This window comes from Brachypodium distachyon, chromosome 3, assembly GCF_000005505.3.
Source record: "Brachypodium distachyon strain Bd21 chromosome 3, Brachypodium_distachyon_v3.0, whole genome shotgun sequence".
Lineage (NCBI taxonomy): Eukaryota > Viridiplantae > Streptophyta > Magnoliopsida > Poales > Poaceae > Brachypodium > Brachypodium distachyon.
This window is the reverse complement of record NC_016133.3, coordinates 6,583,631-6,698,299: the sequence shown is the minus strand read 5'-3', so window position 1 is coordinate 6,698,299 and position 114,669 is coordinate 6,583,631. Positions and strand designations below refer to the sequence as shown.

General features: G+C 43.6%; 10 protein-coding genes and 1 long non-coding RNA gene across 13 annotated transcripts; 3 read left to right on the top strand and 8 right to left on the bottom strand.

Moving 5' to 3' along the window:
* The first annotated feature begins 22,543 nt into the window (after nucleotides 1-22,543).
* LOC100841647 (peroxisomal membrane protein PMP22) lies at nucleotides 22,544-25,818 on the top strand. The gene is made up of 7 exons (XM_003571715.3): nucleotides 22,544-22,923; nucleotides 23,016-23,114; nucleotides 24,244-24,345; nucleotides 24,663-24,738; nucleotides 25,162-25,232; nucleotides 25,313-25,398; nucleotides 25,497-25,818. The coding sequence occupies exons 1-7, from the start codon at nucleotides 22,810-22,812 to the stop codon at nucleotides 25,546-25,548; spliced, it is 600 nt and encodes a 199-aa protein (XP_003571763.1). The 5' UTR covers nucleotides 22,544-22,809; the 3' UTR covers nucleotides 25,549-25,818.
* Nucleotides 25,819-27,537: 1,719 nt separating this feature from the next.
* Nucleotides 27,538-29,463, bottom strand: LOC100846721 (probable F-box protein At4g22030). Its single transcript, XM_003571082.4, has one exon. The coding sequence runs from the start codon at nucleotides 28,964-28,966 to the stop codon at nucleotides 27,701-27,703; it is 1,266 nt and encodes a 421-aa protein (XP_003571130.1). The 5' UTR covers nucleotides 28,967-29,463; the 3' UTR covers nucleotides 27,538-27,700.
* A 4,316-nt stretch (nucleotides 29,464-33,779) lies between these two features.
* LOC100846415 (probable F-box protein At4g22030) lies at nucleotides 33,780-35,573 on the bottom strand. The gene has a single exon (XM_003571081.4). It carries the CDS (start codon nucleotides 35,169-35,171, stop codon nucleotides 33,921-33,923), a length of 1,251 nt encoding a protein of 416 aa, XP_003571129.1. The 5' UTR covers nucleotides 35,172-35,573; the 3' UTR covers nucleotides 33,780-33,920.
* A 4,136-nt stretch (nucleotides 35,574-39,709) lies between these two features.
* On the top strand, nucleotides 39,710-41,509 carry LOC100846107 (probable F-box protein At4g22030). The gene has a single exon (XM_003571080.4). It carries the CDS (start codon nucleotides 39,865-39,867, stop codon nucleotides 41,167-41,169), a length of 1,305 nt encoding a protein of 434 aa, XP_003571128.1. The 5' UTR covers nucleotides 39,710-39,864; the 3' UTR covers nucleotides 41,170-41,509.
* Nucleotides 41,510-46,279: 4,770 nt separating this feature from the next.
* LOC100839829 (SKP1-like protein 1) lies at nucleotides 46,280-48,257 on the bottom strand. The gene has a single exon (XM_024462089.1). It carries the CDS (start codon nucleotides 46,976-46,978, stop codon nucleotides 46,475-46,477), a length of 504 nt encoding a protein of 167 aa, XP_024317857.1. The 5' UTR covers nucleotides 46,979-48,257; the 3' UTR covers nucleotides 46,280-46,474.
* Nucleotides 48,258-48,408: 151 nt separating this feature from the next.
* Nucleotides 48,409-52,860, bottom strand: LOC100838600 (protein NDL1). The gene is made up of 11 exons (XM_003571710.4): nucleotides 52,684-52,860; nucleotides 50,407-50,506; nucleotides 50,212-50,309; nucleotides 50,005-50,093; nucleotides 49,841-49,901; nucleotides 49,671-49,757; nucleotides 49,508-49,585; nucleotides 49,363-49,419; nucleotides 49,223-49,278; nucleotides 48,999-49,134; nucleotides 48,409-48,905 (listed from the first exon to the last, which is right to left on the bottom strand). Exons 1-11 carry the CDS (start codon nucleotides 52,744-52,746, stop codon nucleotides 48,684-48,686), a joined length of 1,047 nt encoding a protein of 348 aa, XP_003571758.1. The 5' UTR covers nucleotides 52,747-52,860; the 3' UTR covers nucleotides 48,409-48,683.
* An 11,654-nt stretch (nucleotides 52,861-64,514) lies between these two features.
* On the bottom strand, nucleotides 64,515-74,302 carry LOC100836161 (xaa-Pro dipeptidase). The gene is made up of 16 exons (XM_003571707.4): nucleotides 74,129-74,302; nucleotides 73,990-74,039; nucleotides 73,820-73,880; nucleotides 72,759-72,854; nucleotides 72,519-72,668; nucleotides 72,132-72,263; nucleotides 70,867-70,994; nucleotides 70,234-70,276; nucleotides 69,468-69,551; nucleotides 68,557-68,598; nucleotides 68,394-68,464; nucleotides 67,470-67,523; nucleotides 67,269-67,374; nucleotides 67,097-67,165; nucleotides 66,204-66,347; nucleotides 64,515-65,020 (listed from the first exon to the last, which is right to left on the bottom strand). The coding sequence occupies exons 1-16, from the start codon at nucleotides 74,261-74,263 to the stop codon at nucleotides 64,877-64,879; spliced, it is 1,509 nt and encodes a 502-aa protein (XP_003571755.1). The 5' UTR covers nucleotides 74,264-74,302; the 3' UTR covers nucleotides 64,515-64,876.
* Nucleotides 74,303-77,681: 3,379 nt separating this feature from the next.
* LOC100835547 (far upstream element-binding protein 1) lies at nucleotides 77,682-83,176 on the bottom strand. The gene is made up of 7 exons (XM_003571706.3): nucleotides 82,750-83,176; nucleotides 81,817-81,932; nucleotides 81,521-81,706; nucleotides 81,328-81,423; nucleotides 81,020-81,091; nucleotides 80,643-80,759; nucleotides 77,682-79,097 (listed from the first exon to the last, which is right to left on the bottom strand). The coding sequence occupies exons 1-7, from the start codon at nucleotides 83,090-83,092 to the stop codon at nucleotides 77,949-77,951; spliced, it is 2,079 nt and encodes a 692-aa protein (XP_003571754.1). The 5' UTR covers nucleotides 83,093-83,176; the 3' UTR covers nucleotides 77,682-77,948.
* Nucleotides 83,177-87,269: 4,093 nt separating this feature from the next.
* LOC104583478 lies at nucleotides 87,270-91,176 on the bottom strand. 2 transcript variants are annotated; one of them, XR_002965312.1, is made up of 5 exons: nucleotides 90,722-91,176; nucleotides 89,364-89,958; nucleotides 88,710-88,859; nucleotides 88,520-88,586; nucleotides 87,270-87,562 (listed from the first exon to the last, which is right to left on the bottom strand). It is a non-coding gene; the product is annotated as an uncharacterized LOC104583478 (long non-coding RNA). The 2 variants fall into 2 exon arrangements; XR_001406576.2 differs by having other exon boundaries at nucleotides 88,710-89,958; nucleotides 90,722-91,175.
* A 521-nt stretch (nucleotides 91,177-91,697) lies between these two features.
* On the top strand, nucleotides 91,698-101,610 carry LOC100835234 (serine/threonine protein phosphatase 2A 55 kDa regulatory subunit B beta isoform). Of its 2 annotated transcripts, none has more exons than XM_003571705.4 (14): nucleotides 91,698-92,067; nucleotides 94,255-94,358; nucleotides 94,435-94,530; nucleotides 95,444-95,563; nucleotides 95,982-96,182; nucleotides 96,356-96,447; nucleotides 97,400-97,518; nucleotides 98,381-98,504; nucleotides 98,658-98,781; nucleotides 100,024-100,092; nucleotides 100,179-100,270; nucleotides 100,372-100,449; nucleotides 100,760-100,827; nucleotides 100,948-101,610. In XM_003571705.4, the coding sequence occupies exons 1-14, from the start codon at nucleotides 91,713-91,715 to the stop codon at nucleotides 101,082-101,084; spliced, it is 1,779 nt and encodes a 592-aa protein (XP_003571753.3). In that variant the 5' UTR covers nucleotides 91,698-91,712; the 3' UTR covers nucleotides 101,085-101,610. The 2 variants fall into 2 exon arrangements, with proteins under 2 accessions (XP_003571753.3, XP_024316594.1); XM_024460826.1 differs by having other exon boundaries at nucleotides 95,982-96,185.
* A 1,864-nt stretch (nucleotides 101,611-103,474) lies between these two features.
* LOC100833402 (probable protein phosphatase 2C 12) lies at nucleotides 103,475-106,155 on the bottom strand. The gene is made up of 3 exons (XM_003571702.4): nucleotides 105,672-106,155; nucleotides 104,224-104,692; nucleotides 103,475-104,135 (listed from the first exon to the last, which is right to left on the bottom strand). Exons 1-3 carry the CDS (start codon nucleotides 105,855-105,857, stop codon nucleotides 103,690-103,692), a joined length of 1,101 nt encoding a protein of 366 aa, XP_003571750.1. The 5' UTR covers nucleotides 105,858-106,155; the 3' UTR covers nucleotides 103,475-103,689.
* Between the last annotated feature and the right edge of the window lie 8,514 nt (nucleotides 106,156-114,669).

Below are 114,669 nucleotides of genomic sequence, written 5' to 3'. Positions count from 1 at the left end.
CCATATATTCTGGCCCACAATTTTGTTTCGTGGCTTCTCAATGATCTCACATTCTTACTTCGTGTTGGTTGTCTTGTTTCTTCGGTAAGGCTTTGAAGGCGAAGAACAGAGTTTTTCGGTTAATCCCTACCTACGGACTTGCTGACTTGAGACACACACAGATTGCAGAGTTTTCTTGGAAAATTTGCCGAGGTAGATATGCATGGAGACAAGGAACCCATGAATAATTGGGCTAGCATGACCAATGTGGCAGTGCTAGAAAGTTTCCAAGTAAAGAGGTGCCGAAAAAAACTCCTCGAATGTGCTAGACTCACTTATGGGACCCACTGACCGAATAAGAAATAGAATTCCGGGATCTTATCCAACCTTCTCTGTCTCACTCGTTTTTGGGTCCCACCAAAGTCAACAGAAGTTAGAATCGTGTCAAGTACTGGTATCGGTTCCTCAAAAAAAAATTGGCTAGCACCGGTGCAATGGCTAAAAGCGGTGCTATTTACTGTACTTTTTTTTGTCTCTTAGTTATGCTTTTTGACCAACTCTGCACTTGCTTTAAGAAAGCCGCTTCGTCTCGCTACACTAGCACGACACTTCCTTCAACGAAACACCGGCAAATGATCTCAGGTTGTGGCATCGCACTTCATAACGGGATAAATGTTTTTTTACTATAGAATTGACCGTATCTATTTCCATGGAGGAGAGGCGTTGTACATGCCCGACCCCGTGTCAAAACACTAGTGACTACGCAAGCAAAGTTCAATAGAAGAAAGGAAAAAAAACGCGGTGACGTGGCTCAACCACAAGCCAAAAAATTCTCCGGCTATAGCCTATAGTACTAAGACTTGTAGGATGCATGACCCAACCGATGAACCGACAGTCGTATTGATGCGTGACCCAACCAATTGGAAATCGAAATCAAGGGAGCTCCATACAAGGGACTATTATACAAGAAAAAGTTTGGCGCATCAAGATCAGAGTTTTTGGGTTGATACCCCTCCTAGCAATCTTTTACCTATCTTGCTTAAAGATGTAACTATGATTTCTGATCAATAAAGATTGCCTTACATTGTCAAAAAAAAGACTATTATACAAGAAAAAGTTTGGGAGATGGTTAACTGGGCCAGAAACACGACCCATACAAGCGACATACGTCCTCTGGCCCTCCCCACGCCGAGCTGAAAAAAAAAAGGATCAACGGGGAAAGGTCCATTTGGCCTCCAAGGATCCAACACAGTTGACGGCCCAGGAAGGACTTCTCGCTCACTCCTATGGCATGTTTTTTTTTTTAACTCCACTCCTGTGGCATGCTTTTTTTTTGAACTCCCCTCTTGTGGCATGCTAATGCAATTGATCAATGGAACTTTCAGTTGGTTAGTTCACGCACTGCATGCTATTGCTATTGATTGATGCAAGTTTCAGATGGTTTGCTTCATGCCCTGTTGCATGCCTGTTTACCTAGCATATATATGGTTGCACCTCTATCCTTCCTTCAATTCCTTCCACAGCAGGCAAATTAGAATCATTAGGATATCGGAGGAAAACAAACAAGCATGCGGGTTGAGCGTCACCGGGTGCAATGTCTGTCTCGCAGGCCGCGAAGCCGATGGAGGAGATGAACTACCGCTACGCAGTTACTCCGACCATCTCATTGATGGGGAGGTGCAGGCTGGCCATCCCCGCCGGGACGTTCGACGCCGAAGCGACCGCAAAACGGACCGGGGGTGGCATCATCGGTTGAAACCAGCTACCCGGTCGGCCGGACTCACACCTTCGTCTGCGCGCGGGTGTCGTCGGTGATTGCCGGGACCTTCCGCCTTGAGTCGATATGGACCACGTCTGTCCGATCGTAGTGTGGGGATGACATCTTCGTTGGCGGAGGAGCTATACGGTGGGTCCTGTGCCGGGTCATACCATTGTCGGCGACACGTCGGCTGGCTTGCTTGGCGAGGTCACTGTGGTCAGGCAAACTAGTCATCGAAGAGGTAGGGCCGGTTGTTGTTCTTGACAGCGGCGATGGAGACGGCAAGTTGTTATAAGGACTAGAGGATCATCAAGAGTATAATTACAAGACGATTATAACATATAATATATATTTTTGTGCAAGGTCCGGAGGTGAGGCCCATACCTAAATTTTTATAAAAGGGGAATCCAAATAGTTCCAGACATTACATTTTATAAGACAGGCCATCGCCAGAGAAATTGCAAAAAGAACATGCAAAGAGCATAAGAAGAAAGAGAAACAAGCTAGTCAGACCAATCTTCCAACCAGCAATGAGCAACCACCAGCTCTTTTTGTTTTTAAGCGATAGAACCAGAGCTTCCAAGGTTTCTGAACATTGCCTCACAACTATCGAGTATGGACACAGGGTAATTCGGTCATCAAATTAAGACTTTGCGGTTTCTTGCGAGCCAGATATTCCAAAGAATAGCAACAACAACCACTTCCCAAGCGGCCACCTTGTTCTGAGCAGCAAGAGTTTTGCCATGAATAAAAAGATCATCAATCTGCTCCATCCCCACAACATCAATACCCAACAGCGTGGGCAAACCAGAGCCAGATGTGTTTGGGATTCACTAGAATTGCAGCCAAAGTGGCGTTCATCAGTAGCAAAAATCTGTTGTTTTTTAAGCAGCCATGCAAAAACTTTTGTTTATAACATATAATAGCTTTCTGCCGATCGTAAGGGACATACATTGAGTAGGAAGCAAACAACAGGAGGGTGCAGAGAAGTAGGATGAGCTTACACAAGAAAAAAGAGCATTCTTCTTATACACGGATAAACACAGAGCATTCTGCTTACACAAAACCGCAAAGGAACCATACGTGCTCCGGGCCTTCCCACGCCGAGCTGAAAAAAAAATGTCCCGGGGAAAGGAAATGCCTTCGCTCATTTGGCAGGTGCCAAAATTGGCCTCCAACACAGTTGACGGCCCAGGAAGGACTTCTCGCTCACTCATGTAGGTGGCATGCTAATGCTATTCCTCGATGCAAGTTTCAGTTTGTTAGTTCACGCGCTGCATGCTATTGTTATTGATTGATGCAAGTTTCAGTTGGTTACTTCATGCGCTGCATGCTTCTTTATCGAGTATATTCATGGTTGCACCTCTACCCTTCCTTCCTTCCACACTACCAGGCACATTAGAATTAGGATATCGGAGAAAAACAAAGAAGCATGCATGTTGAGCGTCATCCGACGTCTGTCCCGAAAGCTGCGAAGGCGACGGAGGTGGCGGACTACCGTTGCGTAGTTACTCTGGCCGTCCCGATGATGGGGAGGTGTAGGCTGACCATCCCCGCCGCGATGTCCGACGACGAAGCGACGGCAAGACGGGCTGGCAGTGGCATCGCCGATCGAAACCAGCTGCCCGGCCCGCCGGGCTCAAACCCTCATCGGCCTGCGGGGGTCGTCGCCTAGAGTCAACAGGCACAAGGTCTGTCCAGTCAGGTCCATGGCAGTCATTGCTGTGGGGATTACATCGTCGTTTGCGGAGGAGTCATACCATTGTCGGTGACACATTGGCTGGTAGGCCATCAGTTCTTCTTACATGGGAAAAGAATTTAAAAGAGCATTCCTCTTGTACACGGGAAAACATCCATAATACACCGAAAATAGACTAATAATAACTTTTACATTACATTTGACTCAATACGTTTCTTGCGCCGTGATCTTTGAAACTGTATGTACGTTAGAATATATTTTTAAGAACATGCCCTCATAACTCAAAAATCATTCATGTAAATATATTCTTGTAGTTCCTCCACCACGCAAAATTAAAACTGTTTGCGAGATACATTTTTTTGAACAAATCAACCATCAGCGGGTTATTTATTGCAAAAGAACGGACGAAAAATGTCAACCCGGGAAGAAAGTGGCCTCGTTTATGTGGACAACCGGGCTGAAAACCAAACAAAAGATAAACACCAAGAAAAACCCCTAAAGACACTAGAGCTTAGCGTTTAGATGATCTAGAAAGAAGGGTTGCAGGCCAAGGAACATAGTCTAATAGGAAACAAGAGCACCCAAGGCCAAGGTCGCCACCTGGTGCATCTCCACCCTTGAAAAAACACTTGCGTCCATGGAAAATGTTCATGTATCTTAGAAGAATTGTTCACACACAGTTTATATGAAATGATCATACAAGGCAACATTCAAAATATGATCCATTGTCTATGAAAAGCAGAAAACAAAAATTGCTCATATAGTTCCTAAAAATTATTCATCTTTATTAAAAACATTTTACTGCAATAATAGTGAAGAACGAAAGACAAAAGCAAAGAACGGAAGAATCACAGAAAAAAGAAAAAACACAATATGTATTGGATTCGACGGGGGAAGGAAATGGCCTTTGCTCATTTGGCAGGTGCCAAAATTGGCCTCCGACACAGTTGACGGCCAGGAAGGTCTTCTCGCTCACTCACGAACTTAGTCAGGTGGCATGCAAATGCTACACCGCATGTCACAGATTCACAGGATAAGAATCCACTCCTTGGCTCCAATGTCGCTCTGCTTCGTAGTGACATCTTTCTCGGTTTGGTATGTCAGTGCACATTTGATGAATGACAACTCATTAAGCATGTTTGTTGAATGACAATGACAAATTCACACACGGTCACCAATGGAGGTGAAAATGGGATAAACTTTCATTAGTTCCTCAAAAAAATTGTGAAGTAGTGATACAGAAGTAGAAAAGGTTGTGAAAGCAAGTAAATGGTAGGCTGCAAACTATAGTTGGCACAAAAATAAAATCCATCTGATCATAAAGAATCATGTTTATCTTGCAACACTTACAATACATTTCATGTTTATTTCCTCCAACTAATTATGAAGAGCACCTATATTTCATTGTATGTTCGATGAGATCTCAGCCCCTAAATGCGAAAATTTGTTTCTAATTTTCAGTGGAGAAAAAAGCTTCACATCACTTCAACTTGTGCTAAATACCTGTGCATTCCCAACTTAATTCAAAGTGGTCAACACCAAACAAAACAACCTTGGTACTTCGTGTCGTCAAGAAGGAGCACAAGCTATTATGAATGCAATAAAAAATTATTTATTGAAATAGGAAACAAAAATAGGTATCTCCAAATCTGATCTTCTTTTTATGCAACCAACTCAGCATATATTTAGGGCAGTTGTTAACTGCCATCGTTTTAGTTATTCTTTAATGAAAAAATTATTTACTTCCTCATTTGGACCATCGAAATTGAGCTGGTTGGATCCAATTCGTTCACAGAAAATTAAGGAACCAACATGATAGTTAGTGAGAATTCGGTTTACATATGGATAATTGGATTACTGGGAGATTCATACATCATGTGCATTACAATTATTCTGCACGAAGCCAAGAACAAAAAAAAGGGTACAACCTCAAACTGAAATGAAACATTCTGATAACGCAAAGAGCGAATTGAGGAGCACAAGCCTATATAAGAAAATATATATGCATCAGTCCAAAGACACCAAACATATGACACATTTATTTATTGTTCAGAAATTCAGCTGACAGGTTGAATGTTCAAAGCACTGTGTGCTTCTTATTTTTGTGCGAAGAAGTTTCATTACATAATGATCCCCAATGTTACAAATGTGATCTAGAAATCAAGCTGAGATAGCTTAGTGGAGACATCTGTATAGAGCCTGCAATTAATACTGTAATAGCTAGACAAATGCATGAGCTCACTAATCAGTTTGGCTAGAACAATTTCCATTACTCTGTATATAGCCTGATGGTGTTGACATTTCACCCAACAGGTTGGAAATATAACTAACCCATAATCAGCATGATGAGCGAGAGAAAGAGGTGAGTTGGAACAGTTAGTGGTCAGCAGCCTTCACAAAACTAGAGATTACCATAATAGCTCATAGACACCGAAAACTGGGTCGAAATCATAATATAATCCTGATCAGAGTGAATTCTTTTAGGGAATCAGAACTGACGGATATCAGATGTCGAGATGCATCATGATCCATCTAATTACATCGGCATTGCAGCGGTCCTTCCCTGTGTCGATGGCATCTTTCCTCAGGAGCTTATCCATCCAGCAAAATTATTGGCACATATTCATACGGGTGAATGGCCCGATAACCACGTGTGTTTGTCCTTGCTGCTGTCTTCTTCTTTTTTTGCGCAGAAGACAGTAAGCTTTATTAATGTGGATCAAAATTACAATCAAGGTTTACATCTTCCAAGATTTCCGGTGGGGCGTGATCAAACCAACTAGCATTCCTACCCTCGACGCGAGCCAAGTTTGCTAACTTATGGCTGACGCGGTTCTGAGTTCTTCGAATCCCAACGATTTGCACCGATCGTTCGGCAAGGAGTCGCCGAATAGCTCTGATGCGACCGGCATGGATAGAGCGATCTTCGCCGGCAGATTTGAGGAGGGTAGCAGCCTCCGCACAATCAGTCTCCAAGCTGAACACCTCGCCAGTCCATTGTAACGCGAAAGCAAGGCCATTCTCACAGGCCGCGAGCTCTGCTTCCAGGGCATCAGTGCAAAAAAATATAGGCCGGCAGGCTGCAGCCACAACTTTCCCAGTAGTATCACATAGGACGACACCAATCCCCGCTCCGCCATTCTCCAGGCTGAAAGAGCCATCAACATTGAGCTTCAGAGTGTTGCCTTCAGGTGGTTTCCATTTGAGACAGTCCTTCTGGTTGTGGCCACGGCTGTGTGACGCGGGGGTCTTCAGACTGGAGTAGCTCACGGCCTGCTTGCCCTTAGCCACATCGCTGTTAGGCCATTGTTTGATTAGGAGGAGCGAGTCCATGTAGCCTCTAAGGAATCTAGTGGAAGCCTCAACAGGAACTATCGGCTTATCATGTGTGATCTCATTATGAACATGCCAAACACGCCAAAGGAGCATCAGGATCATGGATACCTGAATTTCGTTCTTGTCGCAGGATATCGAAAATCCATTCGGGGCCGGTATTTGTGATCTCCTATTCGTGTGGTAGATCCCAGTAGGAGCGCATCGAATGCCAAAGATCCCTAGCTTGCGGGCATCTGATAAGTGCATGGAAGGTATCCTCCCCTTCCATCCCGCAGATTGGGCAGGTATCCAACACTTCCATATTCCTTCTCTTCAGGTTTGATTTAGTGGCCAGGGCGTTTCTACTCAACTTCCATGCAAAGATATTCACCTTCCTAGGGACCAAATCTTTCCAGATCAAACCCCATTTGGAACTGGATCCATCGGTCCGAGTGCTGGAGTCTCCAAGATCATTCGCACGCACATACTCATTCAGACCGAGGAAATAGGCTGATCTGACTATGAAATTCCCTGATTTATCGGGTGCCCAAGCAATATAGTCTATCTCGTTCTGGTTGTACAACTTAATTTTCATAATTTCCTCAACGTCAATGGCCAGGAAGTGCGAGTTAAGGAGCTGCTTGTCCCAAAGTCCATTCGGGTGGATGAAATCAGCGACTTTGTTGAGTCTGCAAGTACCTTTGGGTGTAATAGGCCTTCTATTGTGGTTTCTAGGGATCCACGGGTCTCTCCAGGTTCTCACCTGTTGCCCATTACCGATGCGCCAAATGATACCTTTTTTAAGTAAGTCCACGCCATACTCAATGGCTTGCCAAGACGACGAAGCGTTACCAGTGAACACAGTATCGGTTAGGACGCCCTCCGGGTAGTATTTCACCTTAAGCACCCTAGCACAAAGCGAGTCCGGGAACTAGATAAGGCGCCATGCCTGTCTGGCCAGAAGAGCCTGGTTGAAAAGCCTCATATCTCTGAATCCAAGTCCTCCTCTATTCTTCGGCCGTAGCATGGTATCCCAGGCCACCCAATGGGTTTTCCGACGGCCATTTTTAGCTCCCCACCAAAAGTTCCTTATGAGTTTGGTGAGATCCTCGCAAAGACCAGCCAGGAGCTTGAAGACCCCCATCACATAGGTCGGAAGAGCCCGTGTGACAGCTTTAATCATCACTTCTTTACCTCCTTGCGACAGATGATTTTCCCCCCATTGCATAAGCCTTTTTGTGAGTTTTTTTGCAGACTTTGGAATTTCCCTTTCCGCATTCTTCCTTCGGGCGTGGGCAGGCCCAGATATTTGGCCTCAAAACCATCAGATTGCACTTGCAAGATATTTTTTATATTATTCCTAACCTCCCCCTCACAGGACTGACTAAAGAGCAAGGAACATTTGTTCGGGTTAATGAGTTGCCCCGTGCTGCTAGCGTAGCTCTGGATCACTTGATGCACGCGCCTTGCTTCACTTGGATCAGCCTTGAAGAACAGGAGGGTATCATCAGCAAACAAGAGGTGAGAAATTCCCGGGCTTCCTCTACAAACATGGATCGGCGAATTTCTATTGGATTGTATTTCTCTGTTCAGCAGGGCGGAGAGACCGTCGGCCACGAAGAGGAACAACAGAGGGGATAGCGGATCGCCCTGCCTTAGGCCTTGGGAGGGAGAGAAAGACTCCAGGGGCGATCCGTTCATCTTAACCGAATATTTGACGGAAGTTACACATCCCATGATCCAATGAATCCACTGGCCAGCAAATCACAGCCGTTGCATCGTGTTTTTCAGGAAGGTCCAGTCGACCCTATCATAAGCCTTAGATAGATCGAGCTTGTATGCACAGAATTGGGACTCTTGGGATTTGTTATGCTCAGTGTGGTGGAAGCATTCGAAAGCCACCAAAGCATTGTCCGTGATCATCCGGCCTAGGATGAAGGCACTCTGGTTCTCCGAGATGATCTCACCCAACAAAGGTCGGAGCCTATTGACCAAGCATTTTGCGATAACTTTGTACAGGACAGTGCATAGACTGATGGGCCTATATTTCTTCATGGAGCAAGCTTGGTCAGTTTTAGGGATGAGTACAATAGCCGTGTCATTAAACCCATTCGGCATTCTTCCAGACGCGAAGAAATTCTGGACCTCCGCCACAATGTCGTCTCTCAGCATGTCCCAGTTCCGTTGATAGAACCTGGCCGGGAAACCGTCGGGCCCAGGGGCCTTAATGGGCCTGATTTGGAAGAGGGCATCAGAGATCTCTTTAGGCGAAAATTCTTTACAGAGTCCCTCGTTCATGCGATCCGTAACCTTGGGGGGAAATAGATCGCTCACCAGTTGATGATTCAGACTTGGTCCCTGGTGAAGAGCTCGCTAAAGTACTCGGTGGCGATCTTCTCAATTTCTGGCGGTTCCATTTTCCAGTTCCCATTAGGGTCTTTGATCTTTGTGATCTGGTTCTTTTTTGCCCTCCACACAGCCCTGCTGTGAAAGAAATTGGTATTTCTATCCCCATCCTTTAGCCAGTTAATTCTCGAGCGCTGCATCCATAAGAGTTCTTCCTGGTAGAGCAGCTCGTTGATGTGATCATTGACTATCCTGATCTCTCGAGCATCTGCACCATTTCCCAACATTTCCTTGAGTTTATCTCTTGCCTTCTCCAGCTCTCTAATCACATTACCGAATTTGTCCTTGCCCCAACAGTTCAGTTCCTGCAGAACATTACCAAGTCTGGTCATAATGTCCTTTTCTCCATTTGCACTGTCAACCCAAGCGTTGGCAATGGTCTCGGGCAGTTCACGTGCTCTTTTCCAAAGGATCTCATACTGCCTTTTCCCTTTCCTTTTCTGGTGTTGTGCAGTCGGGAGGAGGTCGATGCACAGGGGAGAGTGATCAGAACAGGGGGAAACAAGATGTGTGACGCAAGCCCGATCAAACAAATCTCTCCAATTGCTGTCTGCAACCATTCGATCCAGTCTAACACGAACATTCTTCCTGCCACTGCGGTTCTTATTATAGGTGAAGGGGTGGCCCCTCAAATCCAAGGTCATGCAGGTCACAGACACTCAGAACCTCCCTAAACGCCCGCATCTGATTCTCCGGTCTAGGGACAACAGACATATGTTCGCCCTGCCAAAGGGCTTCGTTGAAATCACCCATAACCAACCAGGGGAGATTGGAGACATTCCTAAGATTACTGATGGTTGCCCACATAAGGTGTCGGTTCTCCACACGTGGTTCCCCATACACACAAGTTAACCTCCACTGCGGATCAGCACTTGACAGACGCACATACACATCAATGTAGTTTTTATTCAAACTAGATGATACCCCGCATGTTGCTGCGGGAGTATATATATGCTATATAAAAAATGAATATTAATTTTTGTTGATGCTCAGATATTAAAACGTCTTGGAAATAGCCTATGTTTGCTGAAAAATGAAGCAAGAAGAATGGACCACAACATTGAAGATAACAAAGTTGAGTAGTCAAAACTTGTGAGTTGAATCATACACATTTATGGACAGTAGGTACAATGAACTTGAATCTTTTGGTTTTTCTTGTGTTGCTCCATTGCACAGTTAAAGAAATACTGATGTTAACATGCTCGCTCCCTCCCTAATCTGCAAGAGGAAAAAAAAGATAGCTATTCAAATCTTAAAGCAATAGGGTTCACATCATTTCTCTTAAACATCAGGTATCTCGTAAGTGCATGAAGGTTCATATTTTATCTGACTAAGGTGCTAGATTCAAACAAACACCAGCAATAAGTTTGTGAGTTTTCAAATCGTCAAAAAGAATTGCATTCACATTTCATCCTGATTCCAGTTTCCCTGCATTATCAGATGAAAGAAAGAATACATGCAGGGCACATTTACAGACCTTTGTTGATCCTACATAAAACAATTGATCGTAGTAAATGCAAAATACCAATATATAACCGGTGATATTTCCTTAATCATTGATATAGAATTATTTCCCCTATTGTACCTAATGATAGAAAACATATGTAGAATTAGAAAGGATGTAACAATATATTATACAGTTGTAATAGCATGCTGAAATTCATAGAAAATAGCGATACTGCACATAGACCATCAAATACTTATAGTATCGTGCTGGTTGGTTGGAAAAACAAACGATAATATATGTTGTTGCAATGTAGGGGTACCATAGAGCACATTAGCAAGCAACTGCAGGGACAGCCAACATAAAAAACCGGAGTAACTAAGTGAACAATGCATAGAGGATATCTTGTATGGCCAAATGAAGAAAATAAAAACTGAAACTAATTAACCAAGAAAAGGGGATAAAGGCTGACATACTTGTTATATATGAAACAGATAGTTGGGAGATAGTTCAATTAACTTTAACAATTAGCAAACAATTATATACCATCGGAGCTTCTCCTACAATTTAAAAAAAATTAAATAGTAATCCGTTAGTTGTTGATTGAACAAATTAACAAACATAATTCTAGGCTATCAAATTTTACAAATTTTATATGGAACTGATGAAGAAGCATACTTGATCCAGATCAAAAAAGAAAGAAGAAACATACCTGATAAAAACAAATCCCAACATGGAAGCGTGGTTCCATTATGAGCTATCTCAACCCGCATGAGAAATTCAAATAACTTGAGAGAGATATTGCAGAAGAAATCGGTTCCATCCATTATGAGCCATCTCATGCTGCAGGTGAAACTCCAATTACTTGAGAGAGAGGGAGGAGGAGCAGCAACAAATATTCAATTCCCAGTGGGTTGAACCATATCAATTAGCCACTAATCAGTTTCTCTTTAAAACAATTAAGCAATTACTGACGTGGCAGGGCTGCAAGTGGGGTCTAGATTAGATGAATGCTGATGTGGATAGGCTGCATGTGCAGCTTGCTAAATTAATTGCATTTAGTGGGCTTCAACTTTATAGAGTTTATAGATATTGAAAGGATGCAAATTACATAGGAGCAAAGTGTGGATGAAGCGACCGCCCCTGTACTGGGTTCGATCTCTGTGCTTACAGTGCTAGTCTCTGGATCAACTCGCTAGCACACACAGTTTCAAGATGTAATATCAAGATGCAGAGGTCAAAAGTATATTACATCACATTGATCCAGAACCTTACATATTGCATAACCTCGTGGGTTAGCTTAGAAGAAGATAAAATATTGCAGCGGAAAGCAGTAGATGCAGGAGTCCCATAACAATTCCACAGTCGAAACATGTTGGTATGTAAACTCGTAACCCTAACAATTCGTACCTCACTCTTCAACTGGTTTACCTGCAACATTTAAACGTTGCAGCCACTAGTGGGTCAATACATTGAATGTATTGGCAAGTTCACAAAATGGTTATAACAGATCCTCTCATGTATATGCAGTATTTGGCAAGGTGGGGTTTGGCTATTTGCATAAAAGCCTCAATGTATCATCCTATCATTTTAACAAATAGTTTTATCACTATTGGACACGGGGTAGAAACACCCATGCTCCTATTAACCTAGAGCACGTTGAGTAGATAGATCAAGTGCCCCTACCCTGTTCAAACCATTCATTTTATTTAAGAAATTGGAATGAGTGAGACCTTCCTTACAGCCCCCATATCTAGTTGCTCATAATTGTCCGTAACCGGGGACACGGCTAAGTACTTAGTTTGACACTCTCGAGAGGTTGTACACATTCCCCACAGAAATCGACGTGTTAATCCCTTGCTATCCTCAGGGTAGAGTAGCAACGGCATCGGTTACAGGAATTTTCACACCATAACACCCAGACCACCTGAGGGACCTACGTTCCCACCTACACGGCTACATCTACACAATCCCTCGGATCCAGGATCATATGTCTTACAACCATCCTAGCAGAGCCCATATTACCATGTGGTTGTACTGGAAGCTACTAAATAGGAAAACTAGTCTAGTCTCTGATACCCAAGGTGGCATTCCACATTTGCGACGCAAGCGCTCCCCTAATCCACAGAAGAGATGTCCATGGACGATCCATCTCCGAATCCACGGAGACTCGACTAAAAGGGACCCATAGAAATGGACCTGACGTCGCATAACATCTCAAAATCCCAAAGCAGTCCACCCAGGATGATTCGTTGGGGTTGTTTTGCCAAGTATCCAAAATTACTCCTCGATGTCAATGATAACATATTGTAATAATACCACCCTCGAATACTAACATAGCATAGCATTTGACTACCTACATTGGTGATTGGTGGTAAGGACATGGCAGGGGTATCCTATACTACTAGGATAGATCATAGCTAGCATAGATATAATAATAATCCTATCAATGCAACTAATAAAACATCTAATGCATAGTAAAATAATAGGTGAAATGATCAAAGTGAACTTGCCTTTGTCACAGTAGTTTGAGTTCAAACACTTGTCACACTCGCAAGGTTCGCTCTCCGAGAAAACTATACGAGACAAACAACCATACATATACATAAACAAACCATACAAAAAAAATATGTATGCCATGATGCAATGCAAAACATGTGACATGAGTGGGTTGATTTTATTCGAGTGATCTACTGGTCCAAGCCATTGAAAATTAAGCACATGCAATTAGGGTTTTAAACAAATTGCAAGGGTTAGGGTTTAAACCTTAAAAAGAGGTTTCATTGGCATCAGCCAAATAAATTAACCCAAAATATTTATTTCTCTGTCCCAATGGACAGAGGATAATAAAACAAATTTTAGGCACTGGTTTCAATTAAAAAGGATTTATAATAATTAGTTATGAATTAAATGGCATTAAACCCTATTATGTAAATTGATTGTGATTCAAATATTCAAATTTAAATTTAATCAGTGCCAAAATATTCTACAAGTTGTGACAATTCCAGAAAGGTGTGGATCGTGAATTTTGGACAAGCGGTTTAAAAGTTATGACGGTTTGATAAACTGGGAGCTTTTCTGCAAATGTGCACTTTTATTTCAACCGAAAATAAAGCAAAAACTAAAAAGATAAACCTGCCACATGGCGGCGCGGCACTGGCTGGCGCCTAGGGTTTTACCCGGGCGGCACGGGCTCGCCAGACAGCGGCGGACGGCGGCGCAGCCGGCGCGGGGTGGAGGCGGCTTGGGGCGCGGCGCAGGGCAGCGCGCGGGAGGCCGGCGCGGTGTGGGGCGGCACACGGGGACGGCGGGCGGCGGCGCGGTGCGGGGCGCGCGGGTGCAGGGCGGCTCCAAAATGAAAAGTGCCCGCGTCAAAATCTGCGGAAGAGAGAGAGGAAGAGGAAAAGGGGGTCGGCAGCATCGGGGCTCACCGGAGGGGCGGTGACGGTGGAAAAACGGCGGCAGCCGAAGCTTTCTTCGGCGAGGAATTGGTGGCTAACCGGCGCGTAATCGAGCGTGGGGAAAAGGGGGAATGAGAGAGGGGGCTCGGGGCTTTAAACCGACGCGCGGGGAATGTCGCGGGGAACAAGGAGGAAGGCGATCCCGGCGATGGCGCCCGCGGAGATCTCGCCGTGACCGGCGAGGCTTGCCGTCCAGAGAAGACGGACCCGACAGGCGGGCCCCGCCTGTCAGTGTCCCGCGGCTCAGGCGCGGGTTGGGCTGTGGTCCGGTTCGGCAGTCGGTTCGCGCAGGGCCGGTTCGGTCCAAGTGGGCCAGGCCTGTTCGGTTTTATTCTTTTTTCTTCTTTTTCTTTTCTTTTTCCCTTTTCTTATTTCTTTGATAACTCTTGATTTTGAACTCCAAATTGGCCCAAATAAATTCCAAAAAATTTGTAAAATCATGTTCTACCATGATACAAATTTTGGGAGTAGTTTACCCTCAAAATAAAATACACAAAAATACATTTGCCCTATAAATGCCTTTAGGGCTCTATATCTATTTAAATAAAATACTTTTTCAACTCCAAATAATTATCCAAAAATTATGGATAGCTTATATATGCAATAAACCCCTTTTATAAATAAACCTCAATGGTTTGAAGATCGAAAGCTCAAATGGGTGTAAACCCTAGGGTTTAAATTGAAATAAAATATTTTAAAAGCCTTTTGAGATTCAAATTTGAATTCAAACATGCAATTGTGGCATGATGCTTATGGATGCAATGCACATGTAAAAGTTTGAAATTTTTGGGATGTTACAGTGGATCAAATAATAACTATTGACAGAACACTATGACAAAGTACGTCAGTAATCAAGTGAACTTTTACAATGATCAACTTTTGCTTGAAGTTCTCCATCTCTTTCATCGTGCATGATTCCATTCCTGGAAATTTCAAGAAATTAACAGTTATAAACTGAAAGAAAGCATCTTGGTCTTGGGCAAACATTTGTTTGTTCCAATCAGAAAGCCTAGCCTCTCTAAACCACAGACGTCGTCATCCCTTTCCTTCGGTGAATAAATTGATGCATTATCTTACAAACTTATTCAGATTAACTCATCATCGACAACTTAATTAGGATGCAGCCACAAAAAATAGCTCTCGCGAGTGCATGCACATGGACATTAAAATTATTTAAAATTTACTTCGGTGTCATAACTTTTTTACATATATAAATATTCATGTACGTTTTCTGGTCATAAATTTCCATCAAGTGTCGCCGAGTCCCATTGAATTTCTCGCCATATGTAATGTCACCTTGGCACAACATAGTCAATGCATAAAATATTTAATATCTATGATTTCCCATGATCAATATAGCTATCTCTGTCAAATATCAAACCGTTGATGAAGCACTAAGGAAAAATGTTGTGTAAATTTGAAGCATGATTAGCATGTAGAAAGGGTTACATCCGGCTGTGTAAGCTAGGACCATGCCAGATATATATTAGTTAGGTTGATGCGACCACAAAAAAGAAATCAAGCTAACAGGAGACATTGATACAATATTAGTTGGTGTCTAAAAGATGTATTTTACACCTGCAGACATCTCAATTTTCTATCTCCAAAATTCAATCATCGATGAACCAATTAAGCATGATATATATAGATATAAAGGTTTGAAATATACAGCCATATAAGAGAGCCCATCGTTACCTTCGTCAAGGTATTAATATAAGAATATTAATACTACCGCTGTTTCTAAATATAAGAATTCCTAACTTTGTACTAAGTCAAACTTGTTAAGTTTGACCAAATTTATAGAAAATGTATTAATGTCTACAATATCAAATAAATATGCTATGAAAATATACATAATGATGAATTTAACAGAACTAATTTAGAGTTGTAAATGTTGACAATTTTATCAATAAATTAATTCGATTAAAGTTAAAGTGTAGTTTGACTTAAGACACGATTATTAGGACTTCTTATATTTAGTAACAAGAGGGGTATTAGTTACAACTGACGCAACCAAATCTAACAAATTGGAGGCGTAGATATAGTTCAGACAATGCCTAAATGATATATAAATTACTCTTTCTCATGACTAATGCAATGTAGATCTAAAGCAGATTGTGGGCTTTTTGCTTCTTTTTCTTTCCTTTTTGTTTTTCCCTTTGCCTTTTAGGCAGCCTGTATATTTTCTCTTCTGCTAATATATGAAAAGCCAACATTTGCTGGATCTTTCAAAATAAAATAAAATAATGCAATGTCTTTTTTTTTTGAGAAATTACTAATGCAATTGTCTCAAAACCTCGAACCATTGATGAACTAATACAAAATCATTAATGTAGATCTAAAGCAGATTCATAGATAGAAATTAAGAGGTTAGGGATACATCGGCATGTCCGATCACTTCCTGAACATCTTCGTCATATACTTTAGGATGATTTAATGGTTGCGATTTAATGGGTCCACATTTTAACGGCCAGATGTTTTGCTTTTTTGTGGGATTTTCTAGATCTCTACCTTTTTCTGATTGCTTCGTCATGTACTTTTAATATATAATAGATTCCCCTCATCATCACCCTCATTAGCATCATGCATCACCTCGTCAGCAGCCCTCTCTTCCCCCGGTGGTCCTTCCACCTGGAAAGTAAGTCTGCAGAGCCCATCCTTGATAAATATATCTTTTCGTTCTGGAATGCAGGTATAATCAACGCAGGCAACCAAAATACGCAAAATTCCGTGCTTTCGCGTAAAATACATATCAACCTCCTTTGTTAATTCAAGAAGGGAACCCAGCCCCCAAGGAGCTAAGAAATCCCCCTTCACAGCTGGCGGAATACCAGAGATCCGCACCCAAGCATCTTGAAGTAGCCACTTAGGCTCCACCTTAGATGACCACTCATCAAAAGTAATAGTACACTCACTGTTAGGCAAATTAAAGGTGCCAAATCTTATCATCCGTTGCAACTCAGCCTTGGAAGGAAATTGCACCTTGAACACAGAGTCTTCAGGCTGACTCACCTCCCAATCAAATTGGTCAAATGGAACAAACCATGCATAGAAGAAGTGAAATGAGTTGAGCAACAGACAAGACACCCCCCTCAACTGTCACCATGCCCAACCGAGTGTTCTCATACTTAGGCCGATAAGAACCCGTGAGTGGCATCTCAAAAAACATAAGCTCCTCATCAGCATAGCCATGCATCACCACTTGTGGTTTTGGAGCAAGTAAAAGTGGACAAACAGTAGACTCATGCTCAGCAGATTCACAATAATCACACAGCACCATTGTACAATCAAAAGAGATATGGCCTGTGAGCCCACATCGGAAGCATTTTACTTTTTTCTTTCTGCTTCCCAGGTTTAGCAGCCACAGCAGCCGCATTGTTAGCAGCCGAACTTCCAGCCTCATCCGCGAAGACTGGTGTTTCTAGAGGAATAAAATCAGGCGCAGTACCTTGAATTTGCTGATGCACCACGGGAGGGGGAACAGCAGCCACCTGCTGTCCCGCCGAAGTCGCAAGCAAAGCTGCCGGCAACACGTTAGCTTGAACCGCTGGCAACACCTGGGCCGCCTGAGGTTCCGATACCTGCGGCTGCCTGCCTGTGTTGACGACAGTTGCCGCGGCCAGCGCAGCGGCCACCTCAGAATTTCCGGCAACCCCATCACGAGTCGACTCGTTGGCCGATAGGTGTACGGGATGAACCGGCCTCCTGCACGTCCTCCTCCCGCATGAGCACCACGGCCACAAGCCGCGTACCCCCCGCGACAACTGCGATAATCACCACGACCACCACGAAACTCGTACCGCCGACGAAAGCCGCCGCCGCCATACACATAAAGATGATTACATGCTTAAAGGGGATGACAATACTAAGTTCTTCCATTTGGTGGCTAATGGCTACGTATTTTCTCCCTCCAGCATGAAGGGGATGTCATCGAGGGCGATGGTCCCCAGCACCACATTACCGAATATTATAAACAACTTTTTGGGCAGCCTGATCCTAGCTTTCTGTCCTTGGATGACTCGAGAATGGATGATATTCCCCAGGTCTCTGAGGCAATAATGTTTTCCTCACGGCTCCTTTTACGGAGAAGGAGGTGAAAGATGCGATCTTTCAAATGGAACACAATAAGGCCCCTGGACCGGACGGTTTCCCGGCAGAATTCTATCAGGTTTTTTGGGAGGTTGTTAAGGATGATTTCATGGCACTGTTCCATGATTTTCATAATGGTACTCTCCCGCTGTTTACCTTCAACTTTGGTGAAATCACACTCTTACCCAAAGTTAAAGACGCTAGTCGCATCCGGCAATATAGGCCCATTTGTCTCTTGAATGTTATATTTAAAATTTTCACTAAGGTTGCTAATAGCCGTTTGAATAGTGTGGCGGACCAGGTCGTTCGCCCAACTCAAACAGCTTTATGCAAGGTCGCAATGTTCTCGATGGGGTGGTGGCTCTTCATGAGACCATTCATGAGCTCCATTGGAAAAAATTAAGCGGAGTCATCTTTAAGATTGATTTCGAGAAAGCCTATGATAAATTTAATTGGTCGTTCCTACTCCAGACCCTACGGATGAAGGGCTTCTCTTCCAAGTGGTGTTCTTGGATTGAGAGCTTCGTCTCGGGGGGAAGTGTAGCGGTCAAGGTGAATGATGTTAGATGCAAATTTTTCCAAACACGAAAAGGTTTGCGTTAAGGGGATCCTTTGTCCCCTATTCTCTTCAGCATTGTGGCAGACTTGCTGGCCATTTTGATTGAGAGAGCTCGCAAGGTCGGTTTTATCGATGGAGTGGTTCCTCATCTTCTTGATGACGGTTTGTCTATTCTTCAATATGCCGATGACACGATCCTCTTCATTGATCATGATCTTGACAAGGCTTGAAATCTCAAGGTCGTGCTTTGTATTTTTGAGCAATTGTCGGGTTTAAAAATCAACTTCCACAAGAGCGAACTCTTTTGCTTCGGCGAGGCTTTGGACTCTGCCCCGCAATATTCTGAGTTGTTTGGCTGTGCTATGGGGAATTTGCCCATTAGTTACCTTGGCATCCCAATCCATTATCAGAAACTTTTGAATTCCGAATGGAAGGGAGTGGAAGAGCGTCTTGAAAAACGCCTTGCGAGTTGGATGGGTAAGCACCTCTCGATGGGAGGTCACCTAGTACTCATCAACTCCGTCCTAAGTAGTATGGTCATTTTCATGATGTCTTTCTTTGAGATTCCGCGTGGAGTTCTCAAGAGGCTTGACTATTTTGGGTCTAGATTTTTCTGGCAGAATGATAGTCAACAAAAGAAATATCGACTCGCAAAATGGAGCATCTTGTGTAGACCAAAGGACCAAGGAGGATTAGGTATTCAGGATCTTGATGCCAAAAATATTGCACTCCTCAGCAAATGGTTATTCAAATTTTTGTCTGAGGATGGTATGTGGCAAGATCTGATACGTAATAAGTACATTGGTTCGCAGGCTTTATCACAGGTCGAGTGGAAACCAGGTGATTCTCATTTTTGGGGAGGTCTGATGAAAGCCAAACGGAATTTTTTCATTTTGGATCTTTCTCTATTAAGGACGGCTCTCAAGTGAGATTTTGGGAGGATTCTTGGCTCGGTGGTCGTTCTCTCCGAGAGCAATATCCATCCTTATATCTCATTGCTCGTAATCAGTGTGATACTTTGGCTCAGGTTCTCGCTTCTTTCCCTCCCAATATGTCTTTCAGGCGAAGCCTTGTCGGACCAAAATTTACCAAGTCAGTCAGCGTGCGGTTTTTCCTCTCAGCGACCCCGTTTGATTGGGGAGAATAGGGAGGCGTCCTCTCATGAATAATACCATGTTCCGCACAAAACTCATCAAATACATTGGAAAAATACTCGCCACCATGATCCGACCTAAAACGTTTGATCTTTCTCTCCAATTGATTTTCAACTTCAGCCTTATAGATTTTAAAGTAGTCTAAAGCCTCATCTTTAGTTCGCAACAAATAAACATAGCAGAATCTAGTAGCATCATCAATTAACGTCATGAAATATCTCTTTCCACCTTTTGTCAACACACCATTCATCTCACAAAGATCAGAATGTATGAGTTCTAGAGGTGCCAGATTTCTCTCCTCGGCCCCCGTGTGGGGCTTTCGAGATTGTTTTAATTGCACACAACTATGGCACTTAGAACCTTTCACAATGGTGAAAGTAGGAATTAAACTCATAGTGGATAGCCGAGACATTAAACCAAAATTAACATGACATAAACGAGAGTGCCAGACACTTGCATCATCATTAACACTGCCACAAATATGGTTTACTGACATGTCACTAAAATCAGAAAGGGAAAAATGGAACAAGCCACCGCACTCATAGCCTTTACCAATAAATTGTCCATGTTTGGACATAACCACTTTATTAGACTCTAAAACTACCTTAAAACCATCTCTACATAAAAGGGAACCGCCAACGAGATTCTTGTTCATGGAGGGGACATGCATCACGTTCCTTAGCCGCACGATCTTCCCCGAAGTAAATTTCAGATCGACCGTACCAACACCACGAACAGCTGCATGCGACCCGTTCCCCATCAAGACGGTTGAATCCCTTCCATGTTGGTAAGAAGTAAACAAAGAGATGTCAGAACATACATGAACATTAGCACCCGTATCAATCCACCAACATGGAGATTGAAACACTGAAAGTACAGTAGGTAAAATACCGTAAGTGTCAATGTCGCTAGCGGTCACGACGTTGGCAGTCTTCTGCCCCTTTTTCCCTCTCCGATCTGCACGATCAAGACAGTCTCTGGAAAAGTGGCCGAGCTCTCCACAGGTGAAACAATTCATCTCGCCTTTGTTTACTTTCTTCTTCTTCTTGAAGATAGTAGTCTGCGCAGGCTTGTTGTTGTTAACAACAGCGGACTTCTTCCCTTTGTTCTTTCCGTTGCCGCGAAAGTTCCTCTGTACCATATTGGCGTTAGACGGAAAATCAGCAACCTTCTCAGCGGTGTCCTTAGCCCGAGCTTTCTCTTCAACATCAAGGGACGCTATCAGTTGTTCAACTGATATCTCTTGTCTCTTGTGTTCGAAGCTCCTCCATGCAGGAGGTAACTTTGCAATAATGCACCCAGCCACGTACTTGTCGGGCAATTCACACTTGAGAAGTTTGAGCTCTCTCACAATGATCTGTATCTCATGCACCTGTTCAACTACAGAACGGTTATCCACCATCTTGTAGTCGTTCAGCGACTCCATGGTATACAGTTCACTGCCTGCATCGGTTGCACCGAATTTAGCATCCAGTGCATCCCACAGCTCCTTCCCATCTTCTATGTGCATATACACATCACAAAGACGGTCAGAAAGAACACTCAGAATGCATCCTCTAAAGACAACGTTGGCATCCTGAAAAAATTTCTGATCTTCCTCGAATAAATCTCCGTCTGGTTTGCCGTCTGTCACCCAGAATACTTCCAGAGTCTGCAACCAGAGCATGGCCTTTAACTGCCATCTCTTGAAGTACATCCCAAAAAATTTATCCGGCTTCAATGCATCGGCTAAACCCATAGTTAAATCAGGAAATTGCCTACAATAAGGTTTTTGGATTGTTGGTAAATTAAGCAATTTCGAGAATAACAATTCAATGAATAATTTCAGAATATAGATCATGACGACAGTAGCAACTAGCAGATGCATCTCGAAAATACTAGAAGTATTAAACAGCGCAACGAACAGCAATATGAACTCGCAGATCATAACTAAACAACAGATCGAATCACAATGTACGTACTGTTGCGGTGGAGAGAAAGCCGTTGTTGTTACCTTTGCTTGACGTAGTTGTTGACGAAAAAGACGGCGGCGCGTCGCACACCCGCCGAACCGAGAAGGCAGACGACCCGTGATTGCATGAAAGCGAGCAGTCGCGCGGAACACTTCCCAAAAACCTTATTCGCCATCTCCCGTACAGGATCGCAAAGGCGAAAGGTTCCGGAGACTTGCTCTCCCGATTGCTGGTGCACGCCGGCGCTCGGGATGGAGTAGACTACGATGACGGCACAAAAGCGAGAGACAGGCGAAACCCTAGCGCGGTTGTGTTGCGTACCGATCAGAGGGACGGGCGGCTGTATGTATAGTCACGCAGGTAGAGGTCGGTTCGGTTTAGGAAACTTGAACCGACTCCACAAAATCTGCACGCATCCGTAACAGATTCTAAAAATACATCACGCACGTGGCGTGGCATGGCGTGGCTCTCACTCACTCTAAACTAGCAAGGTGGGATTATTCCCATCCCACTCTTCTCATCCCACTTCATGAATGGGCCTTTGAGATTTTTCAAAATTATTAAAATTGGGATTGGGCTGATCAGACCCACAACTCAAATTCTAACATTTATGCGGTAAAAAAAAGCATGAATGTGATTTTGAGTTGGCCTAATAGCTCTCGTCGATGGTAAAACCCGGCCGGCCCAAGCTATAGGACATCTCGGCCTCTTGAAATGAGGCTCTTGTCCATTTACTGCCGCCAGCGACCTTGGCTACCTTCATCTCCACCCCCACGTGGGCTATTTACTGCCGGAATCACAGATAGTCTCTCCTCTCTCTTCTTCGTCTCCAAACATCAGAAATTCTCTCTAAAAAAAGACCCGAAAATCAGTGCCAAAATCGGACACAAAAATCGCATCACACAGCCGTGAGCATAGAAAGCGTGCTCTATCTGAGGAGTAGGGTCCGTGCTAGGTAGATCGAAGCGGCTCGGAGCCAGAAGCCGGTTGCCATGGCAGGAGGAGTTGCAGGAGGTGGCGGCGGCGGAGGAAGGGGGGATTCGTTGCCTCAGAGGGCGTGGAGGCAGTACCTGCTCCAGCTCCGACTCCACCCTCTACGCACCAAGGTCTTTCGCTCTCTCTTAGCTGTTTCCATTGGATTTGCTTGGTTGGTTTTGGCCTTTTGGGGGATTTCTTCACCTGGTTTTGGCTTGTGCAGATGATCACGGCGGGGTGCCTCGCCGGCGTCAGCGACTCTGTGGCCCAGAAGCTCTCCGGGTACCAGAAGATCGAGAAGCGCCGCCTCCTTCTCAAGATGGTCAGGATGCTGACGTTTTTTTTAGTTCTGTCTTGATCTGTAGTGGGGATTATGAGACGCGCTCTTGTTCGTTTTTTTTTACCTAAAAGGAGGGAAACACCGGCCTCTCCACTCTCCATCCATTGATGCATACAGCCACATTGTTATGCGCGCTCTTGTTCTTGGTGACTTGGTCCTAATTTGATTCTGTACATGGAGTATTGTTTTTGGGAATAGTTGATGATATAGTAATAGCAGGACGGTATCTCAGTTGAATTTATGCTTCGAACTCATTGCCAGTTCGATTTTGGTGTCAAATTCATTGTTAGTTCAGTGATTGTGATCCCTTTGTTCCTGGAGAGCCAGTTGTTCATGGCAGATGGATTTGAGTTGAAAGATGTCTTGATTGTAGATTTAAAGTTATTGGGAACAATGGATATGGTGTGCCTCATTGTTTCTGCCTGTTGTTAGTTGGAACATGAATTGCTAGGGTACACTACACACTGGTCATTTTTTCTAGAAAATGGCAGCTTTATTACCCCCTGGCCTTTGCATCCAGGATGCATATAGCCTAAAGTATGATAGGCCACATGATTTAAATTGAATCTTCATTTCGAGAAGGGATCAGATATAATTAACTTTTAAAGATCATGTACAGGATTTCTGTGCTTGCTCGTCCTATGTCATTAAGCTAGTTCCCTCTGCATTGTTGTCTTTCACTTGCCCATATGTATGTTGGCGAAATGTTGTGATGATGTATAGTTGTGTCAATTGTCAAAGAGCTATTTGTGAAAACCTGCCACGGAAGATGGCTTTTCTGTACCTGTTATTGTTCTACCTAATTTATTGTTCGATTTATGAGACATCAGAGCCTGAATGTATAGCAAGTTGAAGACATTAGATAACAAAACTCACTTCTATTTGTACTTGTTACTTTTCTATGTAAGGCAAATGATATCTACATCCTCCAGAGAACAGATAGTATTCCACATACTTTCAATGAAATTTATTCTCTCTGATGTTACTAGCTGATAAGAATTTAATCCTAGATAGGCATTTATCTGGTATTCTTCCATTGAGTTGTTTACGATGCTCCCTTGAAGACATTTGCGTATTATGATCTGACACAATATAGTTTTTTTTCCTGCAGATCTTTGGCTTTGCATATGGTGGCCCATTTGGGCATTTCCTTCATAAAGTGTTGGATTATATCTTTAAAGGGAAGAAGGATACAAAAACTGTAGCTAAGAAGGTATAGCGTTCACTTCTTTTCTTGTGGTGGCTATATATGTGAAACAGTTCCCACACAAACTAGAGAAACTATTAAAGTTCGAATGCACATACATATGTGTAAAACCACCATACATCTTGATCATGTTATGAAGGTTTGACTTTAGCACACAAATAGTGCACCAGCAACGTAGTTTTAGCTGTTAGACTCTGGTAATGGTATTGTCTATTGCTAACAAAATTCCTGATATCGTGTTTGAAGTCAACCTAGCACAGTAGCACTGGTGAACATTGTACTTGGTAATACATTAAAAATTGATAGATGAATACTCTTTTCAGGTCTTGCTGGAGCAGATCACTTCATCTCCCTGGAACAATATTCTATTCTTATTCTACTATGGATATGTTGTTGAGAGTAAGCCTTCAGTTATCAAAGTAATTTATTTTATGATGTGCTTCGGAAGAGATTCTTTGGCATTAATGCTGTGCCAACTGCCAGTGGTAAATTTTGAAATTGCTTTACCAACTTTCAATGATGTATATTTAATTAACAAGGAAATAGTATACCAGCCCAGAGCTTAGGAAATCAAGTACTGAACAAAATACCAGCAGGCATATTCCCAATTGGGCCTGTAACCAGATGTTCTTTTTGCATCTTTGAAACCGTGCTGTTCGAAGCATATACCTAACAAACAGTAATAACACATGTTCCGTTCAGGGGTGGGATGTTCCAAAATTAAAATAGACTTAATCATAGTGCTGGATCCTGAAATATTTCCCCTTGTCTTTTTTAGTCTATTCCACCATTACGTATCAGTTTTCACATCTTGCAATGTAGGAAGGCCTTTCAAGGAGGTGAAGACTAGGGTCAGGAAACAGTATCCTTCAGTGCAATTGTCTGCTTGGATGGTATGCAATTTGTTTTGAATATTGCTACTTGCCTTTGATTTTGATTTTGCAGCTCGTTTATATATCTGATCAATGTGCAGTTCTGGCCAATAGTTGGTTGGATAAACCACCAATATGTACCATTGCAGTTCCGGGTGATTGTCCACAGCTTTGTTGCATGCTGTTGGTAATGTTCTTTTTCTTGGACACTTTGATAGCTTCTTTCCAGATGTATGCTGTTCGGAATCTCAATCTCATATCTGGTCATCCTTTTCTTTCATGAAGGGGGATATTTCTCAACCTCCGTGCGAGGGCTATGTCTTTGAAGCAGTCCTAGAGGAAAGAAAATGTGGCACAGCTCCAACTTGGCTCACATGATCAGATGGCAAGGATGCTAAGCCCTATATTATGTGCTGCTTGTAGTTTGTTGATATATTTCTCTAGTATATTGTTGGTTTATTTGTTTTGCCTTGTCTAAGCGAGGCTGCTTATCTAAGTACTCTGTTAGTTAAGCTCTCTGATGGGACGAAATTATGTTATCTATGGAAGAACTGTGCCTACATTTTGACAGCAAGTTTGTGCAGCAACTGGTCACATCTCTTTTTTCGCTGACTGTTCATTTTTCTTTCTTTCATTTGAGATGATCAGTCGATTGTTCTTTTATGAATGCAAGTGGTCGTTGTTGAAGGTTGTGCTCAAATGCTCTGACTTGTAAGTTTTTTATTTTGAGACTGAGACTTGTAAATGTGTGAACCTATTTATTTTGTCAAAAGTCGAAACACATGGAACTGAATCCTCAATCCGAAGAACAGAAATTTTTGATTGAATTCTGGTCATGCATAGCTTCTTCTGCTTTGCCGTTGTGGTTAGGCAGGAAAAGGTACTAACAGCCATTCATTCAACCGTCAACTTCCGTATGTTGAACTTGACAACGCCGTACAATAATACGGAGTAAAATACTCTGTGAAGCCAGAGAACTTGCATGGCTCATGTTCATCTCTCGGTTGCAAGTTGACAAAGAATAGGTCTACTGACTCCTGCCTGAGCCGGTACATCTGATAACAAAACATGCTACTTAATAATATCGTTCATTTGTGTATACCGGAACCATCTACTTCCTTCATTAGTCTTCGTTCACAGGTCATTTTTACCGATTAATACCTGAATTGACAAATGAAAACGAGTCATGTGATATACTCTACCATTCGGTTGAAAAGATAGATGATTGTGACCCACCGTGGTTATTTTCCATCCCACCGTGTGCGGTTGTATTTCCATCCCACCAGAGATTAAGCCGTTTGAATTGTAATTGGTATTTTTCTTTAAAAAAAGCCACATTTAGGACAATCGTTGCACAAAAATCACCACCTTGATATATAAAGTTTTTTAAAAAAAAACACCGTTTTCTAGGTAACAATTAATATGATACCCAACTCGTCGATTCAGCGATGCTATACTGGAATTCGACATGGATGACCCACAAGTCTGATGATTGGCTGTTTTCATCCGTTAACACACACCTGTCCAAAGTGATGGCTCACTCAACAAATGTCTCAAATGTATGGTCCCCTGCAACATCTGTCCCAAATATGACGGCCCCTTGAAAAAGCAAGCGTGATCTGACATGTGGGTCATCTCTATCATAAATCGACTTAATGATGTTGGGTCGACGATTTGGGTTTCTTGCAAATTGTTACTTAGAAATGACTCTCTGCAATGACTGCCTCAATTGTAATGGTTTTATGCTATTATTTAAAAAAAACATTTGTGCCAGTGGCATGGTCTTCAAACTCGTACAATAACCACTAGTTTGTGCTAAAATATTACCATAATATTTTAGAAATGTTGATGATCAAACATTTAACTAAAACTATGTCCGAACGTGGTCACATGACTCGTCAATCACCGAATCCTTTGTTGTCTAGCCATGAATCGAACCAAATGTGAAACCCTTGCTGGCTCAGCTCAGGTCAGGACACGGGAAGATCGATTAGAGTATTTGTAGGGTTGCAACATGGTGACTCTCAGGATATCCTTTAACCATGCTTAGTTCAAACAAATGAGCTAGTTTTTAAAAAAGTTGTATCATTTTAAAATTTTAGTTCATTTGGTTGAACTAAAAAGGGTCAAAGGGTACCTGAGGTCACAATTTTGCAGCTCTAAGTATATCAAGATAAGGTGCCGAAAGCTTTCGGCATCTAGCTTGGGCAGTTGGGCTCCTTTAATCCCGTTCGTCTATAACTAAACACGGCCATGTTATGCGCCGTGTGGACCGCATCTAATTTTTTATACAGTACTGTACGTAATTTCAGATCAAACTTGGGAATAAAAGTTGAAAGAATGAATCAAAGAATTGTCATTTTCAGTTGTGATCTCTACAAAAAGAATCAATGGAATTGCTACGCAGATCTGACGATGAATTCATCTGTCAGTCACTACTAATGATCGAAGTAAATAAGTGAGTGAGTGAGTTGGGTTAATTAGAACTTTTAGAAGAGTTTCCCGGCAAAATCCTTGATGTCCTCCTCCCTGACGGACGGGGAAGCCATCTTCCCGAACTGCTTGAGGTCAGACAAGCTCCTGCCAAGCTTGAGCGCAATCTTGGTAGCAAACACCTCGCCGCTCTCCCTTCGCTCCACATCGGGCTCGGCCAGGGCCGCCTCGATGTCCTCCTGGATCTTGCGGTAGAACCCGGCGCAGTTGCGGAGCAGCTCGAACACCATGCCCAGCTGCCCGCCGTGCTCCATCGTGTTCACCGCCGCCGCCAGCGCGCCGCCGAGCACGGCCGCGCCCGACGCCCACGATGACTCGCCGGAGCCGATGAAGAGCGTGGCGAGCGCCGCCGTGCCTGCCAGCGCCGGGCCGGCAAGGGCCAGGCCCTTGTTGAGGCCCAGCACGAGCTTGCCCACGGACAGGAACTCCTGCTCGTCCTTGGCCTTGATCACCCGCACGATGCCGCGCATCTCTTCCTCCAGCTCCTGCGTCCAGCCGTTGCCGGATGAGGGCGCGCTGCCGCGGCGGGGGCCGAAGCTCCTGGACTTCTGCACGGCGGGCTTCTTCTTGGGCCACCAGCGCGCGGGCTGGACAGCCTTGGGGAACTTCTCGAGCATGCCGGGGAGCAGCGGCAGCGGGTACGCCGCGTCCAGCGCGAGCACCCGGTCCATGGCGTCCTCGACATCGGCCTTGGTGACCACCGTGTGCGCGAGCTGGGCGCGCACGCCGCGCTCGAGCTCCCTCCAGAGCCTGGTGGCGTTGCGCTGCTCCTCGGCGAGCTGCGAGGGCTGGATCTTGTTGACGGCGGCCATGGTGACGGCGGCGGAGGCCAGGAGCACCCCCGCGGAGGCCTTGAGCGCGACCATGTTTGGAGCGGCGGGCGCGAGCGCGGCCATGGCGGACGCGGCGAGCGTGAGGGAGTTGGTGGAGTGGAGCAGCAGGTGGTTCCAGTTGTCCCGCTGCCTGCCGATGATGTCGTGCATCTCCGCCCGGTCCGCCGCCGCCTCCGCGATCGCCCGGAGCTTCTCCACGGACAGCGACGGTGGTGACCCGCCGTCGACGCTCGGCGAAGGGACGCGCGCGGGCTCGATCCAGTCGATTTTGAGGCTGAGGTTTTCCAGACTGGAAGGCACGCGCACGGCGGCGCGGCAGCGAGCGGCGCCGCTCCGTTGTTGCTGTGGCCGCGTCGTGCAAGAAGAAGAAGAAGGAGCGGAAGAGGAAGACGGGGCCAAGAAGAGGCGCTGGGCCTGGAGAGACGCCATGACTACTGCTGCTGCTGATGTCGTTTGCTGTCCCGGTGGATTTGCTTACTCCACTGGAGTGGATTTCGAAGGCTTGGTGCTTCGCTTGCTTTTCCTTGATGAGCGAGTGATGTGAAGAACTGAAGATTGAAGAGAATATGGGATTGGGATGGAAGCGAGATGGTATTTATAGGGGTGGGCGATGATATAAGTTTGACCGGGGAGTGGGTTGGGCTGGGTCCTCACAATTCCCTTCTTGGAAACAGGGGTTCGAAGGGTAGTATACGTACTAATTTGATCATCCAAGACAAAATCGCGCGTCCAAGGAAGGAAGGAGACCGTTTCAGTAGACACGTAGCGCCTAATAAGGTCCTTTACGCTCCGTGGTCGCCTGATAGTACTATGTACATGTGCTATCTCTTCCTATGCCTTCTTATTTATACTGCAGCTAGCTACTCCGTATTTTCTTTTTTGCGAGGCATAGTCAGGACTTGTAAACAATGTATGGTGCAATATTTATATATACTCTATCCAATTCTTTTCTATTTGTTGTTTTGTATATTAATTGTCTCCAATGCACAAGAGTACCTCCGTAACATATTTTTTAACCAAATGCATTTTAGAATAGATCGACAAATGTTTCTTTATAGAGTTGACAAAAATATAAATAAGAATACAATGATGTGGAAGTATACTTCAATGATGTAGTAACATTTCCCATGTAAATGCTCGAGGAGTACTCTTACAAAGTAGGGTTAAGGTTATTGACCGAAATTCAGAGAAAATTCTGTGATTCACGTATTTTGATGGGCTATGAAATAAATCATTTTGATAAAAGAATCAAGATTGTTTTTTCTAAAAATAATCTTATCTGGTGATTGAAAAATTCAAATATTCGTTAGCATAGTTACTCAAATTTGTCAGGAAGACACGGAGGTTTGTACCAACTCTCAAGCAGGTTGACACACAGGAGAAGGAAAGGCCGGAAGCATTACCGATTAGGAGTGCGGGATGCATGGCGGCGGGCGAAGGAGAGGGGGCGCGGTTGAATTCAGTCGAGAAAAAGAAATGCGGAGGAGATGTTTTCTTCGCCAACAGGTGAACCCGGCGGACAATGGGGAGTTCCTATTCTTTCCTCAAATTTGGGAAAGAAATAGGGGAGGTGGGCAGATTTTGGACGAATATGGGTCTTCATTGGGTTGTTTTTTTTCATATGGACCCTCGTATGGACAAAATTGGACAAATGAGAAAGATATAGACGGTTTTCCTAGAGATGCTATAAGGTGATGGTGTATCCAACGACAGTGGCCTCCGACCAGGAGGAAGGGGATAGATGTGGTTCGAAGGAGGAGAAGAAGCCGGAATATGGGTGGCAATGGGCTCGCCGGTGCCCGCTATCGACGTAACATGAAGTGATGGAGGCCTGTCATCAAAGAACGAGAGAATGGCAAGATCTGAGACAAGACATGTACAAGATACATGCATCAGAAATTCAGTACGACAGCCGGCCCCTACATGCATGACCCAGGTTCAAGAAAGAAATTAAAAGACTCAATCAAAGGACATTACCTAATTCGAGAAACACAAACAACATCCCATGTATCTATGGTTTGACGGTGTCACACGCCTCGGTGCAGTAAATCTACAATCTACAACTAATAATAAAAGGAGTAGTGTTTCAGTCGTTCATTTCATCCGTCCCGCGTCTCCGTCCCCCGTTCGTACGTATGTTTAGGCTGGCTGGATTTTTCACCCTCGAACGGATGGGCTGGATCTTATTTTAGGCAATGTACATAACATCGTTTTGGTTTCGTCATATCTAAGTGGTCTGATTTTTAACGAGTGATATGTTGATTCCTCAACGTTGAATATGATTTGTGTTTTAAGATTCGGATCGAACGAAAAAAATGAAATATTAATTCAACGGGTCTGATTCGTCAACTAAAACATTTTAGACGCATCAGATACGACCACACACGTATTCATTTTGTTTTACTACAGTGTTTCCAGATGTGAAGGCGCAGAAAACAGGCACTGGCGGTTTCGGTCAGCCAGATCAACCTGCAGCTTGCACACGCACGGACAGATACGCAGACACGGTTAGTGTTAGTTGGACCGACAGATCCTCCCGTCTTCGGTATGGAAGCGCGCTTGCCAGGCCAGGTACTCTCTCGTCTCTCCATGCCATATTGCCATGTGTGTTCCCCGACAACTCTGCCGTGTTCAAGTTCTCTCCACTCCAGGCCGGCATGTGAACGTAACTGTAATTAATTATGCTTTACCTGTACAACTCTAGCTAGACCCGTCCAGATAATCAATCAACCTTCTCAGACCCTTCGAAAAATCACCGCGTTGCTTTGGGTTAATTTGTTAATTTATAGATGACGGATTTGCATATTTTCATGTACCGATCTGCCTGTACGGGTTGATCGACACTTGAAATCTAGCGCTGCTCAGGCATGCCCCGTTCATTGACTTTGAGCATTATCGCGTGCCATGTTTTTTTTTCATATGACTTGCAAGAGCAGTCAGTGTTGTTGCAAAAGGAAAGAGAAAATCGGGATACACACTAACTGACTAACACACACTACTTCCGTGTCTGAGTTCTTATCGATCCATATATTCCGTTCTCATGCAGTGTCAACCAAACAACCATATTGCTTTTTCTTGGCCCAGCTGTACGAACAGGTGCATCGGCCGCCGCCTCCAAACGCCCGGTATAAAGCTCATGCCATATTTTCCTTTGATTCACTACTGTCAGCTTTCATCGACCTCGTGCCAGGTCCGTGCCCAAGACCTGATAATGTGTAGGTCCACACAATAAATCGAGGTCATGGGTTGTGTCATGCGGGCCGGAGTTGTGAGTTAGGAATAAAAGTACTAATTTGTTTTGGATCAATTAATTGGCCAGGTTTTGCTTTGTTCTGGTTTAATTAATCCAAGATCGCTACATACGGAGTCCAAATTCTTGTTTGGACTTTAGACACCATGGCTAAGCTCTGTTTTTGTTACTGTGGTGAATTAAGATACTCCCTCCCTCCCATATTAAGTGACAAAATATTACATGCATCTAGACGATTTTTGGTATAAATACATCCATATTTTGTCAAATTTGAGTTACTTCATATGGGACGGGGGAGTAGCTTTTTTTAAGTTATAATCACCGGGCCAGAAAGCCTCCCCACGTCAATATATTAGCTCAAACTGAGAGTTTGTTGTTTTTCTACCACAAATTGGCCGATCGACATGGTAACCGACTGCTCTCAATCAAGTAAAGTTCCATTTCTGCCATAAAAAAAAGGGGCCAATAAAAGTAAGGTTCCATTTCTCACTGTAAACCCCTAGCCTACAAGGAGATTTCACTATTTTTTAATAAAAAATTAAGGGAAGGGAATTATAGTATTCCTTTTTGTTGAAAGAGAAAAAAATTAGGAGAGATTCGATCACGAATGCAGGCTCCTAAGTTGGTGCCTAAAATTATAGTGCGATTCGATGGCACATGGCTGATCAGTGTTGATCGTGTGTTAAGTACTGCCCACAGAACCGTCGTTAACCATTTGTTGTTGAGGAGCATATTCTCAAAGCACCCCTATTTACTGTTGTGTTATTGGGGGCATGGTAATACCTCCAATTTGGCCACTATTAGTGGATAAAATGATTTATTTCACTTTTTTATTTAGGGGCAAAGCAGGATATTGATATTCATTAAGAAGAGGGAAAAACCTTACAATGTAGAGACAAAAAGCCAACGGAAGGGTTGCATAAAAGAAAAGGGATTACTCTCTCAATGCCTCACTAAAGAGTCTAATGTCGTTTTGAATTAACACAAGAACTCCTTCAACTGTCATCTATTCTTTCTGGAAGATTCTTATATTTCCTTCTTTGCAAATATTCCAAGCTGTATAAATTGCCGTAGTGATGACTCTCCAGGTCTCTTTCTTTTTTCCGAATTTGATTAGCTTTGTCCACCAGCTTTTTCACATTAGAAGATCTCTCGGCAACAGCAGTGTAGCAGATCATAAACAGATATGAAACCGAATAATCCACGACAATCCAAAGAGATGTTTTCATAGTCATCTCCGAGTATTTTCGATTTCATTTTTCTATGATATGTCTTTCTATATGAAAATTGCATGCATGCTAGTTGCTGGAGCCTGCAGGCACTACCACACAGTCACATGCATATTCTCTGTTTTGGGAGGAAAAGCCCTAGAAGTCAACAAATATTAGGTGATGGTGCTGATATTGAAGTCTTGTTGAATGGATAAAAAAACTGCGTACCAAATCTAAGACATTTATTATGAATCAGAGAGAATAGTTAATTTTATACAAGACTTCTCGTGAAATGTAAGCATTGCTACAATTACTGAACTCTCGATACGATCAGCCAAAATGGTATTAATATTGGTGATCAAGGTTTTGGCACCAAATAGGAGTCCTACATTTTTTTCTCCTGAGGAAGTAAAATTTGTAGAAATCCCAGCCATTTTTAGGATGGAAAAGTATGAGTTTTGAATGACTAATCGGTGTAACACTGAAATACTGGTTAGTACATTGGAACCACGTCCCTGCTTGGAGCTGACCCTAACTTTTCCTCCGGCGAAAACCACACGCATCCGCCCTACTGCTTCTTTTAAGCTCCGATTTGTTCAAAGAAAAATAAAAGAAAATGGTGCATCTGATGCGACTATTGTAAATTTGTAATTGAGTTCTCTCCACCGAAATATCCACTATCCAGGTCTTCCTCAAGCCGTAATTGCTCCTCCTTCGCATGGAGAGATGTTCTTGGAGGCATAACGTCGGTCTGGTTTATGATCAAATTTGGGACTAAAAGTTGAAATAATGAATCAAAGAATTGTCATTTCAGTTGTGATCTCTACAAATCAATGGAATTCCTACTCAGATCTGACGATGAATTCATCTGTCAGCTAAGCTACTACTGAAGTGGTTGAGTGAGTTGGGTTAATTAGAACTCTTAGAAGAGTTTCCCTGCAAAATCCTTGATGTCCTCCTCCCTGACGGACGGCGAGGCCATCTTCCCGAACTGCTTGAGGTCAGACACGCTCCTGCCGAGCTTGAGCGCAATCTTGGTAGCAAACACCTCGCCGCCCTCCCTCCGCTCCACGTCGGGCTCGGCCAGCGCCGCCTCGATGTCCTCCTGGATCTTGCGGTAGAACCCGGCGCAGTTGCGGAGCAGCTCGAACACCATGCCCAGCTGCCCGCCGTGCTCCATCGTGTTCACCGCCGCCGCCAGCGCGCCGCCGAGCACGGCCGCGCCCGACGCCCACGATGACTCGCCGGAGCCGATGAAGAGCGTGGCGAGCGCCGCCGTGCCTGCCAGCGCCGGGCCGGCAAGGGCCAGGCCCTTGTTGAGGCCCAGCACGAGCTTGCCCACGGACAGGAACTCCTGCTCGTCCTTGGCCTTGATCACCCGCACGATGCCGCGCATCTCTTCCTCCAGCTCCTGCGTCCAGCCGTTGCCGGATGAGGGCGCGCTGCCGCGGCGGGGGCCGAAGCTCCTGGACTTCTGCACGGCGGGCTTCTTCTTGGGCCACCAGCGCGCGGGCTGGACAGCCTTGGGGAACTTCTCGAGCATGCCGGGGAGCAGCGGCAGCGGGTACGCCGCGTCCAGCGCGAGCACCCGGTCCATGGCGTCCTCGACATCGGCCTTGGTGACCACCGTGTGCGCGAGCTGGGCGCGCACGCCGCGCTCGAGCTCCCTCCAGAGCCTGGTGGCGTTGCGCTGCTCCTCGGCGAGCTGCGAGGGCTGGATCTTGTTGACCGCGGCCATGGTGACGGCGGCCGTGGCCAAGAGCACCCCCGCGGAGGCCTTGAGCGCGACCATGTTCGGAGCGGCGGGCGCGAGCGCGGCCATGGCGGAGGCGGCGAGCGTGAGGGAGTTGGTGGAGTGGAGCAGCAGGTGGTTCCAGTTGTCCCGCTGCCTGCCGATGATGTCGTGCATCTCGGCGCGGTCCGCCGCCGCCTCCGCGATCGCCCGGAGCTTCTCGACGGACACCGACGATGGTGACCCGCCGTCGACGCTCGCCGAAGGGACGCCGCGCGCGGGCTCGATCCAGTCAAGCTTGAGGCTGAGGTTGTCCTGCGACGTGTGGAGACCGGCAGGCACGCGCACGGCGGCTCGGCAGCGAGCCTGTTGCCGCGGCCGCGTCGTGCAAGAAGAAGAAGACGGGGCCAAGAAGAGGCGCTGGGCCTGGAGAGCCGCCATGATCAGTAGTGCTGCTGCTGGTGTCGTTTGCTGTCGCGTTGGATTCGCTTACTTCAGTGGCGGAGCTACTTCACTGGAGTCTGGAGTGGATTTCGAAGGCTTGGAGCTTTCCTTGATGAGCGAATGTGATGAAGAAGAGGGGATATGGGATTGGGATGGAAGCGGGGTGGTATTTATAGGGGGTGGGTGATGAACTGATGATATAAGTTTGACCGAGGAGTGGGTTGGGCTGGGTCCTCACAATTCCCTTCTTGGAAACAGGGGTTCGAAGGGTAGTACTACTTTGATCATCCAAGACAAAATCGCGCGTCCAAGGAAGGAAAGGAGACCGTTTCAGCTTGCAAGGGGATGGTTTGTTTAAGACACGTATAGCCTAGGACCTTACGCTCCGTGCGTGGTCGTCGGATACGTGCCTATGGTGCTCCTTTTTTTGATGGCAGCTTCGCCTTTTCCTTCTTATTTATACGGAGTATTATTTTTGCTAGGGATGGTACGTTCATGATTAATTAATACTCTCTCCGTTTCATAATTCTTGTCGAATCTGACATGTATCTAGACATTTTCTAAAAATAGATACATTCATTTTTGGACAAACTTGAGAGAAGAATTATGAAACGGAAATACCCTGTACAACCAAAAAAGTTTACCTACTACTGTACTCTTCTACAGTACTATGGTTGACAGCGTCGGACGCCCCGGTGCAACAAATTTTTACAGGCATGTATATAACTATTCTTTTGTTTTACGATTGTTTCCACACCGCGCATGCATGGGCCGGAGGGAGGCCCGATGTGAAGGCAGAAAACAGGCACTGGTGGTTTCGGCTGGCCAGATCTACCTGCCTTGCACACGGACAGACACGGTTAGTGTTAGTTGGACCGACAGATCGCCGTCTTCAGTATGTATGGAATCACGCTGGCCACTGGCCAGGTACTACTCTCTAGTCTCTCCCCATGCCATGGTGCCCCCGACAACTCTGCCGTGTTCCAGTGTACTGTAGGCATGCATGTGCAGGTAGTAATTAATTATGCTAGTCCCAGCCAGCTAATTAATTAATTAATCAACCATCTCGGGGATTAATTTGCTAATTCACGGATCGATTTTTTTTTCTACAGTACGTTGTTTATAATTTTCAACACGTAACACTTTGCGTGTACGAACGCAGTACGGGTTGATCGATATGCTATTCGATCGACGCTTCAAAAGTTCAAATGATCAGATCTATGCTGCGTGCTCATTGCCTCGTAACGCTGACCGACCTCTTCATTGACTTTTAGCATTTTGTCGCGTGCTTTTCTTCCGTATGACTTCGCGTTTGAGTTTTATCGATCGATCGACATATTCTGTTCCCATACGTGCATGACTGCAGTGTCAACAAGACAGCCATCTTTGCGCAGATCACACTAATTTGCAAGCACATGATGATGAATTTATATTGTTTTTCGGGTGAACTGTACTGCACGTACAGGTGCATCGGCCGCCGCCTCTAAACGTCAAATGAATATTAAAGACTTAAAGCTAATGTATGATTTTCCTTGGACGACCTACTCAATAATCATGAAATCGACGCCAACCACGTACTAGCCCTTCATCCACCCTGCCCGTGGTATGTACCCATGATCAGATAATGTATGGTCGACAAAGCAATTCTCGCAAAAAAAAAACTAATCGACGTCATGCGATGTGTCATGCGGGCCAGAGTTGTGAATTATTTAGAAGTACGAATTTGTTTAGATTAATTAATTGGCCACTCTTTGCTTTGGTTAAATTAATCCAAGATCCTCAGTACACATACAGAGTCCAAATTTCTGTTTGGACTTTGGCCACCAAGGTAATATACAGTACCTTAATTATTTTGCTAGCATGGCAGGAGCCTTCCCAGTGGTTCAGGGACGAGACAGAGTCATCGCGTACGTCTGAACCACAGATTATTTCTTCCTCGGAGCGTAGTGTACCGGCCTTAATTGGTCGCCGTGCGCCCCAGGCCAGGGTCGATGAGCGACCAACAGAAGACACAGAAGCAAGTTGATCAACTTGCGATCATTGATCTCATGCATGCACCAATTTGATAACGCAAACAAGGTGCACTGAATGGAGCTACAGGCATGTACACTCAGCACAAATTATCAATTGGAATCATCGTCAGGTTCTAATTACATAGTGCAACTTGAAGGAGCTACTCCATTTAATTAGTACTCCCCTGTGGTGCTAAATTCTTAACTCAAATTTATTTAAATATAAGTGTCTTTATTCTTAAAAAGCGTCTAGATACATGTAATATTTCGACAACAATTTAGGATGGAGGGAGTACTAGCCGGGTACGCAACCGACTGCTGTCAGCCAAACCTAGATAGAAAATTTCAAATGACGAATAATTTTGTGAATAACTAACCGGTAGAACACTGAAATAATGTGTAGTAGCTCACTGATTAATTAAGTTGTGCTCTGGCCAAAAAAAAAACGCGCACATGCGCCAGACTGCTTCTTTTACGCTCTGGTTTAGGCAAAGAAACGACCAAAAATGGTGCGTCTGATGCGTATAATTGAGTTCTCTCCACCGAAATATATATAGATTCACTGTATCCAGTTCTCCTCAAGCTGCTCTTCTCCTGCGTGCTTAGCACGGTGGTGTTCTTGCAGGCATAATGTGTGGTTATGACCGTAGGCAGCTTTCTGAACTTATTTATGAAGCAGTCATGTATTGTAGTGGAAGCTTTCTGAACTAATGTATGAAGAAGTTAGGTATTTGTAATTGAAGCTTTCTGAACTAAAGGGGAATTATACGATTTTTTATTGCAGGAAGCATTCAGAACTAATGGACGAAATCGAGATCCACTGTAGTCGAAGTTATCAGAATTCAGAGCCATTGTAGGAAATATGCATTTTTTGTTGTTGTTGTAGGAAGCTTGTGAACACAAGGCAAGAACATAGATTCAGTGAAGTTGAAGATCTGTGGATGCTTGCATGACAGGTCGAACTGCTGCATGCATGATGCCGAATTTGTGATTGTAGGAAAGCATTCTGAACTAATTCAGGATAATATATTTCTTGTCGCAGAAGTATTGTGAACTGAAGGTCGAATTGTCCTTTATTGAAGTTAGCATGCAGAACTAATTGAGGAAACTGAGTCTTGGTGAGTCGAAGCTATCTGAACGAATGTATGAAATAGGCATAAGGCGTACCTCAGTGTAAGAAGGCATTACGAAAGAAGGGAAGAACAGAGATTTAGTGTTGCTGAAGCATCCGTTTTCATACAGGTCGACGCACATCAGTCGAATCTCTTTTTCAAGAATGCAGCCTAGCGGGTGCATCATTAATATAAGAAGAAGAACGCCAGAGGCCAGTTAAACGGTTACAACACCACTAAGTGACCAAAAACAATAAAAAGACTAAGCGACGACTAGCAACCTATTCGCCAAAGCAGCCGTAAACGACGGACCACTCCCAAGGAGCCCGACGCTCTCCCATCGAGAAGTCTCATCGCGGATACAAAGGAGCAATCTCCGAACCGATGGCAATTGACCATTGAAGACCACATCATTCCTATGACACCAAATGGTCCACATCACAAGGGTGATCGCCGCCACTGATGCGCGCCCACCACGAACGGGTATCAGCATCAGCGGCAGGCCTCCAGCCTATACAGTTCCAAGCCAGAAAGACGCACTCCCAAACCTGCCGAGCCACCACACACCCCAACAAGAGATGAGAGAGGGTCTCCGGCTCTTGAGCACACAACGGGCAGTGAGGAGGGTGAGGGAGCCCCCGCCTCTACAAATGATCTGCCGTCCAACACCTGTCCTTGGCCGCCAACCAAGTAAAGAACTTACACTTGCCTGGTGGGTCAGCAATATGACCGGCAAACAGGTTCTGATGCGCAGAACCGGCCGAGTAAGGACGACTAATTCCACAACAGCGAGTCTTCCCTACCCTTAACGAGTTGGAAGCCTTGGAGCCTGGTCCAGGGAGCAAAAAACTCGCCAATGGCATCTTCCCCAAAAGCCAGGCACCATGCAACATCAGTCGAATCTTGGCGATGAAACAGTAAACATCGCACGAAAAGTATTGTCGCACAAGGTTCATTCATTCATAAATTTCACAGGATAGTATTACACATCATCACACACGAAACAGTGGCACAATGGAGTACGTAGACATCAACACACGGTTCCAGAAAATATAATCATAACGGAAGTCAAATCCTCATTCTGAATTGGAAGTACGCAGCAGCAGAGATCCTCGTCACCCAAGAATATTTTTCTCCATTTATTTTTTATCAAACCGATGTCGTCAAGACAAGCTGAATCTGTAGCCTTGACAAATTCCTGTCTGCGTCCAAGACAAGAGCCATTCAATTCAACTGAATAGACCCAGCCCCCAAAACGTACCATCCCCGGTCTGAAGAACGGACCCTGATAGCGCGGGAGCCTAGCTAGCCTCTGGACCCAGCCCAACCAACCAACCGTGCCCTCGTCAACACGACTGCCCTCCGCTCGCCTCTCTTCCTTCTCGCCTCCACCAACTATATAAGCCACAAGCATACGCTTCGCAATCCTCAGACGGAATCAAGAAGCAGCAGGACTGGAAGAGTAGACAAGCAGAGCTCAAAAATTGATCATTTTCCAGACAGGGAGTGCAAGTTAATTTGCAGGTCATTCGCACAGAGAGCACTTGTTACAGGAGGGTAATATACATGGCGGGTCTTGCTGTGCGGTCGCTGGCCGGCGGCAGCCTCGTGCTGCCGGCCGCGTCGAGGTCGCGCCGCCGGAGCGTGCTGCTCTGCGCCCGTGCGAGCCTTCGCGGCGTCGTCAGCAGTAGTACCACTACCACCAGCACGTCGGACCGGCGTCAGCTGGCCGTCAGCATCGACGAGCTCAGGCTGGGCCGGGACGACCCCGTCGTGACGATCCACACGGCGCCAGCTGCTCCGGAGGAAGACGGCGGCAAAGCTGTCGAGAAGCTCCGGGCGATCGCGGAGGCGGCGGCGGACCGGGCGGAGATGCACGACATCATCGGCAGGCAGCGGGACAACTGGAACCACCTGCTGCTCCACTCCACCAACTCCCTCACGCTCGCCGCCTCCGCCATGGCCGCCCTCGCGCCCGCCGCCCCGAACATGGTCGCGCTCAAGGCATCCGCGGGGGTCCTCCTGGCCACGGCCGCCGTCACCATGGCGGCCGTCAACAAGATCCAGCCCTCGCAGCTCGCCGAGGAGCAGCGCAACGCCACCAGGCTCTGGAGGGAGCTCGAGCGCGGGGTCCGCGCCCAGCTCGCGCACACGGTGACCACAGAGGCTGATGTCGAGGACGCCATGGAACGGGTGCTCGCGCTCGACGCCGCGTATCCGCTGCCGCTGCTCCCCGTCATGCTCGAGAAGTTCCCCAAGACCGTCGAGCCGGCCCGCTGGTGGCCCAAGAAGAAGCCCGCCGTGCAGAAGTCCTCCAGGAGCTTCGGCCCGGCCCGCCGCGGCAGTTCATCCGGCAACGGCTGGACGCAGGAGCTCGAGGAAGAGATGCGAGGCATCGTGCGGGTGATCAAGGCCAAGGACGAGCAGGAGTTCCTGTCGGTGGGCAAGCTGGTGCTGGGCCTCAACAAGGGCCTGGCCCTTGCCGGCCCGGCTCTGGCCGGCACCGCGGCGCTCGCGACCATCTTCATCGGCACCGGCGCGGACTCTGGGCCAACATCGTGGGCGTCGGGCGCGGCCGTGGTCGGCGGCGCGCTGGCGGCGGCGGTGAACACGATGGAGCACGGCGGGCAGCTGGGCATGGTGTTCGAGCTGCTCCGCAACTGCGCCGGGTTCTACCGCAAGATCCAGGAGGACATCGAGGCGGCCCTGGCCGAGCCCGACGTGGAGCGGAGGGAGAGCGGCGAGGTGTTCGCGACCAAGATTGCGCTCAAGCTCGGCCGGAGCGTGTCCGACCTCAAGCAGTTCGGGAAGATGGCATCAGCGTCCGTCAGGGACGAGGACATCAAATATTTTGCTGGGAAACTTTTCTAGATGACTAAAAGGGGATCTAGTCGTGTAGTGTTGACTACCGTACATGCAACTAATGAACAAAGGAAATACTAACATATATAGGATGCCGTTTTAATTGGTTCTAAACAATTCCTTCTCTTAGCCGGCTTAGATTTTTTTTTTCATTTTTCGGTCCACAGTACTGATGCTCGCTGATTCTTCAATCTTCATCTACTCTTAAATTAAAACGAGGTAGTTTCACATTTTAGAAATCCACATGAAACTTCAGATCTAGAAAAGTTGCATGATTTAGATCTATGATGACACTTTTTTGTGTAAGTCTGCGTAGTCTTCCGGAAATGCAAATTGGTTAATTTAGACATATATGTTTGAACAAAAATTTAGGAAGTTTGATTTCTACTCGAACTCTTCCTGCTCCCGTTGGCATTAGGTAAAAGCTCTGAAATTCTGCCTTCCGATCCAGCCCGCTCCAATCTCTCGGTGTCTCACAATAGCAGGCCATTTTAGCAATGTACTCGGGCCACCCAACATAATTTACTAGTAAATTGATGGATCGAAGATCTTCAGTTGCGAGTTGCGACACGTGGGAGAGGGGACATGGACGCTGAACATGTTAGGGCACAAAATGATAATCAGTTATATTGTGAAATTGTATCTATTTATTATATACTAAAAGAAATATGAGGGGTAGCGAGGGGAGGTTCCACGTCACCCCATCCGTTAGACATGCAAAGCACATGTCTGGTACAACCGCTAGAACCGCTCCCGCACCTGACACGTGGCAAAACAAATACCAACGCTCGCAGAAAGCCGTTTGAACGCACGCCGTTCGCTTCCCTGTTCGCGGCCTGCTCGCCCCCAACGGTTGGTGCTCGCTCATGGCTGCTGGCTGCTGCTCGCAAGATCCCTGTCGACGCCGGTGCACCGCTCCGGCTAATCGCCTCCGTCGATTGCACTCTTCTGAATGGATTTCATTGTTAGATAACGCCCATGAGGCCATGAGGATTTGACTGCCGCTTAGTTCATCGATCTTTCTTCTGAATCTCATTCTTCTACCTGCTCCATCGCATCTTCCAGCTCCATCACTCGCGAGATTAAAAGAGGCAGAGTTAATCTGTTCGTTTGCTTTTCGGGGAGACGAGGCCCTCGAGAAGTCAAAATCGGTCTGCTGGGGACGGGAATCACGAATTGGCAAACTCGCTGGCTGGGTTTGGTAAGCGGTTTTAAGTCTGTTTTCGCTGGAGAAAGGAATGGAGCCGGGATTTGGAATCACTAATCATGCTCTGGGCCTCGAGATCTGTTTTGCCTGATGTCAACCGCGCAAAAGGGTCGATCTTGCATGCACGCATATGTAGCTCCAAAAGGACTTGATCTCGGAACTTATTGGTCCTTGCAGTATCGCTGAAGGCTAGCCATCTTCTCTCGAGATTAAAATTGAAGTCAGATATATCCATCCTGACTTGGAACCACATCAGCAAAGCAAACACTACCGCATATAATAGAGATTAACTAAATTCTACCGCATTTTTTTTAACCAATGCATGCCTCTGCTCCGTGGTAAGGCATCAGCTTTGGTATCTGCCAAATAGCAGGGTCCTTAGCTTAGGCGAGGGATTGAGTAGATGAATGTAAAGAAAGATAGATACCGATTAAAAAAATCCTTAATTTTGATCTGTTATTCAGTCCCAAAGATCAATTTTATAAACGAGAATTGTCCGAAATGAACAACAGATCCTTCATTCTGTATATCTTAATCAATGTCTTTGTCGTATGCTTACTCCATAGCAATAAAAGTAAGTGGGCACAGATCATAAAGAATGGCAAATCGAACATTGTTATAGCTCATATAGAAGTATATATAAAATGAGAATTGATTCAACTTTACTATTTCATATAGTGGTGTTTACTGCGATTATATACAGGAGATTTAATATTAAAGATGAAAACGGAATAAACAAAGGTGCTGCCCCTGCCTGCATAGTTTTAGCTAACGTCCCACGACGCGGTTGCAGCTGGTGTACGTTTTTATCCTTACGCGTTCCACGTGGCAAGATGAGGCTCCACACTGATCCACACCACCTAAAATCTGATGAGCAGGATATGTCTGATGGGTTAGGAACGAAACACCAAACAAGTTTGGTCCCATATAGGTCCAAGCACAATGAGAGATACTAAATGGAGACACCGCACGGATCCACATCATCTGAATTATTTAGACCGTTAGATCTTTTATTTATTATTTTTGCAACGATTTATTTAACGGTTAAGATTTAATGAGCGGGTATGTTGGCTAAAAACGGAACACCAAAGATGTTTGGGCCCCATATAGGCCTAATATACTACGTAAGCAAAAAAAAATGGTACCATTAGACAATAAATATGTTACGACATGAAAAATTTGTTTATGATAGATGGGCCCCAAGCCTTTTCTCCATGCCACATCATCATCCTAGATTGGCAAACGGGTTTACAAGAAAACACCGCTGGGATTACTAGGATTGCAAGTTCAAGGTTCGAAAATCAAGGATTAAGAAGATGATGTTGTATTCAGACTTCGGCTACGAGTTTGAGATTTGAAATGGACTTTTCTCTTCTATATATGTGTAGAATTTCAAGTCCAAATTCACTTGCGTCTGGAAGCAGCGAAAAAAAAAAACAAATTCAACATAAATAGTTGTCCTTCACTGTTTGACACTATTCATTTGTATATTTCTCATTTTAATTGCTTCCAAACGTATTTGATTTTCAACTTGAAATTTTGCACATTTATAGAGCATCACACGCCCAACATATGGAATGTTTATAAGAATTTTTAAAAACTTCCACATATGGTTTTATGAAGTTTGCACCCAGAGGGGTGTTCACCAGATAAGCGCCTCTAAAATAATACTCCTTCCGGTCAAAATTATTTGTCGCAGCTTTGGTAAAATTTGGTCTATATATGTATGTATCTAGACGAGTTTCAGTGTGTAGATTCGATCATTTTGAAAACTGTGACAATTAATTTGGATAGGAGGAGCACAACAATACAAATCTCTATGAATCAAAACATTAAAAAAAAGATATAGATGTTTCCCGTGCAATTGCGCGGGACACCATGCTAGTTTTTTTTAACAATACGTAGCACCTCAGCCACCGGATCAGCAGTAATTATTTCTGGAAACCCCGTAGGTTCTAAACTGCTCGGCGGACAAGGGGAGAGCTAGCACATAGGAGCATTGTTGTCATCTTTATCAGACCTGTGTCATTTTTTGTTTTTTTTAATAAAATTAATAACATACTTAGCTAATTTACAAAGGGATCACATAAAGCCATTGGTGTCAGACGAGTGGTATAACTTAGCTTCGCCCCTGTTCACAGACGCTACCAGGATTCCAGAGCTTCGCCCCTGTCAATTTTCCTGTCGGTTATCGCAATGTCAGAAAGCATTTATTTCAGTTTGTGAAATTCCATTTTTCTGATGGTAGTCCATTTTTTGTGTCGGTTATCGCAACGTCCCAAAGCACCTTTTTCTGAGGGCACTTTTATTTCTTTGTCGGTTACTAGAACGTCCGAAAAATACCATGTTTTGACAGCCCACCATCAGCTTAATTACCGTCATGCTAAAAACATTAAACATGACGGTTGCTCGTCACAGATAAACCGGCGCAGAAAATGAATATTCCTGTCGGCTCAACCGACACAAATTGTTTTCATGTCCTTTTTTTTTCTGACGTGTTAGCCGTCAAACTAAAAGTCGACGAAACCGGACGCCAAAATGTTTTTTTGTCGGCCACCGTCGGAAATATCTGCCAGAATTATTATTTGTGATGGGTCACTGACACGCAAATGGTTTTCTCCGACGCTCCAGTTCTGACGGTATTTGCGTGACCGTTGACCGATACGAATTATATTTCTGTCGTTTTTTTGGCTATTTTTGACGGTTTTGAGCCGACATCAAATTCTGGAATCCTGGTAGTGATACATGCACACTCTTGAGATACTTTCTTCGTAGGTCACCAATCACAATATTGCTCCCCACAATTATGCTTAATCGAGGGATTCTACAAGATGCATTTTCTAGTAAGGATAGTCTATCAGTCCTATTAAGGTAGGGTCAGAATGTCTTCGGAGGTCACCAATCACAACATCCTCGTCGGTCTGCCGGTCAACACACCCTACCGGGAAAGTTCCCTCTTGGGCACACATCCATGTGTCCTCCTCTGAGCCGCACAAGCCTATGTAACCTATTCTAGCACCACAGACTAAAACAAGTCTTTCCATCGTGCTTTGTCAGGTCACCTCTCACAACACATTGCACTTGGCAAAACACACTTAACACTAAGGTTCTATTGAGATAAAGTTCTGAAAAATAAGATGCATCTAGCTAGTAAGGATATATAGTCTTTCAATCCTATTGAGATTAAGCCAGAATGACGCGGTATATTAGATCCTCCTGCACCAATAATCATAAGTTCAAACCAACGACAACACATCACCACCGATCATCAGATCGTTGGCATGTCATCTCGCCGTCACAAGTCCACGGAATGGTTACCGTGAGAGTAACGAATGATTAACATGCAATAATTGTTGATCAAGGCTCTGTAGAGTGGGGATCTTGGGTAGAGTGACGCTCACTAGCTTGCTAACCCCAATCCGTAATAAGTACAACTTTGTTTGTACTAAATCAACGACACTTATTATGGATCCGAGAATATTATAACCTGGTAACAAGTTAACTATGAATTGGTAGGCGAATAACTATAACCGATACTCCGTACCTGCTAATGGAAAAAAAAAACATATCAAGATGGAATCCAGTTTTGGAGATCTTGTTATAGTGCACCCGACGATGGTTAACAATAATTTAGGATACTAAAAAAGTTAAAATTCTTCTACGTTGTGATTATGATTTTGACTAGCCTTGATACACTTCTTGCTTTTAACATATTTCGAACAATCGGGAATTGGCCGAGTAGCAGTGAGTTATTAATCGGACGCCAATAATGAGAGCGATTCGGAGATAAACTTTATGATGATCAAACAGATGTGAGCGCCAATCACCGAAATGATTGGAGATCATTTGGCACGCCAATAATGAGAGCGATTCGGGGGTCGACAAAATTTATTCGGTTCATGCAAACAGATGTGATCTCTTGGAATCAAAGATGCTTGAATCTATGAAAATCAACACACCGAAGAACAACAGTCAGTTATACACAATCTGCACCAAAAAACGGCACACTGCTTATAGCTAACTAGTCCAAAGAAGCAACCTAATTAATTGCGAGGCACACAAGAAGCAAGAGTCCTCGATCGGGCATGCAAAGAAAAAGAAAATTGACTACTCGAAGGCAAAGGCGTTCTCCCTGCGGACGGCCTTCTCCTCCTCCTCGGTGTAGTCGTTGACGACGTGGAAGTGCTCGCGCATCTCCTCCACCGTCTTGCCCCTAATCTGGTCGGCCACCGTCTTGCACGTCAGGTCCAGCAGCCGCTGCACCTCCAGGTAGTTGGCGGCGACCATGATGTCGAAGAGCGTGTCCTGGTCGAGCCCGCCCACGAAGTCGCCGTCGAAGCGGTCCAGCACGGGGTCGCCCGACGAGAAGGGGTCGGCGGCGGCGGCGGCGGCGGCGTCGGGGTCCGCGTAGTGCTTGTTGCAGTAGTCGATGACGCGGGACAGGATGCGGCCCGTCACCTGGGGCAGCGGGATCACGCCGCCGGCGCAGTCGTCCTCCACCATGATCCGGATCGTCCCCGACGCCGCCGCCATGATCGCCTCCTTCACCTCGAACTTGTGGCCGTCCGAGCTCTCCAGCGTCAGCATCTTGCTGCCGCCGCCGCCGGCCATCTCGTGCAAGTGCGTGTGTGTTGATCGAATCGAGGATTCGAGATCGCTCTCGATCGCCCTTTGGAACCAGAGGTGTATTGATCGCGTTTGGGGGTTTGGATCGCCCTAATTTATTTGCGGGGGCGGTGGAGGGCATACTCCAAAACCGACGCTGATCCGGGATTAAATCCGATCTCGATACCTATCATGGGCCCAGTTTGTATTCAAACGGAAACGATAGCCAGTCGGGCCTGGAAATGGGCCCTCTGGGCTCTGGCCCATAACTGAGTTAACATGTCTAATGTCGGTCCATCTATCAATGTGGGCTGAGACAGATACGTAATCTTATTTTATTTTAGTTTTTTTCCCAGAGGTCACATAGTTAAGTCATAATTTCTATCTAAACTAGTAGTATTATTTTTCTAAAATATGTAACGTTTTTAATAAAATAATTATTCTTAGGGAATGCATATGCTGCATTGCATGTTTGTCTTCGGAAATCGACTGGCCTGGCCTGGCCTGGCCTATTCTAGTTATTATTATCAGGTTCTGTGTGCCATGCAAGAAATCGACTATAAAATGTTTCAAGTTGCAGCAGTGTTCGTGTTCTTGTAATAAATATTACAATATGTCTTTTTTGCTAACTTCGATTTGAAATCCTGATCATCTAAATAAAGTTCGATCCGAAGTCGTGGAAACTGCTGCCAATAAAGTAAACCTAAAGTTGAGCTTACGTGACACCACTTGGACTTAGAATAATAAGGGAAAGGAACTCACAACAAAAAGCAATTAAAGAACCAACAGTGGTTACAACAGCACTGTCATGGAAGGACTTCGGATGGGATTATTGTTGTGTACTGGGTTAGCTATCATGTTATGTATCATTTCTGGTCCAAAACCATGAGAAAGAACAGTGTAATGCAAACTGGCGCCCTGGTCCAACGCCTTTGTACTGTCATGGCAATAAATCTTAGATTTGACTTGACAACAGCCATACTGGAATAAGAAGTGTTTATGTGTTGCTACAACTTATGAGTTTCAGGCATAGATTCAGCACATATGGCCAGAAAAATAATATTCAAACCATCAACTTAATGCAGCTTAATAGAAATATGGAGTATACTTATGTCTTCTTACAAACCTGAGGAAAGTATAATCAAATCCATAACATTTCCTAAGGTGAAGACTCAGCACCACAGAACCTGCATATGTACAGGTCACACTTTAACAGCATGTCTTCTTCCAAAACTGGCATATTCACGAGGTATCTTTCATGGGAAAAGCAAGAACAACCTGGCAATGATACAGTAAGACAGAAGTTCTTCCAGAATAATGGCCCATGACTATACAATGATGGGAATTTAGGAGTTCCATTCAGAAGGCCAGCTCACAACAACATTCTTTCCTTCAAGACAGGCAAAGGAGAAAGGAGAGACAGCAATGTGCACATATAAATGATTGGGAACAGCTCACCTTCCCCTATTATTATTTTCCCTTTGCGTTGATCAACAATGTATACAAATTTACAGGTTTAAAAGCTAGAAATCAATTGAATAGAACCACCAACCCAACCTACCATTCCCTATCTACATGACCACTATAACAAGTATCTCACTTTACCACCAAAAAGTTAACCCAAACACCTTGCTACGCCGATCCACCTGTTAGCCTAAACTCTCACCATGTCAGCCCTAAATAACACATGTGCTGACCTTATTCACTTGTGCTACACTTCAAGCCTCGCTCGTGTCTTGATTGGCTTTAGCTTCACCCCCATGCTCTCGGGTGAAAGGAGCTCCGGTGATATGCAAAATGGACTGAGGGGGCTGCGTGGGCTGCAGTCAAGCTGGCTCGGCCTGTAGAGACCATACCCCATGAAAAAGTACTCCATAGGTATGAGCATTGCATGAGGTTGCTCCTCCGTTACGAGCGACCCGCATGCTTGAACCTGCAACAGATGTCGATACAAGTAATTTTGAAACCTGCCATATTATGTTAAAACCTTGAACTGGTCACGTTAAACATGCTTGATAAATTTTACCTCGACTAGAGCACAGTATCTTCTATCGAGCTTTGATGTCATGTGAACTGCCTCAGTGTGGAACTGCGAATTTTCGCCCACAAAAATCAGAGTTCTACACTGAAGCTGCTTCAGCTCTTCTGTCAAGTCATGCCTCCTGGAAAATCATTGCAAGATTTGTTTCACTTCAGTATGAAGTTGACACTGCAGTTATTGAAATAAAGAGGTGTAGAATTTGGACATACCCATTCATTGTCTGTACAAATCGCCACACATTCATGCTCTGCCGCTGGTCTAGAAACTACATGTGAAAGAACAAAATTTAATACTCATCAGCTCTAAAAAACTAGAGGATTAAATAGAGGAAGAATTATACTATACTCACACTTCTACAAGCTTGCACTATGTCTGATTCCGGTAATTCAGGGCATCCCCGTACTTCCTAAGGATTCGTGAATATACCTTAAGCACAGGTTCAATAACAACAAAAGTAAACATCGCTCTGAGTAAATTAAACGTACTGCAATTACCTTGCTGAAGTACCGCTGCAGGAAGGACTCCTTGACCAACCCACACATCCCGTAGTAATACAGCAAATTTGACTCCACCTACGAATATGAAATTTATCAGTGAAGTCCTTTTTTAAGGAAATATCAGATATGAGACCCGGTATGCAATTTACAGCAAAACTACCTTATTATAGAACCACTCAGTCCATGTGGGAGCTTTACATAGAGGTGAAACCAGTATAAGACCTAGTACACGCTCCCTATACTTTGCCTGCAAAACAAGAGCACATGGCTCATTAAAAAGTCTTCATAAATAAGTATTGGGTAGAACACAGATTTTGAAGAAACACCTACCGCGAAGAGAGTGAGAATGTAAGCACCTGCAGTGACACCTAAGCACATAACAGAACCTAATCTGGAAAGTACAAATTTGACCAATGAACATGAGTTAATCCACAAAGTATACAGAAGATCCTTTGAGCTTGATAAAATAATTGAGACTCCCGAGAGAAGATTACCCAAAGAAATCAAGAACATCTGCAACTTGATCCGCCAAGTCATCAACAGATGGCATAAGTGTACTCAGTGAAATCGGAGCAGCTCCCAGCTAAATGATTCCAATGATAAGACATGCGAAAGGCAGTAACGAGAAAATAAAACTACAAATTATGGATGGCAAAATGTAAAGCTTAGTGCTGAGAACCTAATAGAGAGCTGATACTGACCTCGTGTCCTGGGGGGCTGATATGGTAAATGCAAAAATTGTGAAGCAGCAGTGAAGCAGCTTCAGGGCAGAAGAGTAATCCTTGGAAGCAAGACATATCTGACAAGCAATAGCAGAGAGTTAAGTGTCTGCAGTTTACATTACTGGAATAATTTGCAGCAAGCTCCTGCACTTTAAACTAGTGTGATGTTCTTACGATTTAAAGCAATATCTGGATAAGTAATAAGGGCAGGCTTGTCATGATCACCATACACTGCAACAGATACAGACCCATGATTTGTTTGTATATGATGTTCCTGAAATAACGAGGGAGAGACAGTTATTACAGACACAACAAAGGAAATAGTGAGAACAGTTTTATTTACAAAACAGCATTCAGCAGAAAAAGTATTCTGCACAGTTCAGTGCACGCCATTCATATTTTTAAAAACATTCCGCCGTTTCATGCATTTATCTCCTAAAGCTACATAAGCCTGCATAACACAAATTATATAGGCCAGCCACATATTCAATCTGATGAGTGATAGTCGATGAACCATCAGCTACATCTAGTGAAAAATCAGCTAAGAACAAAACAATGATGTTAATGTGAAGCACCACCAAGCAGACCCTATCCAAACTAAAATACAAAATAGATGTGCCAAGGCGGCTTCATCTGTCCAAAATAGATAAGCATGGAATACAGATGGTACTTCAGGGCCAATCACCACAGAAACCAACAATATGTCTAAATCTTAAGCTGAATGAGTATCCTGATAGCATCAAGATCACCCCCAAGAGAATGCACCATATGTACAACTCTCCCAAGCTTACACAGAAAAAGATATCAGTAAATCAATTCAAATACATGCTTGACAACTAAGCCGGCATGCACTTCATTTCTTTTTTCTTTTTGAATATGTAATGTAATTTCTGTGTCCATACTAAAACAAAGCTGTTATGCACCCAGAACACCCATAGGAAGAGAAGAAGTCCCTAAAACTTGGTCAACAAATAAATTAAGTACTTATCTTAAGATTTCTTTCAGGTTAGAAAAAGGTAGAAGTTCTCCGCTGACGCTTGAAGGAAAGAATTTCACCAAAATGACGCAAAGGTGATGACTTCATGATTGAAGGATCTTTGTTTTCTCTATATTATACTAAAAGCTGACAAGATGCTAACAAAAGAAAAGGTGGGCACTAGTTTCATTATGATGAGTGGTGCTAAAGCGATGAGATGATCCCTTAGCCACTGGCGATTTATTTGCCACATTACACAAGAAAATAGCCAAAATATACTTGTCAAGAAAATAATAGGCCAAGGGCCGACACAAGTTGAAGTTTCTTGCTATCACGGGAAGAATGGTTATCTCCGAAAAATTCTGATTTGGCAGCCACGACACTAGCATCATATTAAAATCGGGAGAAATTGACATGAAAGAGACTTGTAAGCTACACAAAATATTTTTACCCAATTACTCAAACATTAGTCCACGGTCAAACAAGAACACAGTCCAAACTGCATGAAGGTTCCACATGCCAGACAATTTGTTTTCAGAAAATCAAACCAACAACCAAACAAAAACTCCACTTTTTTTATGAAGTGGCAAGCTGTTGGAATTTTCAATTAACTGCTCTCTCTCACATACGCAGGATAAGGAATTCGCAATACTCCATGGCTCATGAAGACCAAGAAAGCCCAAAAAAGCAAATAAAGAACTACACAACTAAAGAAACCGCTACTCAAACAAGCACTGCAAGAAAAGTGGTTAAGCAACAGGCAAGAGCGTCAAGACCGAATCTTTTCGAGCTGAAATTGTGCAAACAAGCAAGCGTAGGCGATTCTGATGAGCTAAATTGCTTGAATTAATTAATCAAGCGCCGAGGGAGGCACGGCAAGAAGCATGTGAACAGGCCGTAGCCGCAGGGGGGGGTGGGGGCGGATTCGACACGGACATACGTAGGCAGACGACGACGACGGCGCCAGAAGACGATGCCACGAAAGATTCGCCATCCCGTAGCTAAATACGGCAATTGCTTCAGCAGATGACGGAATGCACCATGCAGAATCTCAGGTGGCGAAACGAGCAGCAACAGCATGCCATAAATACGTTAGGCAAGCGTCCTGCCTTATTGGTGGGGAAACACGGAGCAAGAAGACACCGAGACGGACGAAAGCCACTTCCGATTGGACTCTGCCCAATTCGAGTAGAACTCTCCTTGTGTTGGACTCCATAGTCGAGTAAAATCAGAAATCGGACCAGGAAAAACAACAGCACAAGAAATCCGGACCGGCAACCGCGACTACGCAATGCAACCCCAAAAAATCGAACAAATCCCCCCGAAAGAAAACGCCTCCGAATCGCGCGGAAGCCTCCCAATCAGCCGCCGCTCCAAAACCCCATTCGAGAAACCCAATCGCGGCGGGGAAGGAGCGCAGCCCGAGGAAAGCATGCCCTTGAAACGGGGAGAGCTCGAGGGGGGTGTGGACGCACCTTGCCGCCGAAGGAGATGCGCTCGACGTCGATCGACACGACGGAGCCGCCGGAGTCCCCCATCCCCGCGCGCCGCCTCCCTCGACGCCGGGCCTGCTCCTCCCTCTCTTCTTCCCCCCTCTCCTCCACCTATAAATGCCACGTTCGCCTCTCTCTCTCTCTCTCTCCTCTGTTGGCGTGGCTTATAAACGAAGGAGCAGCACGCACACGCTCTCCGTCTCCCTTCCGGCCTTCTCTCTCTTTCTCTTTCCTTGTGGGTAGGGGGTGAGGCTGAGGCACTTGCTATATTCGCTCCCCAAATCTTGCACTTTCCTATTATTGCAACCCAATCCCCAACGTTACTATTTTGGAAATTATTACCTGAGGTTTAAAGAGTCCAACTAAGCTCTCTGGTGAGTTGACACCTGTGTTTCTCTAATCACCAGTGTGGGTCCCTCAACTCAGCTGCACAAGAAATTTACCTAAAATTAAATTTTGTCCCCTACCTTATCACTGCTATTTGACAAACCTTCTCTAATCACTATAGGTAGGCAATAATATGCACTTATTTCCTTCCACAACTGGCACCAGAAATTAACATAAAAAAATTCTCAGTTTTTCTTGGACATTTTTTTTATCATGGCATAAAAGAATGATCATATATACTTAGACAATATCACTAATGTAATGGCTTTATTTCGTCCCATGGATGAGTGAATCTACGAAACCATCGTTCCAAGAAACAGCATTCCAGTTCATATGCCTTGCCTGTACTTGGGATAAAGGCAGTCCAGTCCAGTGTTAACAGATGGACGCACGTCACCGGCTGGCGGCTGGAAAACATTGCTTGTGCTTTTGCAATTATCAAATCCAAAGAACAGCCCCCGACGAGCTTTTACGTGGACGACCTGGCAATTTCGAGTAAGTACAAGGGTCCTATGTGCAAACGAGCGAAATTCCAGTTCCCCCACCGAGGAGAGCAGGAGGCACCGACGATTCGCTCGCCTCCGTCACCGGTCGCCCCTAGCCAAGCGAGAGATCCAGACCGTTGGGTGCTGCTCCATTTGGACGGCCCAGATCCTACTTCTGGCTAACGTAAACGGGCCAGCCAATGACTTCCGGGCCCGGACTATTCTCCTGGACCCACATGTCACTTGCAGGCTGCGCGTGCGACGAGGTTCGGGTTTCCACGCCGGGGCTCACCAGCCGACCGTTGGCCTCTGTGTCGTGTCCGGCCTACATGGCGCCTTCTCATTGGCTCCCCACACGGCTTGCGGCCCCACGCCCAGGTGTCGGTATGAAATCGTACGACGTGACACGTGGGCCGAACTGGCCCCACATGTCTGTGGGATTCTGTGTCGACCAAGGTTCGTCTGCGTGGCTGGTATTCAACGAGGACCCCCGAACGAGCAGGAAGCGGTGCGTTCATTTATTGCTTGAAATGTTTGGCTTCCACTTCCCAGGTGCCAGCAGCAGTAGTTTCAACGATACTCCGGAGTGTACTTCTGTTCGTCCCACGTTAAGTGACGTAATATTGCATGTATCTAAACTTTTCTACTCCCTCCGGTTCGGTTTACTCGACGAATCTTGTTTTTAGTAAGTTTCACAAAAATGGAGCAGGAGGGCAGCCAGTTTGGTTCTTAGGTGTGAACGCAATCTGCATGCGTCTAGTATACGTCTAGCCCCTTCATCTGCATGCGTTTCTAGGTGTGAACACAATTAATCTGCATGCATGCAGACGCCCAACCCCTTCATCTGCATGCGCATCTTTTTGCTCTTCCTCTCCCAGCCCCTTCATCTCTTGGCCTTGAACGGTAATAAAAACTGAGAAGTAGTTCATGGCTGAGGGAGGGAAGGAGAAGATGGACACGATGGATCAAGGTGTGAAGGTGGAGGCCGTGGATCAAGGTGTGAAGGTGGAGCCCGTGGATGAAGGTGCGAAGGTGGAGGACCTTGAGGTTCTGGAGCTTCGCCTTCAAGAGATTTTTGCCAATGTTGATCGTGCTCACGCACGTGTCGACATCCGAACTACTGTTTCGGAGCGCACCATTTACACATCAACTTGTGAGGCATGTATACAACCCATGGTGTGCGGGAATTGCGGTGTGCGGGGTGACCGTACAATCTTTCTTTGTTGTGGATGCAGCCTGCCGGTACCAACAGAGTTGCGTTGTTGTGAGCTGTGCGGCAACTCTATTCAACCTAGTAACACTTGGTGCAAAAACTGCGCAACAACCGTGGCCTTGGACAAAGAAGGAGTTTGTATATTATGCGGTCGCAGGCCCTCTGAGCTTTCAAAGGACGAAGACAACGACATCGACGTGCCCGATACCGAGACCAACTAGTGTGAGATTGAGATATTATGAGTGCGTATGATTGAGATATTACCTAAGTACGAGTGTGTATGATTGAGATATTATGCATAATCTATCTATGTTCGAGTTGAAGTGGATCATATATGTAATTTGAAGTTTTATTGGATCATCTAAGAGTATATAAGTTTGATTTGTTTGTTAGATTTGAACTTGATCCATGTATGAGCATGTAGAGGTGGAGCGCAAGGGGCTGATCCAGTTTGGCTGGAGGTAGAAGAAGAAGTTCTGCCGCGGCAGCCTTCGCGGCAGGAAGATGACTGGCGGCAGGAGGCAGTTCTGCCGCGGCAGCCACACAAAAAGAGTAGAAGAAGTCCTGCCGCGGCAGGAAGATGACAGAGAGTAGAAGAGGATATTCATAATCATAACAGCAAATCAAACGCTCAAACATAAAAACAGAATAACATAATCGAATATCAGTTCGATACTAGTCCTCAGATTACATGATTACAATTCAAGTTGAGTTCAAATACTCAATTGCAGCCTCAACATATTCTTTGTCGATCGTCAAACGAACCGGAAGAAGACCTTGTCTCTCTAGTGCTTGTTTCTTCATATGAGGCAAAGAGAAGTGGATAGAGCCCTTGTGCTTGATTATCTCCCTCATGCACACTTGGTGACTCAACCAGATCCTATTGAGCTTTTGATGGGGATATTGGGCAAGGGATTTCTGAACCTATTACACAAGTAATCAAATCAGTACATCACAAATTAGCTAGCTGGACAAAAATTAGTGAGAAAAAGTTTACAATACCTTTTGGACAATCTCAGTGAGGGTCTTTGGCATCATCCTATGGAACATTGCTTGAATGGACGCAAACCATCCAAGATCTAATATGTTTGTGTCGGGTGAATTAGGTGGTTGAAATACCATCCTAATGTCCCAATCACCCCTTGCTGCCTCCTTCAAAAAAATAGGATCATTCGGCATAATGTGAGTTTTAGCATTGTCCTGTTGTACGTAGATGGTGTTCCACCTATCCCTCTCAGGCCATTTTTCCTTAATAGCCGGGAGTACATATTTTACTAAGTACTCCTGACTTTTGGCCCTGTCATCAGATCTGGATGGCTTCAGCTCCCATGCCCCCCTTAACCTATGCATATACTCCCAAGTAGAAACACAAATAGTAAATAAAAATGAACATGGAAAAGAGTTCACTGAAATTATTGACATGAAAAAGAACAAACATATTATGACTCGTCTTCTGAGCTTGAACCCAATCAACATAAGCCCAAACCCCGATCTTGCCATCGAACACACAGTTGCCTTCCGCGTCATACCTTGGCTTTGTCATTGCCGACAAGAACATGATCTTCTGGATGTGACTTTTATGCTTACATTCACGTTGTGGTGCCTTCTCTCTATAACTCAAATACATCTTCTGGTTCTTCCGCGTGCGGTAGAATCACTTCTCATCGATATGAACCATATTCATATCAGCCGTGAAGGTGGGATCATCCTCTAAGGTACACGGCTCAAGATGCCTTAGGCAATAATCCACACGTGCCTTTTGGTTTGCTTCCGTCAACGAAGGCTTCAAATCGCTTGTTATTCGTTGAATTTCTTTCTCCTTCAACCTACATAATATAATAGAGAATGTTTTATGCAATACTATCATAGATAATAGTTCGTACAATATCATAGCGAATATATGTAAGTATCATATAGAACAACGCACCTTCGCCAAACAGTGGTTTTTGACATGTTCAAATGTCCAGCAACTTGTTCCAGTGTTGTTCTCTCACCCGGTGGGATAGCCTCCAACGCCTCTATGTTCAACTTAATCTTCTTTCTTCCTGATTTCATCTTCCGATTGTTCTTCACGGAAGTAATGCCACCACCTTCTTTAGCCTCCTTCCATATCCTTTGCACTACCCTCCTAGGACAGTCAGCTGCTGCTGCAACCGCACTTGAAACTCCATGCTTCAATCTAGCACGTGTGCCATTGCGCTCCAGAAGCATTGCATATATATGACGCTTGTCATCTCTACTACTTATAAAGGCACCAACATATTCACAACGTCCACCCCACTAAACGTACATGGAATACTGATGACCCCACAATCAGACTCACTAAACATGAATTAGTTGCTAACCATGTGCGCTTAGCTATTATCTGTTGAGGCTGAAATTCCACCCCGCAGGAGAATCTTTCAGCCCACCCCGAACCGTTTTTTTGTTTTTTCTCCTCACCCGACCGACTCCAACGCCGCCTCCTCCTTACCTTCGCCTGCGGCCCTCCTCTGACCCGGCACACAGCGGCCACTGCCACCTCCTCCACCCCACGGCCCTCCCCTGCCCCGTCTCTGCCTCGCCAGCTGTCACTGCGATCCGCGGCCGCCGTCGCCTCCTCCACCCCACGGCCCTCCTTTGCCCCGCCTCTGCCACCTGCGATCCGCGGCACGCGACAACTCACCGTTGCCGCCTCCTACCCCCACGGCCCTCCTCTGCCCCGCCTCTGCCACCTGCGATCCGCGGCACGCGACAACTCACCGTTGCCGCCTCCTACCCCCACGGCCCTCCTCTGCCCCGCCTCTGCCACCTGCGATCCGCGGCACGCGACAACTCACCGCTGCCGCCTCCTACCCCCACGGCCCTCCTCTGCCCCTCTGATCCACCTGCATTGCACGCCCCCTCCTCCTTCCATTCCCCTGAGACCACCGCCGCCTCCTCCACCCCGCGGCCCGCCCCTGCCAGCCTCGCCCGCTCGCCCGCGATCCGCCGCCTCCTCCACGCTCACCTGCAGCCGCCGCCGCCGTCAGAGGCACATTTCATCTGAGGCATCCATCGGCCACCAATCGAAGAGAAGAGCTGGTTGCTTCATCATCAGAAGGGAATCTCTCCAAATTTGTAGGAACTGTCCCAAATTAGTTTTCTTCTCTTCAAGGTAACCTTCCATTTAGTCCCTAGATGGTAGATTTGTCGATGGATTGGAAGATTTGAGACTCAGACAATGGGATTGTTAAGCGCAATTTGAAACCAGCAAGTTAGTATTAAAAACTGGGTTTAAATGGCTGGAAATTTGAAGACAACACTTGGATAAAAGTTGTAGAGATTTCCAGTAGCTTTCCAACAATTTATTGTTTGCTTAATTCCGATGAATGAGTTGAAATCTGGAGCAGAAAGGAGGCACAATTTGAAACCACCATGTTAGTATTAAAAACTGGGTTTAAATGGCTGGGAATTTGAAGATGACACTTGAATAAAAGTTGCAGAGATTTCCAGTAGCTTTCCAACAATATATTGTTTGCTTAATTCCGATGAATGAGTTGAAATCTGGAGCAGAAAGAAGACGCAATTTGAAACCAGCAAGTTAGTATTTAAAACTGGGTTTAAATGGCTGGGAATTTGAAGATGACACTATAATAAAAGTTGTAGATATTTCCAGTAGCTTTCCAACAATATATTGTTTGCTTAATTCCGATGAATGATTTGAAATCTGGAGCAGAAAGAAGGTGCTACAATTCTTGGCTTTCTTGATTTGATTTTTGGGGTTCGTTTCATCTGAAGCCATGCTGCAGCTACCGAGATCTGGCTGCTAATCTTCCCATTATGTGTCAGTCTACAATTTTGATGTATTTTCTTTAGATTTTCCTGACATTTCACATCTAATAGTCTATAACATTGTTTACATACTCTTTTGATTGCGGATCTACTGAACTGTCGATTGACATTGACCACCATAATATGATTGCGCATATTTACAAACTCAATGTGTTTTATTGATTTCCTTAATGTCTACTCCTTGATATCACAGGTACATATACGTTAAGTATGACCTCTCCCAATAACACTGGGACGACACGGATCCCCTTTTCATGATATAAGCAACACCAATGTCACAGGTAGAGATACATTGAGTATGTCATCTCCCAAAAACAACGGGACAACGCGGAGACCATTACATGATATAAGCAACACCAACCCCGAGGGTAATACTCCCTCAGGTAACTATCAGCGACCAGTTCATAGTTTAAATGGTTTTTTTCTTTTGGGCAGTGGATGCTATTGTTCTTCAGTTCTAAGATTGTGGCATTTCTAAACACTCTATGCATACCCTAAAGAATTAAAGAGCCGGCGGAACAAAGAATATTATGCCCAAAATAGAGATGCCATCCTTATGAGACTGCGTGAAGCCCTTGAGAAGAAACAAGCTTCAACTGCTATGCTCAAGGACACGGAAATTACACCACATACACCCATAGCCAATGCCCATGGTAATTATGTCACCTGCATTCTTATTGTGGAGAATTTGTATTTTAATTATTCTTTCCAATTTCTGTCGAGTTGTAATATTTTGGTACCTAATTAATATATATTTATGTGCTCGTGATTTTATAAGTTGCACGCGCAAGTTTACATTGATACATAATCACAACTATTTAAATGATTCAACGAGAAAACAATTATAATAAATAACTTGTAGAAAATAAAATTTCAAAAGACCTGTATTATGGAGATGTGCGTTGCACGTGCAGGCTCACTAGTTGGTATTGTAGTTCCTTCTTCGGTTCTTGTTAGCCTCAACATCTAAATGCATTGAAAATAAATTAGAAAAGTACAAAACAAATTACATGAATACTACTCAAACCAAAATATGGTCAAGCTGTGCTTACTCAAACCGATGGAGAAGGAGGGCAGGGCGCCGCGGCCAGCAAGACCAAGGGGAGGAAGACCTCCGGTGGCCGGCGATCTTGGTTGGTAGGCCACCCGCTCGCTTCCAGCCTTGCTGATGGAGAAGGAGGGCAGGGCGCCACGTCCGGCAAGACCAAGGGGAGGAAGTCCTCCGGTGGCCGGCGATCTTGGTTGGAAGGCTACCCGTGAAAGCCCTCGCAGGCCAAGAGGACGAGGCTGGCGATCTTCTTCTCCATCCAGCGGCGCCATGGAATCAAGAGGGAGGAGGTAGGATGTCCGAGGTGTGTTCCTCTGCCGATCTCCATGCCTATAAAAAGAGGAGAATTGCCGCGAGAATTTTCCAGCGAAAATTTTGGATTTTGGGACTGAAAGAATCGCGGGAGCTTTTCAAGCCAATTTTTTGGGTTTTGGATGGTAGTTTTGGAGCAAAAGATTGACGGGGAGAATCGCGGGAGCGGCAGGGAAAGTTTTGACGTAAACCAGGAAGGATTTTCTCGTACGGGAGAAGAGGAAGATTTCATCGATCCGGTTGTTTCGGTCTCCACCAATGCATGCGCGGAAACTGCTCGTTTAATGGTCCAAATTAAGGTTAATTAGGCGCAAGCTTTTAATGGACCTAACAAATGATGCATAATTAACGGTGAGTCGATGGCTGCCTAGATCGCAGACAAATTGGAGATACGCCGAGTAAACTGAGCCGGAGGGAGTATATAGATACATTTATATCTTCTATATCTAAGTAGGAGAAACCCACTACATGATTTCTCTCAACATGCAAGCATGCCACATCATCAATCATTAATTTGTTCACACATATTTAGTGAAAAACTCATATTTTTTGCACATGCATGCATGGTAGTTTCCATCAAGCTATCCGCACTAAGCGAAAAATCTACAATTTCATTATATGTTTTTAATTTTGAATACTCTGATGTTCTACTCAATTTTCACTTACATATGTTACTAAAAATTTCCGCAACAACGTGTGGACAAATTTGAGTCACTTAAGGCCATGTTTGGTATTAGAGTTTTTGAAGCGTTTTCTAGGTAGGGGTGCAACATGGTGACCCTCAGGGTACCCGTTGACTCTCCTTAGTTCAAACAAATGAACTAGTTTTCCAAAAAGTTATGTCATTTTGAAATTTTAGTTCATTTGGTGGAACTAAAGAGGGTCAATGGGTATCCTGAGGGTCACAATTTTGCAGGTCTATTTCTAGGGTATTATTTACTCCAAATTGAAAACACTACAAATTTTAAATGGTTGTTTGGTATGAAAAGTTTGGAAGGGATTATTCCTAATTTTCTCAACAAAAGACTTCATTTTTTACCAAATTAAAACACTTTTCAAACTAATGTTTTTTTAAAAAACATTAAAAAATACACTAACAACAAGGCCTAATATGGGACGGAATGCGTACAAACAATGTCAGTGTTTTCACGGTGGCCGGTGACAGTAAAAATACGCGGTTAAGCTGTTGAACGTACAGCCTTTCGTCACTGTGGTGCATGCGCAGCCACGTCGACCGGCCGACAGAGAACCGGTTTTATTTTACAGTAGTATAATTATTCACAGCTCAGTGGCTCATGCCCATCTCGTGTAAAATGAGCAGGGGATCATGCTTCCCTGATGGTTCTGAACCGAGCTCGGGCTGTTTGTTTATCAAATTCTGTCCAAAAGAAAAAAATACTATCGGCCAAATTTAGATCTCGTGCAGCTAATCATGGGCCCAAGGATCCTCCGGCACATGTCACCCTAGGTATATGCTGCCATTGCTAATTATATATGCTGCTCTTCGAAACATCGGAGGATACATCACATGGACCCGATACGCGCATGCATTGCCATCAATTCTGTTCATGGTTTGGCTTCGATCGATCAGGGACTCTAATTAGCAATGAGGGATCTCCATGTGAAACGGGGCCACGTTGTTTTGATGAAGGACTAGCCCTTAATAATCATCATGTCGGATTATGTTTATGTCACTTGGTGCATGCGGTTTCTTCCCGATATACGCATGCCATCTGTGGCCACCCGCTATTGGGCCACACTGTCTTAAATAACCCTCAAATTAAAAAAGGGATTAAGACAATGATCGATGCGAGTAATTAAATCGGCCAAAGAAGAACAGGTGTCCAAGTAAAAAACAAGAAATTGTACGTGTCATTTCTAGGCAGCAAGCCAGCAACAGAGAAGAGAGAAGATACCAATCCGTTGGTTATATGTCTCGCTAGACATGAACTGCGTACTGAGTAGGTGCAAATCATTGGGGTTGAACCGCAAGATGATCCAAGCATAGGGATTGGTTGGCCAAGGAGAGGGGGCACCTTCTTCCTACTTTGGTCTCTATCACATACTTAACGTATCCTTTTTTTCCCTTTAGGTGAGGCGATCTCTTTCACTGTTACTGTCAACACTTTCTTTTATAAAGGGGCGAAAAAAAAAGGGTGGAAAGCAAACCAGATGTTGCTTTTTCTATATAGCCGTGCTGTGTGTGCTAAACGAATTGCTTCTTGATTGCTAGCCTGTCCTAGAATTGACAAGCTGGAAATGTAAACATATATACTTCTCCCTGACCACTAATCTCTTGCTTCTTGATGCTGCTTCTTCTTCTTCTTTCTTCTTTAAAACACCTGGCCACGAATTATATTTGAAATCAAATCTACTCACTCATTTTGTGAAGGTGGTAATAATTAAAAAAAAGTCAGAAGCTAAATATAAAGCCTGAATGTTAGGCTTGCCTCACTACAATTCAGCATTACCTACCACAAGTTAAAACATCCATGTCATGTCATAATCCATATAGAACAGGAAGCTGAGCAGATTAGATTTTGGACAGTTTCCTCCCCTCATGATTAAAACATTCAAACATTGGTGTGTTTCTACTTGATGTCTCTACTTCACTAACCCCTCGACAACAGAAAAATAATAATGCACAATACATCTTGGCAAGAAAGACTACTTCAATTTTGCGCAATTTGCGGTGACAAATGGACTTGTCATCAGAAATTAGCAATTGACATGTTTCCTTCTCAAAATTAAGCAGCGCTTGATATAAACCTGCAACCATGATGTCTGTTCAAGTCTCTGTCTGGGATGTATGAATTTTCATCATTCTTACCGGTTTGAACCATTCTGTCGGTGAAATTCCTGTACTTTTCATGTGGAATTCACATTCCAAACATGCCTAAAATATCACACGTGGTTATGTGGTCAACGGTTTACTGGAAGACCAGCCGAACATTCTCCTTGGAGGTCCCATTTTTGGGTGAGTTAGTAGCCTGGTGTTTGTTATCTTGTGAGAAAACCGTTAGAGAAGGCACGCTAGAATACAAAGAAGTTTCAACCATGGAGGCAAAGAGTTGGGAAACTTGTTCGCTAGGTCCCAAAGGGACAGCTGGAGAAAGAAAAGGCCACTCATCCAAATTGTTATGTCGTGATGTAGTCATGTCGATACATTTGCACCAATCAAAATATCTTGTAATTCCTACTCAAATGATATTTCCAAGTTGACTAGAATATTCATAGTGATCCTTCCTTCATGAACTATTTAGAAATACAAAACAACTACGTATGAAACCCACCAACCCGATGAGGCTACACTTGGAACACACAAACTTTTTCTTCGAACTCTACAGAATTAACTATTTCTGTGATATTTCAATAAATATTATTCATCTTAGAAGCCCTCAATTTTCCTTTTTGTTTTAGTAGGGTCACAGCAGACTGAATTAAGTGATTTTTCAACAAACAGAAGGCTAAACATTGAGTTCCTTCACTAATCTGGCAGCAGCCAGCCAGACTACCAGAGGAGACCCTACAAAACAAGCAACCAGTAGAGGCAAGGCCCACCAGGGCTGCTAGCTGATTTCACGGAAGGCCACATGTTCCTGAGACGCAGAAAGAGCCACGGAATTGGGTGCACAACAGTACAAGCCTGTTGTTGTATCTCTCGGCCTTTTGCAGTTTCAGCTTTCAAGTACTACCAGAAGTACTTTCAGTTCGTTGCATGAAGAATTCCAGACGCAGACGTCGTTGCTCCGAAGAAAACATACACGATGTGAGCTGGCAGTGCCTAAAAGCATTGACCAACTGGAGAACTTCAGCGTGCAATTATTTGTTTTTGTTGTTGGATTCAGTTGAGTGTGCAAATTGGGAAGCTGAAGCCGCCTTTGGGAGGGTACCTTCCACCAGAAATTAGCTCTTGTCTAAATGGTCTAGAGAGAGGAAATAGTTACATTCGAATTTCGAAATAGCCGAGAGAGAGACGTGAAGGCGAAAAAATGTGCAGAATTACCTGGAAAGAGTAAATTAGTCACTCCGTTCCGAATTAACTGACGTGGATTTGTCCACGTCAATCATGAGATTTAAGATTTATTTATGAGCAAACTTGAAACTTGAAAGCTGGGATGGTATGTACTCGTGAAAGATGAGAATCCACGTCAGTTAATTCGGGACAGAGAGGGAGTACATGAGATTTAAGATTTATTTATAAGCAAAGTTGAAACTTGAAAGCTCGGATGGTGTGTACTCAAGAAAGATGAGACCATGCAAAACCTCATGTCAACAACTTGAACCAAGCCTGGAGAGATCGGACTGCTCCCTGTGAAATTTAGCCAGCATGTCTACCCAAAGTTGCATACAGTTACCAAAATGTCCAGCTACCCATTTAACCGGTCAATACAAAATAAACATTCAAGATCGCGTTGCCCATCACTAACCATAAAGCTTCACTATAGTTGTGCTTGTGACACTTGATCGTACGTCAGTCTCTATCGAAACAAATAAAAGCATATACTTCTTCGGATGAAGAAAGACAAAAATATAATCTGCTGCTGTCGGAGTATATACTACAGCTTCGAGGCTTAAGCAAGCCTCACATATATATTATCAAACCACAGGATTTCATTTTGTTTTGTTTTGTTTTGAGTAAGAAAACCACAGGAGTTTTGCGATGACACAAAACAAAATGTTCATGATCATTCACTTAATTTCTCGTGCCGATAGAGTTGCTGGTTCAGAACAGAGACGGCTGAACTGACTGCAAGGACCTTGAGCCTACAAGTGACTGGCTTCACCAAATCTATGACTGGACATACGAAATGTCTATTGTTCATCAAATGCGATCCCAGGCTCGCTGTTTATTAAAGCAATCTATCTTCACAGAATACTATTATTTTTTCTTACGAGCACGGAAAATGGAAGTGCTCAGGCTTTGGGCAGGCCATTCTGTGTTGTTGCAGAGGAAGAAGAAGCACGTGACGGCCATGGCGCACCGGCCATTACTGCTTCGATTTCCCAGGTCTCCCGTGGGCAGTTTGTCATGTTCTTGCATCCTTGCACCGTCACATACTGCAAAGATAGAGTATGTTGTTAGTATGGACTTACGAAGGTTAACACCCGGTAAAGGTAAATAATATGTGGATCCTAAAGAACCGACTGTTCAATTGGACGGCTATATATATACTTTTGATTCAGAAAGATATGAAACCAATACCTATCACATAAATTAGCATAATGGTAATTTTCGATACAACTGATTTTCGATACTAATGTCAATTCTAAACTTCATTACAGGAGAGGTGTCGCCATTGATGACGATATGTAATATTCATCTAATTCCTTATATTTCACTGTGAACAATAAAAAAATCTGTAAAGTGGGAAACAAGATTTGCAGAACTCGTATCAATATCTACTTAAACTTTACAGGAGAATAGTCCCCGTTGTCCCATATGCTTATCAAGTTCTGTGAGATTCACTAGGAATAAAAAGACAGCTGTAAAGTTGATGTAAACTGGCCAGAACATCTCAACTTAACTATGAGAAATGAGATATCTAAACAACTTCCAAGAAAAGATTAATTATAGTCCACCTTAAAATTTCAAGAGTGCACCAAATTACGGGATGTTCACTAACCACCATGGTGCATATAAAGCTTGAACTTATCCTGAATGAAAGCTAGTTGCATAAAAACGTAAAATGTATTCCTAGCCACATGTTATGGTGGCTTTGAGCAAACTCAATAGTATTCCTAGCCACACTAATTGCTGTTGCAGTTGGATAGAATTATGGCTAGGAAGCTATTACTCCCCGTGATGCTTATTGGGATGTGAGATACATGTTATGGTTAGGAAGCTGTTACTTTACTGGCAGTCGTAATTGGTACCGCCTAGAGTCTTGGAACATGGCAAACACATAACAGAAGTCCTTTTTTACCTCCACAAAAAATTTAACTCAAAAGATTTTTCTTTTACGAACCTGGCAGTTGTGCTGCCTTTTCAATTAGAAGGATAGAACAGAGTCAACCTAGTACAAACTAAGACAAGAGCCGGTACAAACTCAAAAGAAGGAGCCGGTTTTCCAAGAGAGAACAGTAACGGAACTGATGTGTTGCCAATATATCCTACCTGCTACAAGTTAGCCTTTACAAGTAGCAGCACCAGTGCACCAGCAGGAAAGAGAGCATGCTTGTGTAATTGATATCTAAGTTGTTTAGATATGTATGGAAAAGAGCAAGAGCAACCAAGACATACCAGATCACTTTCTATACGAACACCGCCAAAGCTTTGGTACTTCTCAATCTCTTCCCAGTTGAAGAACTTTGAGGAAATTGGATCTTCCCTGGCAGGCCTCAGCAGAGCGTCAATGAAATAACAGCCTGGCTCAACCGTGATAACCTGCAATGCAGACCACGGGATCTCAAATGTTTGTTATAGTTACACATGAGATAACAAACCACCCTTCTCCACATGGGTGTTATCACCACATATAAGATATCCACACATCCTTCTAAACATGGTTGTAAAAGACGATACTACTACGAGGATTCATAACCATTTCTAGTTCCAGTTACATAAACTATGTTTTCCTTGATTTCGTCCCTAAAAGTATACATCAAAGGCGTAAGATACCAACTATGATGTCGGATAGTAAGGGATATACATTTAACCACATATATGTTGGAGAACTTTCAAAAGTTTCCATGTAAGTTTATCATCTTCAAAACACCAGTTATGATTATCAGGGCCTCGAGGAGAAGCGATTAACTTTCAGAAATTTTGGGATTCCGTAGCTGAGCACACAAATTGAGCACAAGCTGTTGGGTCTATACATGATGCTGTATAATGAAAATATAACCACAAGATTCCTCTGAAATAAAAAGGATAACCACAAGACCAGGTAAATGTGACAATTAGTAGAATAAGCTTTGAATACCCAAAAGGTGAACAAGAAAGCTCGGTGCACTGTCTTTTTTTTTACGGGAAGTGCACTGTCTTAAAGAAGACAACGTTAACACAGTCCTAAATAGCTCCTGAATTTTACTGAGATGGCAACCCAGCCACTTCCCAATCAAGAGCAGATAACATTGACAGAGCAATGTGTGCAACAGAATCTTCGCGAGTTAATAAAAAAGGTAATCACTTACCATGCCTTCTTTAAGTTCTCTTATGGTTCGCAAGGAGCTCAGTCCTGGCTCCTTTGGCCTCTCTAAGCCCTATAGTAAGAAAACAAGCATTAATCTCAGCTGAGAGCAGGTAAGTGTGAAACAGTAAAGATTAAAACATATGTCCATAAATAATGGAAAGTCCATATATAACCTCAGGGTAGCCTCCAGGGTCATGGGTGTCGATTCCAAGCAAGTGGCCAAGACCATGAGGCATGAAAACAGCACCCAACCTTTGAGCCATCATATCACCAATGTCACTGAAACAATGGTTTACAGGGAACAGAAATTTCAGTATTGTAGCTTTACATACTATCATATTGAAGTTCAACAAAATTTGCTCTCACACACGCACCCATGCATAATCTTTTCTTTCTTGAGAGATTCAAGTATTGTCTGCTCTGCCAACCTGCAAAAGGTTCAAATGATTCTCAAGCCATTGAACACAAGGATGGAGAAACAGAACAAAAACAAATTATAAGTCCAAGGTGCTGAAAAAAATGCTTCTAAGTCGATGAATAGAGTAACGTTCTTGAAATAAAACACAGTTATGATTTATGAATAGAGTAACATTCTGTGCATTGAAAATTGCATCATAAAAATGAACTGCCTCTCCAGGACAACTCCATCAAAGATGTTTACAAATGAGCAAGTCCAGTCTGTCCAGATAACCCCCTGAGGTTTAATGGTTGGTCTACATTACCCCCTATATGAAGCTGTTTTGCTGGGCTGGGTCTTAAAAAAGGCTGTTTTGCTGGGCTATTTTCCTTATATGGCGTCGTCCCTAGATGGAGGAAAAGAAAATCTCATAGCACCTGGCTTGTCCACGTCAGGTCGGGGTGGGCACAAAGTCTCTCCCGACCTGTCCCCCGTCCTTTCTCCACCAGCGCAGCTCCTCTCCACTTCCCCTCCCTCTCTACCAGGGCAATGAGCTGATCAAAGCTTGCTGCGACTTCAAGGTGAGTCCCCTGCCAGTTTTGTCTTTACCGCTGTGAAATCTTGGCTATTTAGTATGCTACATGGTTTTTAATTCCGCTCTCCCTCCTTCCCTTCGGATCTCGATCTGGGAGGGAAGCATTAACTCATTCCCACCATTTCCACAAGCCAAAACAAGTGAAGGCTCGCTTACGTGGCAAAACATCTTCACATGGGCTCAGGGGTTGATGAAGATGGTTTTTCAAAGCTCAGGGAGTAGATCAATTATCAGACCTAGGGGGTTTATCTGCACTTAACTCTACAAATTTGCATGATTCTGTAAATGACAACAAAGCAATCTTACTTGTGCATATCAATCCATTTTACTCCAGGCTGCATGTGTGATATGACAGCATTATGAGCTTTAAGTACGGCCTGTAAAATACAGTCAGTTTTGCATCAATAAGCATGCCAATCACATAGAAATAGAAGATAACCAAAATTGAATTTTATCACCAGGTACTTACATTGTATATTATTGTCTGTTTGCTGTTAAATTTTCCATTTATCTGAAAAGACATAGACTCATTCAGATGATATTACTAGACAAACACTATATTAAGATGTGACAAACAGAAGGATGCTATAATTTACATCGAGGTTTGTCGAAGTTCCAGTTCAGATTCTAGAATTATGAGATGAAGACATACAGAGGACATAAAAAGGAATGGAGTGACACCTCTATCAGCTATACCCCAAAGTCAGCCAGCACTTACTAAATCAAGACTAACCCTAACATAACATTGCACTGAAATGAAGAATATCAGAACTTCAGAAGGGGCCAGGTGAGCCTAAATAATATTGACCAAGGGAAAATCTTCAAGCAGCTTATCGATTATCGGATGAGTGATGATACATAACACAGAAGTAAAATAAAATAAACAAGGTAGATTTTCTTTAAGAACTTAAGAAAGAAAAAGTAAGTTTGCGACCAACTACAAAAGATGCGTGAAGCACACTATAGAATGGAACAGAAAAGAATACAACTCATATATCTTCAACAAGCTACACTCCAAGTAATGCATTGCCAACTAACAACTCGGATGTATGCATTATTTCAGAGATCAAGGTCAGGATAGACATTGGACAGGTTCCAAGAGTGTCTTTTTTGGACACTGGATCTATGAAAGGACCTTTATTTCGTACATTTGCTTCAAGACCAAGTGCCATGTCATGAAAAGGTCAACTAAAGGGGAAATGAAAATATGGGCATCAAATAAATAATGGAAGCTGATACAATGACGAGCATATAACAGTTCATAACACGCACAATAAGCATAGCCCTAGGCTAGGCTAACACACTTCTAGCTGTAAATAGCAGAAACAGTACATCTAGCATGGACATCAGAGTTAGAAGTATGAATCACAAAGAACTTACAGGGTATGAACATGTAATGTCAGAGCCATAAAAATTGTATTCAGCTCCCATGTCCATGAGAGCCATGTCTCCATCAATCAACGTCTGAAAATATATGAGATAATTATCTACAAAGAGCAAAAGTGAAACTACATACCCTGACAGGGGACAAATACTTAATCTCCTCTAGAAAACCATGAACATACAATATTATGTCGAGACCTTGAATAGCTTAGATTCCTTGTTGGGTTTCTATTTTCATATCTTGCAAGTCCTATGGTTCATAAATTTGACCTTACTTATTTCCTTTGCTTTGTTTGTGCCATCACAGCATGTAAAACTGGATACATCGGACACCATTCAGTTGGATAAATTAAAGGTTATTGATTACCAGACCAACCCGTGATCCTATTATCATTGATTTCAGCCTTTCATTGTTCAATATGTGTGAACTATGAGCACATGCATCAACCAAAGAAAGAGTGTTGCCCATACTTCCAATATTTCAATACCTCATGGTACTTCCAATATTTCAAGACCACATGGTACTTAACAAGCTACAGTTGATTAAAAAAACAAGGTGGGTTAACTCTACTACCTAAAATCAAAACAAAGCATAACCTTTTTCAAAGTAGCTTTGAGCAAAACTTAGCCATTCATAAGAGATACGGGCGGTCTGGACACTTAATCTAAATTTGGTGAATACTGAATTTACAAGCTTCCGCTAGAAAAAGAAAAACAGAACAATGCCAGCCACAGGACAGAAAGCATCATAAAAGAAAAGTACCCGATCATTTGGAGCAGCCGTATGTCCATAGTGAAGAACAGAACTGCAAAATAGGCACAAGATAAATAGCATACAAGACAGTTGGCAATCTCAAATACAATACACTTTCATATAGTTCGAAAATTGTATCTTGCCAGCAATGATATAACTTTTTTCAAGATGACTGAGACTTCGTCACAGTGGCACACCTATAAAATGTCCAGTCATATCCCTATTATTTCTAACTAAAAGAGCATTCCTACAGAATTTGACATAGTTATTCACATAATTCAATCGATTGTATAGTATAGTCCACTTAAGCTAAAAGCAAGAACTGATAAAATTTCGTCAAATACTCTTATTCTGACATTAAGAAAGGTCTATACTAAATTGCTATCTGGTACTACCAAAAGTTTATGGTGTTGGACATTTTGAAGAAATATTATCTGAGCTTCACATAGAAACAACACATAGAACTATGGCGGGCATTGATGGCGATTTGGTATTATGATAATCCATACTTCAGCTACTCAAAAGTCACAATTTTAGTGTATAGGATTACAATTAAAATTTAGTAAGACAATTTAGATGCATTAAAGAGCTTATGTCTCGACTTATTATCTGCATAGCATCAGACATAATACACAAACTCACCTGTTATGTCCAGTAGCACATATACATGTGTAGGAGCAATGTCGACAGGCTCCATACATATAAGCATGATGAAGAAAGATGCTTTCTAGTTGATACTCCTTCATGCCTGGTTTTGCCTGTCTCATGACCTTGTAAAAGTGCAAGTCAGGAATTAGATCCATTTAATGCCTCTCGAGAAGAATAAGTAAAGGAGTGAGTAGTTGTAACACCTAAAGAACTGATAGACCATAGGGAACATTTCTATGTGAGCAATGCATACTTAAAGAATGTTCTAGAATACTTTGGAAATTACAAGAGATATTTGCAAGAAATGACAAATATTTTGTCATGAGAAAATTAGAACACACTAGAAGGTTTGAGAGTATGCATGAAAAGAACTATATTTACCATGGAAGGTCCTATAGCAAGTTTCATGGCTAAGTAAAAATTCTCTAGACTTGAATATTTCTAAAAGAGTATTCTAAAGAATAGATATTTATGGTACGCATGATTAGAATGATTACATTCGTCATGTATCTAATGGTCTTGTACAAGCATAAATAGGTTGCCACCTCACCCCATGATAACAACAATGTACCAACACACTAAGAAGTAGAATACCAGCATGAGAAGATAAGTGTGATACAATGATTGGGTTGTATGGTTATCTACTAATGAGTTAGTCGCTACAAAAGTGGTGTATCAAACTTGTGATACTGGATAAAGTATTGAATTCTCTCCTACCAACTGTTTTCTCCCAATTAGTGTAAGTGAGTGAGACCTCAGTAATGAGTATTAGGGTTCCCATGAAATCTCTACACTATGAATTTGTCAAAGTATTGATTCCTTATGCTATGCTTTGCTTATGAGGTGGATCAGAACACGCTATGACAAGACAGCTCAATGCTTAATTTTCTCTATCATCTTTGTTTTGAAGCTTATATTAAACAATTACAATACATATCTTTCTTTAATAACCTAGTATATTTATTATAGTGGCAGCAGAAAAAATGCTAGTACTCAAAAGGTGAACGGATATTGAACACATTCGCGTAAAAATGAGCCTAAAATATTGGTTGCAGCACAAACAATAGCAAAATCAATAATCGTAGCCAAATATGAAGTAATAATATTTCGTGAGTTACAAAAAGAAACCATACATGGCTAAAATTGAGCGACTGCGATTAATTCATTAGAAGCAAATAAATGTACTCTTAATAATACCAGCGAAAATCAAAACTAATTATTAGCATAGTATAAAATTACAAAAGAAGAACTTTATGTACCTCAATATGTGCTTCTGAGCTCACATCATTAGCATATTGAATGATGGCAATTTCCATGTCGGATTTGATAACACGGCATTCGGTTAAGATAGGGTGAAGTGTACTTAAATCGGTATCAAACTTTTTTATCCCCTAACATAGAGAAAAAAACATGGTAACTGAAATGCATAACAACAAAAGACAAAAAGTGTTAAACACTTTAACTTGTTTAAAAATTAGATACATATACGATATTGCACAATATGAATTTTTCTTAATGTTGTTGACGTCCAAAAGAAGATGAATGCAACATATTCGCTTATGCTTTTAAATAAAATCAGGATTATTCAGAACTACAAACTAAGTTAAGTTGTTTCATTTTAACGTGACCATTGATACATCACTTACTTCAAAATTAGCAGGTTTCGAGTAATTTCCGCTGTCAGTACATTTTCCATACAAGAGAAACAGAAGAAGCTTTCCATGCTCACTGAATCTATCTTGCAGAACCTGTGCAATCTCATCAACATAGAAGACCATATCGACCTTGTACTTATCCTGTAAAAGTTTTAATGAAAAACATTACACACTATGTGAATTCAGAACGTAACACTAACAATACCAGCAGAATATAGAACATAAAAAAACCTTGAAATATGACAGTGGTTTTATTTCACCCATCCAGACAGCATAATCAGCTGGCAACCTTGGAGCGAACAAAATCGACTGTCCAGAGGCAATATCCTTTGTGAACAAAAAGAAAAGGCGAAGTTAGGAAAATGAGCATGTACAGGTTGATTTGAAATATCACTATAGCAGGGATCATTCTCAACTAAGCTGTTAGAATACAATAAACTGCCATATAAAGTTTTTGTATTATGAACGTAAATTGGATGAAAATATGTTTGTTTGTGTGGGGCAACTGTTCAGGGCCTCCAAAAATTAGGGTCCTCCAAATCTAGCCTTAATAGTACTGATTAGTGCTTAGCCATCCTAATTAACAGCAAAAAAAGCCCATTAAACGTATAAGAAGAAAGACCATGAAGGCAAAGGACAGAAGGCCTGCTCGGGCAACTCCTCCTGTGCGGATCAATCGATCAGAAGGGGCTAGGGCGGGGCCGCGGGAGGTCAGCTTTGTCTTTTACAGCCGTTGGGAGGTAAGCTTTTTTTTTACAGCCGTTGGGAGGTCAGCTTATTGCTTATAAATACAACCTTTATTATTTTAACATAAAATTTTAATTTTTCTAAGTACTATAGAAAGGATGTGGCTATATTTCAGGCACCTGATTTTTACGTAAAAGGCTTCTAAGTTGACGAATCAAAGTTGTTGGATTAGTATTTAAATGCCATTTTACTCTTGTTTTTCCATCGTTTGTTTCAAATCTTAAAGCACAAAAACCATATCCAATGGATGACGAATCAGGTTATCTCTGACTAAAAATCAGACGAAGATATAGCAAACCCGATCAAATATCATATATTGAAGTAATATAATTAAGATTATGCGACATTTTTTTTATTATGAAGGCCTCATTTCACATTTCGCACCAGGGCCCCTCATTCCTAGATACGGCCCTGGCGTGGGGTAATATAACTGCACACACAATGAGATCATAATACAGTAAACATCGCACGATGTAAAGAGGAGCTCGACATGATCTATGCAGGGATAACTGTTGGAAATTACAGTACGAGAGAAGAAAACTCACAATCGCACCAAAGAACCCCGGCTCTTGCACTCCAAACAGATAAGCGAAGTAACTCTCCTGCCTGAGACATTGCGCACGAACACTTCAATCTGCCATCCCAGGAAACGGGGGGAAACGGGGGGAAAGAACCGAGGCGAATACAAATAAATAACATACAGAAGCGCGTGTACCTGAAGAGCTCGAGGTGATCGGTGCAGTATCGCGTCTGCTCCTCGCCACCCTTCAGAAGGAGAACACAAAAAAATGATGGGGAAATCCCAAAAAGCCCAATGGGGATAGAGAGAGATCGACGGGGACCGCGAGTCGGACCTGGAGTAAGGCGAGGCCACGGTGGGGGCGGGCGGAGGCAGAGAGCTGGGCTCTCAGCGCGCTGACGAGGCGGTCGCGGTTGCCGGCGTGCAGCTCCATGGGCACCCCGGGTGGAGCAAGAGAGGAGGCCGCCATTGAGAGACCTTGACGGCACGCAGTCCAAAGTGTTGGGTTCGTTTCGTTTTAAGTACTGCAATTTGTTGGAAAGGAAACAGAGCCCGGATTGGCCTGTTGAAAAGAGAGGAGAAGTCTCGGTCGGCTTGTCAAGCAGAGTCCGGATTTGCAATTCAACGTGAAATTTTATGTCAAAATTTGACCGAAATTTAATTAGTAGTATCAGATTATTGTGACACAAAAATAAAATCGTTGAATTCGTATTTAGAAATACTTTCCAAAGGTATAACTTATATGTATTAAATATCATTTATATAATTATTGGTCAAAGTTTGAGATAAAAAAATTACGTAACACAAACCCGGCCGGAGGGAAGGCAGCACGACAATGCCAAGCTCGCAGCGAATCTGAGCTAGATATTGCTGAAACCGGTTGTTTCAACAAAATTAGTGAGGTCTTATTTGGCACTAGTATTTTTTAGTGTTTCTAGTGTATATTCTCTACAAATTAGAAAACACTATAAAACCCAAATGTTTAAGGAAAACGATCTTGTTAGACCGACTGATCCAGCGTGCTAGCATCGGTCGTCTCTCCCGTCCGCCACTTGTCCCACCTTTCTCCAGAAATATCGCCCAGCCCATCCATATCCTCAAGACAACCGCTCAACCCCCACCACTCATCATACTCTCAGATCTTCAAACCCGATCTCTCTCTCCCAGAGTCCAGAGATCCCCGGAGTCTAGAGATCCCCCAGACGCCTCAAACCTCCAGCCTCAAGGTGCATACATCCACCACCTCGCCGTCTTTTCTACTCACGGCAGCGCTGCTGCAAGCAATGCCGCGCGATGCTGCGACTAGTTTGCGGAGGTGCTGCAAATGGCCATGCGTGGTGCTGGAAGCTGCCGGTGCAGCTGCTGTAAGGTGGCGCTGCCACGCCGGTGTTGGTGCAAGGATGTCGATGCTGCAAACGGTGATGTCGAGTGCTGCAAGCCGCAGAGCCGCTGCTTCAAGGGTGAGGAACAACTGGTGGCGGTGCTGCAAGGGCGAGGCAACAAAGCTGCGACTGTCGGCGGTGCTCCAAGGGTGAGACGACGAAGCTGCGACCGTCGACGCAGCAAGGGTGAGGCGGAGATGCTTCAAGGCGGCGACACCTCATGCCAGCGATGTTGCAAGTACAAACGTCGGTGCTGCAAACAATGGTGCGAGGTGCGGGAAGCGGCAGACCAGGCGGCGGTGCTGCAAGGCGGCGCCACCTCCCACCGGTGGTACGGCCGGCCATCGAGGTGCTGCAAGCCAACGTGACGCCGTGAAGATTCAAGGGGTGGGTGGGGAATTTCTTCCGTGCGGGGGATTTTCTCGGTTCATGAGAGATAGGAAGGGGATGAGGTTGCTAGGTGCGATCCAATGATGGTAACTGTTCTAATCGGATGGTGCGTAAGGGGGCCGATTTTTCGCCCGCTCTGCCCAGCCAACGCCTAGCGCTTTCCAATGTTTAAAGGGGATTATCCCTAGATTTCCCCCACAACACACCTCGTCATTTTTTTAATCAACTAAAAACACTTCTCATACTAGTGTTAAAAAAAACTAGTGTTTTGAGGTGAAAGGGTTTTTGAGAGTATTGTGTGAACACACAATTCTCAAATACCGACACACTTGTGACTAAAAATGCACTATTACCAAACAAGGCTTGAAGCGGGTCACTCAACTGCTCGTTTTTTATATTTATATGAGAACATATCAATTAAACCGTGAAAACCTTATTCAGGTAAGAAAGAAAAAAAGCAATCATAATCATTGATCTTAAATAAACGGGTGAGATGACATGTGAAACTCTAATCATTCAACGTATTTTATGGGGAAAAGTGAGCTGAAAAGTCTAAGAGGTTTTTCATAAAACACGTGAGCGTTTTTCACATTTAATGTCATCCGTTTATTTGAGATCTAATGGATATGATTGAAAGTTTTCAGGTCTAAACAAGCATGAAGTAGCGGTGTGACTTTCTTGACGTGACATATAGTACACGAGAATCACCAAGATCTTTACTATCTCTTGATTTTGAGTTGGTGGTGATGCTTGAGTGTTACATGTATATAGGTTCATCGGAACTACTACCAATATGCCACCGCACCCACCACCACACCCACCCCTAATTCTACGCTCGCTCGCGCAACTACGCCGCCCCTGATCGATCTAAATGTGATTACCACGTGAGTGACCCACATCCATCTCTGCAGCCACCGCCGAAAGCGTTAGGTTTTCCATGTGAGTTTCTACGCCATCGCCCGCACGTCCTCTCCCCCGGACCATCTTTGGCGCCATCTTCACCCGCCGTTGCTTGCCATCCTCGGCGTGCTAGAGCCGTTCAAGGGGTTGCTGCTGCCGTTGATTCTTCGGTGGGGAGACCACAGGCCAAAAATCATCTAAAATAGATCTTTGCAATTTCAAGAAATCATCGTATGCTATTTCTTGCTTGTAGAAATTTAAATCTTTTTAATATGTTTATTTTTTCCATAGTAAAAGAAGATCTGGATACAATAACTTTGGACGACTTTGAACTAGATCTTTATTGTTGGTGTTCGTTTTAGTCGTTTTTTCAGTTTTATGAACAATGCAGCCATACTTCCACTTGATTTGATAAGACAGAGTTTCGATTGACAATATTTTCTAAATATGTTATTTATTTGACATAAAATTGATGGTGCTAGATTCATATTCAAAAGTACATGCTTATCATTATAATTTTGTACTCCACCACACAAACCATATTAGTTTTTCCTGAAAAGGAAAAGGCCTTAACCTCCATTGCCTTGCGGTCCATGGCCACCGGATAGGAGGCGCATGCCTGTATCAGAGGCATCCACAACTAGTCGGCGTCAAGCGCATTCTCAACATCCTCGGCGACGACGGCTTCTTCTTCCTCCAGACCGCTTCAAGGGTCAAGTGGAAGGCATCACTTGGCATCACTTTAATCGCTGATACGTTTTGCTGGTGGCGCCCGGATCTTGGTTTACTCCAGTAAAGAATCCAAGGATACAGAAGGATCGGCGCCTGTACTCAAGCCCCCACGTACCAGATCTTCCTCAAATTATTGGTTCTGTAACTGAAATGCACATCACATCTCTCGTCTCACGAATGTATTCCCATACAGTGATAAGACAACCAAACAATGTATACTACCCAGACTGCGAGACTAGCCTGACAGAACATAAAAATTTTAAACAAAGGAAGACCAACTAAGCAACATTGTACAAAAGATCCGTTACATCAATCATTTTACCGTCTCATTCTGATTTGAATAGGATAGCAACTTATAATTATGATCAGGTACTAGCCAGACAGAACTTATAAGTTTACGCTTTCAAAAATAGTCAGACGGATCACCAATTGTAATTAGCATAAAAAATAAAGCAAGAAAGCACTTCGGAGCTGCACAATCGGTTGATGAATGAAAACAGAGTTCAGTTTGCATTTTTTAACGGGTGTTCAGTGACAACACCAATACACTAGAGCATAATATGCAAGAGCGATAACACAAGCACAAAGTATTGCTGTCCACAAGAAAACAAAGTAAACATAACACAATACTAACATTACCAGAGAAAGACATAACCGAAGTCCAGGCTAAAGCAACAATTAAAATGATAATACGATGTAACAGAGCCAATAAAAGATTGCAGATGTAGCTGAGGCAGGAGCAGGTGTAGTTTAACTTGGAGAAGCTTGCGCACCACCACCGTTATCAGGGGCAGGAGCAGCAGTTGCAGCCGTCGGTACAGGTGCAGCGGCGGATTGATCCTGGGATGCAGCAGGTGCGGTAGCTTCAGTAGAATACGCCGTATGCTGCCCATAGCTACCAGTACCATAAGGATCAGCATATAACTGCTGCTGGCCATAGCCTGGGTGGCTCGCAGGTGGTGCACCAGGGTAAGGCGGTGGTGCACCATAGCCTGGCTGGCTGTAACCATACTGCCCATAACCAGCCTGAGAAGATCCAGCAGGTGGTGCCTGTCCATAAGGAGCAGATGCAGGTGGTTTCTGACCCTGAGGAGACTGCCCATAAGCACCCTGACCATACCCGCCACCCTGTGGCGGGCCCTGGGTACCATAGCCAGGCTGTGTCTGTGGAGCGACATATCCAGATTGAGGGGCAGAACCTTGAGCCGGATAGCTTGCTGCAGCACTAGTAGGTGGTTGGCTAGAATAACCAGGGTGGCTTCCAGTAGCTGGAGTTGAAGCTTGTTGCCCCGGAGATACTTGAGTAGCCCCACCTGCCCCACCTGGACCACCATAGCTTGGAGCGGAACCCTCCTGTGTTGAGTTAGCAGCTGATCCATAGCCAGTTGCGCCATAGCTTTGCTGATCATAACCAGTCTGCTGAGAGTACGCCTGCTGCTGCTGCCCTTGGTTCTGATAAGCAGAGTAATCATAAGCTTGCTGCCCACCGCTCTGCTGAGAGTAGGTAGAATCGCCATAACCTTGTGAGGCATAAGTGGCAGGCTGGCTGTAATTGTAGCTACTAGCCTCAGTAGGTGCAGCAGTTCCAGGAGCAGATTGTTGCTGTTGGGGCTGCTGCTGTTGGTTATAGTAGTCATAGCCAGTGCCAGGGGGGGTCTGTTGAGATTGCTGGTTTGATGATTGATCCCACCCTGTCTGATAACCTCCAGATGCTGGAGGATACCCACCATAAGGTGGCTGGCCATACTGTGGGGGAGCACCAGGATATGCTCCAGGTTGCATGTAACCATAACCAGGCTGCTGCGTTGGTGGCGCACCAGCACCCCAGTTCCCCTGAGGACGAGGAGGGCGATAGCCCTGCTGAGAATAGCCACCTGACATTGGGTTTCTTGCACGATTCTGCAAAAATAAGTTTGCACATCTGTATATGTATAGAACAAAACATACAATGTACCATGCAGAACATACCAGTGCAAAGGACACACAAAACATATCCAGAAACAAAGCAAAGTAATATACACAAATTCCAGAACCACCAAGAAAAATGGAGGGAGCAACTCACCGAGCAAGATTCTCAAGCAACATTGGTGATGCCCATCTAGCGTCTCCCATGTGCAAAACTATGGGAGCTAATGAAGATTGGGCAGCTAGACAAACACATATATTTGAATAGCAATAAAAGATTGCCACGCAGTTCATTGATGTTCACAAATCAGTAATAATGGATTCATACAACATGATCTATATCATGTAGAACAACTATTTCATTGCTAAGGCACAATATAAGGATAGTTCTTTTGTTAAGTCTCCAACAAGAATATGTTATAAGGTAATGAGTAGAATTATCGAAAAAGGCATTTAAGGAATGTTTTTTAAGCAGCTTCATCAAGGTAACCTGAAAAGTCGCGGAGGGAAGAAAATATTGACAGGGCAAACCAGCACATAAATGGCTTCATGCGAGGTATCCTGCATAATCTTATTGCAAAAATTCCAAACTTCGCAGATACAAACTTATGACTAATAAAAAAACAGTTAACATTCTAAGATGCTAAATGGTGCTCCCAGATGGTGGAGTCAGCAATAGATAATATGGGCTGAAAAATAAGCATGAGGGAATGAACAAGGGCAATAATGCCAGATAAGGAAAAACATCTAGCCTCCTATATACCTGCAGCTACAATACATGACTCAAATTGAAGTGTAAGGGCAGACTAACCACCTCGAGAAAGGAATGTACCCATTTATCCCAAAGAGGTACAGGAATAGAAGATGTCAATTTGAGTGGTCCAAGACCAGATATAAGAGGAAGATCATATGAGCCATATGCAAACTTATCAGCTCATAACTTTATCTCTTCTCCAGTAGTATTAAGTGTATTACCATCAAGTAGTAACAAACCTGGTCTCCAGGATAGAAGTGCTTGGATCCCAAGATCAAGTTAGCGACACTAAATTGGTTCTATATCAAAACGACAGTCAACAGATAACATATCCTGGGACATACGGACAGCACACAAGCAAAGGCATGATGCATAGTGAACTTAATATCTCGGCTATTATGTAACTGTGCATAAACATAAGAGTATGTTCAGTCGAGTGAACTCAGTAGAATAGATTAAGCTAATAAGAAAGAGACGCCAAGTTATGAAAATGATAGCTGATCAGCTGTGTGTTTTAAATATCTCGGCACGTACATGTTTGTATGAAGTGTACAGGCAAATGACTAACTTATTTGGTGACTAGCCAATGAACAAGAACACACGGTTATCATAGCAGCATGAAACAAATATCTTTCAACCAAACAACGGAAGAAGGTCGAGTCGGGCAAATGATAAAATGAGACAAAACCACAATAACATAAAAATGAGAATCAAAGCAGCATGCTTCGACACAGATAATAAGATGTCGCACTAGGTGGCAACTGGCATGACAAAAGAAAGCTGACCTCACTGGTAACCTCAGCCACGAGCTGCTTTGCAATTTCAATCTGATCTGTGGTGCCATCAATATACAGTGTTCTTTCAGTTGAAGTATCACCAGGGGGCAAATGCAAAGGAATGACCTGCAAAAGAAATTAACAAGACATAAATAAGAACACAATACTAATTAACAAGGTTATACAGTCACGAGTTCTACTTTCTATTAAGCACATTTAAAACTGAAATTTGAGTTCACTTGATAGAGCATACACAATTGAACAAATTCAAAAGATAATTTACAGAATGCAGCACAGGAATTACTGAAGGAATTAAATGAGAAGATATGCCAGGTGCAGCTAGCAAGTTTATATTAGACTTTGCAAAGTAGAACAGAACTACAAACCTGTATACGAGCTCCAGATTTTGCCTGCATGGATTTTATAGTCTCACCACCCTTACCAATAACTAAACCCACCTGAAATAAAACAAAAAAATTAGGCATGGAAAAAACGATAGGGAGTTCTCATCCTCTCATAAAAAGTTTGCCACACAAAAAAGGGGGGGAGAGCGGGCATGGAAAAAGGAAGTATTCATCCTGCCAGAAAAAAAAGTTTGCCACACGCAAAAAGGAGTGGCCCGTAGTGCTGTCTTGGCACAATGATTTTTCAATGTATACAAACAAATCCGATTCTGGGAAATCAGCCAGCTTACCTTGTTGTTAGCAATTTGCATTTGGAATTGCTCTGCACCAGGTTGAGGTGCATTGTATTTCCTGTTAGACACAGTGCCTGATGAACCAGCATCAGCCTGTACAAGGTCACATGACAGATATGGATTAATAAGATGATGCATAAACAAGATGTGATGTCATTACCATAACAACCATAACAACCATAACATTTACCTCTGCCAGAACATCACGTATCAACTCCTCAGCTCTGCTTATCTGCTCAGGAGTGCCTGAAAGATCGACAGATCTGGTCTGTGAGCCAGGTTGAACATCCATGTCCCTTGTTACTTGGATCTTTGCGCCTGACTGAAGTTGGAGATGCTTTATAGTTTCGCCAGATTTTCCAATGATAACACCAACCTAAAACAAGTCAACAACATTAACTAAAACTACACCTCAGGCAACCTACTAACAATAATATCATACTTATGAATTCAAAGTCTAAATAAGTAAAATCGAAAGGAGCATACCCTTCCGTTTGGGATATCAATTTTTTTTGTTGTACTGCCACTCTGGTATCCACCGTACGAGGAGTACTGATGTGTGCTCCCTTGCGAAGATAAAGGCGGGATGCTAGACCCATGCCCTGAAAACGAAACAACCATTTATGATATTAGCGAGAGCTGCACATCTGTGAAGTGAGAGAAGACAAGCTTCTAGACAAGCACAAGCAAGACAATGGATCCATTTTCAATACACACTAGGAACAAATTCATAAAATTCACAGTTGATCAAAACTATTAGAGCAAAACTGAGCATCCTAACATGAACAGAATAAGTAGAAAGGGATATTTGGCACTGGACTCGGTCTATAGTACAGTGGGAGGGCATGAATGAAGTAGCCATTCATTTTTGTATGACGGTTCAACACATGATAACATTAGCTCCATCCAACGACCAGGAAATGAGAGTACTCGTTTACAGAAGACATTGCTTTAGTCACTCCCACCACACTAGAACAATGGCTTCATCAAAAACATAGGACGGAAGAGTATGACAAGAGCAGCACCAGCAGAACTGAACTTTCGATACTAATAGCTTCGTCTACAAGAAGAAATTGCTTTGGGCAATCAACCAAGCAGAAAGTGTTAATAAACGAGATGCCACGGGCGCTTGCAAATTAGTAAGCCACTCTACCTGCATAGCTTGTAACTAAAGTAGATCTACATCTAGACTTCATAAACAGGCCTAACATGAAAAAGTAAAATCTTCTGAATCACATACAAGTCATTGAGAGCATCGCATCTCACGCTTACATATCTTTCGATCCAGAAGCCAAATCAAAGCGTGACTATAAGGGAACAACCTAACTAAACAACATAATAGTAACCGCGAACTAGAAGCACAGAACACCAGATCTCCCGATCTAACAGGGGGGTTCACGAGATAACTCAGATACTCACCACCACCGGCCGAGGACGAGAAGCCGAGACCGCCGCCGCCGATACGGCCGCCACCGCCAAGGGAACCTCCACCAGCGCCGGCGCCGACGTCGTCGTCGCCGTTGTCGACGCGGGGGCGCTTCGCCTCTGCGGCGCTGAAGATCCTAGCTGCGATCTCCTGCGCCCGCTGCTTCGCGAGCTGGATCTCGTCTGGAGGTGGCGGCACGCTATTGTATGACGACGGCACGGGGGCGCCGCCTGCAGGCGGCGAGGCGGGCGGAGGACCGGAGGAAAATCCAGTGCGGCGCGGCGGCGGCGACGGGTCGTCGTACTTGCGCTTGGAGGAGTAGTGGTCGTCGGCCATGGCGGCGCCGGGGGGCTAGGGCAAGGACGGAGGCGGCTAAGAGAGTTGTGCGATGCGAAGGGATAAGACTGCGGAAAACCCTAGCGGAAATCGGGGGTGCTGATTTATAGAGCTGCCCCCTTGAGTTTTTTGGTTCTGCCCCCGCCGCCCCGCGTCACTGCGCGTGCTCTCGTTTATCCGTCTTCGTCTGCGGGAAGGCGGAAATAAGTTCGAGAAGACCGCAAGTTACATGGACAAACATTGCAAAGACGGAGGTGCTCCACCTACGAAAGTCTTTGTATGATTTGCATACGACCGGTGTATAGGGGTCTAGATTTGGTACGACCGGTGCATATGAGCTTCGATTTGGGTTGTTCGAAGGATAAAAGTTTGAGCTGAGTTTTGCAAGGCAGGTACAAAATTAAGATCCGTCTCATATTAATTGACTTTTTTTTTACATGTATCTAGACTTTTTAGGCATAGATACATCTATGTTTGGACAAATTTGAGTTACTTAATATGAGACGAAAAGAGTATTAAAATTAGCATGTTTGCCGATATCGGGAAATAGGAACGTGAGTTTAACAGAGCGAGTTATTCGCAAAAGTTTAAAAAAGAGAGTTCAGAGAAGATCAGACATGAAAAATTGATTTTTAGGTTCAATCTCTTGTTTTTTTTTTATGAGATGAAAAATGTACTGAGAATTAACGACTAAAATCCACTATCGTGTTTAGTTGGTGGGAGTGTTTACTCTCTAATTCCCTCCAACCAAACGAGTTGGGATGACAAATCTCTCACAAGGGTAGCAAATATAGGTGGCTATCGGGCCAAGCTTCTCGGAAAAGCCCGAAAACCTGGCGGGCTTGGCCCGTCTGTGCCTGGCCCGGCACCGAGTTAAACGGGCCGAGCCGGCCCGAAGCACGGCCTGCGCCTCATACCCAGGCCCGACGGGCCGGGCTGTTTGTTTTAAAATTTAAATACAACACATGTCACAAGCCTCTAGACCACTAGACCAGGCAATATGTTGTGCTAGTTTACAGCACAAGCCTCTTTTAGACCGAACTCACGTGATGGCCCATCTAAAAAGGCCGTTGGGTTGCATTTTTTCACGGGCTTTTTCCAGGCCGTCATGCTTCAGGGGCCTGGGCTGGCCTGGCCGGTCTTGGTGCCGCACCTGGGCCTTGAGGTGGCCATTTGGTGCCGACCCGGCCCCTCTATTGTCGGGCTAGGGGAGCCATTCCCGGACGAGGCCCATTTAGTTGGGACCGGACCTGTGTCGGGCCGGGTCGGCCCGATAGCCACCTATAGCAGGAAACTAGAACAACATGAACATTGCAAGCCCGATCGTAAAGCTCGGACACACGACGACGGACATCGAAGCTCAAGTCTCAACTCTTTCGGTTCTCCATCAAGTTTGCAAATCCAGAGCAACCACTTCTAGGCGCGGGTCACCGAGATGAAAGGGCTAGGCCAAATCTCCATGTATGAGAAGGAGGGAGCTAAAGATCTCCAAGAGCAGAAGGACAACACAGCTGCCACAGCCCCTCGCCCACGGATTCCCCCACAATCCCTCGGCGGTTTCCAGGCAGCAGATAACACTTAGATATGATGTTGTGAAGACACCATACTAGGAACCACGGTAAAGAAGTTCTAATACACCCTCCATCTCATATTTAAGTGACTCAAATTTGGCCAAATATGAAAGTATCTATACTCAAAAAGCGTTTAGATACATGTAATATTTCGTGGCTTCATATGGGACGGAGGGAGTAGAAACTAGTTGCTCAACAAGAAAAACTGTCACTAATAGGATCATCAACTATATTTTCCATTATAGATGAAATGATCGGCAACATATTATCTCACTCCCGCAGTCAACATTGTGCAAATCAAATTCTTGAAGCGAAAGTATCCTCCTGATAGGCTTAGGCTTGGCATTTTTCTTTCTCCATGAAGCACTTGATAGAAGGGTGGCCGGCCTCTTCTCCACAAAAAATTGTTAAGATAATAGAGGCAATTATAATAAAACAATACCATAGGTAAAAAAATCAACAATAAAAATTGCCACATTCTTTTCACAGAAATCAGTGAAATAACATTGACACATGTTTGAAAAGTAGCAGCAGCATTGAAAAAAACAAAAGACATTCTTCTATAAGCAAAAGTGTCAAAACGACAAGTAAAGTTAGTCTTGTTTTTTTATCCTCCATGTTGACTAGAACCTAAGAAAAATATATCTGAACTTCCATCTAGACAGTAGAAATGTCGACGCTTAGATAATCTTTCAAGCATCTAACCAATAAACCTTGAATCAATTTCGTGAGGAAAAAGCTTCCACTTACTGCAAAATTCTATGCTAGGAGGCCCAACGATCTTGACGACATTTTAGTCAGCAACAGATGCTTGGCACCATATAATAGTACTAGACATGCCATATATGAGTCGTACAAACCAACATATATCCATGCCCTGAGGGCCACTCGGAATCCACCGACCAAGGTGGAATACACATGGGATCCTTAAGGAAGCCTTGCGGATACATGGATATGAACCGCAAATCCTGCTCGTACATGGTATGTATCCTACTCGTACACGACCAGGATACCTACTCAGGAAGGAGCATGCCATCACCTTGACATGTCTATATAATTGGCCAGGATCCCGCAAGGAAGAACAAAAGGCAGGGAGATGTAAAGTGACCGATTGCAGCGCACAACCCTAGCATACCCGTCTAGTTTGACCACCTAGAGGTTGAGTTGCTCCCCAGCTCGCCAAGTCCCCTTTTGCACCAATAATTGTACTCTTTGATCCACATATGATCCTACCTAAGTAGGAACCTAAGTAAAGTGTCCAGTAATCCTCTTGTGCACGTGCGGCCAAACAAACCAAGTGCAAGTAGTACTGTGCGGCCAAACAAACCAAGTGCAAGTAGTACTAGCAGATGTGCCGACGCGTTGCTACGGGTCAACAAAATCACTAACTATTTATTTTCATTTTCCGTGTAGACAAGTCATGACGCCGTTGAGGTCGGCATGCGGGTATGGTGACGTTGGTTGTAAGACAGAATAGGAGAAATCGTTAAAAAAACTGGAGGAAAAGAAAATAACGGACAGTGACATATTGGTTGTAATTTTAACGAAGTTAACCTACGGCGACGACCGCGACCGTACCATCACCACCAACTCCATTTAATAGATAGTAATAGATACGTTTGTGCCGCATGGACATTTTATCCCTCTACAAAATCCTTTTATGCTCTCTTCCACGTGTTCGTGGACTCCCTCGCCTAATGTTTAGGCCTTTTTGGCGTATTAGCTATGTTGTTGCCTCCTATCACCTTGTCAACCCGCTCACCAGCGGTCGTCCTACCATGCATGATGCATCCATGCTCGGTTTGCACCGTGCCTAACCCGTCTCTGACTAGATGCCACCACCGGTATCGTTTGTCATTCCATCGAGACCGGCGACACAAAGAAATCTCCCACCTGAGTTCCCATGACTCGAAAAAAACGATGATAATGAAAATGAAGATGATGAAAATCACTAGAGTTGAAGAAGAAACGTCACGTGACATCATCTTGTGGGAGGGAAAAGAAGGCTCCAAAAAGAAATACTCCCTCCAATCCAGTTAGTTGTCGCAGTTTTGTCTAAATACACATGTATCTAGAACCCTTTTCTTTCTGGGTCTGTCTACGGCTGGTTTCAGAGAAAAAACCAGTCACCTGATATTTGAGAATAAAACAGGCGCCTGGAAAGACAAAAACAAACAGGCGCCTGCTCATTTGATAGAAACCAGACACATAAAGAACCCAAAATCTAAGACCTCAACAACAGAACTATGCTCTCTGGATAAGGTATAACAACGGGAAATCATAAGCAAAAATATGCTCTATGAATAAGCTACGGCAAGGGGAAAAGACTAGAGTAAGTGAGTTTCAAATTAAACCAACAGAGCTCAGATTAAAAAAACAAATTAAAGTTGTGCAATTCAAGTAATCATCAAACACAATTGCATTTGATAAGAAAACAAATTTCCCATTTAGAGCTACATGCAAACCCAGAGACACATAAATGTAATTGCAATTCATAAGAACCCCAATTGCGCATAGTAATGGACATACAAAATTGAGACGAGACTGATTCAGCATCTAAGCATGTCGCTGAACGAAAAATCAACATCGACGATGAGAATTGCTACTGTGCAAACAGAGAGACACAGAAATGCAATTGCAATTCATAGAAAACCCAATTACAGTAATCGACATGCAAAGTTTGAGACTGGTTCAGCATTTGCACATGTGGCTAGACAGAAAATCAAAATGGACAATGAGAATTGCTAGTGTGCAAACGCAGAGACACAAATGCAATTGCAGTTCATAAGAATGAACCCCAATTGCGCAAAGAGATAAAAATAAATACTTGTTCATTGCCCGATCAAGGGAAACTCTGCCTTCCCTCACTAAGTTGTCCATGCATCAGAAGTAGATCAATCTACACAACAAAAACAAAAGTCAAAATCAACAAAGTGAAGCAACAAACGTGCTGGGCTGCAATACGAGTATTAAACAACTGCAAATGCATACGGTACGATGCTCGATTGCGAGAACTCAAGGTACATGTAATTTTTTTTAAATGACAACAGCAAACAAAACCTGAACCTGGACACACAGAAAGGGACAAATTTTCAGTTCATTAAAATATGGAAGAAAAGTGCACTTTGTGACTCATCCACATAGACCTAGGACCAATCATTGACAAAAGAAGAAACAAACTGGTGTGCAATTCCAGAATTCAGCAAATGTGATTGCATTTGATAAGGCATCGAATTGCGCACATGACACTACCTGGAATTGAGTTAAGGCAACGAACAGGGGCACATTTGCTTCTAAAAGGCTGGAAGAAGGAATAAAGTGCAATGTCACGTTTGCTTCTAATAAACAAAGGCTAAGAATCGACAAAACAAGGAACAACACAAACTAGAGTGGAATTCCAGTAGTGAACAAGTACAATGACACTTCATAAAAACCTTGATTGCAAGTAGTAATTGCAATAAAAAATGAACTAAACTATTTCAACTCAATTCCATAGAGGGTCAAACTAGTAACTGGCCCCTGTATCCCAATTTCAAAGGTTTCAAAGAATATCAAAAATCAATTGGAGTGATATATGTTTAGGAAACTGTAATTGCAGCTGCTAACAGCCAAAATAGCACAGGCGAACAAAATGTAGTTACAAATGACTGCAAAAATCAACATGACTGGAAAACCCAAAAAAAAATTTAACAAGATAATACCAGAACAAACATAAGAGGGTTCAGAATTAATAATTGCAGATTCTGAACCAAAAAGTGTCCTATGCAAGTTCAAAAAATAGGAAAAGAACAAAAAGAAAGGAGGAATATGAAGAATACCAGCGGGGACTGGAAGGTCAAGGCGAATGGCGACTAACCTCAACATGGAGACGCCAAGGTATTCTGTTTTCTCCTACTCAACTTGATCTCATTCCCCCTACATCGCTGCAGCAGGTAGAAACAACAGAAAAGAGGAACAATGATCAAATCCAGATGTTTTGCTAACTCAAGTTTAACCAAGTTCTTTTTCTAGCATTGTTGCTTACAAAATGGATTTCATTGACCTACCAAAAGAAATGACATTATGAGCAGCATGGTGGCGATCCTAGCAAATACATAGCAAATCAGAATTGGTTGCCATTTGAAGCTTGTAGATGAGGTAGCATGTCCCCTAACACCCAAACCTCAACCTGTAACCTTCAATATATGGTTTGATTCCTGCAGTTCAACATACATTGGCTTAGTTACAGGTTATTTAGCTTCAGAATCAAAGGATGTAATTGCAGAAAAACTATAAACATGCAAAAAAGGTCAAGGCTAGAACTGCAACCGTAAGAAATGGGTACAAAACCAAATTTCAAATTTTTTGGTAGAGGATATAGACAGAGCATTGAACAAAAATGCCAAGAAGGCTAGAATTCCAACGGTGCTAAAAAAGGGTCCCCCAAAAGCACTCCATTTAGAACAGATTACATAGTAACTAGTAAATATCAAGCGCTTAGATTGCAGAAAATAGCAAATAGAGAAAGATCAAAACAAATATTGGATTAGAGAAAAGGCAGTGCAATTATATTTGATGAAAATTACAATCGAGATAGATTGCATAAGTTAGAATGCAAAAATCAAAATGTAGCTAGATGCCTAATATCTGCGATTGCAGTTTGAAATCATACAGAAGACTGAAAATGCAACAGTTCAATTATCAGTGCATTTAGAACTTACACAGAGTGCAATTTGAATCTATCTCAATCCAAACATGTACAAGGGCATCTTTTGATAAGTACACATCCTTATCTAGTGATGATGTAGAATAAGAATATACTCCCTCCATTTCACAAAGGTTGGCGTATTTTGTTTCGTTAGGACAAGGCTTTGACCGATGAAAACTCCATTGATATGTGTTTTTTCATATATGAAATTTATATCGATGGATTCGTCTTTAAAAGTTCTTTCTAATGATCATGGTTTCGTATCATATAACTTACATATTGATAGAGTATTTCTTGGTCAAAGGCTTGTCTTAACGGAACAAAATACGCCAACCTTTGTGAAAAGAAGGGAGTAGTTGAGAAAAGCATTACATAACTCTAAATATAAGTAGCCTTAGCAAGCTTAGTTGAGTTCAGGAGAAGCACAAAGTGGGTTTTCAGCTGGTAATAGGACTCTGAGTATACGGTTTAAGTCCCTCTGATACAAATAACGCTCTGTCCATACTTTCCAGTACTTCAGTCACTTTATCTATTGTGACAGCACCATACTGCTTCAGGTACTCAACCAAAGCTTTGTTCTTCTCTAGTGATCCTTGAGTCCGATATTGCTGAAAGATAAACAAGAAATGCCAAGATGAGTCTCCACAGGTACAAATATAGGATGAGACTGCAGCAGCAGAACTATCATCTTACTGGCACTTGACATCGCTTCCTGTTAAAGCACAACTAAGCAGCAAAACATATCCATGTCGTTAAATCATTCACAATATGCGAAAAATATTATGAAAATCCAGATTGTGTTCATTGAATATTTCATGATTTCAAATTTGTTAGGAGCAAATTGGTGTTTCCATAAAATTGTTTGAACATAATGAAATAATATCTGTAAGAATGGGCTTCCTTCACAACATCATTAGATGTAGATTTTAGTCTATTTTTCAGAATTGCAGTGTCACACTTGGCTGAAGATAGCTGACACTAGTGATTTTTTAGGACCGTGGCTTCATTCAGAAGTGGACCTTTAGGCCAAGTTCATATATATCTCCGCAAATTCCCCAGATATGTCACATGACCACCCTCTTCTACAGCTGTGTTCTCAAAATCATAATCACCTTCTTCCAGTGCTCTACCAGACCACAAAATCCACAACCCTCAAAATTTCCTGACATCTCTCTCCAAACTAACCTGCAACTTGGCTCACCTTCAATTTACTGTAACAATCATCTGACAATTCTTACACTACGAGGTAAGTAATCCGAGACAAATTCCGGCACGAAGTCATACAGGGTCGCTGCAGTGCAGTTCCATCAACAAGGGGGGAAAATCGAGAGACAAGGAGGGTAGGGAGGGAGCGTCGTGTGCGTGACATACCACCATACAGAAGAGAATCAGGCGGAAGGCAGTGGGAAGCTGAGGTGCTCCGCGGCCGCCGCCGCCAAGCTTTCTCCGCTCCGCCTCCGGGTCGATATAGTCCCCGCGAGAGCCTGTGGGTCAGAGCAAATGCACACCCGGCGGCCGCGACTCGGCGGAGACCTTGCGGGGCGGGAGGAGTTGAGGCGCGACAGAGGACAAGCCCGGAGACGATCCCCGACGCTGTCTCTAGGTTCTCCCGGTGGGCGCTTTGAGGGCCGGGCCAGCGCGCCCGCTCGCCGCGCCGTCGGCACGGAGGAGGGAGGACGGGGGATACCAGAAAACGAAGGGAAAGCTCACCGGAGGGCAGCCTCCGGTGAGCAAAATCGCCTCCTCCCCTTCCCCCACGTCCCCATTTTCACGCTCCGAGGTCAGTCGGCAGAAGGAAGAAAGAATGAAGAAGGAAGAAGAGCTCGTCCCGAGGCAAAGAAAAAAGAGTCAGATCCAAAGAAAAAACACAAATCTCCCGGCATGAATCGGACGGCCACCACATCGCCTGTTTTTTTCAACAAAAGCAGGCGTCTGGTGTATAGCAAAACGGTTTCTTTTGTAGATACATGTGTATTGAAGATAAAACTGCGACAAGTGACGTGGATCAGAAAGAGTAATAAATGTGTAATAGTGATGCACAGCCAAAAAATGACCCATCGAAATGCAAACTACTCACTCCGATCCTAACTACTTGTCGTGGTTTTAGCACGGCCAAAAAATGACCCATCGAAATGCAAACTACTCACTCCGATCCTAATTACTTGTCGTGGTTTTAGTTCACATTCGATCCTAATTTCTTATCATGTTTTAGTTTAAATTTAGTTCAAATTTGACTTAACCACGATATTTGACTAAACCACAGTAAGAAATTAGGATCGAGTTTGAACTACTCCTAGGATCAGGAGGATTGAGTGCTACTACTCCGTAGTAAATTGGTACTTTTTGGAGGACCAAACGCGAAATGCCCCCTCCCCACAGACAGGAAAAGCAGAAAAGCGCGAGCAATACAGGGGCGCAGGGTTACCTTCGCTCTCCACATCATTTGGCTGCAGCACCTCCCCTCGCCTCGCCTCTGCCCCTCGATCTCCGTCGCCGCCTTCCCCCCCATTCTCCAAGAACCTTCTTCCCCCTCCCGATCTCCCCCGCCGAAGCCGCCGAGATCCTCGCTTATGGTGTCCTGACAGCGGCGGCGCCCATGGACCCCAAGTCCCCCGACGACCGCCCCGAGCCGGCGGCGGCGCAGCAGCCGCTGCCGCTAGAGTGGCGGTTCGCGCAGGTCTTCGGCGAGCGCGGCGCCGGTGAGGACGTGCAGGAAGGTATGCCGTCCGCAGGCCTCGGGATTCTGCTATGCGTGGCGCGTCGCGAGATCTGCTCGGTTCCGTGGGTGGGGATTTGACGCCGCCGTGGGCCCGCGCATTTCACCGCGCGCAGACGGGGATCTCCAGGATTCGGTCGTCCAGTGCCTTTGCGAATTGAGAGGATATCGCGGAGGCTTTGTCGTGATTTGGGTCTGGAGCGCTTGGGTCCTGGCGTTTTACGAAGTGTTCTGCTACATCGTGTTTCCCGGCGATCTAGCATGGTTCGCGGCTAAATGACGAGCTCGTTCTTATGCGCGGATGGGTGCTTAGCTACTGGGGTCCGTGCCGGAATCAGTTGTCACGTCGTAGGCTTTGCTGCTCTTGTAGGATCGATTATTGTCGCAGATTTTTTTTTTTTTTGACGTGGTGGTAGTAGTTGTTCCAGTGCATTGCGCCCATGCTAGGTAGTCGCGTTAACGGTAAAAAAACTAGAAATGCTTGATGGATTTGCTGAAGATATTGGCTGGCATCTGGCTCTTTACAGCATGATTGCCGGTGGCATATTCAAAGTTTAGACCTTTTTGTGTGATGACCTGATGATGGTGGGAATTGTGGATGTGGTAAGGTGTTCTAGGATTTGGGATGGTTTGGTAGTAAGTGGCATGAATTGGGCGCACACAATATGAAGTGGGTTGCAAAGCTAGGTAGGATAATGCCAGCTTTGTAAATCTTTCATGGTTGGGAATTGTCATGTGCTTGGGAGCTGTAGGTGAGTGGTATCCTTCTGTGACTAAGCCATACCATGACATCTTGCTCATTACGCATCGGACAGGGTTCATTAGCATAGCTAGTTTTCTACAGCATAAAGAATGTTACACCTGTCTACCTTACTAAAACTGGGTCAGGTGCTCACTCGGCATCCATGGGTCATGCCCTAATTTTGTTAGGTTTATGGTGAAATGGTGTTGATTTGGTAAGTGTTTGTTTAGGAACAGTGAGGCATATTTTTTATGCCTCTCATAACAGGTCATACATACGAGATACGACCTGCGTTTATTTGTATGATTATTAAATGTTCACAATAGTGTCTTGAAGTTTAAGTTATAATAAACACGATACACAATTTCATTCCTAGACATGCGGTCCTTTCAGACTTCAGATCAATGGTGCAGTCCAGGATTTGCAGTCTGTTCAGACCAGTTTGGTATACATCTTGCTCTTAACTTTTAGCCATATAGGTTTTATGAGAATCCTTCCATTGGGACCACAGGATCTTCAGATACAGAACCCATTTGTACATAGAGGATATGGCGCAGTTATGATATTCTGGCAAATTATTACGAAAGCAATCTTTCCCTCCTACTTTTCTATGAATTGCTAGCACAAAGCCGAAACTCCTGCATAGTTCTGCTCTGTCGATCTAATTCAGTCACCCATTACATATTTAACATGTTCCCAATACCACTTCTTTTTTATTTCTCGAATCCGCACCTAAGTCCGTGTCATTTTCATTAGAAGAGGCGCTGAGATGGTGAAAGTTACAAAGGCCCAAAGCCAACACCAAAACTCTAAAACACCGAAAAAGGAAGAGCAAAAGAGAAAAATGTCAAAGGCCAGAAAGAAGAGAAAAAAAACAAAAACTTTACACTAGCCTGCAGGAGAAAGAGGCTACTCAGGAGGCCGGGAATGCAGCGGCAATCTTCGAAGGGCCTTGGCACCGGCATGCATCCAAAGCACGGCTTCAGAGAGGATCTCCTCGGCCAGGAGCGGGATGTCGGGAACTGCACCGATACACTCAGTTACCCATCACATTTTTAACATGTTCCCAATACCACTTCTATTAAGGCAGCACTGTTTGCGGAGAGCACACTATAATGCTCTACACTACAGTGATGGAAAAATTGATCATTGATTGTAGGCTCTTGATAAGTAATAGCTGAAATTTCCCAACAGCAGCCATGTCTTGTTCCTTTATAGGAACATCAAAACCACATAACTGTTTGGATACTTGGTCCCAGGTTTATCATTTGTTTCTAAAATCAACATAGAATAAATAATTCATCTCTTCAGTCTGAATGATTTGCTATAAGTGTTTCTATTCATTTTAGTTGATGGTTGTGTTGAATAACTGAAATATGCTTTGTTTTTGTGGTTTGACCTACCAAGTCCCATTCGTATCTTGATTTAATATGCTACTTGTTTCAGTTGACATCATCTCTGCAATTGAGTTTGACAAATCGGGTGACCATCTTGCCACTGGAGATAGAGGTGGACGTGTAGTTTTGTTTGAAAGGACTGATGCCAGGGGTGTAAGTACCACACTATCCAAGTGTTTCTGCTTTCTTGCTTAAATCTATTGCGCGCATAAAGTCAAGTTTTATGCAGAATGCCAGTCGGACAGAACTCGAGAGACAAGATTATGTGGTGGCCAGGCATCCTGAGTTCCGCTACAAAACTGAATTTCAGAGTCATGAACCTGAGGTATGACACTAATGCCATGAATTATGAATTTCTATATGTCTCTCTTAGGCCCCATTTGGTCAGGAGAATTTTCCATATCGAAGGAAAGGAAACATCCAATCTGATGTCATGTTTCCTTGTTGTCCTAAATCTCTGGAAATCTTGTGCCTCAGGGCTCAGACGAGCCCTTAGAGCTGAAAGTTTGTAACAAAATTGGGATGAAATCGTATCATGTCTGTATAATATGTTATTCCTCATTTGGTAAATTGCTTACTGGAAGTAGCAATTTTTCAATTTCCGCTTGTGCATGCGAACTACTCCCTCCTTTCCCTATTACAATGCATATGAATTTTGTCCTAATTAAAAATAAATAAAGCTTGACCATTTTTATAGATAGGAATCTCAACATCTATAATATTAAATAAATACATTATGAAAATATATTTCATGGTTGATCTATTGGTATTGGTATTGATTTGGCATTGTAGATGTTCATTTTTTTTTCCTATAAACTTGGTCAAACTTCAAATTTTTTGACATAGGACAAAAATTATATGCCTTATTATATGGAAAGGACGAAGTACTAAGTGCAATTCATGTACTGAGATCTAGTTGCTCTGTGGTAATTTCTATCTCACATGTAATTTTTGCAAAGTAAGCATAGTAAATCACCAATGGAAGCACAGATGGTCTGTAATAACAATACTTCCTCCATCCATGAATGTGTTCTCTTTAGAATGCATGCAGTTCTTTTAATTTTGTCACTCTATACATTTTTAAAATGTTTCCTTAGCTTCGGTTGCTGGATTAGCTTACGAGCAAAAAAGTAAAGTGAAATCATTCATAAATCATGTTATCTTCTAAATGAAGCTATTGCTTAATATATCCTTTCATATGTGCTTTTTTTCGTCTGATCTATATGTAATTCATGTAGTTCGACTACCTAAAAAGTTTGGAAATAGAGGAGAAGATCAACAAGATAAAGTGGGGCCAAACAGCCAATAATGCCCTCTTTATCTTGTCTACAAATGACAAAACAATCAAGTATTGGAAGGTATGTATAAAACAGTTGGATCAGAAAGCTTGCTCGCACATTTCATTACTTTTGATTATGACTTCTTGCGTCAACTAATGTTTCTTAGCCATGCCATGCTTGGAATCTGTATCCATTGCATGTTTACCAGATAGTTTTGCGCATCTTAAGGTGGATTTACTGTAAATCTTATTTCAGTTGTTCTGCTTATACCAGTGAGAGTATTGATTTTTTTTTTCATTTCTACTGCCTTGTTAGATCAAGACACTTGTTTTTTAATCCTTCTGATCTTTACAAATACAAATGAACTATTCAGTTTTTCTTTACAGTGTCAATGATTCTCAATGCCATTTCTTGCCTTTTCATGTGAAAAGTTCCTTTGTTCTTGCCAAATGCAAGCGCGATCTGTTTATGCCTTACTGCTTTGCTATCTCTGTAGGTGCAAGACAAGAAAGTGAAACGAGTTTCAGTGATGAATTTGGATACTTCCCAAAGTTCAGACAATGGTACAACTTCCAGTTCGAGTGCCAGTAGCTCTAGAGGCCTTCCAAATGGAGGATGCTCAGAGAAGTTGTACAATGGCACAAGCAACGATCTGTCATTCCCTCCCGGAGGATGCACGTCACTGCGTTTGCCTGTGGTAGTTGTACTTAACCCACTTGGTCTAACGTCTGTAGTTCTGTGCATCATAATTCATAAGTGATGCATGCATATACAATAAGTTTCTTTTGTCATGATATGCATGTAGACGCTTTCAGACAAATAGTATGTGCAACAAACAAACCTGATCAGTTTCATTTACTGTGTGTGCAGGTTACAGGCCAAGATCTAAACCCTGTTGCTAGATGCCGCCGTGTATATGCACACGCCCATGATTACCATATCAATTCCATTTCGAATAATAGGTTAGCTTCCCTCATGATGGTATTACGGATGAGTTGACGACTTACCTTTATGTGCTTTAGTTCTCCTATTGAAATTGTGACTCATATATTCGATCACGATTTTTCTTCGTTATGTATTACCTAAGGGATCACAATCTTTTTTGTTTCATGTATTTCCTAAGAAATTGTAATATCGCGCAAAGAGTAATCCGGTTTTAATCCTAATTCTCTTGGAATTATGTTGTTGTGTTTATATGGTGTATACTTGTAATGGGACAACGGTGTTTGTTACCTTGGGTAATGTGTAGTGGCATACCAGGTAACGTGGCATGTAATCCAGAAGGCTGATAATCGGATACTGTTAGATATAAGTTATATAAGATGTTTAGTTTACCCGTTTATATAAGTGTTTAGTTTATACTCCATCTGTACCTTTTTATAAGATGTTCTAGTTTTGTTCCAAGTCAAACTTTACCAAATTTATAGAAAATGTACTAGTAATATCTATCTACAATATCAAATAAGTATTACTATGAAGATATATATTATGATGGATTTAATAAAACTGATTTAGAATTGTAGGTTTTCGTAGATTTTTCCATAAAGTTGTTCAAATTTTAGTAAGTTTAACTTGGGACAAAAGTAGAACATCTTATAAAAAGGAACTGAGGGAGTACCTGTTTGTATTACCACGTAGTCTAAGGGGTTTCCTGCATATACTCTCTGTACGCGTACTGTATATAAATTGGTCTAGAGCCTCATTGGAATACAAGTTGCTATTCCTCCTAACAGATACAAATATACTAAGTTAATAATGATAAGGGTAATGGGGGCCATTATATGGTTCCCTTTGGATGACTTCATGTGATTGACTTCGTGCAACTAATGTAATTATCTGCCTTGGCGGATTTATGAATGATACAATCTATGCGCATTATGCTGATACCTTGTTGTCATGTCATTTTGCTTCCAGTGATGGCGAGACATTCATATCGGCAGATGATCTGAGAATAAATCTGTGGAATTTGGAAATTAACAGTCAGAGCTTTAACATTGTTGATGTGAAGCCTGCAAACATGGAGGATCTAACTGGTAAACTTGTCAGCCCTATAAAATCTATTCATGCTGTGCACTGAACACTGAATTTATATGTTAAGCGTGCACTTGTTATCTAACTGTTGTATCAATTGTCCAATAGCTTAACTTTCTATATGAAAATCTATATTAGCGTAGTAAGATGCATCACAAAGTAACCAGGGTCAGGTTGTTTTACCTTCTTTTGGAGAATCATAGCCCCTTTTACCTTGCAAGCATTGCCATGCTTCAGGTATAAGTTTTGTTGATATTCCAAACTACTTAAAATTTTCATCTCTATGGCCTATTCTTGGAATTTGAATCAACAGTCAATTTGCATACTACCAATTGGATCTTTTGGTGGGGTAATTTTTTTCTTCTGATGGACTGGATAAATGAAAATAGGATGCAAGGCAAATGCCTGTACTTTCACGTACAAATTATTGATGAGTTCCAGTCCGCAGCTATATGTTGGCATGCTAGCTAACAATTCTTTTGTTGACAATCAATAGCTGGCAACTTCATGTGATATTGAGAATTGCAGATACAGAGTAGTTCTTGCTTTAACCTTCATGTGATATTGAAAAATGCAGATTCAGAGTAGTTCTTGCTTTGTAGGAAAATCACAAGTAGATAAAACAAAGATAGTCTGCATGAGCTGGTGCTGCTCTGATGCAAAACAGATATTTTATCTTGAATTTGCGATCCCCAATATTTGTTTCTCGGCTAGTCAAAGTGCATACCTTTGGCCGTTGTTGTAAATCTGAAATATTTTCTTAGGTGATCATTTTCTAATTTCTGATATGGTTCCTATAAGTTAGTTTCTTGTTTTCTTTTTCCTGTGTCATGCATCACATTGTATAATTCTGTGAAATTTCAGAGGTGATTACATGTGCGGAGTTCCATCCAACTCATTGTAACACACTAGCCTATAGTAGCTCAAAGGGCGCTATCAGGCTTATTGACCTGCGGCAATCAGCACTGTGTGACAACCATGCGAAGCTGTTAGTAATCCCCCTTGCACTTCCTGATGTAACAGTTATCCTTGTTTAGAAGGCATCAATAGATTTTGAAGGATTACAAACATTTGAAGTTAATCTATATGTCTAAAATTTGCACAAACTGATGTCTAATTAAGTGGGAGCTTTTTTGTTCAGATTTGAGGAGCATGAAGCACCTGGATCAAAATCCTTTTTTACAGAGATAATTGCATCAGTATCAGATATAAAGTTTGCACGGGAGGGAAGACATATTCTTAGTCGTGATTATATGACTCTCAAGGTTTGTAACTGACATATTCTTAGTTGTCTGAAATCCTCGAACTATCAATTTGATGTAAACTAGCAAGAAACCTGTACTTTCCTACAGACGAAAATAAAATATATCATCTATACTATATTATTATACTTATAAAGATTCAAGTTGGTGGTGGAGTTCACCCCTCCTGTTCACTCATACTTACATGTGGGACAATAACTCTTGCTAAAAAGTTTAAAACATAATCTGTGGAGGAGACTCGAACTGAAAACCATAGGTTACCTGACATGTGCCGTAGCACAGAGGATCATACTGTTTAACTTATTGTAATCCCAAACAATAAGTTTTTTACTGAGAAATCAGTCAACTTGTGCCCAAATGTTTGTCTTTCTTCCACGTTTAACTATCTTCTTGCTGCCATATTAGTTGTGCAATTGTTGGGCGCATACAACTTATGATCAATCCAAACTAAATGCATTTGTTTGGCAAATTATATGCCTGCTCTTTTCCGTTGGTTCTTAGCAACTCACCTGCATTATGCCAGTATTACACATTTAGGAGACTAATTACTTTATTGAATTGAGCTGCTCCTTGGCGTATTTGCAAGTTCATGGTAGATCGATGTATTTTTGCAAAATAGATTAAGTGTATAGTGAGCAATCTCATCTCAATCTCAATCTTTGGTAGCTGATGGTTGGGACGATGCGAGGGCAAACAGACCATCACTACGAACTGTTCTGTTTATAGGAGTAAAGATATCTGGTCCATGTGTTCTTCATCTTGCACTGGTCTTTCGCGATATATTGTTCCCATTTTGATGTTTATAAATAAGCTGTGTGCTAGGCCAGTGCATTACGTCAATGGTCATTTCTGCATCAACTATTATTCGGTTTTTAAGTTTCTTCAAACTGCACTGATCTGAACAGTTTCTTTGTTCTGGTTAATTTCGAACTTGACTCTGTCGCTGGCTAGAAAGTAATATTAGCTTCGCCAGTTCTGTTACTTGCATACATCCAGTGCTGGTGACATTATTTTCCTTTTCTCTTGCTTTCGTTTACCTTTCACATTTGAATCTAAAATGACACAAAAATCTGAAATTTCTTTGTAAAGTTCGTATGCCATGCTGTTGATTCCAATAGGTCTGTATCGTATATAATTTTTTTTTTAATATATGGAATATCTGGATCATGAAACCTGTCCTTTTCAGCTGGTTTTCTTACATAGAAGTGCATTGCTGCTTGAAATATCTTTAGCTTCCTTTTTCAGCTATGGGATCTCAACATGGATTCAGGCCCAGTAGCAACTTTCCAAGTACATGAACATTTAAGGCCTAAGGTGAAATTTTACCATCTGTGTGATAGCAAATAAGCCATGTCAAGGCCTGTTCTGATCTAATGATGTGTTGATCTCATCTTCTGTAGCTTTGTGATCTATACGAAAATGATTCAATTTTTGACAAATTTGAATGTTGTCTGAGTGGGGATGGTCTTCGTGTTGCAACTGGATCTTATAGGTATATTTTTCTCATTATGAACTATCACCAGTGCTGCTATCTATTGTTGATTTTGTAATTTCTGTGTGCTAACTCTGTACTCTTCTGGTGCTGTACTGCAGTAATTTATTCCGAGTTTTTGGTTGTACGCCTGGAAGTACAGAAGCAACCACTTTGGAAGCAAGCAGGAATCCTATGAGGTATGCCTTATCTTGAGAATGAGCATAAGTTACTCTACCTGGACTTGAGCTAGTCCTATTTGTGCACAATTCATGAGCCTCTCACCTCCAACATAAATTTCTGCTCCAGTTAACTGAATACAACATTAAAAAATGTTTTATTATGAGTCTCGTATGTGAAAGTTGGTAGGATTACCAAACATTCAACATAGGTGATCAGTGACCAATCAGTAGTAGGTATAAACACATCATGTTTACCAACCCAATTGGAAACTATTTTTCTAAACTGGGCTGAACTTTTCTTGCTTTGTTGGGGTTGAAAACCTTATAGGCGTCAGGTTGCTAATCCAACAAGGCCTACAAGAACGCTGACCTCTTTGACCCGTGCTGTGAGGAGAGGTAAGTATCTCTGGTGTATGTTATACCTGATTATTTTGTTCATGTAGGTGGCTTAGATTAACCTACTTGTCCTTTTGCATCATTTTCCAAGCTATCTCTCATCCTTGGTCAAATGCACAGGTGGAGAAAATGCAGGAGCCGATGGCAATGGAAATTCTTATGACTTCTCAACAAAGTTACTCCATCTTGCGTGGCACCCAACTGAGAGTTCCATCGCGTGTGCTGCTGGAAATAGCTTGTACATGTATTATGCATAGGGACGTGCTAGAGAAGATTTACTCTTTTGGTTTGGTCGACGTGAAAGCCTTGACCTTTCATGCAACCAGGGCAATGATGCAGGGAGGCGGTCCGTACCCACGAGATATCTTCCAAGCATATCTGACTGCCCCCTTCCGATTCTTTAGTAAATTTGAAACACAGAACTCTAATCGTATTAAACTTTTTGGGTCCCAAGATATGATTATAGTTGCCTTCGTAGCCAAAAGACCAGCGGTTGAAGGACAGAGCAGAAGATAGGAAGGCTGATTCTAATTTCACTCCCAGGTCACAGGAAATATCTGCTTAAGGTGGATGTCAGAAAATTTTCTTTTTCTCTACTCATGTAATGTAATGTCGCCTAACCAGGGTTTACCATCTGTTGTCATGAATTCTGAACATCTCTGGACATAAATTTCAACTCAAGTTATTGTAGTTGTTCGTTGCCTCTTCTGTTGGATGGTTGAAACTTTTTGCATGAATGTAACTGAACTCATGCTGCATATGATACTCGTAACACCTTGTAAGCTGTATGCTGTGCATCCTCCCATGCAAAACTCATAGCTAATGATCTGGATTCTAGAGTGCCCAGTATAGTTGATGAGATAATAAATTTGTGGCATGCTGGTTTGCAATCACGCATATTCGGGCACTTTTGGCAATCAGTCTTGTAACAAGTACCTACTCCGTCCTGAAATAAGTCACGTTACTTGTTACCGGACGGAGAGAGCACTATAGATCAATTTTATTGCCGTCAGGGTGCTCATGTACGACAAGAATGAGCAGTTCTACTGCATAAAGGTTACTATCATTTTGGCTCCTTCCAGAGTAAGTTTTTTCCTGCGATATAAACTGCGGCTTGTGTACAACTGAGTGCAGTTGCTTGTTGTTTGAGTCTTCAGCAGCTGGATGGAGTTTCCTGTTTCGAGGTATTTGCAACTTATATGCCGGAGCATTTTTGGCACTCGAGTCTCCGTGCAAGTCCATGTACGTTTGTTGGGAACGACGACCGCGACAGTGTGGTCTGGGATAGTGCTTTTGTGCGCTCTTGACATTGAACACTTTCTGAATGAGCGGTGGCTTTGACCACTGACACTGGCGTGGCATGCGTTCTTGACCTTGAAAGTACTTCTCGATCGGTGCTTATCTCCAGTCTAATCAAGCAGGTTTTGCCTACTTGTCTTCCGGGGCACAAAGGCTTAAAAAGATAAAAGGCTGTGTATATACTAATGCATGACAGTGGAGCTGCTAAACAATGACTTCAGAGATGTTTAAGGTATGTTTTTTTTTGAGAGCATAAGGTATGTTTGGTTGCCTGCATCAACCCCCAACTAGGTCCGTTATATGCAAATTTCCGGTGTTCGGGTGTTTGCATTACCCCTTGGGCCAGGCCCCCACGGTGTTCAAATCACTCGTCCTCCACCTTGTTCAACCATTTTTCAAGGAACTGTGACTGGGAGAGCGAGGGAACTTCCTTATATTTCGCGTACCACGCTCTCTAGTCTCTCATTTCCCTGCCCTCAAGGTCTCACCTCTCCATTGCCAGCTGGACCCCATTCTCACTAATGTCGGTCTAGGCAAGCGGCGACATCCTCTCCGGTAGGCGGTGGTGCTCCGTGGTGTCTTCTCCTTCATCTTCGACAAGCGTGGTTCTTTGCCCTCTCTTTTCTCTTTGGCAAACGTGGTTCTTCGCCCTCTCCTTCCTCTCTCGCAAGCCATGGTCTTCACCCTCTGCTCCTAGATGGTTGGACACAGACTCTACGACATATCTGTGAAACTTCTGTACATGCTTATACGTACTCGCTCTATATGCGGATGATGTTATGCATGCTTAGAGGTGTTGCAAACCCCCCCCCCCTCCCCACCCCACTCTCTCTCTCCAATGAAAGGGTGGGCTCCGAATATCACCCATGTAGCTCTGGCTGAAAATGGCTGGATTATAGCAGTGGATAACCACTTCCTTAACTACAAGTTGAAAAAAATCAATCTCATATTTTGCGAAGTGCCAAACTATATATTTCTATGATTACGCCTAGGTTTCTTAGAAAAGGATTTTAATCCCTAACAATAATATGTACATATGAAAGTACCATAACTTTGGTAATGGAAACTAATATTGTCCTAGTAGAATTTATGTCAATAAGCATTTTATTTTCATGGGCTAACAATGTTTTCCTAACATCCGCGGATGTTACCTTAAAGAGGTAGAGGGTGCCGGTTGACCCAACGCTCCATAGGCACCTTGAGGCGGCCGAAGAAGTGGCTAAATCTTAAGAAGGCATCGATGGCAAGGTCGTTTAGGACATCCCTAACATTGGAGGCCTCCAACACAGGACGTGAGGGTCACAAGTCCGCGGTGGTGGCTCAAGTCTTTGTCCGGACGACACGCGAAGACTCTGCGGAACATTTTTCATCAGCACAAAACTATGTTACAGATTTACAAACCTATGACAATATTTGCAGCACATTCGCAACACATTTGCGACAAAACCGGCAAAAAAACATATAGTAGCTTGCAGTACAAGACGGATCAAACGGCCGGCCATAGCTTTGCCGGAGTCATCAGAGTTCCTTGGGACTCCCCTCATCACCGACCATTAAGCTAGGCTAAACTAGACCACCGCCGGCCTTCCTGCACGCGGCGGCGGCGCCCCACCTGGGGTCCTGGAGGAAGAGGCAGACGGCGGAGCAGTCGTCGACGCGCGACGACGGGTACTTGGTCTTCCACCTCTGCACGGCGGCCTCGACGACGGCCTTGGAGGCGTGCTGCTTCCTGGGCGTGGCGCAGACGATGGACACCACCTCCTCGTTGCTGAGCACGTCCCACACCCCGTCCGTGGCCAGGATGATGAACAGGTCCGCCGCCGTGACCCTGTGCCCCGTCACCTGCGGCGTCGAGATCACCCCGTGCCGCTTCAGCCTCGCGTCCCCCAGCGCCCTCGCCATCGCCAAACCCGGGCAGTCCTCCCCCGGCAGCCACACCCTCATCACCCCCGGCTCCTCCTTCAGCGCGAACACCCGCCCCTCGCTCCTCTTTATCCTCTCCGCCTCCTCTGCAAATTCCCCCCCAGATTCAAAGCTCAGTTTCTTTAAATCAGCCCACGGCAATGTCAGCAAGAGTTAACAAGTAGTAGTACTTACGGGGGACGCAGGGCTTCTGGTCGGTGGTGAGCTGGACGGCCTTGAGGAAGCCAGTGCCCGACATGGTGGCGAGCACGGCGCGGGAGTCGCCGAGGTTGGCGATGATGAGGTCCTTCCCTTGCTTGATGGCGCAGACGGCAGTGGTGCCGCTGAAGGAGCAGTCCATGCCGGCCTGCAGCTTCAGCTCGTTGTCCATGGCGTTGAACGCGTTGGTGCACGCCTCCCGCCACTCCTCCAGCAGCTGCGACGGGTGCTGCGGCGACGAGCCGCCGCTGCAGCCCGTGGAGGATGACGACGGCGACGCGTCGCTGAACACCGGGTCGTCGTCGGCGTCGGCAAGGAGCAGCGCGTTCCGGTGGCTCAGCACCATGAAGGGCAGGTAGTCCCGCACCAGCTTGCTGATCAGGTGCCCGCACCTGCCGTGCCCGTCGAACACCCCGCAGAACACACCCTCCTCCATGCCGAACCCCTGGATTATAAAGAATTACATCGATTGATGAGATTCAGACCACATTGCATCGTCAATTTGGGGAAGAATGGTAGTAACTACCAAATGATTCTTGGAAATATCTTTCGTGATTGTAAAAGTAAAAGTGAAGATTAGATGGTAGGTGAGATTAGTGGTGTTTGGTGAAGCAAACAGATTGGAACCTCTGGAAGCGTCACATGGCTGCTTGGGGAACATAATCTTTGGAATAGCATCACATGGTGTGTCTAAAGCTTAGGCAACATTAGGTGAAATGATTAGGGAGAAAATCGCTGCCAAATCTGAATTAGTACTATTGTTTTGAACTTGGCTGCGAAATCTGAATTTGATGCTGCTGTACGTTTGTTGTTGGAAAGCAACAATGATTAGCACAACAAAGATAGTTCTAGCACCCATTATTCGTCTCCCCTCCGATGAGAATCAAAAGATGGAACAGTTCGTCAATTTGTCAACTGACTTACTCCGTATTTTATAGTCTTAATAATTACAGGTGGAACATAAGTCTTGAAACGGTGGCCAAGTGTTCATGATTAGACATGGGAGAAAAATGAGCACATCTGTACTGTTCGTGGAAATATCTGTCCAGCGTAGAGCTAAAAGAACCCTCCAGAAAAATAAACTGTTCACTATTTTAGAAGCAAAACAAAATTACCCCACTAGCATCAACAACACCACCAAATCCCAACATAATAACCCACTGATCGCAACCACAGAGCAGACCCCAACTGAGCAATTTCACCATGCTAGAGGATCACACAGAGAAAGTGAAGAACAAAATTTTCCGGGATAACTGAAGAACAAATTAAAAGGATCTCATGGAGATGGAAGCTCCGTGGCGGCGTGGCCTCAAGAACACCCACCCAACCAGAGTAAATAAAAGTCCGCAGCAACTCGAACAGAAAACAAATTCAACCCGACTACCGCAAAGCCGAGAAATTGACGGTGAAATTCAACAGCGCACCTGGCAGAGGATGACGGCGTCCTGGTTGGGCCCTTTCTTGCCCTTCTGGGAGAAGAGGGAGGCCACCTTCCTCGGCGACGACGCGCCGCCGCCGCCCCCGCCTTGCTCGTCCATCACGTACACGATGTTCTCGTCGGCCTCCTGCCCCTGCTGCTCCAGGCGCTCCGAAGACGCGCAGATCCCCATCAAGATCCCCCTTCCTTATTACAGACCAATTCCGCTCACGAGGACCAAGACGAGCAAACCTCTGCTCTGCTGTTGATATATAGTAGTAGGACAGAGTTAAATAAGGCAAGAAGACTGCATATTGGTAGCCGCGCGCTTGGGATCAGATCAGCACACGGATTGCAGAAGCTGCGGGCGTTTTAAAGCAGGGGCGGAGGGATTAGGACGAGGAGGATTAGGCGAGTTGAGCAATAAATGGATGCTAGTGGTGGTAGGCTGACTGGGCAGGGGATCATGGTGGGGGGTGGGGATGTCATGGGCGGCCGGGGTTTTGGCGCGTTATTCCTGTCGAGTGAACCCGTCCTGTGGGTACCGTACTGCTCCGTCGGCCGGCCGGCTCCGGTCAATTCTATCTTTGTACCGTACTGCTGCTACCGAGAAAGAATTTCAGTTTTGACGGGGAATATAGTAACTAGTATATTGAACATTTGAACACTGAATAATGATAATTAACAAAATGCGTTGCTCGGTCGATTCGGTTGGAAGGACGGCGTCGGCAAATGTTGATTATTTATTTATTTATTCTCTGAGGTGTTTTCTTCTTCTTGTTCATTGACGGTTGATCGTCATTGGACGCTGACATGTGGGGCCAGGAGGAATGACGTGTTGGGCGTTGGAATGGAACGGCACACAGTGATGAGTAATGAATGTTCGGAGACTGGCGTAACGTCAGCGTGTAAGCTCATGTCACACACTGACGGCAAAAGATGGGTCGATCAACAAAAACCATGCCAAGCCATCCTTGCTTATAGCTCAATCCAACAGCTAGCCACAATGTTTGGTGCGGAGCCTCCCAGATCCTAATCTTAAGAAAAAAACATGGTGCAAATAATATTGAAGAATCAATGGCAAGTCAACATAAAATTAAAGTGAGAGAACACAAATCTCTATATTTGACGTACGCATTAAGAAAAACAAACAGAAAACGAAATCAAACCAAATAGAAAAAGAAAATATACATTTAGCGGAAATTTATCTTTCTTATAAATATATCGGACAACCCGGTAAACATGGTGGGTAGTACAAACATGAGCACATCCTTATCGTCTGGGCTAACCTACTCTTTTTGTAAACTAATCTCGCAAGAAAATAACTTATTTCTATCTAATCGAATGTCGGAATGAAATATTTTTTCCAAAAACATATTATCTATTTTGAAGAATTTCTTTCCTGAATTACTCTTTTCTTGACACAAAACAGTAGGGAAGGTCTCTACTGTGTCGTTTTGTATTATATGAGATGGAATATGTACACGACGGGATATACAAAGGTGTTCAAATAAAATAAATTACAAAGTATCCAATCAAGCTTGCATTCCTGATCATGTGAAAGTAACCAATGAAAAGGTTATATGCACTATCCAGTGATCTATGCACCTCATCGAAGATGATACCATTCATGTGATTCTTTCCTGAATTACTCGTTGATACCACTATTAGATATGGCCACCCTCATAGCCAAAATGCGGTTGCAAATGATCATGAAAAATCTAAAAACATCTAGAAAGTTGCATATCCTACATGTCTGTATTTGCCAATGGATGTAATTCGGGGCATGTTGGGCATTGTTTTTTCGTCATATCTTCAATGTTATAAGATATATATATTCTCTAGTTGTTTTTCTTAATCAACTGGACTAAGCAGAAATAAACCGTGCAATAATGCACTGTCTTCCAGAGTAGGATTAATTTTGCTCTTGAATAAATCTTGAACAGCTGGCCCCTGGTAAGTGGTAACTGTCTGATTCAAATGGTCAAATCCAACACCCATCCCCTGACTTTCTGATACTAACCATTCCAATTATGGTCCCTCATGAACCAAATCATTGATTTCACTTATCTGATCATATCAGAGTGCAAGCCAAAGACCCAGCCGACAGTCGCCAACACAACACATCGACGAAACCCCAGGCCGGCTCTATCGTATAGCGTCTTTTCCGTGGCGAAACCGACGGCGGTGATACATACGTGGGGTGCCTTTTTAAACTTCGCTCTCCCCACTTACCAATCGGTCCATTTAATTGTAGCTTTGTACGTCTTCTCGTTTGCCTCTGTGCAATAATCGTGTGAACTGGCGACAGCAAGAGTTAGCTAGCTTAGCTTCCCAAGTGCCCAACGTGCCCATCGATCTCGCTCTCTATCTCGATTTCTAGGAAGCTAGTAACGGACAGGGAGGAAGAGGCTTATCCTCAAAGCTACTGGCTAAAGCTATCAAGCTTGCACCAAGTGTTCTCGCTTGAAATGTCGTTAAGGCCGGGTGGGTGGTGGAGTCATGCTTCGGCAACACTACGTAGGTAGGTCGTGTGCTTGGATTCTTAATTACCCGTTCAAAGCTAATCGGCTGGGTTATGCAGTTAAGTTATGCGGATCGTTAGACGGTCAAGGGATCTTGGTAAAACTTTGCTACCCAAGACGATATATAACGCCTGTCTGAAATAGAATTATTCTTGTGCCCCGGATTTCCGGAGCACCTGTGTTGAACGTGCTTATTGTTCCCTGATTGGAAGTCTTAGCCTCAGCCAGTCGTTGAAGGTTTGCTGGACGGAACAGATAAACTTCTACCGCTTGGCATGCAATGCAACCGTACCCCCGGTCGTACGCGTGCCTCGTGCTCCGAAAGCAATTTCCGGTAGTCTGGTCCTGTGGTCCATTTGTCAACAGATTAGGCGTACCCAGCTAGATACGGAAGTAGCTAGACGATCTAGACCGTACGATTGCTCTTGCATCGTACGTACGGCGTCAAGGGGGTATGCTGCGACGTTGCTGTTGCTCCTCCAAGCAGAGCTCCTCTCGTCTCGTCTATCTATCCGTAGCAGGCTAGCTAGCAGCTGCTAGATCTTTATAGATAGATAGATAGATACCATATGGAGCTGACTGTCTCTATTTATTTTTCGGCAAGTTGCAGGAGCTGCCTTTTGCTGGACCGGCCGGTCGCGGTGCACTTTAGGTCTCGCCACTTGGATATAGAAAAGTAAAGAATTTGGTGCTTGAAATCTAGCGCTGCGAAAGCGCGATTCTCCGCATGGGACAGAAGAGGTCAATTTGTTGAATCCCAACAACATATACACATAACCGGCCGCATAAGAATATATCCCGTGGAATTTCTCCGCGGGATTGAGGTTGGCTGCCCTGCTTGACGATAAGCTCGCACAGCACCGAAATTCCCCCCTCGTCCCATTCATGTCTTCCAAGTGGGGGCAGAGACTCTCGAGCTGATCGCCCGCCTCACGCTTTCCAATCATTGGGCAGAACTGACGGGCCCTCTCTGTATGTTTTTTCTCCCCGAACTGGTCGACAAATCTCCATCTTGGGCAAGAATTGGGTTCACATCGGTTATGCCAACTTGGTTAATTAAACCCTTTCTTTGCCTGATTGGTGATTAAGCAGAGACCAGGCAACACCATTATAATTAACCTTTTTGCCAAATTGGTGATTAAGCAGAGACCAAGCAACTCCATTATTAGCCCATAAAGAAGTATATTCCTTATGTTAATTCGACACGTAGGATGACAACGATGAGATTAGGTGGTAGTAAAACAGAGTGGTGCGTCAAATGCGTTAGGGATGAAATGTTGTTTTATGTTCTACTTTTTTTTTTGCTTCTTCTAGATTCACAGGACTTGCGGATGAATGTGTGACTCTTGGGGTTTGTTGAAGGTGCATGCAAGTAGATAAATTCTATTTTACGGCGGTTGCAAGTGGGCAGTTGATGCATGAAAACGTAGTTTCGCTAGGATTACCTGGATCCGTGGTGATTATATTGTTAGTTGACTTCTTGTCCTTTTATTTATCTATGCTACTGGTCTATTTCCTCTACCCTCCACATTTTATATATATGCTTGACTAGTAGAAACTCTGCTCGTATTTTTTATATCAGTTCATTCATATTCAATTATGAGCCAAATTACGCACAAGTGCTTGCATATTGGTGGACTAGAATGACTCAGTGCTGCAAGTCTGACCAGCTTGAGCAAGACGCTTTCCACATGGGTTTGCATCAGAATGCATGAGCAATTTTTGGGTCAGCGCAGTGCATATGGCCCTTATGAACTCACATGCTTATTTTCAGCATAGACTGGATTAACCTAAAGGTTTTGAAGAGCCATATGGGGTCGTCCACCTTAATAGGTGAGGACTTAAGATCGTTGAACACACTCCAGCAAAGGCACATCCCTTGCGAGCTTGACTGCCGAAATGTTGCTTCATCTCAACGGCGTGGAAGATGACTAGAGGTCTAGAGCTACAACTTTTGGCAACATCACAAATTTTTGGGACAGTCGTGTCGTTGAACCACTGTTAACGGAAAACCGTCCGCGGAACCACACTTTTTGAATCCAATTGTCTTAGTCAGACCAAAAGCAAGTGGTTTGTCAGTTCTGCTCGATTTCTTAAAGGTAAGGACCACCTGTCGGATGTCACGCCGGCCCCAACCCGAGCCGGGCCGCTAACCCGCGATTAAACCTCCCGGCCCTCTTATCACTCCTGCAAGTTTTCAAGGCCGGCATGTCGTCCGACAGGTGGGCCCTGCCGATAAGGACTCAAGTAAAACCGTTTGCACATCCGGTTTCGGGCTGACTGAGACAACTTGACTCAAAAAGTGCGGTTTTGCGGATATTTTCTCGTTAACTTTGGTTCAGCGACAAGACTGTTCCAAAATCTACAGTTAATTTCGTGAAATTTACTTTACTTTTATTCCATGCCACGCCATTATTGCCGCTTAATTAGGACACATAAATCTAACATATGATAAACTCAAACTGTACCCAAACAACCATGGTTCCCATTGCCTTCCGATGCGCAGAGCGATGGAGAGTGAAGGCAAGCGAGTCGATGGTGACAGATAGTTTTTTTCCCCGCTGCTCGGTCTCCGCTTCAATCAGAACTCCTAAAGAAATTAGATGAGGATTCTTATTTAAATTAAGTAATTGCACCGTTTCTTTTTTGTTTTGAAACCCCACCTGGCCCGAGGGATGATCGAGTCTTGTTTGGAACCATAAATCCAGATATTTCAAGCTAAGTTGCCAAGTTGATTCCAGGCATTAACTACAACTACACCAAATCAAGTTAGGTATATATGGTTTTTCATGCATAGTACAATTTTGTCCGAAAATATCCTCTTTGAATTAAAGACCCAAAAGCTTACGTAGGCCTCCACGGGAAGCCTATCACATGGGAGTGTGGAAGCTACTAGAAATCGAATGACCCTTGATTTGAGTTAGCAGCAGTTAGCATAGAGGCGTGGATTTCCGCTAGATTCATGCATATATGTGCAGGTAAATCAAGCAAACAACTCAAGCAAACAAAAATGAAGTCAATTCTCCTTTTTAGGTGATAAAACACCGTCCTAACTCAGAGCTTTTTAACAATTTACGAAAGATAGAAGAACTTCACATTTAAAAAGGAGGATTTAGTTTCAGGGTTGATCGAGCATGCATCCATACACTGGCTGAAAAATTGAAGCAGCATGGCCCACTCGTATTCAACAGCCGAGGCCTGCTGCCAACAGGTACCTACGACCATGAGGCCCATCCATCCAACACTGACTCCACAGGAAAAAAACAGTACAGTTGGCGACCTGGCTGGCTTGCATGGGCGCCGGCGACAGGGCAACGACGACAACGCTGACAAGGGAGGACGACGCCTTTGAAAAACCTCGCTGACACTGAATTTTATTTCAGAGAATCGAGAAAGGCCGACGAATGCCGCAGCCTGCCGTTGAAATCAATCTGCTTGACTCTTAAGCACAAATGATACAGGAATGATATTGTACAATCCCTGACTTTGTCAAACTAATAATTATCTCAAAATATATATGGAGTACTAAATTAAATCAAGCAATCATTGATCAAACCAATAGATCTTCGTAAACTGCACCTAAACAAATCATAACTGATATATCTGGCGCTCTTAGACAGATCACAGACACTCTATCTTTGTAATTTTTACCTGAGCATACCGCAACCGACCTTTGTAACTTTATCTAAACAGCTCATAGCCGATAGATCATCATAAACTTTAAAACTTTCGATCCTATACACTAAATCTCAAATAAACGGATTAAAGAAAATGTGATATTTCTAATAACTTAAACATTCTCCATGATGTGGCTCATTATAAATGTCCTAAACGGACCACTACCGATGGATTATCACAAATGTGTATGCCAATTCAATCTCTCCTGTTCACTACCGATGGATTATACAAATTCATGTCACTTATTTTGGGACGAATGGAATAGAATATTTGTACAGATCTTGTTACGACCAGTATGAGCATGTATCCTGACTCCCGAATCCATTGCATGACCGGAGAGTTTGGCATGCATGGACCAAGATTTTAATATTCTTCGTATGACGTACACGATTGACTGCAGTACATCACTTTGGCTTTGTCCTCGTTAGAAAGGACTGACCGACCTACTTTCAATATCAATGGATATAGTTCCATAATACATACGACCAACCTACTGGCTTGGTACAAACAGCCATTCGATCGGTTCGTCACGATTGTTAGACAAGAAGGTTCGTGTTCGAAGTTTTTTTCTTGGAAAAACACAAATTTGGTATAAGGTTCATAAAAAATACGAGGCACCTCAACCGTAATAAAAAATACATAGAAACATCAGACCATTGGACGACCACTGTCAACAACAGAACAAGCTGATGACATGCCGCTGTTGCATCTCTCACACCGGAGCCGGTCTTACCTTGCCAATGATGGCGACTAGCAAGGAAGTCATTGTGCACATGCAAGTAAGGACCAACGTCCCGAAACCACAATCGTTCTTGTCGAACCTTTGAATCAATCCAAAAAATTGTTCCCGTAATCTTTTCAAATTTAAATTTAGTCACGCCCTTATGTAATACTACCTCCATTTGTAAATATAAAGTGCTCTAGTTTTGTTCTGAGCCAACATTTCTAAAGTTTGACTAAGTTCATAAAAAAGTGTACAAATAACTGGAATTCTAAATTATTATTTTCGCGCAAAGGAATTCTAAATTAATTTTGTTAAATCCGTCGTCATATTTTTCATATCGCGAACAATCTGCATGCCGTCTCCCATACATATGAGAGACTGGCTCAACAATGTAGACTTTAATTCCGTGTACACGACTACACGTTCCCCGCAAAACAAAAATCTGTGTACACGTATAATACCTTGTACTCCCTCTGTTTTCTAAATACTTGTCGTTGTTTTAGTGCACTAATTAAACTCGTATCCTAATCTGATGTCACATACAGGTAAATTAAACTGGCAAGATAGTGTACAGTTACCCGATCGACATGCCCACAATCCAGTGAAACTGACAAAACACATCAAAATGATTTTTTTAAAATTCCGGGATGGTCTTTTTAAAAACATAAAAAACACATCCCCACGCCGGCCGGACACTAAACCATTTCCAAGTTAAAAAGAAGATGAATTTATCCCTCAAAAAGGAGAAGAAAAAAGAAGAAGATTTTCAACGGAGAGCATGAACTGATCCACAGATTCGAACAGCGTGGCCCACGTATTTAACGCCGACGGCCTGCCAACAGCGCTATGTACGTACGGCCGGCCCATCCATCCAAAGCGGACTTGGCATCCATTGGCGACAGCGAAAGGATGAGGAGGGACGAAGGCACCTTTGATAAGCCCTGCCGATAGCGATCGAGAGAAGAGATGTCCAACGCCACAACCCTACCTTGCCTGCCTCTTCAATCTTCTTGACTCTTTAAGCATAAGTGACACTCCAGCACATGGTATGGATTTTCCAAGGACATGCATTCTGTGTGCTCCAGCAGCCAGAAATTTTTGCATCTTGGACAAGCCAGGAAACCGCATACCCATGCGTCTATGCCGTACAACGAAGGTTGCCATAAATTGGCCGATGCCTGCCAAATTTGATTCTGGACAGCAAGCCAATGTTCTTCCCATTAGAAAAGATCTCGAATTAACGTACGGCAGCCTGTGCCCGAACTTCGATCTTGACTGGCAAACCAATGTTCTTGTCGAATAAGATCCCAAATGCACGCACCGGACCGCCCGGCCCCTTTCGATCCTCTGCACAGATTTCTCGGGCACGTCATGCCGTCAATTCATGCCTTCCGTCCTGGGCATGCAGCACAACCTCTTCATTTATTCCCCCAAATTAAGTTGACAATATAAAGTGGTGACCTGTATAGATCGATAGGTCGAACATCGTTTTGCCCAAATTTGAACCGTTCCTGATCCGCTTCTTGTAGTGCACGCCTGACACGATATTTTGCGGCCATCTTTTTCTAAATTTTTATGTGCGCTGTTTCGTTCAATGACCATTTTTTTTTGCTTAATTCCAAGAGTAGCCATCGAATAACAATTACTTCTGTGTAAGTGGCAAATAGTCAAGCCAAGATATACAAGTTCTAAACCGCTGTTAAATTGCTGATGGCACGCGTACGAACATGGAATTGATCATCTCGATCTAATGACGTGTAATGTAGTTCACCAAACAAACTCGGAACTATTGTTGGCTGGATATGCATCCTGTTGGTGCAGACAAAAAAAATCAGTAAAATTATTCCTTCCATAAAAAGTCCGGCACACGCGCCCCTTCATTGTCGGAGTACTCCAGTTTCCAGTAGAGTAAATTGTAGCAAGACACACATTTCAAGGGATGAAATACCGCAAAACTCTACAGTTCCAAGTGATTTGACAAAAAAAACTTCAAGAGACTAAAAAGTAATAAAAAACCTAAATACATAGTACTTGCTGGCCATAATGTAGTAAAATGCAGCATTGTAATGAAATTTAGT

Bases quoted from the DNA above. Each gene is read 5' to 3' on its own strand.
- LOC100841647 (XM_003571715.3), top strand. From the start codon at position 22,810: ATGGCAGGAGGAGTTGCAGGAGGTGGCGGCGGCGGAGGAAGGGGGGAT. The intron at 22,924-23,015 runs GTCTTTCGCTCT...TGGCTTGTGCAG, and splicing joins TCCACCCTCTACGCACCAAG to ATGATCACGGCGGGGTGCCT. The intron at 25,233-25,312 runs GTATGCAATTTG...ATCAATGTGCAG, and splicing joins TGCAATTGTCTGCTTGGATG to TTCTGGCCAATAGTTGGTTG.
- LOC100846721 (XM_003571082.4), bottom strand. From the start codon at position 28,966: ATGGCGTCTCTCCAGGCCCAGCGCCTCTTCTTGGCCCCGTCTTCCTCT.
- LOC100846415 (XM_003571081.4), bottom strand. From the start codon at position 35,171: ATGGCGGCTCTCCAGGCCCAGCGCCTCTTCTTGGCCCCGTCTTCTTCT.
- LOC100846107 (XM_003571080.4), top strand. From the start codon at position 39,865: ATGGCGGGTCTTGCTGTGCGGTCGCTGGCCGGCGGCAGCCTCGTGCTG.
- LOC100839829 (XM_024462089.1), bottom strand. From the start codon at position 46,978: ATGGCCGGCGGCGGCGGCAGCAAGATGCTGACGCTGGAGAGCTCGGAC.
- LOC100838600 (XM_003571710.4), bottom strand. From the start codon at position 52,746: ATGGGGGACTCCGGCGGCTCCGTCGTGTCGATCGACGTCGAGCGCATC. The intron at 49,758-49,840 runs GTAGGTGTTTCT...CTTGTTTTGCAG, and splicing joins ACATTCTCACTCTCTTCGCG to GCAAAGTATAGGGAGCGTGT. The intron at 49,279-49,362 runs GTGAGTATAGTA...TTTCACATGTAG, and splicing joins TAGTGCAAGCTTGTAGAAGT to TTTCTAGACCAGCGGCAGAG.
- LOC100836161 (XM_003571707.4), bottom strand. From the start codon at position 74,263: ATGGCGGCCTCCTCTCTTGCTCCACCCGGGGTGCCCATGGAGCTGCAC. The intron at 68,465-68,556 runs GTAAGTACCTGG...TGTATTTTACAG, and splicing joins AACAGACAATAATATACAAT to GCCGTACTTAAAGCTCATAA. The intron at 67,375-67,469 runs GTGCGTGTGTGA...CCATTGTTTCAG, and splicing joins AAAGAAAAGATTATGCATGG to TGACATTGGTGATATGATGG.
- LOC100835547 (XM_003571706.3), bottom strand. From the start codon at position 83,092: ATGGCCGACGACCACTACTCCTCCAAGCGCAAGTACGACGACCCGTCG. The intron at 81,424-81,520 runs GTAAATGTTATG...GACCTTGTACAG, and splicing joins TACGTGATGTTCTGGCAGAG to GCTGATGCTGGTTCATCAGG. The intron at 80,760-81,019 runs GTTTGTAGTTCT...TTTCTTTTGCAG, and splicing joins AATCTGGAGCTCGTATACAG to GTCATTCCTTTGCATTTGCC.
- LOC100835234 (XM_024460826.1), top strand. From the start codon at position 91,713: ATGCCCCCTCCCCACAGACAGGAAAAGCAGAAAAGCGCGAGCAATACA. The intron at 92,068-94,254 runs GTATGCCGTCCG...TACTTGTTTCAG, and splicing joins CGGTGAGGACGTGCAGGAAG to TTGACATCATCTCTGCAATT. The intron at 98,505-98,657 runs GTTAGTAATCCC...TTTTTTGTTCAG, and splicing joins TGTGACAACCATGCGAAGCT to ATTTGAGGAGCATGAAGCAC.
- LOC100833402 (XM_003571702.4), bottom strand. From the start codon at position 105,857: ATGGGGATCTGCGCGTCTTCGGAGCGCCTGGAGCAGCAGGGGCAGGAG. The intron at 104,693-105,671 runs GTGCGCTGTTGA...TTTATAATCCAG, and splicing joins ACGCCGTCATCCTCTGCCAG to GGGTTCGGCATGGAGGAGGG. The intron at 104,136-104,223 runs GTAAGTACTACT...GGGAATTTGCAG, and splicing joins CCAGAAGCCCTGCGTCCCCC to AGGAGGCGGAGAGGATAAAG.